The sequence below is a fragment of the Sminthopsis crassicaudata genome, chromosome 6 (assembly GCF_048593235.1).
Source record: "Sminthopsis crassicaudata isolate SCR6 chromosome 6, ASM4859323v1, whole genome shotgun sequence".
NCBI classification, from domain to species: domain Eukaryota; kingdom Metazoa; phylum Chordata; class Mammalia; order Dasyuromorphia; family Dasyuridae; genus Sminthopsis; species Sminthopsis crassicaudata.
The window spans coordinates 5,786,833-5,931,011 of record NC_133622.1 but is presented as its reverse complement, the minus strand read 5'-3'; the positions used below and the strand labels follow the sequence as shown (position 1 = coordinate 5,931,011).

Here is a 144,179-nt window from a genome sequence, read left to right as displayed (position 1 = left end):
GCAGCCGGGGTAAGCTCCCCGCCCCGAGGGAGAAGCTCACACGCACACACTGACACACGCACACACACACTCACACTCACATTCACATTCACACTCTCTCACACACGGCAGGCCGCTTTTCCGGGGCTCAGAATTAGGCAGGACGCAGAGATCCGAGACCCAGGCGCCCCCGGCAGCAGCGAGGCAAGGCCAGCCCAGGGGCCCGGGAAGAAAAGGGCCAGGCCCACCGGAGTTGGGGGAAAGAAGCCCGTCCCGCAGAGGGCTCGGGAGGGAGGCCTTGGACCCTCCCGCCTGTGGGGAGGCCGCGGGGCCGAGCGGGCCCAGGCAGGGCAAGCTCAGGATCCTGGGAAACTTCGGGGCTGCCCCGAACTAGAGCGCAAAGGGGGCGGCCATGTAAGGGGTGCAGAGATAACCCGGGGGCTGCTGCGCAGACACATTTGCACTGGGATTCACAGCCAAGCAGAGAGAACGCCTTTCCTGTCAGGACTGAAGGCGGGAACTGTGTGCCAAGGGCGCCCCTAGGCACGGGCCTAGGACGTGCCACGGTGAAAGTCGCTCCGCCTTGGGCCGTGTGTCCCCAGAGAGGGCGCCCCGAATGCCCCCGAGTGGTGCCAGCCCTGGATCCTACCATCTCCTCCCCCCCCCCCTTTTTTAAGCTTAAAGATGCTTATGAAAGATTGAGGGGGAAAAGATCTGCAGTTGCCTTTTAGCTCTAGAAAAATAAATAAACGAACCAAACCCCAAACCTCAGAGTTTTATGTCGGTAATAATGAGAACTTTAACATTCAAGACTTTCCTCTCTTTCCATCCCTTCTCTCCGCCCTCCCTTTTTTACAACTCACAAATGGCTGAATTTTACAATTCCAAACCTGGTGTCCGATGGGTCCTCAGTGCTGACGGTTTGATGAATATCCTGAAGTCCAAACTAGCTGGCGAATGACTGGGCTGCCTTGGAGATTCTCTCCTTTTTACTCTTCCAACCGCACAAAGCATGACTAAGTTACACCGAGCTCTGCGCTCTGACAGTTTGAAATCAAGAGAAATACATCCTTCTCTCATTAGAATATCAGGTGGGAACATTAGGATTTTTCTTATTCATATTTTTCCTCGCTGCTTTAGGATGGCAACTCGATATAAAAATAAAGGCTCTATTCATATAAAACACTTTGCAAATTGTTAAACTAACCGAAATACAGAGACTGAAACAATCAAGGAACTCATATAGCCATGTTAATTAGCTCACACTGCACATGCAGATATGTTCTACATGGCATGTTTCATTACTACATGAGCTGTTAAATGTATAAAGTAGGTACATTTGTGGGCACATTAACACACCATGAGAACTTTAACTTTTTCATTTCCTGGCTTTTATGGGCCTGGTTGGGCTGTATTTGTACGCCTTATGCAGCCATTGAACTCCCACTGACTTCTTTGGGAACCCTGCATCTGTTAGGGGTGGGCAGAAACTAAAGGGTCCAGCTCCCATTGTCCAAAGTGAAATTTTCCTCACAGACAAACCTCATGTTCTCTCCTACAGCATCCCTGGCACACAGAACCAACTGGACTCTTCATTCCACTGTAAATGCTCTTCTAGTCTCTTCTCAGTGACCAATGGAGGTTTTTTTTTTTTTTTTTCCTGGAGCCAGATGGTGAGCCCATCAGTCATATCTGGGGGATTGAATTCCTCTATTTGCCTAGGTTATTTTAGCTATTTTATCCCACCAATGTGGAAACTGAATTGAAGCTGTCTCGGTGGATTGCTTAGACTCAGAGAATTGCAGGACTAGGAAGGACCTACTGTTCTTGTCAATTCTAATACTAACATCCTGGTAAAAATAATTCCCCAACATACTATGAGCCCCTTATTGCTAATTCATGTCTGTCTATAGTAATTTATCTCAATCAAATTTAAAAATAATTGAAATAGACTAACGAGCCATCTAGAAACACATCACCCCATAGAAAGGAATTAAAAAAAATATAGGAGAAATTTTTGTAGATTTTATGGAACATCATTTGGATTACAATTTTATAATTATATTTTATATTTATATATAATATATATTATATTTTATAATTTTAATTTTAAAATTAAGTAAGTATAATGCAACAGGTTCACAGGCACACATCTAGCATGCAACATAGAGGTCTAGTTTGACAAAAGAGGAAACTGAGATACTGAGATGCAAAATAAAAGCACTGAGAACTCCGTCTTTTGACTTCAACTCCAATGTAGAAAAGAATTTTTTTTTAAAGTTCAGAAAAAGAACGGAAGGAATCTAGTTATACATAAACAGATGATTTTGCATTAGTTGTAAAAGAAACTGCTGAGATATACAGAGTAGCTTTAAGTTAGAATAGATGCTATTTTAATGAAGGATTGGAATTAAATGTAAACATTCAAGACTTCCCTCTTTCCAAACTTCCATATCATTGACCCTCTTCTAAAAACAAATTTCACATCATGAAATTAACAAATATATAAATGAATAACCATAAATGTTTACATATAATGTAAAATGATTATATGGAAACCAGGAATTTGCTTTTTTAAAAAGGATTTAATAAATTAAAAATATTATTTTTCAAAACTGTCCTGCCTCTCTGCCTTTTCTTCTAAACTTCCTTCTATTCTCATCTATGACATTTATTTTATTTTATTATGGTCTCTAAGGTGTTTTTCAATTTAATTTTACTTTTTTGTGTATGTTACATTTTAAGTTTTGAGCTATCTCTTTCTTTTCCTCCAGCCTAGAAAAGGCCAACAAATATACACCCACATGTAAAACCATACTATGAATACTTCTATTTATCAGGTCTTTCTCTGGAAATGGAGAACATCTTCCTTAATAGGTCCTTTGTAGTCCATCTGAATAAAATACTAAAAAAAGCTTAATTCTTCACAATTATTCTTTGAACAATACTGCTGTTCCTGTATAAAACATTTTCTGTTCTACTTATTTCAATCTTTGTTATTTCATGCAAGTCTTCCCGTGTTTTTCTCAAATTAACCTGTTCATTTCTTATAGTACTTCATCACAATTATATATCACAACTTGTTTAGCCCAATTGATGGGTATTCCTTTATTTTCCAGCTTTTTGCCACGACAACAAAATCTGTTATAAATATTTTAGAACAAATAGATTCTTTTCCTTTTTTCCTGACCAGTCTGGGAAACACACCCAATAGTGGTACTGTTGGGTCAAAGAAAATACAGTTTTAACCTCTTTGGGCATAATTTCAGATTGTTCTCCAAAATGGTTGGATCGGTCTACAATTTCACCAACAGTGTATTTCCACATCCCCTCCATCATTTGTCATTTCCCCCTTCTATCATTTTAGCCAATTTTAAAGTTGTTTTAATTTGCATTTCTCTAATCTATTCTAATATTGATTTAGAGCATTTCCCCTCACATGATTACACGTAACTTTGATTTCTTCATCCAAAAATTACCTGTTTGAGATATGAACTTTTTATCCAAGGAACTGTCTATAAAAATTCCCCCCCCCCAATTTTCTATTTTCCTTCTAATCTTGGTTTTATTTATACACAAATTGTTCTATGCATTGTAAAAAAATTCTTCAATGATGCTTTTTTTTTTTTTGGCTACATTATTACTAGTTTTTCTTTTCTCTCACTTCACATTCCTCCCTGAATTTGGAATGGGGAGAAAGGGAAAAACTTTGAAATCAATAAATACAGTGAATCAAAACAATTTCATACACAACCTGAAAAAGTATGTCTCATGCTGCACTTCAAGTCTGCCATCTCTTTATGAGGAAGTTCATAGCATGCATTGCCTTTGGTCTTCTGGAGTCATAGTCATGGCATTGATCTGAATTCCCAAGTCTTTCTGAATTGTTTATCTTTACAATATTGTTACTCTCTGTACGGTTCTCCTGATTCTGTTTATATCTCTCTGAATCAGTTCACACAAGTCTTCCCAGGTTTCTCTGAAACTGTATCCTTTTGTCATTTTGCATTTATTTATATTTATTTCCCAAGCTACCACTAATAGATGTGTACAGTAAGAAAAGAATTCCAGCCTTGCTCTTCTCAATAATGATTAGTTGATGTCTATCTTAAAGATTTTTTTAAGAAATGAATTATTTAAGTGGATTTGTGAACACTACACAATAGCATCTATCAATAAAGGCTGATACCAATGGATCTGGAAAATGAAACTTTTTTTTTTTTTTAAGTTTTGGTGTAGTACTGTCATATGTTGGGAAATATGCATCTTTCTGGAACATGATACATCATCTTTTGTTATTTTTTAAAGTACTATAGCATATGTATAAAATATATATGTATATACAAGAAAAACATATGCAAACATGTAAATTTCTTAGTAGAGAAATAGTCATTTTATTTTATAATTTGAATATATTGAATAATATATATATTTATATATATAATTACAACATATAGTATATATTGCACAGAGATACACTTTCCCCCCTGCAGTTGATTATAGAAAGCAAATTGAATGTCTCAGGAGGAATCCGGAAATCCCTATAGAAATGAATTCCATTTTATTATGCAAATGACAGAGACACTTTATTTTTTTTATTATAGCTTTTTATTGAAAAAAACATATGCATGGGTAATTTTTCAATATTGACTCTTGCGAAACCTTCTGTTCCAATTTTTCCCTTCCTTCCCTCTACTCCCTCCCCTAGATGGCAGGTAGTTCCATACATGTTAAATATGTTAAAGTATATGCTAAATACAATATAAGTATGAGTATATAGTTATCTTGATGCACAAGAAAAATCGGATTTAGAAAGCAGGTAAAAATAACCTGAGGGGAAAAAATAAAAATGTAAGCAAACAATAACAGAAAGAGTGGAAATGCTATGTTGTGGTTCACACTCATTTCCCACTTTATTGTTGACAAAGACAAAATACCTGCCATAAGAAGTGGAAAATTTAGTTTCAACTCAATTCAACAAACTTCATTTTAAGTGCCTACTATTGTGCCAGGGCCTTTGCTAGGTACTAGTGCTATAGAAACAAACTCTGCCACCAGGTAGCATACATTTTTCTGTGAGGAGAGTTCAGGGCCCCATTGTGTGATTTCCTTTAAGTACATAGCTCCAGATAGCCACCAGTTAGGTGGGAGTGAATAGGAAAGTCTCAGAATGATGAGCAATTGTGTAAAATTGATACCTAGAACAAAAATATCTTCAATGAGCAATCTTCTTCCTAATCAGAGTATACAAGTCCCTAAAGAAAGCTTCATTGTTTAGGACTTTGAAACTGGTAAAAACATTTCTAATTTTTACCACAGATTTGCACCTCCAAAATATGACTTTCAAAGTCTTAGATCACTTGAGGAAAGATGTAGATATTCAATGGAGATTTTTATCATCTGGGTGTTTTGATGTGCAATACACAGTCTATGACATATCAACTTGCTCTTGGAAACTGAATTACTGGGTCCCACAGGCTCTCTGTCTAGGCTAGTTGCTTTGCAGTTGTCCTAGTAGGCACTGAGAAAAGCAGCTGGTCTTTGTGAAATGAGTCCTACGGTGGCCTCTTTTCTGGCTTGAAATTGCTTTCCTTCACAATTTTGTTCTGAAAGTGATATTCTTTTGGGGCCAACCAGTGGTTAAGTTTAGAAATGGATTTGCAAATTGCAAACTCCTAAACATGGAAGCTTTTTAAAAATTGAGCTTTTCACTCCATCAAGAAGACAATGCCCCATTTGGAGGGCCTGTTGTTCTGCATATGTGTTTACATATTTGATGATAATTCTCCTAGAGTTAGAGTGACATCTGGAGCCTCTTAAAGACTTTTCTTTTAAAATTTATGTTTGAAAAAAAAAAAAGTGACTCCAACAAGCAAATTCCCTGGCTTGTGTACTGAAGATATTCAGAGTTTTGAGTCTAAGAGGAACTGTGAATTAATCCCTAAGAAAAATTCCTTCCATTTCCAAGCCTGCCAATGCGGGATTTTCAGAAAGGATAGCTGACCAGGGAAGTTAAATTACCTTTTGCCATGCAGATGGTGAGAAGGGAGGAAAAGCCCTTGAAAGCAAGCCTATAAAATGGAGGGATTTATTCTTTTTGTATAAAATATATTTTCTTCATAGAATATTTCATTTTTTAAAACCAGCCAATTATACAAAATGAATTTGTCTCCAGTGGAAGATTTCACTTTGTGGCTCTGTGACTCCTGGTCATGACACATCTTACAACACTAAACAAGGCATTGTACCTTGCTGAGTTTTAGTTTTCACATCTATAAAATGTACCTAATAACATTAGTCTCACAGACTTGTGCCATGCTTTGAAAACCAAAAAAGGTGAGCTAAATGTGAGCTATTATTCTTATTGACTCTATATGTGATTGACTATAAATTAGGTAGAACACTTTAAATAGACACTAGTGTTTGAACTCAATCCCTAAGGGAAAATATCTTATTGATTTTTTTTTTTTTTACATTTCTGTCATTTCTTAGTAACTATCTACCTCATTGAATCCTTCTATGGAAGGGAAAGAGTTAAGCAAAACAAACTGCTAAAACACATGCAACTTTCTGCATAGTCTAGCAGCCTATTTTATGGAGACCTTACTTTCCAAACTTAGTCTTCTAAAATTCAGGGGGAAAAATCCTGAAATTGATGCATAGCTTTGCAAGTTAGGGATTTATATTTTTTTCTTCTATTGCTTATGTTGTATGTTAATCACTTTACTATCCTTTGAATATGAGAGTAATGCTACTGACTGTCTTCAATGGAACAGAAACAAGGGTGTATCTTAAGGGCTTATAAGCATTAGTTTTAAGTACTTGCTCCTGGATATTGTTGCACATCTCTCCCTAACTTGTAACAGGCAGGAGAGAGTAGGGAGGAGTTGGGACTTACAACTGCATTTATCTCAGTATTACTTTTGATGCTTGGAGATAGTTTTATCTTGAATTGAACAAACCAAACTGATACAAATGTACAACATGATTAAAGTGAGTCCCTCCCCTGAACATGTTTTCCAAACCAAAATTATGGCACTGCTAATTAGGATGATTAGCAATGGAAAGGGGCAACCATGGGTAGAGCACTTGATCTGATTCTGCCTTTTTGTTTTTTAATCATGAGGGAAAGACAAGTTGTGGGTATCCATCAAAACCCAAAGAATTCTCAAATCTTGCCTTGACTAACAACTACCTAGTAGAGTTACACAATCACTTTCATGTTGCTCCTCCCATTAGACCGTGAGCTTCTTCAGAGCAGGGACTCTCTTTTGCCTTTCTTTGAATCCCAATGCCTGGTACATAGCAGGCCCTTAATAAATGCTTGTTGACTGACAATATGCCATTCTGTGCCTATAATACCCTCCAAGTGTTCACTACAATACAAACTTTCTCAGGTGGCTATTTCAGTGAGCAAAACATAAAATTATGTCCAAAAATGATTGAAATTGATTGGCTCAACATAAAGTAAATAAATCATAATATGTTGGGAAGAACTCCGAGTCAGAAGTCAGAAGACCCTACTTTACTATTTCCTGGCTATGTGACCTTAGGGAAGCCCCTTTGGGCTTCATGAGATGCACTAGTTGGACCAATGTTCTTTTTGGAACTAAAATTCCACCATAATTCTATGAATAGGTAGTTTTCTTTTCTTTAGAAATGTTTCACTCTACCTCTTGCTTATATATTTGTTCTCACCCTTCAAATTTTTATGGCTGACATTTATTAACAAAGACTTTAATTAACCTACCTTGGCCATAATTAGCACAGAGAATTAATGTAGTGGCCAGTATCAATCTATGTATATCATAGGTGAGGGCATACATACATAATTTTTTTTTTTCAAGAAAGAAGGACTTCACCTGCTTATGTTTTCAATTAGTTTTGCAGCAATCTATAGCTTTACCAGGCGTATTCGTGCCTCACATTTCATTTTTAAAACAAAATCTTACAGTTTTTAAAATCCTTTACATAGGCTGATACTTAAGCTCGAGGAGTAGACTCTGAACTGAAAGTTGTTGAAAAGGCAGACAGGCCCATTCATTGTCTAGTATTAGAGTGACCTTTCTCAGTCTTTAATTGGCCTAAAACTCCCGGGAGGCCCTCGATGAAATGAAATATTTCTTGTGTGGCTATTCCTTTGAGCATGAAACAAAAATACGTTGGAATAAAATAGCTAAGAGGGAACAGTACAAAATCATGTGTTTTCTTATAGTTTTCCTGTTTCTCTCTGTCTGTCTTTCTCTCTCCCACTGCAAAATCTAAGAGAAAAGAATCCCCAAACAAAATGCAATTTACAGGTGCTAATGCATCTTTGCTAGATTATAATCCTTGGCTTACTATTCACTTTTCAAAAATTATTTTCCAGTCCCTGAAAAATTAGGGCAAGTCAGTTCATCCCTCAAGGCTGCTGGGGGATTTGATTTATAATTGCAAAATAACCCAAAAAATACTTATGATGGGACTATGAAAATGTTATGAATTGGGGTAAGTTACTTTAGTTTATTAAATAGTGATTATATCTGGCTTTTACATGAATTCTAGAAATAGAGAGATGACCGAAATGTGTGAAAAACTAGCAATTTGTAATCTGAACTTTGAAAAACTCAATTAAAAAATTCAAAATGAGACTGAAGTGCGTGACTAAGCTTGTTGGTTGTGCCAAGCACCAGAAGGAAGGACGTAATTTTCAGGGAACACGTAAATCTCGATTAATTTTCCATTTTATTCTGTTTTTTTTAATCTGACTTGAATATTAGTTATTCAAATACATAATATTCTTTATTGAGAAGCAGTTACAAGATGGCGTTCATTTGAAGTTTTGAAACACTAAAGTAACATCAACATTGAGAATCAAAATGAAGGGAAGAAAATTCCTGAGGCTAATTCCAGAACACATTATGCTGATAGGGAACAACCTTAAGAACAACAAACAATTTTAGAGGGAAGTGGAGCCTTTTCGAGGATGTATGAATAAATTATATGGAACAAAGTTTCTATTGGTCCTTTCACTTCCACAGAGAATGAGGAAGTGCTTATAATTTATGACTATTAAGGAAGCTTTATGAATGGTCTTTCTCATATTTCCCCCTTGGAAGCCATTAGATAATCTGTTTTTATTATTCAGAGCCAAACATTTGGTTTAATACTATTTCTTAGAACAGACCACAAAATCAGAGGGATATTAGCCATCTCATAATTTTTAGGGGTGTCTTAAAACCATGTACATTATTCCCATCCTGAGAGTTTTCTAAAGTTACAGTCTTTAATCCTCGTTCTCCCCAATTCTGCCCTTACCAAATGTTACCCAAGATACGTGTAAAACAGGCATTAAAGGGGTTTCCTACCTCCTGTTTCTTCATTAGCCATCTACCTTACCACCCACCAGTGTTGTGGATTTAAGAGAGTCCACATAATTGAGTAAGTAAATTAACAAAAACCTAGTCAGCTGCTGCAGAACCCAAGCAATCGATGGGACATTGGCCCTAATGTTCTCAGGTTTGCACATTAAACAAGCAAAGAGGGAGCCCTTAATTGTGCCTTGTTTTATGGGAACCTGATAAATTCCTTTTGTTGACCTTCCTGCAAACTCAATGGCTTTTTTTGTGCCCACGCTGAATTCATAGATATCAAAAGCCTTCGACTGAAGGATTACTCTGAGTATTTAAGAACCATTGTAAGTAGGTAGTAATGAACCCCCCCCTCCCAACTCAACCCAACCCAACCTGCTGTTCAGCGTTCTCAAGTGCCCGTTATCCAACATTTCAGACTGACAGCTTGTAAATGTAAATTTTATTAAATGCACAGTCATAAAAATTTGTAGGTTTCTGTCACTTTGAATTTTAGAGGCTCAAAATGAGGCCTTTGGCCTTTTAAATCACAGCAGGTACAAGTGCGGCTCTAAAGCAGTCAGCATTTGAAAACAGGCGGCTTTTAGATTTCATTGCACAAATTCATTTACAGAATGATTCGGTTCTCGACGTGGCCCTGCTGCCCTCTGCTTCAGGTCAGATGTGGCAAAATGGAAAACCCAGAATGGGCAAAAAGGAAACATGAGAGGAAAGCATCATTCGGCAAGCCCCAGAGAGCAGCCTCATTCACCTAGCGTTGCTAAGTGGCTCCAGAGCTGAGAGCCGGATCTGCTGTGGACAGCTGGATGCCAAGGGCGCCGGGGAAGGCTTCCTTCTTGCTCAGCTCCAGGAGGTCCGACCCGTCCTTGGGGCCAAATTGCTGCGTCCCGATGTCTCTGCCCTTCCCAGTGCCCGGCTGTTTTCTGCCTCTCCCCAAGCCCTGACTGTTTTCTCGCTCTGTGAAGAAATCCCTCGTGTCAGGCTGGAATAGATCGTAAGTAGTGAACGGCACACAGGCTTTATAGTCAGGAGAAACCGGGATTTGAATTCTGGCTCTATACTTAATAGATATAGAATTATTATCTAAATCAGTTAGCTTTTCTGAGCCCTAGTGTGCCGTTCTGTACACTGGGGATAAGAATATGTGCTGTTTACTCCACAGGAAAACCTAAAACATTATGAAAATGTGAGTGATTATATTATTACAATCCAGCCCTTGCTTGGAGGAGGATCCGGTTATCAGATTGCTATCTAAAGATTAGCCAAGTGATCCAAGTAGAGAAAGCTGGTCATTCATCAGATCATAAAGACTTTACCTTCGACAAACCCTGAAGTAGGGGGGGAAAAAAGAAGGAAGGAGGAAAGGAGGAAAGAAAGGAAGAGGGAAGGGGAAGAAGGAAAGGAAAGGAAAGGAAAGGAAAGGAAAGGAAAGGAAAGGAAAGGAAAGGAAAGGAAAGGAAAGGAAAGGAAAGGAAAGGAAAGGAAAGGAAAGGAAAGGAAAGGAAAGGAAAGGAAAGGAAAGGAAAGGAGGAGGGAAGGAAGAAGGAAGGAAGTAAGGAGGAAAGGAAGGAGAGAAGGAGAGGAGAGAGGAGAGAAAGAAAGAAAGAGAGAAAGAGAGAGAAAAAGGAGGAAAAGAGGAAAGAAAGGAAGAGGGAAGGGGAAGAAGGAAAGGAAAGGAAAGGAAAGGAAAGGAAAGGAAAGGAGGAGGGAAGGAAGTAAGGAGGAAAGGAAGGAGAGAAGGAGAGGAGAGGGAGAGAAAGAAAGAAAGAGAGAAAGAGAGAGAAAAAGGAGGAAAAGAGAAAAGAAAGGAAGAGGGAAGGGGAAGAAGGAAAGGAAAGGAAAGGAAAGGAAAGGAAAGGAAAGGAAAGGAAAGGAAAGGAAAGGAAAGGAAAGGAAAGGAAAGGAAAGGAAAGGAAAGGAAAGGAAAGGAAAGGAAAAGGAAAAGGAAAAGGAAAAGGAAAAGGAAAAGGAAAAGGAAAAGGGAAAGGGAAAGGAGGAGGGAAGGAAGAAGGAAGGAAGGAAAGAAGAAGGAAGAATAATCCTTATTTTAGATGTAGGGAAGCTGAGTCCCAGAACAAAGAAGCAGCCTTTCTACGGTCACACAGCTGGTAAGCCCCATGTCTCTCAACTGCAAATGAAGTGCATCTATGTCAAACGGCCTCACTAAGTTGAAGTCATTAAAACAACAACAACAAGGATGTAATGGGAAATACTGCGAAAAGAAATCAGCACTTAACCCGCTAAAATTTATGAGGGTTTCTCCAAACGCACCCACAGAGTCATGGGAGCACCCACAAAGCTGGGCTCAGTTATCGATCCAAAGTCCCATTGATTTAAGCCACAATGTGGCTTAGCTTTGGCTCTTAAATAGCCCAGAAGTTTTTATCTCCATCTTTCTTATTCAATGGAGGAGTGACTTGAATCGATAGTTTTAATTGGTAGACAAGACCGTGAGCACTTAGGAATGACCATCAAACGTATGATTTGCTGTTTAATATTACTTTGGCCTGCTGAATACAGTTGCTGTAAATGAGTGTTTCTGATGAGACTTATGAGTTAGCATCTGGCCACCTACAGTTGTTAAATATCCCCCTGGCACTTTTCTAAGAGTTGGAGCACTACCCTGGTGTTTTGGCCACGGTCCAGGGAAGGTTAATTACATTCTCTGCCTTGCTAAGTTTCCTCTGCAGTTTTAATTGGATATGATCCCTTTCTTCACTTCGAGGCAAGGTTGTTGTTTTTTTCCCCCCATCTCTCGCACAGCAAGTGAAGGGATGAATATCTCCCTTTTCTGTGCCAGATTACTGGACGCTTTTGCAACAGTGCCGTGCATTGTCCAAATCTCTCAGGGTCAGCTGAAGCCCTGTGCGTGCTCCAGGCCTAAGTGTTTTAGTGTTTTTAAAGGGTGAGTTAGACAATGTGACTCAGTGTAAGCATAGCACCTTTCATCAAAAGGCCTCACAAAAATGAGAAAGTTTTACAAAATTCATTTCTTCCCTTCTCGTTCGTCTTTCCTTTCCCTTCTTTCTTCTTTCTCCCTACTTTTTCTATCCTTCTCTCCTGCCTTCCTTTCTTTTTTCTTATTCCTTCCTTCCTTCCTTCCTTCCTTCCTTCCTTCCTTCCTTCCTTCCTTCCTTCCTTCCTTCCTTCCTTCCTTCCTTCCTTCCTTCCTTCCTTCCTTCCTTCCTTCCTTCCTTCCTTCCTTCCTTCCTTCCTTCCTTCCTTCCTTCCTTCCTTCCTTCCTTCCTTCCTTCCTTCCTTCCTTCCTTCCTTCCTTCCTTCCTTCCTTCCTTCCTTCCATTTCTAAAGAGAGATGTTATGAAAAAAGCTAAATTCAAGGTGTGCTGGAGCTGACTCAAACTTTCTCAGGAGAGCCAATTGTTAAATTTTCAGTGTAAGTACTTAACACCTCAGAAATTTACAAGTCCAGGTTTGATTTATCATTTTATTGATTACACTTAAGAAAGTGATAAAAAACATTAACAATACAAATAAAGCTTTAAAAGTGTAGTGAGCATACTCTCCTCTCAAAACCTGCTGATACCTTCATGAGATTTAGGCTGGAACATGATCTAATTCAAATCCTTCATTTTACAAACAAGAAAAATAATTGTTGGAGAAATAAAGTAAGGCCATAGAAGTATTAAGTTAAATAAATAATAGAGCTAGGATTTGAACTCAGGTCCTTTGATTTCTAAATCCAACTCCTCCCCACCCTCCTTTTTTATCCATCATATTTCAGTGCTCAACCAAGTTATTGTTTAAATTTGTGGAAATGTTGGCTCCGACACCATTTTTCATGCATGTAGGGGGATGTATTTTCCTGGGGAAATATAGACCTCGCTTTGTGGAATACAGCAGGCAGTGATGGTAGCTGAGTTTGCTGGAAGCCTGGGTGTGTGTGGGGGGGTGGAGGGAGATTTATGAAAAAGATAGGATTTGAGGACGAAAGCAAAACAGCTTCATGGGGAGCCAGGATGTCACCCAATCACCTCTGGATGCTGCTAGAAAGCTTTCCTTCTTCAATGGGAACAGCCAGAAGGGATTCTCCTCCCTGGAATTTTCATTTTAAGGAATATTTTTTTGCAAAAATATTTTTCGGATCCATTGCCACATTATTGAGCCTGCAAGCTTCCTGGGCTTGATAACATCCTTTCCCCTTCCCCTGATCTAACAGTTTGGGGAGCTCTTAAAGAGTGGATTTAGAAACTTGTTTTTACTCTTCTACTAAGTTACAGAGGTGGGCTAAGAAGCCAGCAGGGAAACTGAAGCCAAAAGGACTCACAGCCAATGTTTCCTTGAAATTGTAGGTTGTGAACAGAGTGGTGAGTGTGAGCACTGTTTTAAACATTTGTAATAGTCCTTGCATTGTTTAAATATTCCTTTTAACTGCTGTGATGTTATCATAAGATTAATTCTGTCCAGGTAGAGAAGATAATGGGGGCTGGGTAAACTGTGATGGAAAAGGGGTTAAATCCTTTTCAAATTAGTTATGTTTATTTTGAAATTAATAAACACAAAATAAAATGGTCATTGCCACATTGTAGAAATAGAAGAGATTCTATGTGAAATTATGGATTTAATCTCTATTATAGATCTTGCACTTAAAAATACGTATTCATATATATATATATATATAAAATTTAATTTATACTTTAACATAGTTAACATGTATTGGTCAACCTGCCATCTGGAGGGGGGGGGGAAGGAGGGGAAAAATTAGAACAAAAGGTTTGGCAATTGTCAGTGTTGTAAAATTACCCATACATATATCTGGTAAATAAAAACTATTAAAATATGTATATAATAAATTCAACCCTTAACTTTCAGGGCTTTCCTGCTTGTCTGTGATTCTATCTGGATTTCCTTGTACTCATTGTTGATTTTTTTTTTTTTTTTTTTTTTTTAGAGTGGCTCTCCCTATCTCCTTTAGGGTTGGAAGCAGAAGCCATATGTGGGTCTAGTACCACTACCCATGGGCATAGATGCTCTTTCTGACTTAGATCAGGTCGCTCTCTATTAGGCAGCCTGGTAGCCCCTGTTTTTTTGGGGGGCAGCATGCCACCATTTTGGTAGAGGATTCAGTGTTGATATCCAATGAGCTTTACCCTACTGTACTACAGAATTCTCAAGTTCAAGTGATATGTCAGTCTTAGTCCCCCACTATGGAGGATTACTGTAGCAGTCATGTGGCACCAAGCCCAGGATTTTTGTGCATTTAAGAAATATGCTTCAATTACTCTCTTTCTATTTTTTTTTTTTTTTTTTTTTTTGCTACCTTATCATCATTCCTTCTCTTCTTATACACCCTCCCATGGAGGGGAAAACATGCCTAGTCATGAAAAACAACTTGTTACAGTCTCTACGCCTGAAAATATATGCATTATTTGCATTTTGATTCCATCAAGAGGGCGTCAGCAAGCTTCATCATCAGTCCTCTAGAGTAATAAATGGTCACAGCAATGATCAGAGCTCTCAAATCTTTTGAAGTCCTCCCGCCACCCCCTTTATAGTGCTATTGGATAAATTGTTCTCTTTCTCCTCATTTCATTATGCATCCTTTTATACAATTCTTTCCAAATTTGTCTGAAACCATCCCTTTCATAACTTCTTACAGTACAATAGAATTCTGTTACAGTCATATATCACAATTTGTTTAGTCATTGTTCAATTGTTGGGTACTCCCTGAATTTCTGGTTCTTTGCTAATATAAAAAAGATAAAAACAACAACAACAACAAAGAATTTCCCTTTTTTAAAAAAAGCCTACTTACATATTTTTATATCCTTTTCATCTTTGATGTCCTTGGGATATATATATATATATATATATATATATATATATATATATATATATATATATATATATATATATATATATTTATATGATGGTATTGCTGGGTCAGAGTCTCCGTTAAATGATTTGGGGGCATAATTCCAAATTGATTTCCAGAAACCTGAACCAATTAATAACTCCACCAACAGTGCACTAGTAGTGCACTATCACTATCTAGTAGATAGTGATTTTTAAATTGAATTTCTCTTTATATCTTTTCCTACTGACTTTTATTGGTATTATCTAGAAATATTGGTGATTTATGTAGATTTATTTATATCTTGTAAATTTGTTGAACTTATTGTTTCAGTAAATTTTTAGTTGACTTTTCAGAGTTCTTTAAGTCTGCCATTGTCATCTACAAAAAGCGGTAATTTTGAATCTTCAACTTCTTTCTTCAATTTCTTTTCTTTATTTTATTGCTATGTTAAATAGAGGTAATCATAAATAAATGTCCTTTTGTCACCTATAAATTTATTGGAAAATATTTTACTTTATCTTCATTACAAATTAATGCTACTTCTTGCTTTTTATTTATTATTTTAACAAAAGTTTCATTAATTCATATATTTTATAATTTTTAAAAAGACAGAAATAGATGTTATATTTTGCCAAAAGTGTTTTTTGTTGTCTGCTTTCCTTTAGCTCCTCAAACAATTGCCATTTTCCTAGTTTGTCATTTTTTTAGATCTGATGGGACTGGGGTAGATTCTCAAAGTTACTTTAATGTTCATTATTTGGAACATTTTAAAATATGTTTTTCTCTTTAAAAACTGCCAGCCTGTGCCAATTAATTACCTATCAGTTGGGAAATGGTTTTTATTAAACATTTGAATCAGTGTCTTACATAAGTTGAATATGAGATTTTTATCAGAGAAATTTGCTGAAAGTATTTTTTCCCCTATGTACCAGTTTCCTTTGTAATTTTAAATGGCTTTGGTTGGGCAAAAATTTTTAAAGGATTCACTTAGTTTTACTGTGATCTTTTCATTCTTTTGTTGGGTTATGAATTCTTCCTCTATCCATAGATTCAGAACATAGTTTCTTTCTTGCTTCTCTAATTTGTTTATTATATCATGTGTTATGAATAATTCATGTACCTATTTGAAACGCGTGTTGGTATATAATATGAGATGTTGGTCTAAATTTGATTTCTGTCAAGACTGCAGTCCAGTTTTCCTAGCAGTTTTTACAGAATAATGAATCTTTACCCCAGGAGCTGTGATCTTTAGGTTTATTAGACACTTGGCTACCATGTTTGTTTGTTTCTGCTTGTTGTGTAGCATCTATTCTACTGAGCAACTTCTTTATTTTTCAGCCAGTTTCAAGTGGTATTTATCATTTTATAATATAGTTTGAGTTATGAAACTGTTAGACTGCCTTTAAAACTTTTTCATTATTTATCTTGAGCTTCTATAACTCTTTTTCTACCATATGAATTTCATCATTTTTTTTTCTAGTTCTATTAAAAAAATCCTTTGGTAGTTTTAGTGGTATTGAACTTAATAAGCTAAGTTAGGTAATATTGTAATTTTATTGTATTGACATGACCTATCCAGGAGCAATTAACACATTCCAAATTATTTAAGTCTTTGTTTCTATAAAGTGTTTTGTTGTTTTGTTCATATGATTCTGGATGTGTGTTGATAGACTCCTAAATAGTGAATGTATTCTATAGTTATTTTGAGTGAAATTTCTTTTATCTCTTCTGAGTTTCTGTAAACACAAATGCCAATGATTAACATGGACTTATTCTTTATCCTACATCTTTTCTGAAGTTATTATTGCAATAAATTCTTTAAAAAAAATTTTTTTTTGCAATCAATTCTTAATGAACTCCATTAGATTTTCTAAGTAGACCATTATATAATGGAAAAGAATAATAGTTGTGTTTCTTTTTTGCTGATTTTTTTCCATTCAATTTCTTTTTTTTTGTCCTATTTCTGCAGCTCACGTTTCAGTAAGTCTATCAGTTGACAAATATTTTTAAGGTTCTTTCTATGAGTCAGTCAGACACTGTGAGAAGCCCTGGGAATACAAAGAAAGACCAAAAAAAAAAAAAGGCTGTCAAAGAGCCCACACTTTAGCACCATATCAAATAATTGCAATGATAATGATTTTATTGAAAAAAAATCTCTGACTTTCCTCCATTACAGCTAATATTTGTTCTTGGTTTTATATTTCGCCTTAAAAATAGATATTTTTTTTTGCATCCCAGTATATAGAATGTTGTCTCCTTGTCATTTTCTTTGAAAAGAAAATTTCTGTTATTGCTGTGATTTTTGACCATCCAATTCTTGTTATTTAATTACGTTGTGGAATCATGTCAAAACTGTCATTCATGCATCAAAATCTCATACTTTGGATGAGATTAAGGTAGGGATTACAAATGCAATCCTTTCAGTCACTAAACACCAGCTGATGAAAGTTTTTACAAAGTTCTAAAAATGATGAGGCATTGTAGCATAAGACAGTGATTATGTTTAAGTTTAATAAGAAACATATGATATTAAAAAATAAACTTTGAAATGTGTTTTCTTCAAAGTTTGTAGCCTTTATACTTCTGAAGTTATTGAAGGGTAAGATTGCATTAAAATTTTTGAGACACGCTGTGTACTCTAGAACTGGATGCCTTATTGGATAGGCTTTGGGGGATCAACAAAAACAAAAATAAATGTCACAAGTGTGAAAGTTCTTTTCTATTTCTTGCTGCTACAGCACTATTTTGTAATTCTGAAAAATCCTTGATTTCATTAGTGCAGGGTTTCCCTACATCTCCATATATGTAAAATTTTCAACACATTCTTATCCTGATTATTGGTCATTTTTCCTCTGGAGAAGCTGCCCCATGTGGCTTCCTTTTGTTATTTTGTTATTTTGTTATTTTGTGAGTAATTTGTGAGATGGATCAAAATGGTCCCCAGTCCTGAAACCACAAGGAGCCATAATTTAATCCTGTTTGAGGACTCCCTCCATTAACTTGTTGTTTTAATACTGATCTTTGAACATCACTGTCCAAAAGCCAGCTGCGTGTTGAGAAGCCTTTTTGAATTTGGCTAGGTTCTTGATCAGGAATGGAAGAACTGAGTATATATATATATATATATACATATGTATATATATATACATATATATATATATATATATTTAAAAAGATGAGATGGATAGAATAATTTTTAGGAATAAAAGAGTCCAGGACACATTAGTTGAAATAGGGAAACCCAAATATATTCAAGGTAGAGGGAAAGGAGTCTCTTGCATAGACTAGTAAATCCTCTGCCAAACAGATTCTTCTCTATGAGGTATATTCCGTCCTTTGTCAGAATTCATAGAATGTACTCAAGCCAGATTAAATCATGGCTCCTAGTGGTCGCAGGACTGAGGGTCATTTTGATCATTTCACAAATTACTCACAAGATAACAAAATATCAAGAGGGAAGCGTATAGGGAAGCTTCTCCAGGGGAAACGACCAATAGTCAGGAGAATGTGTTGAGGAACTTAGACAAATGGTGGCAGAGGAAATACCCACACTAATGAAATCAGGGAGCTTTCTAATTAGCAACGTGTCACAGTTGTAGCAAGAAGAAGAGTAGAGGAACCCTCAAACTTGTGTCAGAAACTAGAAAACAAAAATTCTATTCTGCCACATCATCTTTTCATTTTCTGAATCTTCCACTCCCTCCCAAAACTTGATCTTTCCTGGTAACAGAAAGAAAGTACCACAACCTTAATTATTTGATTTTCTACACAATAACTAGGGATATAGTACAAGAAGGATTTTAAAAAATGACTATTACAATTTTTCTAATTTAATCTGGGTGCTCTTTTTAAGTATGAATGGGTCAGGCAGCCAGGTTTCACAGTGGATAGCTTACCAGGACTGGAGTCAGGAAGATATGTGTTCAAATTCGATCTAAGACTCTTACTATCTGTGGGGCCCTGGGCAAATCACTTAACCCTGATTGCATTCCTCACCCCCTCACACACCCCCGCAAAAAAAAGATGAATCTCATTCACATTTTCTGTCCTGTGTGATTCTATGTCTTTCTATACATCCCTTTTGGAGTGCCCATCCAATATATTTGGGACCTTCTTTTCTCTTTTTCTTTAAAATATGTCACCTGAAATACCAATACCTCAATTTTGCTACATGAATAAGTTACATCCTTTTTCAATCCCCTATGTCTTTGTTAATTTATTTTGTACTACTATATTTAAACTATCACCGGGAACATGCTGCAACCTGGTTATTCATTTCTTTCAGTTGCTCCTTAGGTCACCTCCAATTATCATCCTTCTGACATTATCATATTCCATGCCCTCATCACATCTCACACCACTGAGACTCTTGTAATAGCCTCTTAATCGGTCTTCCTATTTCTTATCGTCTCCCCACTTCAATCCAACCTTCACATAGCTGCCAAAGTAATCTTCCCAAGGCACAGGTCTAAGCATGTTATTCCCCTGCTCAAATATCTTCAGTACCTTCCTAATGCTTGAAGAAAAAAATACATCTTCCTCAATCTAGTACATAAGCCTTCCCTCTCTCACATATTTTTACAGTATGATTCTATATTATTCTCTTTCATATTCGCCATGTTTTGGCCAAAATGATCCACTAGGTAGTCATTGAATTTAAAGTCCTAATCCCTGTTCTTGATAAAATTGCATACACTAACCCTCTCTTTTAAAAAAAGTATTTATATTCTTTTCTTCTTCTTTTCTTTTCTTTTTTTCCCCCTGAGGCTGGGGTTAAGTGACTTGCCCAGGGTCACACAGCTAGGAAGTGTTAAGTGTCTGAGACTAGTTTTGAACTCGGATCCTCCTGAATTCAAGGCTGGTGCTCTATCCACTGCACCACCTAGCTGCCCCTATATTCTTTTCTTCTTAAATTTTGAGTTCCAAATTCTTTCCCTATCTTCCACCTATTTCCTCACCCACTGAGAAGACAAGCATTATGTTATCAATTATATATGTGAAATCATGCAAAACATCTTTCCTTACTAGCCCTTTTTCAAAAAAGAAAAAGAAAAAGAAAGTGAGAAAATTATACTTTAATTTGAACTCAGAGTTTAGTTCTGGAGATGGATAGCATTTTTTATCATCATGAGTCCTTTGGAATTGTCTTGGATCATTGTATTACTCAGACTAGCCAAGTCTTTCACAGTTGATCATTATAACAATGCTGTTATTATGATGCACAATGGTCTCCCAGTCTCATTTCACTTTGCCTCAGTTCATGTTTCATGTAAGTCTTGCCATGTTTCCTCCTCCCTCTCCCCATCATTTTTTATAGCACAACAGTATTTCATGTCAATTCTGTCATAACTTTATCCATTCCCCAATTGATGAGGAATCTCTCAATTCCCATTCTTTGCCACCACAAATTTTCTTGGACATATGGGTCCTTTTTCTCTTTCTTTGACCTCTTTGGGTTACAGACCTAATAGTGCTTTACCTGGGTCAAAGGGTATTCATAATCCTTTGGGCATAGTTCCAAATTGTTTTCCAGAATGTTTGAACCAGTTCATCACTCCACAAACAGTTCCTCAGTATACCTATTTTTTCCTCATCCTTTCAGTATTGTCATTTCTGATAGATGTGAAATGATATTGCAGAGTTTTAAATTTTTTCATCACTTTAATAAGTGATTTAGAGCATTTTTCTTTTTTATTTTCTTTTTAAAATTAATTTTATGATTATAACATTTTTTGACAGTACTTATGCATAGGTAATTTTTTACAACATTATCCCTTGTACTCCCTTCTGTTCCGGATTTTCCCCTCTTTTCCTCCACCCTCTCCCCTAGATGGCAGGCATTCCCATACATATTAAATATGTTATAGTATATCCTAGATACAATATATGTGTGCAGAACTGAATTTTGTTGTTGTTGTTGTACAGGACGAATTGGATTTGCAAGATAAAAATAACCTGGGAAGAAAAAAAAATGCAAAGAGTTTACACTCATTTCCCAGTGTTCCTTTTCTGGGTGTAGCTGATTCTGTCCATCATTGATCAATTGGAACTGGATTAGATCTTCTCTTTGTTGAAGATACCCACTTCCATCAGAATACATCCTCATACAGTATTGTTGTTGAACTGTATAATGATTCCATAGTTCTTAGAGCATTTTTCCATATGACTTTATATAGCTTTGATTTCTTCTTCTGAAAACTGCCTCTCCATATCCTTTGACCATTTATCGATTGGGGAATAGTTTTTATTTTTATTTTTAAGCAGATTTGACTGTACTCATAATGGAGAAATGAGATCTTTCTCAGAGAAACTTGCTGTAATTTTAAAATATTACTTCATTGTTTATGATACCTTTTATCAAAATTTAGTTTCCCTGATTTTGGTTTTTTAATTAGGTCAATTTTTCTTTTGTTTCGCCTGATGTCATAGTTTCTACCCCTGCCTTTTTAAACTTCCGTTGAAGCCCATTCCATCCCACTCTGGCCCTTTAACTCGGTGGATTTCTGTTAAGTGAGTCTCTTGCCAACAACATTTTTTTTTTTAATTTTGGTTTCTAATTTATTCTGCTATCTGCTTCTGTTGAATGCATTCACATTTACAATTTATGATTGTCATGTATTTCCCCGCCATCTCATTATCTTTTATTTTTCCTCTCTTTCTTTTTGTCCTGTCTCTCCTCAAAAGTTTATTTTGTTTCTAAGAACTGCCTCCCTTAATCTACCCTTTCCTTTATCATTCTCCCTCTTTCTCTTATCCCCTTCCTTTTCTATTTCCCTATTGGGTGAGTTACATTTTATACACAATTGAAACATATTCTCTCGGAGATAATTTTCTAATGAAAATGAGGTTCAAGCATTGCCTGCTACCTCCCCATGTTTCCCTTCATTATAAAACCCTTCCTTGTGCCCTCTTTTATGGAAGAAAAGTTTCCTTTTTCCACCTCTCCCTTTCCCTTTCTTCCACCTCTCCCTTTCCCTTCTTTCAGTGCATCCCTTTTTCTCACCCCCCTCCACCTTTTTTAGATCATTCCATTCTAATGATGACAAAATTTTATGAATTTCATGTATCTTCCCAATCAGAAATGTAAACAGTTCAACTTTTTTGAATCCCTTCTGATTACTCTTTAATGTTTATCGTCTTATACTTCTCTCATGTTGAATGACACATTTTCTATTCACTTCTGGTTTTTTCATGAGGAATGCTCGAAAGTCCTCTATTTCATTAATTATCTACTTCCCCCTCATGGATTACACTCCATTTGGTAGCTAGGTTATTTTTGGTTATAATCCAAAATTCTTTTCCCTAAATATTATATTCCAAGCCCTCCACATTTTATTCTTTGGTGCTTCCAAGGTGGTATGATCCTGGGGGGGTGTGGTCACTGCTCCCCTGGTCTGTGCTCTGGTCTTTAGTGCTCCTGCTCCCTTGAAGCTACACATGCCAGCCCTTCTTTCTGCTTTGGTGCTGTGCCCAGGGCTCCCGTTCCCTCCCCTGGGCTGTCCCCCAGTGTAGCTCTCCTCCCTAGGACTGCTACCAGTATGGGCTGGTACTCATTGTACCAGCTATACTCAATGCCGTCAAGGGATCCCTCTAATCTCTTTCTTACCAGTTGTCCTACTAAATTATCACTGTCTCGGGCTTAGGGCTCCTGAAGCTGCTGCTGCTGTGGCTCACGGCTACATGTGTCGCTCCAGACAAATTTCCACTCGGTGTCCAGTCTGGTGTTACAAAATTTTCCTTCCTTCCTCTTGTTTTCTTAGACTGAGAAAATATCTTATCCTAAGTTTTGTTGGCTTTGCAACTCCAGAATTTGATTTGAGGCATTATTTTACATTTTTTGGAAGGAAATGCTGAGAAAGTTCAGTTGGCTGCCTGCCCCTAATTTGCCATCTTGGCTTTCCCCTTTTAGGCTAAGTGACTTGCTCCAAATTCACTCCCCTCTCACTCTTGGTTTCCTTAAAGATTCAGCTCAGGACCTGCTTTCTGTGTGGAGTTTTTCCTGATCCTCTCCATTGTTCTTGCTTCTCTCCCCAGTTACCTTCTATGGGCCTGTCCATGTAACAGGGAAAGGCTGAGATTTCTGCTTTCTGGTGGCTACGTGTGCTGGACTTAGTGCTGCGGGGGGGCTAGGTGCTCTGGGATGCCAACGTTGTCTCCTCATTTTCACTGAGCAGATGAGCCGAAGATGGGAATATTTGAAAAGAACTTCCAAAGATCAATGTGGATCTGATGGCTGATAAAGCAATCTCTCCCAGAGTCCTCTCTGGGTTACAGCTGTTGCTTTAGTTTTCCTTCTTTCTTGATTGTTGGGAACAAGTAGCCATGAGATTGATTTTTCAGGCTTAGATGTTTGGTGAAATCAAAATACCTATTGGAGCTGACGGGTGCCCTGGGGGATTCCTTGAGCAGTAGTGCTCTTTGAGATAATGACATGGGTCATCTGAGACAAAGCCTTGGACTGGCTTTAAGATTTAAACAGATTTAAGCCAAATGGTGGAGGGCCTTAAATTCCACCCCAAGAAAACTGGCATTTTCCTTGAAGGCAAAAAGACCTCTACGATTTTACCCTAGAAATCACTTGATTTTTGATTTTTGATCAGGAGAATGACATGGTCAGTGCTGGGCTTTTTTAAGAAGATAATTTTGATATTCTATATTTTTTTTTTTGATCAGTGCTTTCCCAAGAGGAAAAGGACATGATGTGTTCTTTAGATGCGTTTCCAAACATGGAGTTCTGTATCAAAAGTGTCCAGAATGCTTAGGGAGTTGTTGCTACTATGGCAGGAGTTGCCCAGATTAGCTAAGACAAGTACTGTCTACACCACTAACAAGACCAGACCTCCTAGCAAGCCAGGGCAAGACATAGACTTTCTAGCTCTTCCACTTGGGGCGTATCAATGGCGACTGTCATCTCCTCTTAGAAATTACGACAGAAATCACCTCCTGCTGGTCAGCCAGTTGTTGAATTCATGAGGTTCCTGACAGGGATGCAATTGTCCATTTCTCAGACTGCTGTTGGGTGACCTGAGCTCAGTGACCGAAAGAAACCCCAAGGAGAAGGGGCAGGCAGGGATGTGAGGTACAATTTCAGACCTACTTAGGTAAACACGGACCCTTGCTGCCATGGGTGCAATTGCCGTGACTCCCTCTCACGTCCCAGGCTGAAAGTACAAAAGGAAATGGATCTCATCTATGGCCCCACAAAGAGAGAACTAGAAAGTGTCTGGAAGCCATTTCTTTTCACTCTTTATCACCCACAGAATGGGCAGCTCTTCCTGGCTCAGCCACCAAACATCTGTGACATAGCTCCCATCCACAGAGACACACAATCTAGCATCTTCCTTTGGTTTGACTGATCCTATTGCACGGATGTCATTTTTTCTTTAAAATATTTTCACTTGGAAGAAACAAAATTCCATTAAATATATTACTTAAATATTAAAAGATGAGAAACTGGGGAAACTCAGAGGTTAAATTCACTGTCCAAAGACATACTGGGAATCAGTGATAAAGGTGGGAAATTTCCAAAGCTTCAATAATGGGCATTAAATTTATATGTTTCTCTGAAGTGATGTTTTTCTCTTACAATTTGACAAAGATTCTGCTGTTGTTTCAGTCTCCAGGAAAGGACGCTCATCGTGCATTCAGATCAGCCCTTCTCTCCTTAACTAATCAGAACTTTGACATCTTGGGTGATACCTTTAGAGGAAAAAGGCAGGGACCTCTCATCTTTGTATGTTGGGAGGCAGAACACAGAGGCAGACCTTTCTCCCTCAAGTACTTTAGCGTTGACCTGAACTACTGGAGTTCAGTCTCAGCATAATTGCAGCACAGCATGGAGTCCCTTCTGGAAACCAGCTGCTTGATCATGGATTCATTTATCAAGAGGGTTATGACTCCAAACATTTTTCTAGACTAGGGTGGCCATTTAAAGAAAAAAAAAGAAAGGAGTCTGGGGAACTAATTAGGAAGGAGTGGCTCCCCTCAGAGTCTTGACCTTAACCCCACTGAGAAAGTAGGTGATTTACTTGACTTAAGGAAGGAGTTGAATACTTGGCAAAAATGCTTTTGTGGTATAAATTACAACAAATACAGTAAAAAAAAAAAAGCCTGATATCAACAAAAATCAGAAACGAAGCCATGAAATACCTCAATGCTTTAAAACAGAAATAAAAATTCTTGCTATAATGTAGGCTATCTTACTTTTTTTGTGGCTAGAGAAATAAAATGTAATTTAGATAACCATGACTGTTATGGAAAGAGGGAATGGCTAAATGCATTGTGGTATATAATGCAAAAATATTACTGGGTTGCAAGAAATAATGACTGTGATAAATATAGAGAAGTATGGAAAGATCTACTTGAACTGATGCAGAGTGAAGAAAATAGAGCCAAGAAAACAATATATACGCACAATAACTACAACCATGTAAATAGAAAGAACTATTTGAAAAAATGAAAAGTGAATGTTGTGAAATGAACAGTCTTTTCTTAATTTTAAGATTATACGTGTACAATCATGTTAAACCTATTTCCACATTAGTTATGACATGAAAGAAGATCAGAACAAAAGAGAAAAACATGAGAGAGAAAATTAGCAAACAAAAAAGTGAAAATAGTCTGCTTCCATCTGTAGGCTCCATAGTTCTTTGGGTGTAGTCCCTTGGAATTGTCTTGGATCATCACATTGCTGAGAATAGCTAAGTCAGTCATTGTTGATCATTGCACCATGTTGCTCTTACTATGGATTAGGGTTCTGCTTATTTCACTCAGCATCAGTTCATGTCAGTCTTTTCGGGTTTTTCTGAAATCTACCAGTTCATCATTTCTTTTAGAGCAATTATATTTCATTACATTCCTATATCACAACTTGTTCAGCCATTCTCCAATCCATGGGCATCCCCACAATTTCCCATTCTTTGGCATCACAAAAAGTGCTTTGGTAAATATTTTTATTCATGTGGGCCTTTTTCCCTTTTTTAGGATCTCTTTGGGATACAGACCTAATAGTGACACTGGTGGATCAAAGGGCATGCCCAGTCTGATAGCCCTTTGTGCACAATCCCAGTTGTTCTCCAGAATGGCTGGATTAGCTTACAACTCCAGCAAATAATGCATTAGTGTTGCAGTTTTCCCACATCTTCTCCAACATTTATTATTTTCATTTTCTGTCATAGTAGTCAATTTGTTAGTATTTGGAGTTGTTTTAATTTTCATTTCTTTCATTATTAGTTATTTAGAGCATTTTCAAGAGTATCGATAGGTTTGATTACTTTTTCTAAAAATTTCCTGTTTATATTTTTTGACCATTTGTCAATTGAGAAATGGCTTTTATTTTTATACATTTGGCTCAAGTTCCACAAAAATTGAGAAATGAGGCCTTTGTTAGAGAAATCTGGAGTGAGAATTTCCCTTCAGTTCCTTCTAATTTTGATTGCATTGGGTTTTTATATAAAATCTTTTAATTTCATTTTAATCAAAATTATCTATTCTATTTACCATGATTTTTTTTTTTTTTAATCTCTGGTTATCTCAAGAGATTATGTCTTATCTACCATTATCCATAAATCTGACTGGTAAATTTTTCCATTCTTTCCTAATTTGCATATGATATCACCCTTTATGTCTAAGTCATTTATCCATTTTGAAATTAATAGTATACAATTTGTGGAATATTATACCCAGTTCTTTCATATTGCTTGCCATTTTTTCCAGCAACTTTTGTTAAATAGTGAGTTTTGGTCTGCAAAGCTTGGATCTTTGAGTTTATTAGGCACTAGATTACTATGGTCATTTCCTTCTACTTACTATTTCGCTGATCTACCACTCTTATTTCGTATCCAGTACCAGATTGTTCTGATAATTACTGCTTTGTAAGATGAATATATAATATGCTTTGCCAATATGAAGACTGTGAGACGGAATCTCAGAGTTGATTTTAATTTCTCTATTTATTAATGATTTAGAACATATGGTTCTTGATAACTTGCATTTCTTCCTCTGAAAACTGCCTAGCCGTATCCTTTGACTTTATCAATAGGAAAAAGCTTTTAATGAATTCATCTTTAGACATGTAAGTATACAATAAATTAAAATAGCATTGAGACAGCCATGGAATATGTCCAGGAGAAGGTTGAAAATGGAGGAGTGAAGCTTGCAATGGAATGATTTCAGAACCAATGGGAACCAATGTGGTCTCTTGGTTTTTGGTTAGCAAAGGCCACTGAGTTCATTTGCATTTTTATGTTGTGTATTGTTGTTTTCTTTCTGGCTTACTCAATTTTCATTTGAATGAAGGTATTCAATTCTTAAGTGAAGTTTTCTACCAGATGTTCTAAGGTGCCAGTTTTCTTCCCCTTTTTCATATAATGGATGAGATCAAACCATTCCTAATCATTGTGTAAATCCCTCTATCCTATTGTCTTACACTTTTCTCTATTTTTACTCTTGCTTTCCTTTTTACAAAGAAGGATGGTGAAAGAGGAGAGAGTGATCTTTTCTTTTTTTTCCTTTGCTTTCTCTTCCTTTCTCCAATCTATGTGATTAATCCCTCCCTGAGTTTATCTTCATCTTATTTTTACTCTCTGATATTCAGGAAGCAGGAGCATTTCTGGGATAAGGGCTTGGTGAGCCTTTTTCAGGGCTTGCTCATTCACCTTTGGTGAATTCTCACCTGTGGCATCTGTGGCTACACTCCTGTGTCACGATCTCAGCAAATGGGACAAACCAGGAAGAGGGTAATCGATAGACCTCAAATCCATGGGTGCATAGAGGATATCTCTACTCTCTTGGTAGACAGCTCCTGATAGAATGAGAACAATTTGTTCCTTAAGCAAGTGAAGTGGACAACTTAGAGCTGGGTCAGACATGGACGCCACCAAGGTTATCCGCGTCATCCTGGGCCATCAGTCACCTTTTTTCTTGGCACTTGGATGACTGGAAGAGAGAGTGAGGCTGAAGACTTTGTGCAGCTCTGCCTTACCCTCCAAACTGGAGTGGTTTGCTGTTTCCTTCTCCAGTGAATGAGGCAAATTGGGTGAAGTGACTTGCTAGTGATTATCTGAGATCATGTTTGAACTCATGTTTTCCTGACTCCAGGCTCAGTAGTTGGTGCAAGAATCACGGGGCTGCAAAGAAATACTAAAGAAGGGAAAGGGACCTGTATGTGCCAAAATGTTTGTGGCAGCCCTCTTTGTAGTGGCCAGAAACTGGAAGTTGAATGGATGTCCATCAGTTGGAGAATGGTTGGGTAAATTGTGGTATATGAAGGGTATGGAATATTATTGCTCTGTAAGAAATGACCAGCAGGAGGAATACAGAGAGGTTTGGAGAGACTGACAGGAACTGATGCTGAGTGAAATGAGCAGAACCAGAAGATCACTATACACTTCAACAACAATGATACTGTATGAGGATGTATTCTGATGGAAGTGGATGTCTTCGACAAAGAGAAGACCTAATACAGTTCCAATTGATCAATGATGGACAGAATCAGCTACACCCAGAGAAGGAACACTGGGAAATGAGAGTAAACTGTTTGTACTATTGTCTTTCTACCCAGGTTATTTATACCTTTGGAATCCAATTCTTACTGTACAAAAGAAATTTGATTTTACACACATATATTGTAACTAGGATATACTGTAACACATTTAACATGTATGGGATTGCCTGTCATCTAGGCGAGGGGGTAGAGGGAGGGAGGCGAAAATTTGGAATAGAAGTGAGTACAAGGGATAATGTTGTAAAAAAATTACCCATGCATATGTACTGTCAAAAAATTATAATTATAAAATTAAAAAAAAAAGAATCACAGGGCTGCCTGATTGATATGATCTATCTTAGAAAACTCTTTTAGAATTTGCTATTCCCCAAATCCACTCCGGTTTAGAATAGAAATGAATTTGAGTCAGAAGAAAAGATAAGTGAAAGAGGAAAAAATGATTGCTTTTTACCCATCTATCCTGAGTTCCTGTCTTATAATGACTATATTAGCAGCAAAATCTGGTTGCTTTGGTGCCATATATTGGGCAGTAAAATACTTCAGTCTGCTTACATTATCAGTTGCTTTGCAAGCACACAGTTCATGACACTCAAAGACGGGAAGCTTTTATAAGTTGAAGAGGTCACATAAAACTCCTAATAGAGTTTGTGGGAAATCAGCACTTCCCAAGGAGCCGTTCTTCCTGGACCTCTTGCCATCACAATCCAGGTGGAGCTCCCCGGGGATGTTGCCTCTCCCGGATCCTCAAGTCTCTGCCCTCCAGTTATTCTCAGGAGTTGCCAACAAATGGTGTATGGCACGAAAGCTCACTGGGGATCCCAGGTTAGTTGCATTAGCTAGTCTGTTCTCCCTTGGTTTTCAGGCAATGCCAAAGGGAGAACAATTTCTGTGGGTGTCAGTGACTCAGAGGAGAGTCTTCCAGAGTTTACCTGGCTTGTCAGGAGATACAATTCTCCTGATGTCATAATTCTACTGCATTGCCAGGCAAAGGTGTCTGCCCTCAGGAAATTCATCTGGCAGGAATACACCTTCACCCCACCTCTTCCATCTCTAAGCTCATCTTAGTGACTGACACCAAGTTTATAAGATTATAGAAGCACACATTTAGGGAAGGGACTTCGATCTTACCTGGTCCAATACCTTTATTTTCAGATGAAGAGACTGAGGCTCATTGTGGGGAGAGGGGAAAGACAGGAAATAAGTAGCAGAAGCAGTATTTGAACCGAGAAAGAAGAATGAAGAAAAGGAAAGGAAAAAAAAAGAAGAGGAAGCAAAGAAAGAAGGAAAGAACATTTTCTTAACATAAAAGCTGATCAGAATGAATTGGATATTGTTGCTACTTTACTGTGTACCATTTTTGACTTTTCAATGCACCTCCATTTATATTTTCTTATTTATTAGTACAGTAGTTTTATAGAATTGATTTGATTCCTGTTACTTTTGATACTTTAAAAATATGGATATCATTTCCTAACACCCTCTTCCCCCAATAAAACTACTACTTCTAACAAAGAAGTACTCATTTCTTTTTCAATTTAAAGCTATCATATCTTTCAAGACTTTTCTTCTTAAGGTTAAATAAGTCCATTTACCCCAATGGATCTTCCTATGAGATGATCTTCAGTTCCACAGCATTACAGAAATTGAGAGTTGGAAGGGATCTTAGTGGCCATGTTAACAACCTCTATATGAAAGGATGCTCCTTCCCCCTCCCCCCCCAAAATGCCCAATAAGTGATGGTCTTCTAACTGAAGATCTCTGAGGGAAGCCACCTCCTTTTGAGGCAGGTCATTTCACCTTTAGATAGCACTAATTATTAGGAAATCTTGGTATCAAACCTTAATTAACTTTAACCCAAGGCTTCCAAGTTTGCTTCTTGAGGTCAAGCAGACTAAGTCTAACCACTCTTCCAATGAAAATCCTTCAAGTATTTAACAACACGGAGTCCTCTCTTCTTCAGACTAAATGTGCCCAGTCCCTTCTGGGTACTGAGGAGTATGTGGTTTATCAACATCCTTCTTAAACAGTGGTCCCCAGAATGAAACAGAGCATTCTGGTGAGACTGTGGTCTCTACTCTATCTCACAACAATGTCCTTTTTACTCCAGTCCAAGATTGGTTTGCTCACCATGTGATTGGCTTCGGATGAACATGTTCCATAACTTAGCATACCTCAGTAAGGCATCTTTCTCACAGCTTTATCTGCCAGACCTAGGCTAGTTCAGCCTCGAGGAACAATGAGGTAACTGGTCAAGTAGAAAGGCATAGAGATAAGGGATTCGATTCTTCAACAAATATTTAATGCTTACTGGGTGCTGAACCCTCTATCAGGAGCTGTGGAAAATACACAATTTGGATGACAAATAACTTCATGGAGCTGATAGTCTAATTGGGAAGTGCCCTCAACAAAGAAGATGTATAAGCTATGATATTACACAAATGGTATAGCAGAGAACTATTTGTTTAGAGAGCATTTTGTTTATTGTTTAGTCATGTCTGATTCTTTGTGATCCCATCTGGGGTTTTCTTAGCAGAGATAATACCGCGGTTTGGCTTTTCCTTCTTTTTACAAATGAGGAAATTAAGGGAAAAGTGCCTTGTCCAGGGTCACCCCACTAGTGTCTGAATCCAGATTGACTTAAAGGAGATGAGCCCTCCCCTCTGGGCCTTGCCCTCTGCACCATAACCCTCCCATTGCCTTATCCACATTAGGACCTTTTTACTTTGGTTCCAGTTTCCCTCCCTTCTTGGAGTCTTTGGTCGGGACAAACTGGCTCTTTCCCAGAAACCAGCATTCCATCCTTATGTCAGTCTTGCTTGGATTACTCCTCTGTTTCTAGAGTGCACACCTTCTTCCTCCAGGATTCCTCCATAACTTGAGCTCAGTTCAAGTGTGGCCTGCCTCATGAAATTATTCTAGATGCTTACAGGAGCTAAGAAGGCCTTCAACAAGAGTACACTGTATTTACTTTCTTGTTTACTTTGTATTTGATCAAATGTGTACATATTATTTCCATGGAAAGGAGCAAGCTATGGGTTTGTCTTTGTATCCTCAGTGTCTAGCACATAGTAGGCGGTTTAAGTTTGTTGTTTAACTGGTTGAAACAATGTACCACGCAAAGCCTGTGACTCAAAATTATATAATTTGGAGCTGACTGAGACCTTGGAGATAATTGAGTCCAGTGGTCTTCAACGTGTAGGTCCAGGGACCCTTGGAGGTCTTTTTCAAGGGTTCTGGGGTCAATATGATTTATATACTAATGTTTAATTTTTAACATGACAAACATTAACAGATATAGGCCACATACACAAAAACTCTTTGGGGAAAGAGCCTCAATAATTTTTCAGAATGTAAAGGGATCCCAAGACCAAAAAGTTTAAGAACCATTTGTATACTCCAATCCCTCTCATTTTGCAGTTAATAATAAATAAAAAAAATCTGTAGCTCTTTAATGTTTACAAACTGCTTTCTTTATAACAATAAGATAGACAAAGTTATCTCCTCCCCATATAGCTGGAAAGCAGAAAGATTTGCGCAAAGATCTGCTCTCAGTCAGAGGTGATAACAGACCTTGAAGGATTGCCAGGCTTCCTGTCGATTTTTGCCTACCTTTGTGGGGAGAGCATGGGATTTGGACTCTGAAGTCCAAGTCTTAATCCTGACTCTGCCATGACCTGGAGGTTCGTCATGTCTTCTTGGGAGAACATGAGTTCCTCAGTTCTGTAAAAGGAAGCGGGTTGGACTTTGGGGCATTCCCAGCCAGCAAGGCAGGGATGGTTCCAGTGCACATTTCCACCCAAATCCATAATGCTGCTGTTTAGGTGGCTTCCATAAAGCAGGCAATCTTCTAAAGACCCATAGTTAATGGGATACCAGCTGCCTTTGGGTCTAACAGAAAAAAGCCGCTAAGATCTGGAAACCTCTCACCAGCATCTTTAGAAAAAGGATTCTGCCCTGGTGACCTGGAAATCTGAGACCAGAACCAAGCAGAAACTATGACTGGGCTGGAACATTTCTGGCTTCATGGAAACTTTGCATCTCCCAAAGTGGCACGGCAGGGTCCACTGCTTCATGAGATGCTCAATGGCTGGGACATCTCTGAGTAAGTGACTCCGCTGCACAGAGGGCCTCTTTTACAATCCAGTATAGATGAATTGTAGAAATGGGAAGTTCTACAGGAGGAGCACGGACTAATTAGCAGATTCTGACCAATGATTCATCTAACAACAATTTGTATGTTGGGGTGGGGAGGATTAAAAAAGTAAGGGGGTCTTAAAAAGGTTGTTTTTTATTTTTATTTTTAAAATCAGCCTTATGATTTCACTGATACAAGCATCCCACTGCCTGGAGCATGTAGAAACCAAGACACCCCACTCTGCCTGTAGGGGGCAGAGGCAGCATTTGAACCCAGATCTTCCTTCCCAGAACTCACCATCCCACGAAGTGGATACTTCAGGCCTTACTGTATCCATTTTCCAGATGGAGATGCGAAGTCTGGAGTTGAGGGATATCAAAGCCCCCCTTTTTGGGAAAAGGACCCACATGTGTAAAAATGTTTGTGGCAGCCCTTTTTGTAGTTGCAAGGAACTGAAAATTGAGTGGATGCCCATCTGTTCGGGAATGGCAGAATACGCGATGGTCTATGAATCATTGTTCTATAAGAAACCATCATCAGTATGATTTTAGAAAGGCCTGGACAGATTTATATGAACTGATGCTGAGCGACATGAGTAAAAGCAAGAGAAGATTGTACGCAGCAAGAAGAAGATTATATGATGATCGATTCTGAGGGACCTGGCTCTTTTCAACAGCGAGGTGATTCAGGCCAGTTCCCATGGGCTTGTGATAGAGAGCGCCATCTGCCCCCAGGGAGAGGACTGGGCAAACTAAGTGCGAATTCCCAACATGGTATTTTCACCTTTTTTATGGTTCTTTGCTTGCTTTTTTCTTTCTCACTTTCCCCCCTTTTTGATCTGCTTTTCTTGGGCAGCATGATGATCGTGGAAAGATGTGTCGAAGAACTGTGCATGTTTCATATATATTGAATTGCTTGCTGTCCAAGGGAAGGGTTGGGGAAAGGGGAGACACCAGATTTTGCAAGGGTGACTGTTGCATGTTTTGAAAAGAAAAAGCTTTAATAAAAGAAAAAAAATCTTTTTTACAGAGGAGGAAATTGAGACTCCGGGGATTACAGGATCACACTGGCTGATGAATTTGAGAGCGGGACCTCTGAGCCCGCGGCGGAACGGTCCTCCTTCCTTACCTGGGTTAATGCTGCTCCAGCTCCCGCCATCTCCTTCATCTTCTTTAAAGATCATCCTCCGCCTTCGGGTCGTTACCTAGCAACTGCTCAGCTCGGCCCCGCCCAGCATCTCGGCCCCGCCCCTCCGCGTGCCCTTTCCCCTCCGGGTTCCTTAGTTACCGGCGCGCGGCCTCGGCGTCTTCGTCGTCCCCGCCAACCGGCCAAACCATTAGGGTCTGAGGCGCTCGCGGGCCGGGGGGGAGGAGCCCGGCAGCGCCCCCGCCAGAAGGCTCGCGCCCCCGGCTCTCGCTCCTCAGGCCGCCGCTTGCCTCACGATGTCATTGGAGTCCGCGCCGCTCCTTTCTGGCCTTCCCGCCCGCCAGAACCGCAGGCGCCCAGTCCCGTGCCGCCGCTGTTCCCCCTCCCGCGCCGGCTGATGGTTCTTCCCTCCGTGTGACCTCGGCTCGAGCTGCGGAGGGAGGGGCCTGAGGGGGCTCAACATGGCGCCCGGCGAGTGACTCGTCCCGGATCCCGCCGGCAGTTGCTGAGCCCCGGGGGGCGCCCCCCGCCCCCTCCCCCGTCGGGGGCCGGCCCGCTCCCCGGGTCATCATGTCCGACTCGGAGGAGGAGTGTCAGGACCGGCAGCTGAAGATCGTCCTGCTGGGCGACGGCACCTCCGGAAAGGTCAGTCCGCACCCCGGCCCGGCCGACCCCGGCCTCCCTGTCCCGGCCCCGACGGCGGCGACCGGGGCTGGCGGCGTGACGCGGCCGGGGCCGAGCTCGGAGCCCTCTGCCGTCTCTCTTGAGTCCCGCCGAGTCCCGGCTGAGCTTCCCGGGGGCCCGGCCCTGTGGTCCTCCTCCTGCTCCTCCTCTCTCCAGCCTGTTCCTTCCCCCCTCCTCTCCCTCCTCCTCTTCCTCCTCCTCTTCCTCCTCCTCTTCCTCCCTCGTCCAGGTTTCTCATCCCTCTCCATTCTCTTCTCCCTCCTCCCCATTTCTCCCCCATTCTCTTTTCTCCTTTCTCTCCTTTCTTACTCCTTCACTCCCTGCTCTCCGTCTTCTCCTTCCTCTTCTTTCTCTTCTCCCTCCTCCCCATTTCTCCTTCTCCTCTCCAGTCTTTTCTTTCCCCCCCTCTTCTCAGCCTTCCTCCCCATCTTCCTCCCCTTTCTCTTCTCCCTCCTCCCCGTTTCTTACTCCTCTTCCTTTCCTCTTCTCTCCAGCTTTTTCTTTTTCACTCTCCTCTCTCTCCTCTCCATTTCTCACTCTTCCTCCCCATCCTCTTCTCCCTCCTCCCCATTTTCTATCCCATTTCTTATCCTTCCTCCTCTCTCATCTCCCTCTGCAGCCCTTTCTCTTTCCTTGTCTCCTATCCCTCCCCATTTTCACTCCCTCCTCCTCTTCCCCACTCCCTCCTCCTCTTCCCCACTCCCTCTTCCCCCACTCTCCCCTCCCCTCCCCCACATTTTCCTCCTTCCAAGAGCCCTTCTTGCTGCTCCCGTCAGTGGACCAGACTGGCCACTTGCTGCCTGCTGTAACACTAGGGTTCCCAGTTGGAAGAGACCTGGGACATCTCAGACTGGCTTTAAGTTGTGAAAAGCGAGGCTTGGGGAGGTCCTTTGCTGCTTGGAAGCACTTCTGGCCCTGTGTTCTCCCAGTGAGCCCTTTATAATGATCTCAGGCAATCTAAGTCCTTAATGCTCCTAAATCCTTTTTGCAAATATTTCCTGACCAGTTATCTTCCTGTGAGCTGCTCCCCTCACCCCTCCCTTCAGGATAATTATTATCCCCCTCCAAGAATTTTTTAAAAAATGTATTCTGGGGTTAATTGTGAAGTTTGCATATCAAATTGCTCCTTGGAGGACGTCTTATGTGCAGCGGACCTGAGGTCTAATTTCCCCTCCCCCCTTCATAGAAAGCCTAAAGGCTCCTAATTCCTAGATTACTCCACAGGTGGGGTGGAGATTAAGGTGGGGGAGGGAGGGGAAGTGGGTGCCCACTTGGGAAGAGACTGTAGGATCCGCTTCCATCCTTGGGATCTGTTGCCTTCCATTCCCTTTTCTGGTGCTCCCTTACTTATTTTCATTTGCTGAGTTCCGGTTCCTGCAGGAGCATCTGCTCTGCAAGTGGTGCTCCTGTAAGTCCTCCCCTCCTGGAGTTGGCCCTCCTTGAGAGCCCTGGGAATGCGAGCATGCAAGTGGTGCTCCTATAAATCCTCCCCTCCTCGAGTTGGCCCTCCCTGAAAGCCCTGGGAATGCAAGCATGGGCTTTTTGGTCTCCCTCTTGTCCTAAGCTCCTTAAGGCAAGAACTCTTCGTTTCATCTTTGTGGTAACTTAGGAGCCTGCTGCAGAATGGGGCCCGAATCACCTTCTGCTTCCCCAGGTGTTTTTCTAGTCTCCACGGCTTTGGGGTCACCCCATTAGGCCATTTTGGTTTGATCCTTTTTGGAAACAGGATGCAAATAATTGGGAAAAAAGGTTATTCCATATCAGCTTAGTCCCCTTTCTGTCTTATCGTTTCTCACTCTTCCTTTTTGAGCCACCAGCTTACTGTCTCTTAATGGCAGAAGAGTTAAAATTCAAGAGAAGCTTAGAAATATATTTAGGATGTGGAGCTCATACGGTACTGGAAATGTAGCATGAAGAGTTTCGAAATACAATACTGATGCACCGTCATGCTTTGACTTTAAACTATTTTTGATCATTTCTTAAAATTAAATTGCTTCAAAAGACACTATGGGTCTTTTGATTATTATTATTATTATTATTATTATTATTAAAGATTATTATAATAACCTTTTGATTATTATTAGATTTGCCCCACATCTGCAAAAGATAAAGCATCAAGTCAAAAATTTTCAGTTATCTGTTCAAATTGTTTGAGAAAGAAGTTTATACCACGTCTAGGATTAGGGGAGTTATGGGTTATGAATCACCATTCATAGTGGCATGGAGTTGTGAGGAATCGACTTACTCCAAGAGATTCTTTATTGGGAAATTGTCTCCCACAGACACGAACGCAGGGAAGGGTATGTCAAGTATCCTAAGGAGTATTTCTTGTGCTCCCTAAAGCTTGGCATTTTGTCAGTTCCTGCTCAGGCTTAGTCTAAAGTATTGGCTCCTGTTAATGCCACTGTATGTAGGTGGCTTTGGAGAGAAAGTCAATTGGTGTCACTTCTTAGAGGGAGAAAAGGCCTTATTATGCAGTGTTCAATAATTCGTATTTTTTGACCTGCCAGGGGTGCTGTGAGTCTTAAATAGCTATAGTGAATTTTGAGGCCTCTAGATGAAAATGATAAACTGTAAATGGAATTCTTCTGATGCAAAATCAGTGTTGTTGACTTTTTCTTTAAAAGGCACTTTGGTTCAGTTTATGTATTGAGCTTTTGTGAAGTTTTATATATTGTATATAAAATGTATATTTTTATTACGTGTTATCCATGGATGTCGATCTATATGTATCTATGAAAGAAGTAATGATTGAGTTATTTTTCACTGAGCTCTTTTACTGCCTTTTAGGTCTGTAAATTAGCCAATTTAATGATATAGTGAAAGGATAAATGAAAATGAGCTATGTGTCTAAGGGATATTTAGCTTAATTCTTTTATTTTATATTAACTTCAGCTTTGATGATGTAATTTTTTGATTCAAGTAACAAAAATATATGTTGTGTTGAATCCTTTTTGATATCTAAAGCAGTGATTAAGTTAAAATAATTATTGTTTAAATATCTACAAAACTAATAGCTTTAGGTTTGAGATTATTCTTATGTTCAAAAAAATTGCAATTTGCCAAAAGGTATTTAAGGTGTGCATTTCAGGACTGAAATTTGGCTGTTTTTTTTTTTTTTTTTTTTTCTTTTCTAATTACTAGTGATGTATTTATATTGTAATTATGTATAATAAGTTCTATCTTGAATGTTTTAGTTTCCTCTAATCTAAGAGCTGACTATTTGTATGGAAAAGGAATTTAGTGAAACATTTATTTTGTTCTCTCTTTCCCATCATAACCCCTCCCTATTTACATGATAAATTAAAAAAAAAATTCAAGTTGTTCCAACTGACATTAGAAAGTCAATGATTAAATTTCTTCCTGGATTTATTTCAGAAATATATCTACTAATAGAGAACCCTACATACTTTGAGATAGCACATTATGGGTTTCAATTTGAATAAATATAGCTGCACGTATATTCTTGTGAAATATTTCTTATATAGTGTTTTTACCACAGTGCCCAACACATAGTAGTTGCTATATATATATGTTAGCCATTCTTTTTAATTTACAACCCAGGAATATTATAATCATTGGAAAGTGAACCAGGTAAAGAGTGTTTGTTGTTAGCTACTTGATTTTAAATTAAGTGAATACATTTTCTAGGCTTAAGAGTTTTTTTTTTTCTTTTTAGCTTTTTTTCCCCAAAATTCAAAATTATTTTTGTAGAGCCAGCAATTTTAAATTGTGTTCATGTTTTCATCATATAAAAGATCAAATAAAATATTTATTTTCCATTAAAAATAAAAGAAAAAAGATTAGATTTTTAAAGGATTTCTATATTAAGATTTTCCTACTCATTATTTACTATGCTATCTTACTTTTAGCTGAGTACGTCAGTTACATTCTTGGTGCTTTTAGAAATTATATTGTGAATTTTTTTTGTGGCACTTGTTTTTATTTTTTTTTTTTTTAGCTAGTACTTAGGTTAAATGAGATTTATATCTCTAATCATATTCTTGTTTCCTCCTTTAATTAAATGTCTAGAATCCTATTTTCCTGCAAAGAGAAATTGGGTATTATCAGGGGACTTTTAGAGATTTAAGAGGCTCAATAGTGTTGTTCCCACTAATGCTGGCAAGTGAAATTTACCAGGTAAGCATTTAAGCTTGCCCTTACCCTGTCAATAATTAGAGATACTTAAAATTGCCCCTTGGCTTAACAGAGGCATAATTACCAAGATTGTTTAGTAAGATTTTGTCCTGAATCTATGCTTAGGATTTGAAAACCATATAAACTAATTTTAATTTTGTGCATTTACATTTTATTTCTTTATAGACCTCCTTAGCTACGCGGTTTGCTCAGGAAGCTTTTGGGAAACAGTACAAACAAACTGTAGGACTGGACTTCTTTTTGAAAAGGATAACATTGCCAGGTAAGGGACTATAATAGTGTCTCAATATTGAGAGAGATTGATGTAGTAGCATTTGCAGAGATGGACATAAAACAAAAATGTGTAAAATGGTTGTATTGCTTCTGAACAAAAATTTGAATATATCTAGAGTACTTAGTTTGGGGAGGCATATTTTCATCAGCATTTCTTAGTTTGAAGACAAGCACTTTGAGCATGTTTATGAACTAATTTTTTTTTCTGTTTCTATCACATAGTGATCATTTTGTACATGTTATAGGATGAAAATTTGTGGCATTTTCAGAAGGCCATAGAACGCTTATATATTTTTAAAATAAATACTTAAAGAGTTCAGGAATACAAAAATTTGTGTGCAAAAAACATTGAGAAAGATGATTTCTTTAAAAATATTTTTTTATTTTAGGCAGTCTGTACTTGTATTTTTGGTTGGGGGATGCTGAAGGGGAAGTATAATGTAGCTATGGAACCACTGTGCTCTAATATGTGAATGCTGTTTTATGCAAGGCAGCATGAAATTGCTGGCATTTAATAGACCACTAAAATTTAGGGTCCCTAGGCACTCATAAAAATACAGTTTGAGCATTCAAGATGTTTCAGTTCACGACGCAGAGAAACTATTTAGATGCCAGTTAAGCACACCGTGTGGAAAATGCAAAGAAATAATAACAGAGTGATTTCTGCTTGAAGTTTGTTTCTGAACAATTGGAGATTTAAAATGGACTATTTCTTTAGTTGTGATGGTTCAGTTGTGCATTTGAAAGTATTCCATTAAAATCTTTTATTTTAGTGAGCATGATAAGCTGCCTTCTCCTTCAATAGATTAATGTTATGGGAAGATTTAAGTAAAACTTGCAAATTTAAGCAGCATTTTTACTGTAGAGGTGATAAAGTTGATATATTAGTGATATTAAAAGTCACGATCATTTGGCTAAAGTCTGAAAATTTTTTCTCTGTTTAAAAGCTTAAATTAAATGCATTTGATAATAAAGTACTGAACAGTTGGTGGTTTTCTATACATTTTGTTATTATTATCCTTCCAATAAGATTTATTTGCATTTTCTCAGGAAAAGTAAGCTGAAAAAGAGAACTGTTTTCTTTCAGCTTTGCTCTTATTCCATTATTGGTCTGTAAGAGGTTAATAAGAATTGTTTGAATATTTTGTTCATATTTAAAAAAATTCTGACAATCTGATTATGTTTTTATTATTTCCACCATCATGGACCCTAAGTACAACATGCATGATAATTAACAGCAGTCACTAGTGGAATGCATACACAAATCACACAGTATGCCTGCTGTGAAATGGTATTTTTACAAAGGTTTCCCCCACCCCCCATGCTAGCTGTTGTCTTAAGAGCTTCTATATGTACAGTATTTTGTTATTAACCGTTCCAGTTGGATTGGAGAGTTTCTTAAAGAGGCGATCCTTCTTGATCATTTCATTATTCCTTGAACTTTTTTTATATCTAAGAGCTAAAAAGAACAGTCATCAGCTACCTCTAACAAAGTACTCGAACGGTTTTTGCTGGCTTTTCCATTTTCTATATATTTACATATGTATACTTATGTAATTGAAAGTGTCATATCTGTTCTACAGCATTTTTTGATAGAAGCATTTTTTTTGTTTGCTTTGACTACTCTATAAAATAATCTATGACTGTTTACACATTTGTTGTCTTATAGTATGCATTTTGTGTCTTAGTGTAATATCAGAAAGTACTTACCTTAAGAGCCAACTTTAGGAAAGTACTTGTAGTGAATATATATTTTAATTTTCCTGATTAAGGTTTTGTTTTGATGGGCTAAGTTCCAAAGGGAGGAAAAATCTTGTGTTTTTTTTTTTTTTCAAAGCCATTGAGTTTCATGCTACTTAATAAGTACAAATTTCAGCAGGAAAAAAAGTTTTCAATCTATTTTAATCTGTACAATTGAAATTAAGTGGATATATTAAATGACATTAATATAGTTTGATATAATTAATTAAATTATTCAAAATGACATGATATGGTTTTACAGTTCATAATTTTATTTATCTTATCAGCGTCAAAGTTTACTTTTGATATTGTGTGATAAATGTTTTTATTGTTTTGCTGAAAGTCTTGCAAGGTATAGAATAAAAATGATAACATAACTACGTATAATTATAACAAAATAGAATGTTAGAATTCTGATAAAACTTTTGACTTTCCACTGAAACTTTTTCAAGTCAGTGACTTTCCAAATACTGATCTATTTTAGTTTATTTCATGATCCAGTGTGCTGTATAGTCTAGATGCAGCCACTGTGCAGATCTGACTGCTTAAAATAGTCTATCTGTTCGTCAGAGGTTCAGCTGATAGAACTGCTTAAGAGCCATAGTCCAAATACTTTCAGGAAGGTTGTGGGTACACTCCAGTAAACAGGGTTCTACTGTGAAAAGGATTTTTAAGTCTTCAGTACAAGAAGTGGGCAGCCTTGTGTTTTCAGTTCCATCTTGACTCTGTAGCACTTTAAGTAAGGTTAACCAAGGATCCTTTGATAGAGTCACTGTTTTATCCTTTGGGGGCCTTTAATTTAAATGGAATGAAATCTACCTGTCTTTTGTCACTCATTTTCTCAGTATAATTTCATACAAAAAAGAAAGAGTAAAATAATTATTTTCACTTTAAATCTAATTGTTGGCAGTTTCACCAAAATTCTTTATTGATGGACAGTTTCAGATTAAGTATTCAAGAGCTAAACCACTGAGGTTTTACTCTGCATAATTTAATTATTTTAATATTCATTTTTAGTTTTATAGTTTATAAAATGACCAATTAATAGAAGATGCCGTATGCATGTTAACCTCCAGAATGAAAATTAATATTCACTTAAACTCATCTTTTAAATTTGATTTTGACCTCAGAGTAATCTCTCCCTTCCCATTTTAGTGAGGACATATTTTAATTCTTTTTAAAATGAGTAAATAATTTAAGATTGTGGATTGATTGTGAAATTGAGTATCTTTTACACTTACAAGATATCAGTTGATTATGTCTGCTAAATAGTAGCTTTTCATATTGAATTAATGTAAGATGCCACTTAACTATTTTTAAAAACTTTGTTGGGAAAACTTTGATTTCCTTCTTCCCACCCCCTCGATCAATTAGGTATGATATTGGTATTATTTTAAGTAATAGAAGTATATGCATGAAGTTGGTAATCCTCAAAAAAATCACTGCTTCATTTGTTCAGTTATTATTCACATGCAATTCTAGTTCTGGTAATAAAAATATATATAATGCAATATTTCTGGATATGAGAATAAAGGAATAGTTATTTTTTCCAGTGAGAAAAATATGACAGATTGAATATTTATTAAAGCTTTATGTAAAAACACTTACACAATTATTTGTTAATAAAATACCCTTTTCCCCTATAAGATGGTATAAATAATTGTCAACTATCTAGCAGATAATTGAGAGAATTCTTTATCTAGTAGGCTTCTGAGAGCATTGAATTTGAGTAATTACTAGAGATGGTTGGTGCTGTGTGATCACTATATTCATATTATCTTTATAGAAAAAATTTTCAGCTTCAAGAAATGAAAAGATTGCTGGATTTTTTAAAGGGATAATTTTATAGATGGGGCAGTTACAACCATTTTATTCCGTGGTTTGGGCAGACTTCAATCTTAATGTAGACTTCGTTACTTATAGATTCAGCTATAGAATCTTCATAGTATTTGGTTATTGCTCTGTGTGTTTGAATATGTGTTGAATGTGTCTGTATGTGAGCGTGATGAAGGGTGATAAACTTTAGTAGCTCTTATTAATGCTGATGGAAGTTTCTTAGGTAAATCCTCTGCACATTGGTTAGGGAATAGGCTTGACTATGTCTAGAGAATGGAAATATTGTAATATAAACCCACAGCACTCAGAATTGAAGCTAAAACTTTGCTTGAGACTTAAATATTTTGATTTTTAAAATTTCGTGTTAGTATGAGTTGTCTGAAATTTCCATTGGAAATTTGAATATCAGAATTTCATATTTTCAAAGCTATTTTACATGCATAATTTTTTTTTTGATCACAGATTCATATATCATGGAATTTTGTGATAATCATTTAAAATGCATAGTTTTTGTCCTTAACATACTTTTACTCTTGATTTTCTTAATTTTCATAGGGGTCTGAATGGCTTTTTTGGTTATTAAGGCTCATTTTGAATTTATGATTTGGAATATACTTGATTTTTTTTTTTGATAGATGCTTTGCCCAGTTTTATTAAATAATGTAATTTAGTGAATAGGCAATTCCTAGATATATATTACAAAAGAATTGTGATCTTGTACATTTGTTGTTTGCAGCTTATTTCCTAACAATTCCTATTGCAATAAAATATTGCTTTTCAGAACAGAGGCTGATCTCAACATAGTGGATGGGATTACTAACAGCAGCCTTTTAGAGGCTTCATTCTATATGAGATTTGATGATGGAAAGAAGAAACTTGTAATTTTGTTTGTAAATTTGTAATTGCAGTGATTTTGTTAAGCAGATTGTTTTATTGATTATACATGAACTTTTGATAGTCGTGTCAGTCATTTATTTAAAACCTTATGATATTCACATTAACAAAAAACCCATGCATTCTAGTACTACTGTAGAAACTTCTACCTTATATTTTTATAAAGTATTAATATTTAGTAATCACAGAAATGGTTATTTTGTATATGCTTTTAAAACCTAAAACTTTCTGACAGTTTTTCTTAATAGAGTTGAGGTATATTACTGTTGTATTTGATGTTATTAAAGATTAAGGAATTAACAATTATAAAGTTTCCATTTTTATTTTCTACACAAATGTCTTTCATATCATATAAAACCATGCCTTGTTGTATTGTTGTTTTTTGTTTTTTTTTTGAACTTTTGTCTTGATCTTTTTTTCTGAAATTTATAAGCATAAATAAATGAATGTAATCTGATTTTGTCCCATTTAGGATTTTACATTTTTTCAGTAGGCATGAAGTTTGATGTGATATGAAGAACTTCTTAAAGAATTAAAATTTCCTTGATCTTCCTCCCATTATTTTGAGAGGATTCAGCTTCATTGGGTTGGGGCAAAGGTGGAAGGGTACAAGTCCCTCCTATGATCTGTTAGTACAGCTTTACCGCAGAACTTCACATACCTGACTTGATGAGCCTGTGGGAAATTGGGCTTAGTGTTCACTGAAGATATTTATTATTTTGTTGGATTTTGGTCGATCCAGATGCTTCTTGACATTTTAGTTTTGCTCAATTTTATGTTTATTTTTGTTTCAGGAAACCTTAATGTTACCCTACAAGTTTGGGATATAGGAGGGCAAACAATAGGCGGCAAGATGTTGGATAAATATATCTATGGAGCACAGGTACAGTAAAATAGTGCAACTTAATAACTAAATATTTGAGTGAAAAGTTTGTTTTTTAAAAAATTGTTACTCTTTTTTAAATTTTATTTATAAATTTTTTTGACAGTATATATGCATGAGTAATTTTTTTTTTTATAACATTATCTCTTGTATTCATTTTTCCAAATTATCCCCTCCCTCCCTCTACTCCCTCCCCTAGATGACAGGCAATCCCATACATTCTACATGTGTTACAATATAACCTAGATTCAATATATGTGTGTAAATCCCATTTTCTTGTGGCACATTAAGTATTAGATTCCGAAGGTATACGTAACTTGGGTAGAAAGACAGTAGTGTTAACAATTTACATTCACTTCCCAGTGTTCCTTCTCTGGGTGTAGTTGTTTCTGTCCATCATTGATCAACTGGAAGTGAGTTGGATCTTCTTTATGTTGAAGATTTCCACTTCCATCAGAATACATCTTCATACAACATTGAAGTGTACAGCGATCTTCTGGTTCTATTCATTTCACTCAGCATCAGTTGATGTAAGTCTCTCCAAGCCTCTCTGTATTCCTCCTGCTGGTCATTTCTTACAGAGCAATAATATTCCATAACCTTCATATATCATAATTTACCCAACCATTCTCCAATGGATGGACATCCATTCATCTTCCAGTTTCTAGCTACAACAAAAAGAGCTGCCACAAACATTTTGGCACATACAGGCCCCTTTCCCCTCCTCAGTATTTCTTTGGGATAGAAGCCCAATAGCAGCAATGCTGGATCAAAGGGTATGCACAGTTTGATAACTTTTTGGGCATAGTTCCAAATTGCTCTCCAGAATGGTTGGATTCTTTCACAACTCCACCAACAATGTATCAGTGTCCCAGTTTTCCCACATCCCCTCCAACATTCATATTATTTGTTCCTGTCATCTTAGCCAATCTGACAGGTGTGTAGTGGTATCTTAGAGTTGTCTTAATTTGCATTTCTCTGCTCAGTAGTGATTTGGAACACTTTCATATGAGTGGATATAATTTCAATTTCATCATCTGAGAATTGTCTGTTCATATCCTTTGACCATTTATCAATTGGAGAATGGTTTGATTTCTTATAAATTAGGGTCAGTTCTCTATATATTTTGGAAATGAGATCTTTATCAGAACCTTTAACTGTAAAAATATTTTCCCATTTCCCTTCTAATCTTGTTTGCATTAGTATTGTTTGTACAGAAACTTTTTAGTTTGATGTAATCAAAATCTTCTATTTTGTGATCAATAATGATCTCTAGTTCTCCTCTGGTCATGAATTCCTTCCTCCTCCACAGGTCTCAGAGGTAGACTATTCCCTGTTCCTCTAATCTATTTATGATCTCATTCTTTATGCCTAAATCATGGACCCATTTTGATCTTATCTTGGTATATGGTGTTAAGTGTGGATCCATATCTAAAAATTAAGTTATTCTTAAGAGTTCTCTTTTGGTCAGAGAAGAGGAAAATTTTGTGAAAACATGTCATAAATTTATGTGCATATCTTTTCATTATTTATGTTCAATAAAATGATGTTGCAAGTAGTTTGTTATATATATTAGTACTTGTGTTTTTTGTACAACTTTCATATTTTCCATGCTTTTATTTCAAATTTTTATTATCAGTAGCTGAGAATCTTAAATGTTTTTGGATATTCATGAGTTCTAACGAATGTATTTTACCAGAGCATGTGGTCTTGTATTTCCTCTGTAAAGCTTCTGCTCGTGCAAGTGGGCACGCGTGCGTGCACACACACACACACACACACACACACACACACACACTCTTTTCCCATTACTTCTGGGAGCAGACACACCGTGCTCTGTTTGGCCTTCCAAGTTTTCTATGACCCGGCCCCTTCCTACCTGTCCTTAACACGTACTCCTGGATCCATTGATACTGGCCATCCTCTGTGCATGGAAACCATTCCATTCCACCTACTGACCTTCCTGGCTTCCCTTAAGCCCCAACTAAAATCTTTTCCCTACCTCTCTTAATTCCAGCCCCTTCTCTTTTAGTTCTTTCCTTTTTATACTCTATACAGCTCACTTTGTATATTTTTGTTCCTATTAGATTGGAAGGTCCTTGAAGGCAGGGACTGTATTTTGTCTTTTTTTGTTTTTTTTTGGTATCCTTTGTCCTTAGCACTGTGCCTAGAACATAGTACACACTTAATAAATATTGATTGATTGATTGATTAGAAAAAATAGTTTGAAAAAGATAATTAAAAGGATCCTATAAATTAAATTTAGAAAGTGAATAGAGTTGCAAGAAAAAAAAAAAACCAAAGGAAGCTTCCATTGAGTTTGCAAATATTTTTCAATACTATGGGCCTGGGATTGTGCTAAGCACTGGGGCAATAAAATAAAAGGTAAAAAAGAACTTGTGTTGTAATAGAAGAGACACTGTGTCCCTAAGTATATATAATGTTATAAGATACTTTAGTAGATATTGGCAGTTATGTAGAAAATTAAAAATCTAGGTCTTCCGTGAGATTATGAAACTAAGTTAAAATGTATATTAGGGCCATGTGTGGTAGAGCTACATATGTCAGTGTATTAAGGCAAAATGTGTGTTCAGTCATTTTATTTTGGTCAGTGTTGGGGAACAAAAAGAAAGGCAAAAACTATCCTTCAAGGAGCTAATGTTCTAGTGATAGAAAATACTTGTAAATAACTAGATACATATAAAGATATATACAGACAGAAGGTAACCTGAGAAGCATTTAACCCTACACTAGAAATAGTAAAACTCTTTATATTAATAAGAAGAATGCTTTGTATTTTTATAGTGCATTACAGTGTACCAACTACTTATATTAACCCAAAGGCAAGGGAAAAAAAATTACTTTGTAGTAACTTTATTATGTCAAAAGCTACCTTTCTGCCTTGTCTGAGTTGATACAGTTAAAATAATAAAGTATAATAAAGAAGCTCTAAATTATTTAAGTGTAAAACATTTTTGTTTTTGCAATTAATTTCAAATTTATGTGTTCACTTCATGCAATCTGAAAAATAATATATTTTGTGTTTGGGCAAATTGCTTCAAATCTTAAGTACTTAGAAATATGGCTAACTATTGGACTGTACGCTATACCTCTTACAGTAGCTTTATGTTGAATTTATTTTGAACACAAATGATTAATAAAAGAGATCTTTTATTCAGTTATTAAGTTATTTAAATATGCTTTTTCCTCTCCCTTTTTTTCGCTTATTCAGTTTTCTTGAATTCAGTTATATATTTTTCAATTCATGTAATGATATTATGAGATATTGATATTTTCCTGGAATAAAGCCTTTAATTACCAGTAATCTTAACATAATTTTTTCATTGAAGGGGGTCTCTAAAGTAGTACAGTCTTAGTTTGGACTTTTAAGAACCACTGTGTAATAAACAATTTTGTTATTTGAAGTTGCAAGAGATTTGGATTTCCACATACACAGATAGATCTAACATGTTATTCTTCATGGATTGAGGACTTGCAAAATGCTGTTGCAAAATGAAATCTGGCTTTAAAGCCATGTCTTAATTTTAAAAACTATTTCCACCCATTCGTTTTACAGAATTACCCTGGACATCTGTGCATCAGTCATGTTAGTAGTCCTGTATTTTAGACTTCTCTTAGCATCTTTTATCCTACTATTTGGAATTTTATTGAAAAATCATTTTGCTATTTTTTTTTTGAGCGGTCGAGTATTACAGAACTTGGGATAAAGGTTCCTATATAAAGGACCTACTTTTCTGAAAACTTTCAAACTAAGGTGGATCAAATATGTCATATGTTGGTATTTTAGACCACCTCCTTAATACCATCATAGAATTTCAGAACTGGAAAGGACCTCTTTGTTTACATCATTCAGTACATGCCCTTCAAAGAGAATCCCCGCTGTCATTTGTTATCATCCTGTGGTTTTTAATCGTGTCTGACTCTTTGTGACCCCACTCGAGGCTTTCTTGGTGAGGACACTGGAGTGGTTTGCCAGCCTATTTTATTGATAAGGAACTGGGGGCGGTGGAATGAAGTGATAGGTGCAGGGTCACACAGCTGGGAAGGGCCTGAGATCAGCTGTTAGTTAGCTCAGGAAGAGGAGCCTTCTTGCCTGCAGGCCTGCCACTGACCACTGCTCCTCTGAGTTGAGGTAACAGAAGTTCAGTGATTTGCAAACCTTAAAGAGCTGTAGAACCGGTAGTTAATATTGTCATGATCATTATTATTGTCTAGCAAACAGTATTTTATTTGTGTTCCCAGAAGGTAACACACAATGGATGCTAGATGCCTGTTGATTGATTGGTCATCCATTTTCTGTTTGAAGAACTACAGGGAGGAGGAATCCTCTAACTTTTAAAACAGTCCATCCATTCTTCTTTAACTTTGATCGTCAGGATGCTTTTCCTGACACCAGACAATTAGATTTGTTCATCATGAGTATTTTTGGATCACTTTGGATCACTCTGTTGCTCAGAGTAGCCAAGTCTTTCATGGTGGTTCATCATTACAACATTGTGATTATTTGGCTCTTCTGATTCTTCTCATTTCCCTTTATGTCGGCTCATAAGGATCTCGTCAGGTTTTTCTGAAACCCACCCTTTGTCATTTCTTCTAGCACAGTAACATTATGTTGTAGTCATGTGCCACAAGGTGTTGAACCATTCTTCAACAGTTGAGAATCCTCTTGACTTCTCATTCTTTGCTACCACAAAAACAGTTGCTATAAATATTATTGTGCATATGGGCTTTAGACTCACCTCTTGGGCCTAGTTCCAAATTGTTCTCTAGAACCGCTGAACCTTTTCACCATCTCACTAATTATTCATTACAGCATTCATTTTAACCTCCTCTTCTTCGGCCTTCGTTATGTCTGATAGGTGTGTGATAGTTGCTTCAATTTGCACTTTTCTAATTAATAGTAATTTTTAAAGCTTTTTCATATGGTTGTAGATAGTTTTAATATCTTCTGACAACTCCCTGTTTATATTCCCTGATCATTTATCAATTGGAGAATAGTTTTCAATTTTAGACATTTGACTCAGTTTGGTACTCTGTATATATTTGAGAAATGATACTCACCTGAAAAATAAGACATTTTGATTAGCTGATTCTTAAGATCCCTCCCAGCTCAAAATCTATAATTTAGTTTGTCTGCTTGTAAATGGCTTAAGTGGTTAGCACAGAACTGTGAGTAAAAAAAATTTTTTTTTGTTAATATTGTGTTAAAAATAAAAAAAAAAAATGAAATCAATTTTCGGCAACATTTGCTCATCGCCAAAGATTACAATCCTTTTATTATAAGCAGAGATACTAAAAAATCATAAAGGGGCTTATAGTTTTTAAAGACATGTAACTATATGAAAATTAAACTTTCAAACATTTTCTACCACTTAAGATCTAGAATCCACTTAAAATTATACTTTGGGTTGAGTTCTATATAATTACATTGCTTCAAATAATTATTTTTTGGCAGAGTATGGATGCATTATACTTGGTATAATTGTTGACACCAGTAGATACTAATTGGCATATTGGTAGAATTTTCCCATTTTTCTTTCACTCTTTGAATTTCAGCTAAAATCTCCAGCACTTTTATCATCTATGACATATTATGGAAGAAATAAAATAGTTTCTTCTTATATTCTCATGTTGGTTCCCAAAACAGTGATTGATTGACCTGTGTTAGAATTCTTGCATTGCTACTTACTGGTTGTATAATTTTGGACCGTGCTGAGTTCGGAGTCTGAAAATCTGATTTAAAAATCTTTTCATATCCATTTAATTCTTAATGGAACTTATACTCTCTGAGGCTCAGTTTCTTCATCTGTAAAATGGGGTAGATGATCTCTGAGGGTTCTTTGAACTCTATATTCCACGAAGGAAAGAATCTGATTCTTTGTCTTTAAGGGTAGAGTGCGCGTGTGTGTGTGTATTGTGTTGGTGATTCAGAATTTCCTGTAAAGTGCTGTCCATCATCATTGTATCAGAGCCTCAGAACTTGAGTTCTGAGGAAACTTTATTAATAATTTTGGAAAATAGGCATACAGAAAGTCCCAAAAATCTTAATGCAGTTTTCAGTTATTAAAATTTAAGTATTGAGATAAGTAAGAAAATGAGATATAATTATTTTTATTAATATTACAGTGGCTTATCTCTCTGCTTTCAAGAGATTTCTTTTATAAAATAAATGCAATTTTAAATATAAAGAATACTATCTACTCCACCCTATCTTTTATTTTTTAAAATTTTTTTTCTTTTTCTGAGGCTGGGATTAAGTGACTTGCCCAGGGTCACACAGCTAGGAAGTGTTAAATGTCTGAGACTAGATTTGAACTCGGGTCCTCCTGAATCTTCAGGGCTGGTGCTCTATCCACTGTGCCACCTAGCTGCCCCCCACCCTACCTTTTAATTCCTATTTTATAATATATACATATATATATTATGTATATAAATGTATACACATGTATATGTATGTGATGCTAAAAATATCTGGAAAATTATGAGAGCTGGCATTATTAATGATATTTGACTTATAGAAAAATTTTTTCAAAATACACACAAAGATAGTTTTCAACATTTACCTTTGCAAAATCTTGTGTTGCAATTTTTTTCCCTTCCCTTCTCTCCTATACAGCAGGTAATCCAATATAGGTTAAACATGTTCATTTCTTCTAAACATATTTATCTTCAGTTCTTGTAAAATTATCATGTATTTTTAGTTATTGAGGAAATTATCTATATTGAAGTGTCAGGCAGGAAAATTAATTGGAACCTTCAGTGAAGACTTATTGTTTCCCTTCTTGCAGTGGAAAGAGTCTGGGATTTTTAATCAGGGTACCTGAGTTTTAAGTTAGTTCTAGATTTGTCAGTTATTACTTGTGACCTTAATGAATTAATCTTTCTGGGCCTTGGTTTCTTCCTTTGTAAAATGAATGGGTTGAGTTAGATGACTTCTAGTTACCCTCTAACTCTAAGCATAGGAATCTTTACAGTGCTGTGGTTTCCTCTCCTCCCCACACTTTTTGCCCAAAGAGATTGAGCCTTGGCACTTTGGAGTAATCTCTTTCAACTCGAAGTGGATTAACCATTTTAAAATAGAGGAAAACAGATATATTTTAATGAGAAATGGTGCTAAGAAGTGACCTCTTTACTGGTTAGATTTCCAGATTTTAAGTTGAAATATTCTAAGAGTCTTCAGAAAAATGTTCTAGGCTGTTTTTCCTAGTGATTAGGAGCAAATACAAAGCTCATGGTATTAGTGCTCTGTAACCTGTGGCTAACAGACTAATAACAAACCACAATTGGAATGCTTCATTTTGTAGCTCTTTGCCTTTTGGCTCTTGAATGGTATACAAATATTGCCTTAAAACTGGGGAAGTAGGGTTACTTGTAAAGTGCTTTGGGGTACAGATTGTACCCCTAAGATTTCGGGGAATATCACTTATATGGAAATTGTGATCATAATGGTCATATTTGTTTTTCTTACTCTTACATCTTATTCTGACCAGGAGTTATTTTCACGTGGGCAAAAAAAATCAATATAGAAGAGTTCCATTACCTCAAAGTAGAGTGCAAAGTTTATAAATTGTCTATTTAGTGATTACTAGGTAGATTTGTCTTTGCCTGTTAGTAAGTTGTGTCTCAAATATGGTGCCCAGCCATTCAATATGAAACCTGAGAGCTGTATTGAAAAAACTGCTTTGGAATTGAGACCTGAAGATAATTTTTTTTTTCTTGAAAATTTTACCAAGGCCTTTTGTTTTTCTTCACTACAGATAATTCACAGAATCCCCTGCTCCCGACAGAGAAAAACAGTTAAGCAAAACCAGTTCCATCAACAAACACAATTCTTGAGGCAGCTAGGTGGTGCAGTGAATAGAGCACCAGCACAGAAGTCAGGAGATCCTGAGTTCAAATCCCGCCTCAGACATTTAATGCTACCTAGCTGTGTGACCCTGGGCAAGTCACTTAATCCCAGTAGCCTCAGGCCAAAAAACCAAAAACCAAATGTAGCACTATGACCATAATTTTCTACCTTTCTGTTGACGGAGGTGCATGTTTGAACGTTGCCTTTGATCTAACTATAGCTGCCTCATAGGTATATTATTGGAATATTGGAACCCTTTGATAATATATAGTTAGGATTACAAGGTGCTAACTCAGGTTGTCTAAACAGTTCTCTAGCTCAGAGTTCACACCTTTAGTTCACACCTTTAAAAGGAATATACACCTTTAAACTTCTGAAAGGAGTTTGCACCTTTAAAGGATTTTACACCTTTGGAATACTCACAAGCCCATTTTCTGGGAGGATAAAAAGAGGCAACATTGAGCCTGGAGAGCAGTCTAGTCTGGGAGATTGAGGTTAGATGGCAGTTCTGAATTGGGTCAAGGAGAAGACATCCCGTAGATTCTCAGGGCCAGCAATCCCACACTTTTGGAGGGGAAGGCTCCAGAAGCCTCCCAAGAAACCTCACAGAGAAAAAAAATTTACAGAAAAAAAACCTCCTCCCAGGGAAGGATTATAATTGAGAGATGACGGAACTTTACATTTTGGTGCCCAAACGTGGGGCAAAGGACTTCTTCTGAGCCCTTCAGAGGAGCTAGACCGGACTTCATAATATATACATATGCATATGTATACACGAAACATATGTATAGGCCTCTGTACCTTCTTTACTCTGGAGCAATTCATATAAATCTGTTTATGTTTCCATGAATTCCTCCTATGTATTTTTTCTTATGGTACGTGTGTGTGTGTGTGTGTGTGTGTGTGTGTGTGTGTGTGTTTAGCACTCTGGTCAGTTATTCCTTAAATAGCTATCTGTTTTCTCCTATCTCTTTCTCTGCCATCTCCTACTTCCTTCCCACCTTACACTGCATTTTATTACCATGAATCTCTGTGCTTGCATTCTTGTAGTTGAATCACTGGCTCAGAGGATATGAACACTTGGACCAAATACATTTGGTCCACATCGTGTTCCTGTCTTACCATAGCCCTTGAGAAATGGCTGCCTTTATCATCTTTGCAGATTTCAGTATGAGAGGAAATTTTGGGATTGTTTTTTTTAACTTCCTTTTCTTTTATTAATAATTTGGAGCATTTTTCCATTAATGACTTGTAATTCTTTTGAAAATTATTCTTTTCTGCCAATTACTTATCTATAGTAGAATATTTCTTGGTTTTGTATTTTTGGGTCAATTTCCTATATGTTTTAGATAACTTTTATCTGAAATATTGCAATATGCCCTCCTGGCAGTTACAATGACCAGTCTGCCCTAGGCCCAACAGAGTACCTTTGACCACTGACCTTTACAGTGTCAACTCCACCCGGCTCGCCTCCTCTGAGGCCTTCAAAGGTCTCTGGCCACGATCTCTTGAATCTATAGTTTAATAACCGGTAGCGCGCTCAAGAACAGCCATGTGTAATCTTAAAAGCCTTTATTATACCTACTCACACAATGCCCTGACTAATGCCCTGACTTGTCAGTTCCCTAGTGAACACTTGGTCTGAAGACCCAAAATGCAAAGATTACCCCCCCCCCCATTCAACAGTTGGTTAGATTCTAGGTTCATTGATTTAATTTGTATAAGATATTTTAAAATTTAACATAATCAGATTTGTTTTATCTATTGTGATCTCTTTTGGTTATGAATTTTAGCCTTAATTACAGCTCTACAAAGCCATTTCCCCCCTCCTTATCTAATTTTAAAGGGATATAAAGTTTTATTTTTAGGCAATTCAGTTTTTTTTTTTTTTTTTTTTAAATAGTGAACTGCTCAAGATACAGCATAAATTTATTTTCTGCCAGTCTGCTCTTTAGTTTTTCTAGCAGTTCTTCTAGAATAGGGAATCTCTATTCCAATTATTTTTCTTCTTGGATTTTTCATTGATTTGTCCCTCGGTTAGTAAGCACTTATGAAGTCTCCCCATGTTCCAGGAAATGTGCTGTGTTCAGAGGATGCCAAATAAAAAGTAAGATTATCTTTGCCCTCGACCACATGAGGCTGTCCTTGGAGTCACTGCGAGGCCGCAGTGCATGCTACCTTTGTGGCATTCAAGTCCCTTTCGCTCCCTGAGTCTCTGATCCATTGAGGGGGAGGGAGTTGGACTAGAAAACTTCTGTGGTCCCTTCCAACTGTTGATCTATAACTCTATGACTTACAAAAGGATTGGAGGCAAGCAGGGGCGTCAGGAAAGACTTCTTGCAAGGATGTTTTTGTGCTGATCTTGACAGCAGCTAGCGGTTCCAAGTCCTTCTTGAGTAGGCATGGGCGATGGCCTGTCCAAAGGAGGTGGGGGTTGGGAATGTCTCCTGAGTGGGGAATGGCCCCATGAGGCTGGAGCCTGAACTGGGAGAGGAGGGTGGGCAACCAGCCAGGGAACCAGGCTGAAGCCTGAGTGGCAATGTCAGTCTGCCAACCAGTATGGAGCAAGCTCCAGTCATGTGTCAGGCCCTGTGTCAGGCCCTGTGTAGGCTGTGGGAAAACAAAGTTAAAAATGAAATAATCTCTGCCCATAAGGACTTTACAATCCATCTGGGGAGATTTTGTGTATGTAGGTATAAATGACTATGTATATCTTCATATGTACAAAGTATGTATGTGTACATATACATATATGTATACATGCTTAAAGTAAGTGCAAGTTTTTTTTTTTTTTGGTCAAAAGCTCTGGCAGCTGGGACTATCAAGAACAGGTTTGTGGAGAAAGTAGGACCTTACCTGACTGGGTTTTGTTTGTTTGTTTGTTTTGTTTTGTTGTTTTTTTGCTGAGGCAATTGGGGTTAAGTGACTTGCCCAGGTCACACAGCTAGGAAGTCTTAAGTGTCTGGGGTCAGATTTGAATTCAGGTCCTCCTGACTTCAGGGCTGGTGCTCTATCCACTGCACCACCAGCTGCCCCACCTTACCTGAATTTTGAAAGAAATTAGGGATTTTAAGAAATGGGGGTAAGGAGAGAATTCATTCCAAGCTTGAGACATGACTCGTGCAAAAGCATGAAAATGAAAAAAAGATGCCATGGATAAATAAGAGGAGGCTAATTTGGCTGGATTATTGAGTATGAGAAATAGATTAATATAAGAATTGAACATTATATTGAAACCAGGTTATGAAGTGTTACATTCAGCATACCAAACAGAGAATATGTCCTTGATCTTAATGATCAATAGGGAACCGTGGGCATTTCTTGAGCAGAGGAATGACATGGTCAAACCTATATTTTAGGAAAATCAATTTTGAGATGTGTGTGTGTGTGTGTGTGTGTGTGTGTGTGTGTGTGTGTGTGTGTGTGTTTACATAACTTTTGCAGTTATATATGTGTATAGAGAAAAGAAAAGAGAGAAAAGGTTTTTTAAAAAAACAATATAAAGAAATAGAAGAAAACAATGAGGTGGGATGGACAGACCTCTTGTAGAATATTAGACATATCAAAGAAATGCTTCATGCAAAGATGGGCCTGAAAAAAGATGGTAGGGACAGCAGAAGATTACGAAGATGTGGCAAGAATATATAGAAGGACTATACGAGAAAGAGCTTAACATTCCTAGTAACCACGATGATGTGGTTACCAATCCAGAACCAGACATTCTGGAGAATGAATTTTTTTTTTTTAATTATGGCTTTTTTACCAGATATATGCATGGGTAATTTTTCAGCATTGACAATTGCAAAACCTTTTGTTCCAATTTTTCCCCTACTTCCCCCACCCCAGATGGCAGGTTGACCAATACATGTTACATATGTTAAAGTACCTGAAGAATGCATTCAAGAGGGCCTTGGGAAAGCATTCCTAACAGTAAGGCTAGTAGAGGCGATGGGATTCCAGGTGAGCTATTACAATGCTAAAAGATGATGATGTTGAAATGTTGCACTCAATAAACCAGCAAGTTTGTAAACCGTAAAAGTGACCGCTGGATTGGAAGAGATGAGATTGCACCCCAAACTTAAAGAAGAGAGAATTGCCAAGGAATGTTCAAATTTCTCCTTTTTTCAAAACAGCAAGTTGTGCTTTCTGCAGTGTAGGCTCCAAGAATATGTTGAACTGAGAATTGCCAGAAGAGCTGGTCGAGGCAGAGGAACTAGAGACCAAATTGCCAACGTTTGCTGAGAAGGCAAGGGAGTTTGAGAAAAATGTCTACTTCTGCTTCATTGGCTATGTTAAAGTCCTTGACTCTGTGGATCACAACAAAATATGGCAAGTCCTCAAAGAACCTTTCTGCCCACTAGGAGGCAAGAATTAAAGCTGAATATGGAACAGCTGATTAGTTGAAGTTTGGAACGTGCATATTTCAGGTTTGTGTTGTCACCTTATTTATTAAACTTATATTCGAGTACTTCATGCAAAATATCAGACTGGGTAAATGAAAAGCTGGAATCAAGGAATTGCAACAATCTCAGGTATGCAGAAGCTACTTATTACTCTGAAGGCAGAAAGTGAAAGGGAGTTAAACAACCTCTGATGAGGGTGAAAGAAGAGAGTATAAAATCTGGCTTGAAGCTTAACATAAAAAACTCCAAAAACTTGGCAACTGGCCTGTTACTTCTGGCAGGTAGTGGCAGAACAAATGGAAGCAGTGTCAGATTTTATATTCTTGGGCACAGGAACACTGTAGATGGTGACTGCAGCATGAACTTGCTCTTTGCAAGAAAAGCTCTGGCAAATCTGGACAGCAGATGAAAAAGCAGAGACATCACTTTGCCAACAAAGGTCCGTATGGTCAGAGCTATGGCTTTTCCAGGAGCCAAGTATGGCTCTGAGAGCTGGACCACAAAGAAAGCTGAGAGCTGAAGGATCAACACTTTTGAATTGTGGGGCTGGAGAAGACTTTGAGAGTCCCCTGGACAGGAATGAGATCAAATCAGCCAGAATTTAAAGAAATTAATTCAGTAAATTCAGTGGATGGCCAGATACTGAAGCTGAAATGCTTTGAAAAAATGAAAGTCTTTGGAAAAGACCCTGATATTGGGAAAAGGGCATGGCAGAAGCTGGATTGGACAGTGTGATGGAAACGATGAACATGAACTTGGACAGATTCAAGAGATAGTGGAAGATAGAAGGACCTGGCACATTTTGGTTCATGGGGTCACGAAGAGTCAGATGTGACTGAACAACAATATGATAACCTGATACTTTCATAGTAAATCCACAATCTATTCAAAAACACGCTTAATATCAATTTTTTTGAATTATGGATTGTAGATGATACAGAGAAACCAATTCTGAGACTGTTGCAATGGCTGAGGAGAGAAGTGCCAAGGATACTTGTAACTAGAAGGAAGGAATGGCTCTCTTGAGATAGGATCCGTGCGACTTGGCACTTGGTCTTATAATATGTGAGAGGCAAGAGAGGGAAAAAATGACAATTGGTTGTAACCTGGGTGATGGATGGCGGTGCCCTTGGCAGAAATAGCAAAGTGATGTTGAGGGATTCTGTTTTGAATTTTTGCTTTTGAGATATCCATAGTATATCCAGATATAGATGTCAAAAATGTAATTGGAGATGGGCTGGATACGTAGATGTAGAATTTATCTTCCCAAAGAAAGTAGTTGAACTTATTTTAGTAAAGAGTCTAGATAGCTCTATTTGCAAGCATAAGTATTCCCACACAAGGAGGGTGAGACACAGGGAGATGGAGACTCTCTGGCCAAAATGGCGACCAGAATGGAAGCTTCTTTAGCTTCTGTCAAATTCAGCAAAACAACTTTAGATTTAAACAAATCATTCTCGAGAAATTTAATGAAAAACTGTCATTCCAGAAAGACTAGAGCAGAAAAGGACCTTTAAAATGTAAGACTAAGAGTCTAGAGAAAAGTAGAAGGGAAAAGTGATTTGAGAAATCAGAAGGGTGTGGTGATGGAGTGCTTGTGTTCCGCCTTGCAGAACCTGAAGGTATTCCCAGAATGTTGATGGGTGAAATCAAAACCCAAACAGAGGAGGAGCTGGGAGTCTGGTGTTTGCCTTTCCTTTAAGAGGAAAACCAGAAGGTGTGATCAAAGTTGGAGGACACTTGTAGAGAAGGGTGAAAAAGGGGTGGGCTTGGGGTCCCAGAGAACAGGCGTTTGAGGGACCTCACTCTTACCTACAAGGGAGGTTCCGTGCATACCCCTGCACGAGGGTACATCCACTGCCCTCTCCAGTCTATGAGGGGGAAAGTTAAGGGCAGCGAGGCCTTTATGACTTTGTCCCCTGGAGTTTTGCCGAAGTCAAACAAGAATGAAGAAGGCAGATTATGGGAACAATTCTAAGGGCAATGTAAAGTCAAACTAGTTAAATAAAGAAAGAGGATTTGACGGTCTGAACTTGAGGCAAGAGGTTGAATGAAAAGAGAAGTAAAAGAACTGCCTAGTCTGGCAAGGAGGGGTAGAGTGATTGGAAGTTGCTATGAGAAATGAGAGGTTTAGTAGGGGTGAATGGAAGGGGAGGGAGAAAGGAAGGACAATGGAAAGAACTCCAGGTGTAGAGGCGGAAGATCTGGAGGCAAAAACCACCACTGGACAATTATTATCTATATTAGCTTGGGCAAAACTCTTAAACTCCTTGGGCCTCAGTTTGCTCATCTCTGAAATAAGGTTCAACCAGATGATCCCTGGAAAGTTCTATGTGTGTGATCCTCTGATTAGAGAAATGAAATTCAGGCAGATGTATTATGTATTGTGGAATTAAAATACTTGTGGATGATGAGATCAAAGGAATGAATGTTCTTTTGTGGGATTGAGAGAGGGCAGGGGCACATCATAGCGGTTGAAGAGGTTGATGGACTGGGAAGAAGTCTCCAACTTTACAAATTGTAACCTAGGAGTTGGTGTGGAGAAGGAGAGATTTTTTGGAAGACTAATATGTTTTTGATGTCTGTATCACTGAGAGTGTTTGCTCATTATGTTAGAATATTCTATGTTATGGATTGGTTTTTTTAAACTTAGTGAAATAAATAGTCCATCAAAAACAGGATAGACACATAAGGTAGAAATTCAAGACACACCCGACACACTTGAGTACCTAAAGTTAACAAAGGACAAACATAGTTGTGGAATTGGGAAGTGCAAATTGGATGTACATATTGCTGAAAAAAAAGCAAAATAAAACAGACCATGAGCTACGGAGGACCAGTTAGGGAAACTTGCATCATGAGTCGAGGTACCACTGCTAAGTATTTGGCTACAAGTTAGGTGGGAATCCGAAATAGAAGTATACACATGCATATGGATGGGATGTGTTAAGGGAGAGGGATGTGTATGTTTGTATGTGTATGTGTGTGTGTGTGTGGGGTGTGTGTGAGTGTGTGTGAGTGTGTGTGTGTGAGAGTGTGTGTGTGTGTGTGTGTGTGTGTAGGCTTGCTGAAGAGGAAGCTATCGAGTTATTTGCCATAAATAGAGGATCAAAAAAAATTGTCTTAAGTGGCAACAATAGAAAATATAGTCATGGAAATAGATTAATGAGCGAGGCTATGGATTCTCCAGCCCTGGGAGATCTTAAAACAGCATCAGCTGGTAGCTGCTTGTCCAGTGGATAGTTTTGGTATTTAACTGTATGAAGGGTATGTTCATTTACTGTTTTGCAGACTGATTTACTCACTTGATTGTATTTTTCAAGCATCATTCTAAGACCTTATGAAATAGATGATCTTGATGTACTTTTAGTAAAACCCATAGTGGAGTCCTTGGATTATAGAGTATTTTGTGACTTTGAGAAGTTCCTCACTGTGTTTACCTTTGAGCCCCTCATCAAGCCCTCAGAGAACCCCCTAAAATCCCTAAGATGCTCTCTCACTATACGCTCAAAGTCACCGAGGATTGTACAGAGGCCAAGGCTGTCTTGGACCCCATTCGGTTTAAAGTAAGAGTACCGACTTCTCCCCCCCGGCCTTTGTCTGTGACATCCTGTTAGGAATAACACGGCTGTATCATGCCTCGCTGCCGAGCCCTGAGAGTTTGTAAACATGCTGTCAACTCTTTTGCCACAGGGAATTCTCCTGGTGTATGACATTACCAACTACCAGAGCTTTGAGAATTTGGAAGACTGGCACAGTATGGTGAAAAAGGTGAACGAGGAGTCCGAGACGCAGCCTTTGGTGGCCTTGGTGGGCAACAAAAGTAAGTGGTTTCGATAGGATGCCTGGCCTGCCCCGTTCCCTGGCTTGCAGCACATGCAGTAGAGCTCCTGTTCTCCTTTGTGAAGGAATAGTTGCTGAGATATACTTAGAGCAATGCGGCTCTCACAGAGTTTCCAGCTTGTGCCCTGCTTCTCTTAAGGTAAGTGCAGGCCCGAGCCTGAGTCCTGAACATGCAGTCTGGGCTATTGAGAACAGCAACAGAACTGCACGTTTGGACAGAACCGGACTGTACACTCTACCCTAAAGACTTTCTGAAGGATGGGGATGCCTGAGGCAAAGAGGTTTCATACACACGCTTTCACCACATTTTTATGTATTTTCTTTGGTAAACTTTGGGGAATTGGTATTAAAAGACTAGATCATTCTGCAGTTGGATGAGCCTGAATACAGTGGTAAGTGGTGATGTACTGCATGGGAAGATGAAAATTCTGGCTACATCATTTTTGGAAATTATCTTCAAGACTGAAAATGTGGTATGTAAGAATTTGAAGCTAATTTCTCTTTTATATTCTGCAATAGAGTATTATCATGTTCCTTATCCTAGAGAAGAAGCTTAAAGGTGAAGACTAGAATATTGTTGTTCATTGTTTAATATTCAGAGGCCAGTGACCTGCTGCTCTCAATCTCACTTGAGTTTAGACCAAGAAGAAAGTATCGCAGGAGGGAATTCGATTTGGGTATAAGGAAGTGTTTCCTACCTGTGAAAGTTGTTAAGTAATTGGGTGGATTACCAAAAGAATTATCTTCTCCAAAGGCCATTTAAAAAATCGTTAAGTTATTTGTCAAGGAATGGTTCAAGTAGCTTTCTGAAGACAGGACCTACGTTTCTCCTGTTTTATTATTCTATGACTCTAAATAGATATAAATACACTAAAATGGGATGGGGGAAGGTGGAGAGAGAATTTGTTTCTGGAATTATAACATAGCGTGATTTCGATGAAAATTCATTTATGCATTGTAGAAAATAATTTCACCTATCCTGACATGTTGTGGGCAGAAAATCTCATTGTTTTTGTAAAGCTTTAGCCAGCTTTCTTTGCCGGATAGGAACTGTTTGCATTCTTCCTCCATCTGCTCTCTGTGGAACCTTTTTGTAACTGAATAAAATGATTTCTAATAAGCAAGTTACAATCCCTTTTGTTTTTATTTTTGGAGGCAGTCGGGGCTAAGTGATTTTACACAGCTAGTTGAGTGTCTGAGGCTGCATTTGAATTTAGGTCATCTGATCTATCCATTGCACCACCCAGCTGCCTCCTGCCTTTGAAAAATCCTGGTACTTTTAGATGACTTTTTCCTTATCCTGAAGTCTCCACTTCAGATCATCCCTCTTAGTCCTAGACTCAGTCAATGTGTATGATTGAACTTGGACTGCATCTTTTGGGAGAATCTTCAGAGGATGAAGACTGGGGAGAGTCTTGTCTTAATTTTTCTCATGTTCCCATCACCATCTAAGCATGGAATACATTTCCCTCTTTTTGTGGTGCATTGGCATAGTTATTTATACATATTATGTTCCATGTTTACATTATGCTCTGAGACATCCAAGTATTGGTCACTGTCAAAGACAGGCTGCCAGACTAGATGGCTCAATAGTCTGTTTTGGTGTCACCATTCCCAGGTCTTAAAAAATATTTGTACAATGACTGTGAATTTTAGCAAAAACACACTCGTTCATTGTTAGAAATGCACAAAAGTCCAGCATTTTCCCATAGCTGCCTTAGCTGTGATCACTTTCTTGTGTGTATTAAATCAGTTCTTTGAGTTTGAGATCAAATAACAAAGCATGCAGTCAAATAGAATGGTGCAAATGTTAAATGAAGAGATTCTAGGGGAAAAGTTAGTCCCCTTTCTACTAATTTACTTCATAGTCTGTCATTTGGCCTACTATCACATGTTCATGTAATGAAAGATCCTCCAATTAAAGTTACTAGGAATGTAGTTCTGAGTTTCCTGAATAATGTGTGATTTGAATTTTAAACTTGAGGTTAGGCTAAAATTTTTTTTCTCAAAGGAAAATTTATAATTATATAAAAAATGTAGACAGTTGGACTTAAAGCAGTAGAAACAGAGAAAACTACATGCAGCTTTATTCTGTTTTCATCGCTATTGAAATAGAATCAACTTTTCCAGGCTTGGTTTGTATTTAATTTTTACTGTTCTTGGCAGCCTAAGTTCTAGAAAATAAGAGTTAAAAATGAATATATTTTGTGGGTACTAGGAAACATTGGCAATAGGAGGCAAGAATTTTTAGCCTAGCTAAACATGTTTACATGATTACATGGATAAATCAGAGAAAAAATGACATAACCCATTTGTTCTAGACAACTGATTCCTCATAACTTTATTTATTATACACATGATATATTCCAAATACTGTGACATATTATTATACATGATATCATCTGTTTCACATAATTAATTTATTAATGTCTCTCCACTTTGCTTACATGATTTTGTCTCCCTGGAGCTCTGTCCCTCCTCTGTGCTTGTGTCCATCTTTGCTTTTGTCCAAGACTAGCTCAAGTTCTGTTTTCTTCATGAAGTTACTTTCCCCTGCCCTGTTCCTCCTTCCCTGGATCCCAGTTCTTTGGATTGGCTGTCCTGCTCTGGTCCTTAGCTCCTGAGTCTGTGCCATCACACAAGACTACCGTTGTTGCCTTCAGGCCACGGACCCTGACCCTGAGAAAGATCAGAAGGGACAAGTGCTACATAAATACTCTTAAAAGCAGGACATTTCTAAATAAAGCATGCTAAATAAATTAAAATTGCTTTAAAAATAATAATAATGGGGCAGCTAGAAGGTGCAGTGGACACAGCACCAGCCCTGAATTCCCAAGGATCTGAGTACAAATCTGGCCTCAGACACTTAACACTTCCTAGCTGTGTGACCCTGGGCAAGTCACTTAACCCCAACTGCCTCAAAACAGAGGGGAAAAAAAGTAGTGATAATGATCTTTTATGTCCTGAGGAATGAGCAGTGATTTTACAAATAGTAGGTGTTCCATCAAAAGGCTGATGAAATTCATTTCCAAGTGGCTACAACTTAGATATTGAAGTTCACATATGACTAGCACTGTTAGGATTCTTGCAGATGTTATGGGCCAGAACTTGAGACAAGGTAATGTGCTTAGTTCACACCTTTAAAAGGAGTTTATACTTTTAAAGGAGTTCACTCATTGGTTCTGTAAGGAGTTCCCACAAGCCCATGGAGTACTCACATGCTCATTCTCTGGGAGGATATGGGGAGCCAACATTGAGTGGGGAAGTCAGTCTGGAGTGGATCAAGGAGACTTCCCAGGAGAACTTCAGGGAAGCTCGAGGAGATTCAGAGCGAGGATTCAGTGGATTCACAAATTCAGCTGATTCACAAGTCTAAAGGAAAAGCCTGCTTATGGCCTTCTGGGAGATTTACAACTAGGATTGAATTCTGGGAAACCTATAATCCCACACTCTCAGAGGCAGAGTCACATTCCCACACTTTAGGAGATTTCATTCCCACATCTACCTTCTTGCTGGTTGGAGGCTTTGGAGGGAGCTAGAGACTGAAGATTCAGGATTTTGAAGGATACAATAGAGGATCTGGACTTTAACTCCTGGCTGCATTTTGAAGGCTACCTCCAGAAGCTCCCCAAGAAACTTGCTCCCAGAGAACGATCACAATTTAAAACATTTCACACTGTGCTAAAGGAAGTGATATTATGAGGCACCAGAAATGTTTGAAATATGAAATAGATTTGGAAGAGCATAATTGTAAGAGAGTATTAGAGAAATAGTGTAATGGAGATTCAGTTGGTGCCATGAAGCAGTCATGACAGAGGCACCTGGGGAGGTCCTGGATAAGTAGGTGGGGTTGGCAGAGAGCATGAAGTTCTGGTAAGATGATAATACTCCTCCCTGAGGTAAGGTGGGAAAGGCCTGATGGGATCTCCTCAGCCTTCCAGTCCCACCTCAATGGAGGTCTTGGGAAAACCCCTTTCTTGTCCACACCAGAAAGCCAGATTATGAGGTCAAACTCCTGAGGGGAAGTTTCTCCATAAGTCTGTCCATGGCCTCTGCCATCTTGGCTCAGCCCTTTTAGGGGTCAGTGTGCCATGTTCCACCTCATGGCCTCCATCTTCTCTATACCCTTCTCCCTATCTCATGGGGTCTTTGTCCTTGTTCTAGTTAACTCTTTCAGGGTGCTAAGTCCCTTTGAGAGATAGCCTGCCAAAAAGTGGTGTAATCCCTTTTGGGGCTAGTCTATTAAACTCCTCTGCCAGTTAATCCATTCCACCTTATGGTCCCTTTCTCCTGGGAGCTCCGGACTTATCTTTCTCCTTGTTAATTGTTAAGAGTCCCTTTCCTTACTGTGTGCACTCCCCAGTCCGTTTCACATTCATACTCCTGACATCTGTTTACCTCTTCGTTTTGTCTACGATCTGCTCTTATAAATAAAGGTATCTTTTCCCAAAGAGAAGGTCCTTGTGAACTCTTCACAGGAGCCTTGCGCCTTGTGTTTTGTACTAGAAATTGCCATCCCCACCTCATCACTACCACTTGGGCCCCTCCAGAGAGGGCCCATTTCTCTCAGTTATCCCATTCCACCAGCCCTGAGGAATCCCCCCAACTTGTTGATTTTGATAATCCCCCTGGCCCTGGGACTTGATAATGGGGTGATGTTTTTCTTCCAATTCCCTTGGAACAAAAGCCGTTGAAGACATTATATTCATGGTGGTTGTCTGGGTGAGTGAAGGGAAGCTTTAGCTCTGGAGTCAGAGGCCTCCATTCTTAGTGAGATTGTGAGCACCCTCCTCACGTGGGCACTGTGCACCTTAAATGTTGAAGGTGGGGATCATTTCATCCTAACTCATCCTTTATCTTTACACAACTAGAATATCTGCCTTGCCTAGTTTCATGCTAAAAGGACACTACAATTTAATTGCTTCTCGCTGGGGAGGAGAAGCACAAAGGGAATTGTAGTTCCTCTGTGTCCTCAGACAGGGTCAGTACGTATGGGCCAACTGTCACACGTGGCTTCTGGTGTGTGAATGGCTGGAATATCTGGGTAATAAATATTGAAAACTCTCCCGGAGATTTGATGGGAAACTAGAGGACTGTCAGGTGGAGAAAATGGAATGCCTTTATATTCAATTATTAAAAGTGTGATTGCCAGGGGAATTGTGCCTGTCTCTTTAAAACACTAGAGGCACGACCTAATGGTGAATTTGTGGCACCTTCACTTCTCTTAGAATAGTTTACCTGGTAACAAGATGCTTGGTCTTTTAGCAGTTGGATTTGTAGTTTTTCTCTATCATTTCTCTTGTTTGACCCCAGAGTAGATGTAATGAGAAAAGAATGGATGATAGAGCCGACGGCTGGTTTAAGAAGTGTTCTTGACCTAGAGAGAGCTGGCTTTTCTTTGCGTGAGTGCTAATGTAGGTATGTGGAAGGAGAACCCAAAAGAGAGAGAATGTAAAGGTGGTGTTTCCTGTGCTGCCGAAAACCGGGCCTGGAGGACAGACAGATCGGGGAGCTGCCCTCGCCTGTGGATACTGGATCATCTGCTGAGACGGCCTTCCTCATTTAGGGGGGAGTGGGAAGGGAGCTGCTTCAAAGGATTGAAGGTCGGGGGAGAAGTGCATTTCAGCTCAGGCTTCCTTCATCTGAGCCTGGAGCCTCTTGCAGATGGGAAAATTTATGACCCGAGAGCTGGAGTTGGCTATGCTGAGCCACTGCAGAAGTGAGGGACAAAGCCTGGAATTGAACCCACGGGGGCTCCTGGTGGGGGAGAGTAGTCTTCCCCACTCTGCCACAGCTTCCTATGACTTTTTTTTTTTAAAGTAAATGCAAAGCCCATTCTGCTCTGTTTTTTTTTTTTTTTTTTTTTTTTTTTTTTAAAGAAAGAAAAAACTCCAAAGTTTGAAGAAAGGGCTTTTTACGTCTCTAGAATTGATTGATAGGTTTTCTTAAAGCCTCCAAGGTGCTGTTTGCTCTTTTAAAGAAGAAAAAGTGTTGGGTTGGTAGAGAAATCTAGAAAACATCTCCTCCTGTTTTACGTCACAGAATGCTAGGAAAGGGAAGATTCAAGGAGGCCCAAGTGCTGATATGTAGAATAAATCCTCTTATGAGTGCTCCAAAATGGACAGGGGAGCTCTTGAAGATGGGACCCGGTTCCTGTTTGTCTTTGTAGCTGCAGAGCCTAGCAAAGCACACCGAATAGGTATGGTAGTGCTCATTGATTTGAATGGAATTGAATCGGAACCCTCTTCTATTAAGTTTCCCGTTCATGGAATCACAAAATCTATAATACAGAAACCCTGAGAAATTTAACTATGTTTGATGAAGTAGCTCCCCCTAAAATCCCATTATCCTAGTGTTGCAGTGATGAGCTTGAGAAAAATCATGTTTCCCATAATTGTAATATGTTAGACTAGACCCCAAATGTAGTGGAATGATACATATCTGTCAGGGCAACCATTTTAATATTATATCAATTTAAAAAGTAGACATGCTCTAAGAAATTTCCTTGAAATTCCCATTTTCTTTTAAAAGCTGTAAAATAATCTTCCTTCACTTTGGTTCTCTTGGAATGTCTTATCATGGTTTGGAAGTAACCTTAGGTTCTTGAAGCTGGGCCAGAAGTGGAAAGGCTTCATGTCTAAGTCTTGGGAATTACTGCCTGTCTCTTACCAAGGACCGGCCTGTGGACATTTGGCAAGACTTCTTACCAAGAGGCAATCCTTCAGGTGCTTTTCTTTTTCAGTTTAGCAGTTCCTAAAAACTGTTTTAATTAGACACAAGATGTTGTGCAAGATACTGGTGGAGAACACTCATACTAACGAAACTTCAGAGCCTTGGAGTATTAAAGTCACCATACTCATGTTAACTTTTTGCACTTTGTTTTTAATCTCATATTGCAAATGTCCTGTTGTCTAGGCCACAATATTCAGTTGGACCGACAGCTCATTAAGTCAGCCCATCATTACATATATATATTTTTAACAGATGCTTCAAATGAACACTAGACTCTCCCAGAATTAAACAGCGAAAGAGAACAGTCTGGATTGCATTTGGAAAATTGCACAATATTTTTAATGATGACCCCAAACGTTTCCTTGAAACAAAACCCCTTCATTTTCCCATGAGTGTTTTTTATTCTTGCTATGTGCCTCAGAATCATGGAGCACTGTGGGCTCCAAAGAATCAGTACTGCACGTGACCTCCAGGTCAGTGGAGAGATGCATGGAAGCCATAAATAAATGGAAGCCTTTTACTAATGGTGACTAGTGTATATGAAGTGGTGTAAATGATGTTATTCAGGAGACGTGGGACTCAAAATAGGAGACAGGCCAATCGCGGTTCGAGAGTGATTTTTACTGCTATCTGTGTAAAGTTGTTGTTTTTTAATTCAAGCCTTTAAAAAATTTTTTTTTAGTGGTATTTTATGTTTTATATCTCCTATATTTACCACATTCCCAGAGAACCGTCTCTTAAAAAGTGAAAAGGAAAGAAAAATAGTTCATTAAAAGTAATCAACAGGCTGAAAAAGTGTTCTCCCCCTAGAGTCCCCACTTTGGAGTTCTTTTATATTTCTTCTTTGGAGCAGATTTGGTATTTATGATTTGGAATCATTCCGTTGTGATCGTTGTTGTTCTTTCCATTCACATTGTTACAGTTTTTGTGTTTTAGGGTTTTCCTTCCTGGTTCAAGGTAGCAAAATAGATGGAGCCCCCCTCACCCCCCCGGCTTGGAGCAGGAAGTACCCCAGACACTTACTAGTTGTGTGACTCTAGGCAGTCCCGAGGCTTTGACCTGCCTCATTTTGCTCAGCTGTAGAATGGGGATAAAAAGGGCACCTACCTTCCCTCTTCCCTCCATGGTTGTTCTAAGGAGCAAATAAGACTTCCAGCGCGGCGCCCGCCTCATGGGAAGTGAGTGCTGTGCTTGCTCCAAAAGCTTTAAACGAAGGTTTCACAAACATCTGTTGATGTTTCATCTTTAAATGTTTTTCTTGGTTTGTGTTCGCTTTATTTTTGTCCATGTGGGGGAAACCTCTTTTTGAAGATGGTGTGAGATCCGAGCAAGGAGGAGTTACCTCTCATGAGAAGACATTGGCAGATTTTAATCTCCCTGGATGCTGTGCCAAAATTGAGGAAATCATAGATGGATTTCAACACTGGCTTGTTGGTGAAAGATATTGTGTGTGTGTGTATGTGCATTAAATTAATGAAATAATAAATTGTTACTAGGTTGCAAATTCACAATTATACTGAAGGAGGCATATGTTAATCACATTAGATAAATACATGGACACATTATAATTTTACTGTATTAATGTTAAAATTAGTGCAAGGAACCCATTTCTGTAAGTTTGAGCCTTTTAAATTTATCATTTTGTTGTTTTTCACTTCTTAACCTATTTTGCTTCTCCACTATCAGATCCATCAGCCAGCTTTTCCCCTGTCAAGCCAACATTCTCAGTGGATATATTGTAAACAGAACTTAACTGGGGCTGCATGGGAGCTGCACTTTGCTTGATTTATGGTCCTCACTGCTGTAGGGGATGTGGTTATCAGGACCTTCTATTGGGTGTAGGTACTATCAGGCCTCCAGTATATAGTGGATGGATGAATGATATCTACTCTTAAAGATATTAACCAGATCCTCTCCCAAATAAAGACTAATAACTCAGATTTTTAAACAGTCGCCATGACAGATGAGGGCAGAGAAGAGAGTGCATCAACACTAATTAATGATGTTGACTGTATATTCGTCTTCGGAGTGATGGATTATTCTTGGAGGGCTATCTCTACACAGGAAATGATGTTTTATATTGGGAGTTTATAGGCTATATTTTAATGTATTCTCTAATTTGTGCTCTATGAACTTAGTGGTCATCATATATTAGAGCAACAAGTAAACTGCAGAATAGAATTTTTTTTTTTTACTGCTCTTTTAAGTAGAATATCTTTTCAGATTTTTAAGGATTATACTTTATTCCTAAAACAATAGTAGATAAAAGACATTTATATTTTTACCTTGAAAAATTAATATGAATTCACAAGATGTTTTTTGAGTTTTTAGATATTTTATAGTGATATAGTATAGGGAAAATGTGTACTAGATAACATTTAGTTTAATTAAAATACAGATTACATAGCAAAAATACAACTATGTAGCTGGATAATAAAGGAGTTTTTCTAGTTGTACTTTCTCTTTTCATGCCTCTGTTGTTTTCCTCCAGAATTTTTTAATTGAGATGAATGAGAAAGTGTTTATTAGGCAGTTACTGTGGGTAGTTAACTGCTAGAGGAAGGTAATTGCCTTTCTGTACCCTGTGTTTTATTTTAGGACTCTTAATAGTTTGGATCCCAGTTTCCCAGATTTGATGCTTTTCATATTTATCCCTACTTAATTCTCATATGGTATTTTTATCCTTTTATATGCCATCATGATAATTTAGCATCCTTGAGTACATGTATGTGTTTGTGTTTTGACTCAACTCTCAGAGTTGAAAAAAGGCACCTTAGAGCTTGTTCACTCTAGCCTAGCTCCTCCTTTTAAGTGACTGAGTACTGTTAGGAAAGTGGTTTTTATGCCATTACCTTTTCAAAACATTAATCAGAAACCTTTTGTAATTTTTTGTGGCAGCAATCTTATTTGAATACTTGTTAATTATTCTTTCAGTATAGTTGTAAAAGGCCTTTTTATAGTAATATGTATATTATCTAGAGACAAGGAAATGAATTTTTCATTAAGAGATATGAATTTTGGCAATAATGATGTGCCTTTATGACTTCTATCTCCTTGTTTTTTGATTTTATTGAGATTGTTACACATATTCATCTCATAACTCCGAACAGGATTTATGTAGAATGTATTGCCTGCTTTGCTTTTTATTTGTATTTGGCAACAAATCAGACTGTGAATTATGAAGGCTTTTATGTGCGCAACTTAATGGAAAGATAGTGATCCAAAAGTAGATTTCCCCGTGAAATCTGAAAATGTTGTATAGTTAACATGTTGTGCTACTTAGTATTTTAGAAATTATTTTAATATATATTGGTTTAATGTGGTTAGAAAGAACAGAGGATGAGAAATAAGGAAACCAGATATTTAGTTCTGACTGCCACTCGCTAACCTGCTCAAATCATTCACCTTTTTCTGCTATTCACTTTTCTTATCTGAAAACTGAGAGTTGGCGGGATGGTGACTGTTCAGTGGCAGTCTGATCCCAGCTGGAGAGGTGTATGCATTAATGAATGCATGCACATGCATTTTCCTGAGTTTATTGACTTTAATTTTTAAAAATAGTACAAAATTCTGCTCTAAAGTCATAGCCCTTGACCTCTTTTGGCTGCCTGTAACAGCTGATAGATTTCTTAGACTTTTGTGTGTGTGTGTGTGTGTGTGTGTGTGTGTGTGTGTGTGTGTGTGTGTAATATAATCTGAGGAGTATAGTTCCTGCAGATGCATCTAATATAAAGTGGGTGATTCTTGGAACAATCAGATTGCAAATAGCAGCCATGATTGTTTGGAATCTTTTGGAGAATTGAAATCTACCTCTCTATCTTTTCCTCCTTGGTCCTCCTGTTACTTGCCAGAATTAAGCAGAACAAATCTAATCTCTTTGCCTTTTTTATGCTTCAGGATTCTTATTCAGTTTAGAATGTTTTATTTTTATTTCATGATGTTTTTCTATGATTTCCAATAAAATTTCCCCATTTTCTAGTGGAAAATAAATAACTCTTTCCTTCTTTTTTGTCTTATAATAGCTGGCATTTTAACAGAATTTTCTTGTAAACCACTCTAAATATATGCTATGATCCTCATAAAAACTCTCTGAAGCAGTGTAGAAACTCTTTTTTCAGATTCTTTTTCATTGCCTTTTAAACTTTGCATTTCAGACTTGCTTAATTGACAGAAAACTGGTGTACTCCTTAAGACTTAGCTGCTGGAGTGTTGCTTATGCCATCAGTGTGGTGACTGCGAACTCTTTTTGTGCTACAAGGGAAGAGTCAGTGAATACGAGTGGATGGGGATATTTCCAGAAATGACTAATGTAAAATAAGAGACATCACTAAAACTTGAATAAATAAAGTATCTATGAACAAAGGTAAACAGAGTTCAGGGAAGGAGGCCAGTCATGTCCGCTGCATCCCTTCATTGGAAATCTCTTTGGAATTTCTAACTGAAAGAGTGAAAAAGATGGAGCAGATGTTGCAGAGTGGGTTGTTTTCTCCAGGGTCTGATGATGCAGACTCCTCCGTTTGCCATTTTCAGCTCTTTAGACCTTGGCTCCATCTTTTTCTAGTCTTATTAGATATTATTCCCATTTATGTGTTCAAAGTCCAACCAAGCTGGCTTTCTTGTTCCACAACCCGACACCCTCATCCCCCACTTTATGTCTTTGCACTTCTTGTCCCCGATGACTGGAATGCTCTCTTGGAATCACTTCTCTTAGAATTCCCAGTTTACCTCAAAGCTGAGTTCACTTGTTTAAAGTCCGTTAGACAAGGATTTTCTTGATCCCCTAGCTGCCAGTGCCATCCTGCACCCTTCCAATAAGCATATTCATGTTGTCTTCCTCCTTGAGTACAGAAACAATTTCTTGTTTGTCTTTGTGTCCCCACTGCCACACATGGCTTGGCACTTGTTAGAACATAATAAATCCTGTTGAGTGATTTGTATACATTGAAAGAGGGTCTGGGACAACGAAGTAGAAATTATCTTTACTCCTCTATGTTTTCAAGTGTGCCACTTCTTAGCGGTGTTATGATATTTTTTGGAAACAGTAGCTTTTTCTGCTGTGGAGAGAAACTTGAATGGATTTTCAAGCTCACAGAAAAACAGAAAATGGTTAGCTCTCTGGTGCACTAAAAAGGAAAATTGCATCATTTTGGGGATAAGAGGAGTGAGATTTCTTTTTCCTTATATTTAATATTTTAATTTTTTCCCAATTACATTTAAAACAAAGTTTTTAAGCATTTGTTTCTAAAACTTTGAGTTCCAGATTCTCTTCCTTCCTCTTTCATTAAAGAAGGCCCATGGGAAGTTAATGCAAAACATTTTTATTAAAGTCATGTTGTAAAAGAAAACATAGATTCCCCCTCAAAAAAACAAGAACCCTTAAGAAAAAAGTAAAAAGAAACCAAAAAATTATGTTTCAATCTGTATTCTGACACTGTCAGTTCTTTCTCTGGGCATGGATGGTGTTTTTCATCACAAGTCTTTGGAGTAGTCACGGATGATTGTATTGCCGAGAATTAGCAAAGGCATTCGTAGCTGATTATCCTCTAACATTGCTATTACTTTGTACCTAGTATATTTCACTTTGCTTGAGTTCATGGAGGACTTTCCTGGTCTTTCTGAGAGCATCCTGCCCATTAGTTCCCATAGAACAAAACTTTTCCATCGTCATCATATACCATGACCTACCCAGCTATTCTCCAATTGATGGGCATCCTGTCAATTTCCAGTATTTTGTTGAAAAGAGGGCTGCTATAAATATTTTTGTATATGTAGGCCCTTTACCTTTTAAAAAAAATCTCTCTTAGGATTCATGCCTCATAATGATATTGTTAGATCAAAGGATATGGGTGATTTTATAGCCTTTTGGGCATATTTCATATCTTTTAGTCATTTTTCAATTGGGAAATGAGTCTTTTTTTTTTTTTTTTTTTTTTTTTTTAATTTGACTCAATTCCTTACACATTTGAAAAATGAGGTGGAGGCCACCTAATTTGACAAGACAAGGAGAAAAAGGGAAGGGAAAAAAACGGGACAGTCGGCCATTGTTTCCCAGTTGAATGTCCTTCTCTTGAGATTGTTATCTCATGTGTCAAATGGAGATAATCATGTGGGCTGCCTGTCTTGTATCACCGTAAGAAAAATGCTATCTATATTTTTAAAGTTCTAGATAAATAAAAATTGTGATTATTTATTAGATTTCTGTTTACTTTAATTAAATCTTCATATTATGTGATTGTGTAATAAAATAAAATCAGAATTGGGAACCCGGAGACCTGGGTTTCAATGGTGACCACTGCTGCTTCCTTGTGTGACCACCTCACCTAAGCAAAGCCTCTATTGCCCCATCTGGGTTGCCCTGATCTCCCCTGAAGCCCCTTTCCTGCAAGTTCCTTCCCATCCGGCCCAGTCTAGAGAACAGGCCTCTGCCGTCAGCTTTCACAGAGCATTTGCCTCCTGTTGGAGGCTCAGCTGGAGACAGGACTCGGTTTCGAGTATGTGGCCATGGCTTATTTTTTTAGCCCTAAACCTCCCAGTTAGCTCCTAACTCTGTATATTCCCTTGTGAACTTTAATAACTTTAATGAGGGCTCACCCTTCCATAGGTTAGAATCTTCAGTTCTCTTTTTCAGGCTGACTTTTTAGTCACATTGAATCACTTTTCTTCTGCAAAGGAAGGGGGCCGGTGGTGTTTGTAGCCCTTTCATTCTTGTTTAATAGTGAATCTTGTTCTTTTCTATTATTTAATGACGAAATATACAATGTTACTTAATAAGTGGCAAAATTAGAGGTAGCTACTATTATAGTATTCTAGCTGTGAAAGATTATGCATGGTAATAGGGAAGAGGGGATAAGTGTGGTTAAATGAGATCCACATGTTGGTAGAATCCCAAACCTCAGAATAGTCAATAGTTTCAATCTCCTTTCCATCCTCACCAAACCTTGACAAGAGTAAATAGCAAATGGCAAAATAGCAAATAGAAAAGTTGCCAGATTTTCAGTTTTCCTTCCTTTTCTTTCCCTTTTTCACTTTTGGTGGAGATGTGAGCAAGCAATAAAATGGCCAGAGAGTAAGCACTGGGAGGTGGGAGGATGGAGGATAATGATCTCTTTCATAGCAGAAAGTTGAATATATTTTTGGATTTCTGAACATCTTAAAAAAAAATCGCAAGTAGCACTGAGACTTTCAGGGGCAGTTAATGTCTTTGGGAAGTGAATAAGAAAGGACAGTCTTCATATTTCATCATTGAGGACTTACAGGGTGCTATTTAGAGGAATGGCTTCCCCCTAAAATCGCACCATACAGAGGACATCGAAGATTAACAAATGGTTGATTGAGGTGGCTATTGAGGATTGGGCATCTAAGGGGAGCTCAGACTTCTTAGTCATTCCCAGGATCAAGATAGAGGGGACCTGAAAGTTACCCTGGTCTCCCTCACAGCCTCCAGTCCGCGCTCGGGAAGGGGCTGCAGCCTGACCCGTGTACATGTGTTCTCCAGATTGCAGGCGCTAGCCCCTCTCTCAGTTGTCAGGGTTTAGATAGACTGTTTAGGAAATCTCTCCACACACATGGCAGACGGGGAGGTTGGTCCATGGTCTTGAGTATGTGGTTGGGCGGCCAGCCCAGACTGGTTGCTGGGACAAATTTCTCAAGTTGGTGTCTGCAGATTTGAACCATGACCTGGGATGCCGGGCACATTGACTTCCATTATGAGTTCCTCTAGAGCAGGGCATAAAGAGTCAGTATCTGGAGAGAGGAACCATTTTGTCAATACTGAGGAAGCCAAACTTTGGAAAATGTCTAGAAGTAGAATGGCCTGTTAGACAAACCCGTCGCTGGCTTCTGCCTGCTTTTATCCCTCTCACTGGTCATCTAGCAATACCCTCTGCTCATAGGTTTTCTTTAAGTATAAAATTTCTCGGGCAGTGCACTGTCTGCCTATTTATTTCATAGAATTTTTGTGCGGTTTGGGGTTTGTGTTTTTTGGGGGCATAAGGATCTCTGTATGAAGAAACCCTCTCCACAGATGTAAACCATAAATTTGTTAGCCATTTATGTTGTTAAAGAGTTCCCTAGACTACTGAAAGGTTAAGTTTCTTGTCTGTGGTTGTATAGCCCGTATTTGTCAGAGACACGAGCCCAAGTCGGCCTGCTGATCCCATGGTCATGTCTTTATCCAGTGATGTATGGGAAAGACCTTTGAAAAGTGTCGGAATGTTATACCTTTGCAAGATCCCAGTTATTTATATTTGTTTGGAATTATTTGTCATGGTACAAAGGATTTTTTTTTTTTTTTTTGATTATTTGAGCTAGGTAATGGAAATTGTAGGAAATATATGCTTTAGATTAAAGGTTCAAATAAATCAAATTAATTGAGCACTCATTTTTTGAGTACCTACTGTGTGCAAGAAAAGTATTATACTTATTACATTGGAAGTTATAGAGAAGAATGATACAGTTTTTATCTTGAGGAGTTTCTAATCCAGAGTTTCAGTTTCTCAGGCTATACCCCTGTTAGGAGTGGGGCCTGGCATATAATAGGTAATACTAAGTAATTGTTGAATTAAATGATTTATGGAAAATGTAATTAAAAATTTAGAGGCACTATCTTTTTAGCTGTACTTTATGCAAGGTATTCCCAAGATTGGCCTAGCTACAAAGAAGCTATTATTTGTCATTGAAAACATTGAAAACAACTCTGTTTTTAAATATGCTTGCATAATTCTAAATTCAAATGAATTCCAAACAATATTTAATTATTTTCACTTCAATTATCAATTTAATAGAAATTAAAATTATTTTCCTCTTCAGCTTTTCACTGTTTCATATTTTTGTTTGAAATGAATGACTTTAATTTTTCTCAAATCAATTTCACGTTCTGGATGACAGCAATTTAGTTTTATGTACTTTGAAAATATTCAAGAATTTATCAGAAAGACAATTTGCTTATAATTACTATGTGGGTGCTAAACTTTTGTTAAACTATACTTTAGAAATTCAAATTGTAAAATGTTCTATTTGCATGTCATTTAAATACAAAATTTGGTAGGAACCTCCCATTTTATAATGGCTAAACAGAAAGGGTGAAGGTTATTATTGTGCTGTTGCTATGAATTTATATCTGGTTTATTTTGTAATAAGGACATGTGTCTAATAAAAAAAAAAAGATGTTGTGTGAACCATCATTTGAGTTTGAATATGCTTCTGTTTTTAGGTACAAATGTTGTTTCTGGCTGCATCCATCATACTTAGCTCTTCTTATAACAAATGGAAAGCCCTTAATTGTACCTGAGGGAATAATTACTCTATTGTGGACATGTGATGGACAAGAGCTGTGTTTAGCAAATGAAATCAAATTATAAATAAAAATTATGTGAATGTCTCAAAGTCTGGCAGCAGTGAGAAGGGTTATAAGCTGATGGAAGCTTCTGATGTAGTATTCTTGCATAGTTCTTTTCCTCTTTCCCTTTTTATGTCAGAGGTAATAGTGGATAATGAAAAATTTAAATAATTTTCTTATTTGCTTAAAAGATATGCCATAGAAGCTAAATATGCTATCTTTGAAAAATTATTGATGACTAGTCATCTCATTTGGAGCTTGGTGACCATATGCAAGTCATTTTATTCTTCCTTGACTCATTGATAAAATGAATTGGCTGCATTGGAAATCTTCAAGATTTTTTGCCTTTGTTATAATCTGTGATTCGATCTAATATGATTTTGACTTCACCAATTCCAAGAAGTTGGTGAGATTAGATAAAAAAAAATTATTATACTTTGATTGAGGGCAGCTAATTAGCATTAACCCAGAACAGCTCTTGGGCTTTATAGATTCAAACATTATATGTGGTTGCACTCCTCCAGCAAAAGGTTAAGTATTAATGGAAAATGGTCACAGCCCTTTTACTCAAAGAAAACATGTTACTTGTAAGTTTTCTTTTGATTTAACTTTTACAGTTACATTGAATGTCTTCATTCATTTAGCCATCCATAAAGCAAATATTGTTGCACATGCAGTGGATAATCAGTCTTTTTAGGACTACTTGTGTGGTATGTCACAGGTCATTAACTGCAAGTAACCACCTGACTGGAGGGGAGTCTGGAAGCATCATTACAGTGAAACACACTTTTATTTCGGTATCACTGCAGCACATTGATTTGTAGGAATGTCTGCAGTAGCTACTGTGAAAATAGAGTCTCATATATTATCATTAAAGGGAGTCGATGATAGAGATTAGCCAATGTGAAGTGTGAAAAAGTCATTGATATCCCTTGACTCTGGAAAAAATTTCATAAGGACAAACGTTATTGTGTCAGTTATTTTATGGGGTGATTATTTTTAAGATGATTTTTTTTCAGAATATGTCTGTGACTTCATAAATGAAACCGATTTAAAATATGAAGCAACATAACTTTTTTTTTTTTTTTTTTTTTTTTTTTTTTAAAGCAACTTGACAATGCAAGAGCAACGTGACTGATAAATGAATTAAGTATTCCTCCGAGTTTACCAGTGGCTAGATAGAATGAGTGATACAGAAGATATATGAGATACAGTCCATGGCTTCAATTCTTTTTAAATTAGGAAACACATTTTTTTGGCAAGTTTATGGAAACATACAAAAGAAATAGCAAAGAAATTAGTACCTTTTGTTATTGTCCAAGATCCCACTATGCTGATTGGGGAAGAGTACATTTTAAAATTTAAATGTTATATCGAGGTCTTTTGCCAAAACAAATTCATTTAGCCATCTACCAAGATATATCAGTGAGTTTATGGAAATCCATTAAATTAGCCGTAATGTGCTCTCCTTATATCCTAAGTCATGGAGCTTGGAGATTTTTGCCTACTTATCCCTTGTTCTTGTCACAATCTTGACCATATATTTATTTGATGGCCTTTTTTCCTTTTCAAAGTTCTTTTTTTTTTTTTTTTTTTTTTTTGTTTCATTGAAGCTTCTCAAACAGTAGCCATTTGATTTTGTATTGCATAGGAGTGATATTCTACTTATTCTTTAGAAATTATGCCTCTCAGCCATAAAGACTACCAGTAAAGAACTTGTATTAAAAACTGTGGACCTTTGTTTCTGGGAGAAGTCCATTTAAGGATCTTATAATTTCTTGAAGATAATCCTGTCTCAGTTGAAATTGTGCCCAACTCTACAGTTTTCAAGGTCAGTAATAGAAATCTATACTGTTAGCTGAGTTATACAAGTTGACCCTCTGAATGCATGTCACGATCTGGACAAGAGGATCCACTTGTTTTTTCTTATGGGGATAATTAGGCTAAAGCTCTTCCAGGGCTCCTTGAGGATGCTCTTCGATATTTAGATGGGAATGGCAAATAGCATTTGCAAACAAAACATTCTCAGGGTCTCATAATTTATAGAGAATCCCTCTTTTTCTTCTCCATCTCCATTTCAGTGACATGTTTACCTGTTTTATACTTTGCTATTATCAGAAGGGTCATCGAGCAAGGTTATCCCTTATATTGTTTAAAGAATTTAGAATAATCTTATATGAAGTTGATATATGGATAGGAGATACGTTTTTGGAAGAGATCCTTTAAAGTAGCATTTTGTTCTACTGAATAAAATGTTCTTTAAAAATATAATAGAAAATGAACATTAAAAATAATTTTACTAAATTTACTGCTCATCTAAGATTTCATTATTGCTCTGCAGGACTAGAAGTTTGTTACAAGAATAGAAAGAGATCAGGTCTGAGAAACAAATAAAAACCAATAAAACAGATAAATTTACTCATGTGTGTTGTGTGTGTGAACTAGACCTGTGACTTCTTGGCTATTGGGAGCTGTGAGGTAGGGGTGCCTCCTACCAGTGCAGGATGACATCTTCTCTGCTCTTAGAAAACTGCCTGGAAGATTGAGAAGTTTAGTGATTAGCCCCGTATGTACAAAGAGTGAAGAGAACAAGTAAAAGTAAAAATAGTTTTAAACTAGGAGGAGTCTCTCAGTTGGAGAAATCAGCAAAGACTCCACCCAGAAGAGGGAGTTTGGCAGAGTTAGGGAAGAGAGCCTTTCTGTGAGATGGACAGGTGAGGAGGGAGGGGGCTGGGGGAGTGGAGTCAAGTCTGAGGCGCCCTGTTTGGCTGCTATGCCCAATGTGAGGTGGGCAGTCACATACCACAGGATAGCAGGAGAGAGGGAGACAACAGGCATTCTTCGTCTCCCAGGTTTTTTCTATTGTGGATTGTTCTGTCATCACGAGCAAATTGCTTTTTTTGAGCTTTAGTTTTCTCAGTGAAATAAGGCTGTCTGTCTTACCAACCTCCTAGGTTTGATTGTAAGGGAAGTACCATAAAAATATGAGTAATCAATAATGACGTTAGTAATCATATAAAAGTGGGAGCAACCCTCAAAAAAACACTCGAAGGAAAATCCATGAAAAAGATAATGATTCTTTTAGTAGTAGAGTTGAAAAGGAGAGAGATAAAAAATATTCATCCATTGCTGGGTTCTACAGACTTATCCAGTGCAAAATTGATCAGCAGTGGGTTCATTTCCTAAAATTAGCCAAGACTATACTTTAAAATTATAGATTAAACAGAAATGAATCAGATGAATCGGTTTCCTTTTCTTTATTCAAATTCTTTGTGTGCTTCCCACACTGTTCCACATACAGGTGCTTAAAAGAATTTCTTGTAAATTCCTTATTTGTGATGTCTCTGGTAGTATCTGGGTAGGAAGGAGATATGTAAGTGATGTAAAAATAAAAGATATCATTAAAATTTTTATGATTTTTGTATGTTGTAGAGCTCTCCTAGGACAAATAGTCCTATGTTTGTTTTTTTCTTTCTAGTACTTAATATTATGCTTTGCACATCATAGATGCTTAATGATATTGAATTCATTGTGTAAGAAAGTGTGTTCTGTCTGGAAGCTCCAAGAAGAAAGGGTGAACTTTAAAGTGGAGATTTATATTGGACGTAAGTGAAAACTTTTCAATTTCATCATCCCCATTTACAGTGTACAGTTAACACTTCCCGATCATTCTCTTTCTTCACTCATTTGGGAACTCTTCTTGACCTTGATTCATTCATTTCTTCTGATTTTTGTCCTTGATCAAAAGAACAATTTAAAGCATTTGAAAAACCCTTTGTTAGAAGTTGCTTATCACAGCTGGTTCTTCAGCTCCAGTTAGATTCCCTTCTCTCTTGCCCATGAATGACTACATCGGGTCCCTGTTCTAAGTGCCACCGGACCCTTATTCTTTAGCTTCCATTTGTGTGCCGAGGCTGCCCACCTGGATGGACCTCCCATCAAGTTAGTCTTTCCAGTTAGTTTCTGGGTGGAACTAAGATAAGATATCTTGGGACCCATGAACATTCCTCTCCCTGGGAACTGGCTGGAATTCCCCGGCTGCTCAGGTTGATGACGCGTTGCTTGATCTGCTCCCCTCCTCCTGAGGGGAATTTTTTCCTGCAGTTTAAGTTTTCAACGGAGAAAAAATGTTTTGTATAGAGTAATTAATAACAGAAATTCCAACCACTAGTAAATGAAAAGTCAGATCCCTTTAGATTCTTTGGGTCAATGGGAAGTATTTGAGTGTTGAATTAATAGGAAGGAAAAAAGTTAAATGAGGAGGCAGCCAGATGACTGTTGTCTGAAAGAGAAAGGACATTTTATATGTGAATTTTGGTGTATTTTAACAAGGCTTAGATTCTGAGGAAGCAGGCTAAGGAATTCTTATTAGATGTTATAGCTGTTTTTGAATTTGTATGCCATATACATATAGTAACATTGTGCTGCCAAGCTGTTTAAAATAACGTTTTTATTATTTCTAATTATTTCTAACATACTTTACCGAATTACAAACATATTTACTTATCAAAAGAAGGAATAAATTTGTTTTGTTTTTCAAAATTCTCTGTATTTCATCCCATTTTTGACTCTGACCCATAGAAGTAGAGGTTCTCTTAAATGTAAACATAGTTCTATAACTGCTACATAGCTGCCTAGCTTATAATAGGTAGTTTTCGACTTTTACAACTTATTACTGTGTTTTGAATAGTTTGATGGGAAATGAAACTGCTGAGAGAAACAGCGGTTTGATCGAAGTTTATTAAGCAGTGCATATTAATTCCCTATAAAGTAGGATCAGACCTCTTCAGCTTAGTCCTGGACCTCAAATTTTCTCATTAAAAACAATCATGTAAGAACAATTAAAAGGAAATGATACGGTATTAGGTAACTGATTTGTAATTGGATGAAAGTGTAGGGGCTTTCAGAGTTAGAAGGGGCAGAGTAAATAGGTACAGTTCTGTGAATCAGAAAAGGAGATAATCCTATTCTCCAGTGTCTGTAAATAATGGAGGAAACATGGAAACAGCAACTGATTATTAATGTGGGTCAGTTTTCAGATGATGTTTGACGTGTACGGTGGTGAGAAAACTCTTTGCATCAGTCTGACTGAATTTCTGGCCAACATAATTAAGTCCTTACTTAAGGGTCTCTTAGCAGCAGGTAAGGGTCCAGCTTTCCAGCTATGCAGGGCAGAGTTCAAACAGTACAATAATGATTTTTCCCAATTTGCACAATGGAATAAAGTTTTCTCATAAAACCAAAGTTGGATTAGACCCAAAATTGGTTAGAAAGGGAACTGAGCTAGCTCCACAAATAGCCATTTGCTTTCTTAATCCCTGCAACTCCCCCCCAGTAGGCTAGTGTGATTCTCATTGATTATGAAGTTTGTCTTGATTTTGTTTTTCAGTTATGACCCACTTTTTGTGATCTCACCTGAGTTTTTTTTGGCCAGGATATTAGAGTGATTTGTCATTTCCTTCTTCACTTTATTTTTATGGATGAGGAACCTGAGGAAAACAGGGTTAAATGGTGTGCCTAGGATCACACAGCTAATAAGTGTGTGAGGCTGGATTTAAACGTTGAAGTGTGAGCAAATCTTGGGGAAAGAGCTGCTTTACTTGCTGTTAATAGGCAATAGAGTATGGACATCGTCACTTTATTTGCATAATTCCTAATAAAATGGTTGTATTGTATCACAGCTTGACCAACAATATATATCATATTGTTAGGTATAATTCTATAACCTTATCTCTTGCCATTTATCTCAATTTTTTTTTTTTTTTTTGTAAGAGTGCTTTTTTGGGCCAAATTTTTAGATTAATGATAATTTATGTTTTTTTTTTTTTTTTTTTTTTTTTTTTTAATGGATAGAATTCTCCTGTGAATACATCAATACCAGGAATGTTTATTTTTTAGAAGTTCGTTTATAGCTAGATGTTCAGTGTTTTTTGGGATTGGGTTATTTAAAATGTATCTGGTCTTCTGATAATTTGGACATTTTATATTTTTAAAGATATTCTTCTATTTCTTTTACATTCTTATTGTTAATATATAGCTATGTATATCATGTCCTTATTACTTTATTTCTTGTGGCTTTCCTGTTATTTCACTTTAATCCATGCCTCTTTTATTAGTTTGATTTTTCTGCTTTCTCCCTTTTTTTAATCAGCTCAGATAAGGGGCTGTCAATTTTATCAGTCTTTCCAAAGAAACAGCTTTTAAATTTATTGATAACTTTTATTATTATTGTTGGTTTCCAAGTTATTGATTTCCTCATTAATTTTAATATTTTTCTTTGCTTATTTTAGATTTTTTTTTCATTCTAATTCTTTTAAATGCACATTTTGTTCAGTAATAGTCAATTGACTATTTTTATCGTATTATGCTTTGTAAATTATATATTAAATATTTCTGCTTCTTAATGTTTATTTTTTAATAACTTTGCCCCTTCTACATAAGTCAGTTTTTGTAAAAGTACCAAGTGATACTGATTAATATGTATATTCTTTGATTGTTCCATTTAGAAGATGCTGTAATTTAACTCTAGTTTCTCCAGGAATTTGTTCAGTTCTATATATATATATATATATTTTTTTTTTTTTTTTCTTTCTTTTAGACCTTTCAGAAACTGAAAGAGGGATATTGAAATGTATCAGTTTTGTTTTACTATCTAATGTCTTATAGCTTGGTAAGGTTTCCTTTGTGAATTCAGATGTCAAGGAAGTTGGGATGTTAAGGTTTATTATTGATATTGCTTATTATCTATAGTTCTTTTTAGTATAGTATAGCTTTCTTGTTCATCCCTTTTTCTTTTTTTTTTTTTTAATTTATTTTATTTTGAAAAAACAAAACAGTAAGAAAGAAAAACAGAAAAGGAATGCAAAACAAAATGAAACAAAGCCAAATAGAACATTCTCGTGTGCTCACCAGAACATGAGGAAGGATTCAAAATATATAACAATTACCAAATCAAGAAAAATATATATGTATATATATATTAGTAGAAGAAATTATTTTCATAAATGTCCATCTTTTCTTTCCCCCTTTTATCCCTACCCACTCCCATTCCCAAGCAGGCTATAGTTAAGAAAATATATATTTATGTATATATATGTAGAAATATACATACATACATACACACATGTCCTTTCTATCCCTGCTGCCTCTTTAATTAATTCTGCTTCATAACTTGCCTGGCTATTACTTAACCTCCCTGCATCCATGAATCCCTCCCTTGTGTTCTTTCCTTACCCTTTGCTTCTCCTTCCACCCATTTCTTCCCCATTATTTCTTTATAGATTTTGAAAGGTTCTAGGCCCTTCATGGTGTGTGTATAGTTTGTCTATTGAACCCATTCCCATTGTGAGTAGATTTTCAGAACTATGGGCCCTCCTTGCCCCTCAATGCCTCTGTGTCTATTCTGCCTCTGCAAGAGAAAGAATATTTGTATAACATGATTGTTATTTTTATTTTAACTCTGCCAATCTTTTTTTTTGAGCTACTCTATTATGGATGTGAAACTTAAACATATAGTATACTTATCCCATGTGAAAAAAAAACAAACAAAAAAACAACCCTGTTTATCCATGTTTAAACAGTTTGTCCGTATTGAGTTCCTTAAAATTGATCTTTGATATTGGCTCTTATATGTTAAATTTTCTATTAAGTTTGGGTTTGGTTGACAGAAAATCCTGAAAATCTATAAGTTCACTGAGAGTTGATTTTTTTCTTGTTGAACATATAGATAATTTTATAGGATATGATATTTTTGGCCACAGGCCCAATTCTTTTGATTATTAGTGGATAGGATTCCAGGACTTGCAGTCTTATTGTAGCTGCTGATAAGTCTTGTACAATTCTAATTGTAGCTCCAGCATTTTTGAATAATTTTGTTTTTATTTCTTGAAAATTTTCCTCTTTGATCTGGGGGTTTCAAAATTTGGGCAATAATATTCCTTAGTGTTTTCTACAAAGGATCTCATTGAGGTGGTGATAGGTGGGCTCCTTCTATTTTCACTTTCCTGTCGTGTTATATCACTCCAGAACAGTTTTCTTGGATTATTTCTTACATTATTGTGTCAAGGTCCTTTTTTTAAGTCACAACTTTTTGGCAATTCATTGATTCTTATATTTTCTCTTCTTGATCTGTTCTCCAGATTTATTGTTTTTCTTATGTTTCACTGTAATTTCTTGGTCTTCTGTAGTTTCACTGGTTTCCCCTTGTCTGATTCTAATTTTTAAAGAGACTCTGTTATCTCTTTTCCATTATCTTATTTTTCTTGGATTTAAAAAAAAATTTTTTTTTGTTTTACCATAATGTGTCTCATTTGATTTTCAAATTCTTTGGCAATTCGGGTTAAGTGACTTGCCCAGGGTCACACAGCTAGGAAGTGTTAAGTGTCTGAGACCAGATTTGAACTTGGGTCCTCCTGACCTCAGGTCTGGTGCTCTATCCACTATGTTACCTAGCTGTCCTGGGAAATTCTCTCCTTTTCTCTTTGTAACCTAAGATTAGATTGGAAAGACCTGCTTTTGAAGTGTGACATTTCACAGCCTTATTAACACATTAGCAAAATGTATTAACATCCTTATACAAATAATTAAATATTTGAGGATGTTTTTGATTTTATTAGTGTCTGATCATAATCCATTCATACTTTCTTAAAACATGTTATTCTTAACCATAATCTTTTGGAAATGCTCTTGTTTTCTGAAGATTTATTTTGTACCCTGCAACTCTGCTGTAATTATTAATTTTCTCAATCAGTATCTTTGCTGATTCCCCAGAATTTTCTAATATAATCAGTCATGTCATTAACTTAATAGAGATAGCTTTATCTCCCCTTTGCCTATCTTTATTCCTTTAACTTCTTTCTCATCTTATTGGTATTGTTAGCATTTGCAAAACCATATTATAGTAGGGAAAAATAGGCATCCTTACTTCATTCCCATATTTCTTGGAAAAGATTCTGTTGAATCCATCCTGTAAAAGCTTGTTTTTCCTTTTAGATTGTTTTTATTATTAACTTTATCTCCGCAAATGTGAACTTCTCTCTCTATAAAAGAATTTAAAGGGAATTTGCTTATGAAATTAAATTTTTATTTCATATAGTTTATTTTAAAATGAAGTATATATTAAATTAAACATTTGGGAATTAAGTCCCCCCCCCCCCATTGTTCCTCCTTCATCCTCTTTCCCTTTTTTCTCCTAATATTTAAAAACCTCAATCAACAGTAATATGAAAAGTGTGTAAAATTCTGTCATAGTTTTATGTAAGAAAGGAAACTTCATAGAGTAATTATACTAAAGCCTTAACACATTTTTTGGAAGACTAGTTGATGGATTTGTCATTATAGTAGGATTTATAGACATCTGTTTTAACCTTTGGCAAAGATTTTAGCATTTATAGGTCTTAACAGTTGTTTTTTGAACTCACCACATGTAAGTAGAGAATTGTGGGCTAACAAAAGTTGACAGTTGCAGCTAAACTATACTTAAATAATTATCCTCATAGGAGTTATTACTTTTAGGTGCTCCTTCCATCCTTTATTCTCTCAAACCACCTTTCTATTCTTCTTTGGCCATAGGTATCATGTAGAATATGAAAAGACAGATTAACAACAAAAAAAAATTTGGATTAATGGGTTTCAAATTGTTAAACTATAGCTCCCAGATTATGTTAATCAGGTTATTACCAAATTTGATTCCTTTGAGGACTTAGTAATTTAATATAGAAAAGAAGCAAACCTTTGTTTGAATAGATAAAATTCTAATTTTATGTAAATCACTTTAAGATAAATAAATTTTCAATAGAAAAATGATCAAGGAATATATGAATAAGATGTTTTCAAAAGAAGAATTTGAAATTACAAATGAACACATGAAAACATGCTTCAGATCACTAGAAGTAAGAGAAATGCAAATTAAAACAGATTGTTTTTATCTCACACTATATAAAATGGTAGAGATGACCAAACATGGTGACAGTTGGTATTGGAGAGGTTGTGAGAGGAAAAATATACACTGATACATTCACTGATAATGAAACTTGGAACCGATGTAACATTAAAAAAATTTTGTTTGGAATTATTCAAGAAAAGTGACTAAAATGCATATCCATTTTGGTCCAGCAATCTTGCTGTGAGGTTTGGGCACCTCAAGGAACTCAAAGACAGAAACAAAGGGCCAGTATGTGCCTTTTGCAGCACATTTTGTGATGACCAAGAACTGGAAGCAAAGTGATGGCCATTCATCGGGGAATAGTGGAAAAAGTATGGTCCATGAATGTAATTATATATTATTGTGTTATAAGAAATTATGAATGTGAACAATTTGACCAATAACCGATTTTGAAAGTACTCTCTCAAAAGTACCTTTTTAAGAATAATGAAAGTCAGATTTAACACACTAGGGCAGTTAAAGAATAATTAGCCTTTGACTTAAGCAAAAAAGAGAAAATAGACCAAGTTGCCCTAAAATCATGCAATAAATAGATTGAAAAAATCCCTGCAGAAATATCTTTGGAACATGGGGACCTCAATGCCTCATTTTATATAAAGGCTAATGCCAGGTACCGAGCTTTGAATTATCACTAATGTGCCAATTGTAAGGAATTTGCTCCAAACATAGAATATTTTGTCCCAAAATAGTAGCCAAAATATATGAGAAGGCTCTTTTTTAAAAGAAAAGATACAAACTATTAGCAAATTATCAAATAAGAAAAATTACAGAAATACAAATTAAGCAACTGAAATATTTTATTTTCTGTACAGTTTGATTGGTAAAAATGACTCATAAAGGAAAAAGATACATTTTAAAATTGAGACATACGTAAATGGAGCTATAAATTGATCTTATTATTCTGGACCACAATTTGGAACTAGAGAACTAACTAAGCTACTATCTGACCCTATGAAACTACTATTAGGTATATATCCCAAAGAAGTTAAGATAGAGGAAAATGACTTGTAGGTACAAAATATTAATAATAGCACTTCTGTGGTAGCAAAAAAGAAAAAAACAAAGAAAGAAAGAAAAGAAAAGAAAAGAAAAAGAAACAACCCAAACTGGAAACAAAGTAAACCCCCCTCAGATGGGGAGAGGCCGAACAAATGAGATAGATAGCCAAAACAATCACTGGGTCTCGTAGCAGGGCCCTGGCCAGTCTTGAGTCTGTCTGCTGGGCTCGCAGGAACAATTATGTCCTCCAAACCAAGAGAACTTGTAGAATCCTTCCTATGCATTAGCCATAGAAGTGTTCTTTGTATTTCGGGAGGGTTGGTGTGTTGCCCAGCATTCTCAATGTCTTCACCTAGTTATTGTTTCCAGGATGGAATCTTTAACCCATTTGCAACTTAAAACTTCATTATTAAGTCTCATTTTGGTCTGTCTTTTGTTTGTCCCCCCTGAAACTATTGCTATTTTTTCTTTTTTTTTGGTGTTCTCTTCTGTAAAAGTAGGTGCTTAGTGGTACTTTTACTTTGCATTTATTTACCATTCTTCTGAACTTTAAGACCTATTCCATTATTGTGAAAGTGCCACTTGGCATTTAGGAATGTATTTACTCTTCTGTGATGCCATTTCCAGGATATTTCAGTGTCTCTACGGGGTAGAAGTCACCTTTCCCAGGGTGGGCGTGGAGTGTGTGCTCCCCATGGCTCAGATTCATTGAGGCCCTCATTCTCTTTGACAGAGAAGCTGATTCAGAATGAGAAGTGAGCAGCTCTTTTTCCTTTTCCTAACTCTAGGCAGACCAGATACCCCTGCGCTTTGGCCAGCCCTTCCCTCCCCATCAGTTCTTAGAAGTATGGGTCTGCCTCTTAACTGGTGGCATTGCCAGTTGGACCTATAGATATCAACTCGTGGTCATAGTGGAACTCATCATCTTTATTCATACCATATATCCAGTCAGTTTTCAAATCTTTTCACAATATCTAAATGCTTTGTATGTATTTATACCTCTTTATTTTATATTTGTTTTACATATTCACTTGTCTTCCGCTTTACTGTATAAGTTTCTTGGGAATAGAGTTTATTTTACTTTTTTTTTTTTAATCAATCGTCAGTTCATAGCACTATGCTTAGAAGAGATTTTATTTCAAAAATATTTATTTATTGATTGGGTCTTCATTGAAGTTTTTTCCTTTGGGATCTTAGGAATTTCTTTCTTAATTATTTTCCACTCCTTCTGGCCCAATTTGTTGATTTACTTTGGTTAAGTATATTTATTACAAAAGTAACAATTATATTTAAAAAGCATTCCAAAACATTTATATCTGTGTGTATATACATACACACATATTTGTTTTTAATAGAGAGAACTTTTAAATACTCAGGCAATTCTCTGGGCCCAGTGAATAATATTCAAAAAATGTAAATATTTTTAAAAATCCCACAAATTGTTAAATTATTTGAATCTGAGTTCCATTTATAATAAAAATTTAAATTAGAACCACATTGAATAGCACCTCATACTTAACTAATTGGCACAAATAATTAAAAGTAGTGAAATAGTGCAAAGAAAAAGTTAGATTTGTTCATTGCTGTTGAATTTGCAAGCTAGTAGAATATTTTTATAGTAGTCTGGCAATATGCAGTTAAAATTAGAAAAACAGCCATACCTTTTGACTCAATAATTACATCGGTGTCAGTAAATCTGAAAATATTAACTCTGGGGGTGGCGATGCTTGCCTGAAATCCCTACTGTTAGAGGAGGCTGGGGTTGGTAGATTACAGTCGTGCTAACTGCATTGAGACATTAAAATGGTGATCAAAAAAATTGGTGGTCAACAGGCTGTTCAAGGAGAAACAGACTGGCCTAGGTAGAAACAATGGAGCAGAGTTAAGTTTCTGTGCTGATCAGCATGGAATCAGATCCAGAGAAACTGCTGTACTTAGAGATAGGAGATTGGGAGGGCCATTTTCCTCAGCCAGTTCATGCAACTTCCCCCAAAAAAACCAACCAAAAAACTAACTATTCAAGAATTTTTGTATGGCTTTAAAATTTTATATTGATTTTTATACTACTTAGGATTAAAAAAAGAAAAGAAAAAAAACTGCAAGCAGCCTGGTTGCCTAATTGTGTGGCTGACAAGGATACACTATAGTAAAACATCATCAGGATTGACAAGTCTGAAAAAGATGAAGTAATATGGGAAGATCATCATGAAATAGTGCACAATATAAGATGAATACCCAGGAACAAGGACTAAAATTTTAGGTTTTCTGTGTTGAAATTCACTTATCACAAAAAAAAAAAAAAAAAAAAAAAAAAAGGTTTAATTAATTGTATGGAAATTTAGTAACAAATTTATAATTATTTTCTAAAAGTGAATTAGCAAAATAGAATCAGTATTTCCAGCTCTAGCTCTGTTTTTGAGTCATATCCAATTCTTTTTACCATCCTTGATGTTTTCTTGTCAAAGGTACAGGAGTGGTTGGCCATTTACTTCTGTAGCCTGATCTTGCAGATGGGAAACTGAGGCATGCAGAATTAAGTGACTTGCCCAGGGTCATGCAACTAGACTGTTTCTGCAGTTTTATTTCAGCCCAGGAAGATGAGGTGATTTAGGCCACCTGGCTATCTCATCTAGATCCCTGTGCTTCTGGTGTTTAAATTTTTAGTTAAAAGCATTCACTGTGTGCTATTTGTTTGAATGGCAATAAGGTTAAAGCATCTTACTTAATGGTAGCAGTAAGCTTCTGTCAATTCAAGGGACTTATCCTTTGTCAGGTTCATTTTTCCCTTCATATGAAAGCATTTTCTTACTTATGTGGATAAAAAAAGACTTTTTCCTCAAACTTAAGCTTCATTTCTTTGGGAGTTATTAGAGAGCAGTATGGAGTCCTTTGAAAATTAAGTAAAAAAACTAAAATTCTTACGTAGAATTTAAGGCAAATCCTATATATGTATTTTTCTTTGTTTTGCTTTTATTTAATTGTGTTTGAATAAGCATAAATAATAAAAAGAAATTTCTATCTTCAGTAGATTTCAACATGTATCTAAAAAAGTAATACTAAAAATGGTGACATATGCTGCATTTGTTTCATTTTCTTTGAAGATTTTTTGTTTTTCAGTTTGAAATTTGACAGAATTGTTCATCTTTTTATTATTAATATAATATACACACAATTTAATATATATTTAGCTGTATATGTGTACACATTTCTTATGTGTATGATGTGTGTATATGTAGGTTTTCATATATATAATTTAAAGTTAATATTCTAATGCATTATATTAAATCTTTGTGCTAAAATGAATTCCATATCAATGGAAATTTATTTTCTCTAGGATTGAAATTAAGCTAACAGGATTATTTTGTAGCTTTCAGGCTAGTACCCATCCATTTTTTGTTAATAATTGCCAAAGGCTTGCTAACATGTACTCTGATGATACATTTGGATTTTTGTTTGACACTGAACATAGTCTTTCCTCAAATTACTTGGTTTCTTAGTGGCACAGATGAAGCAGAGTATTTTTTATGTATTGCTTAAATAGATTGTTTCTTGGCTTATCACATTAGCTTAGCACCATCTTCTGATAGTTTTTTTAAACTACAATTTAATACTGTGGTTTAAAGGAAATTTGACTATAGAGAAAATGATTTTGTACTTGTGGAAGTACCTTTTCCTTAATTAAATTATTTTCCCATAAAAATGTTAGTGGATAGAAATAAGGTACATGTTAGTTTTTTAAATTATTTTTATTTGATTTAAACTATCCAATATTCTTTGACTATATATTAATTTTTACATGCATCAGGGCATCTTCTCTTTATTTTGGTGAATAGATTATTTTAAATTTTGTTTTCTATTTTTTTTACACATAATTTAAAGCTAACCTCATCTTTCCAGAATCCATCTATCTAGTCATCTTTCTTATATGGAACATGGGAATAAACACTAAAGGCCTCTAAATGACCAAAAAAAAAAAATACCTAAACGTCTACATGCTAAATATTGTTTACTTTGTCTACAGGAAAGCCTTTCTGACTTTTACTTAGAGTCTATCTATCTATCTATCTATCTATCTATCTATCTATCTATCTATCTATCTTTTAACCTTGTGTGTGTGTGTGTGTGTGTGTGTGTATATATTTATATTTATATTTATAAATACATATATAGATATATTTTTTTAACCTTATGCTCATATAAGGTTCATATAAGCTTTGCATATCTGTTTTCCAAGCACATATCCGATTAGAAATGGCAAAGTAAAAAGGGAAGGGATAATAGTCTAATTGAGTAGAGGTGCATCATACCTTAGATCCATCTAGTCCAAGCCTGGTTTTTTGTTTGTTTGTTTGTTTGTTTTGTTTTGTTTTTAATACAAAAACAAGGCTCAGAGATATTAAAGTACTTGTTTAGCATCACTTAGAAAATGTTCTAGGTAAGAGTTGAGCCCAAGTTTCACTAAGTCCAGCTCCCTCTTCACAATACCTTATTCTCCCTTAAAGAAAGATATTACCTATCACCTTGTCAATAGTAAGCTGCAACAGCTTCTATTTGTATAAGGGAAGAGATTTTAAAAAATAGAAGAAGATCAAACCATTTTCTAGGAACATTTTGCATAGGGACAAAAGAACTCCATAAAGTTTTACCTGAGAGCATCTCTCCATTGCAGCTCAACATGGTCATTGTTATTTTTCCTTTTTAATTTTCAAGAAAAGGTTAAAGTGTGTGTAAGAGGCATAGAACATGCCCAGGTCACCCAGTTGGGAGACAGCGTGTATTCCCTGTTTAGTGAGTGGGCACACAATGTTTGCGATCCTCTAAGAAAGAAGGGATGAGTGCATTTTAGAAAGATTTCCCTAAATACTGAACAGATTAAAGGTGGGGTTTGAAATTTCCCGGGCTGGAATCTTAGCGTTGCTCCCCCTTTTCTTACTCACAAAGTGTGGCTTTTCCCCAGCCGTGTTCTTTTTTCCTTTTCCTCCTCCACACTTGCCCACTTCTTTGGATGGCTCCAGGATCCCACTAGCTGTTCTGGCTCGCCCCTTGGGCTCATCCCCTTCCTAACTGTTCCCTCTTTCCACATAAAATCGGTTGCCAAGCGCTATGTGTTGCTTCCCCAGTATCTCTCATCATCTGCTCTATTTACATAATTTCTCCCCGACTTCAGACTTCCACCATCTTTCACCAAGACTAATGCAGTCACTGCTGAAGGAACATCACTTAAACCATTGGGAGCAGGATGAACTGGGGGAGAGAAGTGGGCCGGGAAACCAGTTAGGGACGTGCCTCTACGTGATCTGCATCAAGGTGATGGTCGGGTGGACAGGAAAGACTGAGATGTAGGAGAGGTTGTGCAAGTGGAGGTGGTGAGGGTTGACTGGGTGAACATGGGGCTAGGCCAGATGAGACTGGGGGCGAGGGCCTGAGCTCAGCCATTGGAAGGCCAGGAGCCAAGGAGCGGCCTTTAGCAGCAGAAGGGGGAGGGTCTGGAGGTAAATAAAGGCAGAGGCCTACATGGGGCTTGTTGGTATTGGGCTATCTCGCCAGGGCCTCTGGTGATCACCGGCATGGCATTGACCCTTGGGGCTGAGACTGGGGGAGCGGACTTCCACGCATGTATGTGGGGATCTGTGTGTGTGTGTGTGAGAAATGAAAGAATAGGAGCATGGAGGGGTGGAAATAATATGGGATTAGGGGGAGAAGCCCTAAATAAAAATCATTCGCTGCATGCGCACATAAGCACACATGAACTTGTGTCTGTGACTCTGTAGCTCTCTTGGAGTCACCTGTGTAGATAAGAACTGAACCCACAGGGGCTGCGGAGACCCCCAAAGGAGAGAATAGAGCTATAGGGAGTACTTACCAACCAAAGGAAAACTCAGGAGGAGAAATGGTCAGAAGGATGGGAAGAAGAACCAGGAAAGAGCCTGGAGGGCACAGAAAGTCTCAGGGAGAGGGACTATCTCCAGTGCCCCCCACCTGAAGGCTGGGAATGGAGACGGGAGCATCAGATCAGGTAGGTGACAGCCAAAAGCTGTTTTATTAGAGTGAGGAGGTCAGAAGTCACACTTTAAAGGTTTGAAGAGAAAGTGAGAGGAAGAAGTGGAAGTTAAAAAGGAGGAGTTTAAGTAGATTGGAGAGAGCCAAACTTAATTCTATTGCCTTGTGTTAATTATTTCCTATTTCTCTTTTGTGTCGCTTATTTTGTATAGGCTTGTTTTTTTGTTATTTCCGCCATTAGACTGTAAGCCCCTTGAGGACAAGGACTACCTTTTTTTCTTATTTTGTCTTCCCATTGTTTTAGGTACTTAATAAATTTATTGATCCAGTAATACAGAGGTTTAGTGAGAGATGGGGGAGAGTTAAGCAAATTGAAAGCTATAGGAACTGATAAGCTAGGAAGGGGTTAAAGGGAAGGAGTATTTGATAGGTGGGATAATTGAAAGAGCAGTTTAAAGATGGAAGAGTTTGGGATCAAGAACACACAATAAGTTTGGGAAGGAGAAAGGCTTATCTCTTTATGGAATGGAAAAAAAGGGATTGGGGATGATGGCAAGAGATTTTGAGATAAAGAGAAGGGGGGGAGAGTAGGAACTCACAGCAAATCACCTTGGGTTTCTACATAAAGAGGCAAGGCTTCTGTCGAGAAGAGCTGGGAAGTGGGAGTTTGGGGGGGTTTGCAGAGAAGAGAAGATTTGGGGAAGCTTCAGGGGGAAGTCATTGAGGGGATCAGTGGTATGTCTTTGCTGTGTTGGGCCCGGAGTCAGATCCAACAGGAGGATTTTGTGGCTTCCTCCAAGTTCACTAGCTGCATGTGAGAGCAAGAAAGTGGGAGTGAAGCAGTTGTGAGGTTTGGAAAGCCAAAAGTAAGGACAAATCAGGGGGACTAAGGGACAGCAGAAGGAGGGAGCAAGGCTGGGGGATCAGAATCAGGGTCTTAATATGTCTTCAGCTGGGGAGGGACTGGAAATCTTTGGGTTAGGACCACGAGATGGGTTTATTCTAGGATGCTTGGAGCTTTTAAAGAAGAAAATGGGGAAAAGGAATACTTATGACTCTTCCTGACTATGGGAATGGAGAAATTAGGAGGGCAGCAGAATGAATGTTGAGGTCCCTGAGACACAACACAGGCTTTGAACCTTTGAGAATGGAGGAAGAATTCCCTATGACCTATAGATAATAGCTACTGTTGTCCTGTAGAGCGAACACTAAAGGGAGGTTACTGAGCGTGAGGGCAGCAAAGGGAGAGGAGAGGTGTCAGTGGGGGACAAGGAGTGTGAGTGGGGGACAAGGAGTGTGGTGATTCTCCTTCCAAGACCAGTGTGTACAGAGTGAAGCTGTAGCTATGGCTGAAAATGACAGTCTACTCTGCAGCATCTTCTGGGGGAAGCCATATTTCAGGGAGTGTGAGCAGATAGAAACAAATAGGAGAGGGAGAAGTCCAGAGTGATGGGAAATTTGTTATTTTGGGATGGGAATCCCAGAGGGCTAGGGAATGAGATAGACTGGATTGGAATTGGGCATATAGTTTGCTCTTGGGACAGTGGAAATTTAAGGAACGCAACGGGAGGGTGGGAGTTTGATCTCCCCTAGAGGCAATCTGTGCATGATGAATTTGGATGTTAGTCTTCCCCCAGTAAAGGTTAGGAGGATGAAGCCTTTGGATTTTGGCTGGTTTTCTGGGCTAGATTATATTTAATCATGAAACATATACAAATGAAATGCAAACTAATATCAGGATGAGGAAAGGCACTAGCAGCTGGGAGGACCAAAAAAGGCCTTAAATAGAAGGTGGTTCTTTGTGTGTGTGTGTGTGTGTGTGTGCTTATAGGTTTATTTTATTTTTTAATTTTATAATTATACAATTTTTTGACAGTATCTATGCATGAGTAATTTTTAAAATAACATTATCCCTTATATTCATTTTTCCAAATTTCCCCTCCCTCCCTCTATGCCCTCCCCTAGATGACAGGCAATCCCATACATTTTACATGTGTTACAGTATAACCTAGATACAATATATGTGTGTAAATCCCATTTTCTTGTTGCACGTTAAGTTTAGATTCTGAAGGTATAAGTAACCTGGGTAGATAGACAGTGCTAACAGTTTACATTCACTTCCCAGTGTTCCTTCTCTGGGCATAGTTGTTTCTGTCCATCATTGATCAACTGGAAGTGTTTTTACTCTTATTTTTTAAAAATTAATTTTATAATTATAACTTTTTTTTTTGACAGTACATATGCATGGGTAATTTTTTTTTTTTTACTACATTATCCCTTGCACTCCCTTCTGTTCTGAATTTTCCCCTCCTTCCCTCTACCCCCTCCCCTAGATGGCAGGCAGACCCATACATGCTAAATGTGTTATAGTATATCCTAGATACAATATATGTATGCAGAACCGAATTTTTGTTGTTGTTGTTGCACAAGAAGAATTGGATTCAGAAAGTAAAAATAAGCTGGGAAGAAAAACAAAACAGCAACCCCATAGCAACCAATAAATGCTATTATCATTCCCTTTTTGACATGTGAGATCACTGAGACAGGCAGAAGTTAAGAGACATGCTCCAGATTCAACTGCTCCTAAGTGTATGAGGCTGCTTTTGAATTCGGTTCTACCTGACTCCAGGCCCAGAGCCCTCTCCACTGCCCATTAACCTTCAGCTTATTTGACAGCCATGTACTAAGTATTTATCATCTCTCCATAGAGTTAACAGTTTAAAATGGGAATAAGTCATAAATGCAAATACAAAAGCTATATCTCTGATAATGCCCAAGGAAAAATCTGAAGCGCTTTAATTCCACATATTTCATTATTATCGCAAATGAAGCATTAATAAGTAAATAAATAATGTTTAAATGAATAAATAATCACAAGTGAAATAAATTAATAAAATTAAATAAGTAATAAATAAGATAAATACATTCATAAATAATAAATTAATAAAGTAATAAAAATTAATAAATGGTTGTATATAATTTGATGTATATGTTTTTCTATACTTGGTTTTTTGAGTAAGCTGTATTCCTTTTACTTTGTAAGGGTAGGAAATTTCCAGCCCACATGGGTATTTTAGCAGTCAATGTAATATCTGGACTAGCTCTCTGGAGGATCTCTGAACATTAAGCTGGCTCCATTATAGCTGCTGCACCAGAAACTCACATTTTATCCCAAACCAAAAAATGATTAAGAAAGTCAATAAGAAAGTACAGTGAGTGACTTACTCCAAATTTCACCCAAACAAAATGAGCCAGAAGCCTATAGCCAAAAGAAGACTAGTTCCAGGAAATTAACCAGTAGCTCTTCAGTAGGCCTATGATGAAACAAAACCTGTAGGGTTTTGTTGTCATGAAGGAATAGAAATGGAAGGTTCTTTTCAGAAAGCCCCAGGGAAACCCACAATCCCCAACATCATCAGAAAACTGCAGGTGGGCTGCACCCTTTCCTCCTGCCAAAAGAGCTCCATTGAACATTGAGTTCTTTGTGGCATAGAAGTACTCCAGTCCAGAGGCCCCAACGTCCAAAACACTGTACTGAGTTGCTATCGAGGTTTATGAAGTCCCACTATTCTGAACCTCAGTTTTGGGGCCGTAAAGATATAAGAACTTAGGTGACTCAGGGCAAAACCAGAGTAGGGCCGGCCCCACCCCACCCAAAATCATAGTAGAGAGACTAAGCTTGCCATACTCATTTCTGGAATTAAATATAGAGTGATGAGTAAATTGAAGAAGAGAGTAACTGATAGAAAAAATGATTGCAGCTCTAGGAACAAATAATTTTGTAACCACTGCAGTCGTAGATAAGAAATTAAAACTCTTTAGGAAAGAAATGAAAAGAGAATAAATGATTTAGAAAATGGTTCACTTTATCCAAGTGATGATTCCCAGAAAATAAAATTTGAAAAAGAAATATTAGAATGTAATAAAAGATTTTTAAAAAGAAAAACATAAGCTATCAAACTGATGTGGATAATAGGTCACATAGAGATTTTTTTATTAATCTTTGGACTCCCTGAAAAATCATGATCAAATTAAGAAAAACCCTAAACATTTTATTTCAAGATATCATAAATAAAAATTACCCAGACATAGAGAACAAATTGAAGATAGAAACAATTCACGAATCATCTCCTGAAAGAAACTTCAAAAGGTAAAACCTCTGTAATATTATAGCCAAAATCAAGAGCTCCCATATCAAAGAAAATAAATTCTACACAGCATCCAGAAAGAAGCTTAACAAGGAACAGCAATAAGAATTATACAAGACTTGGCAGCTTTCAAGTAAAATGAAAAGAGATCTTGGAATACAACATTTCAAAAGGCAAAAGGTTCAGGCCTTGAACCAAGAATAATTTACTTCATCAAGCTGACTTCAACTTTGGAGGGAGATGAAATGGATTTTTAATGTAATAAAGGCCTGTTAAGCATTTCTTATGGGAAAAAAAAGAGCTGTAAAGGAATTTGAAATGCAGTTATAATATTTTAGAAGCCTAGAAAGGTAATTTTTTTCTTATCATTAAAAAGAGCATATATGTAGAGCTAATCCTAATAGAAAAAGATGAAACAGTTATCTCTTCTGACTCTTGATGTTGTCTCAAAGTACTGATGGGATGAAACAAACAAACGAAAGGCTTCGAGGTGTGTTTGCTTTGTTCTGAGAGTTTTGAGAGAAAAGGGAAGGCACATAGAGAACTACACTGGCGTGGAACACAGTGAGAAAGGGATGAACCTTGCCTTTTTTCCTCATTAGGATGTGTAAGGAATCCTGGAGAAAGAGGCAGTCAACGGATCTCACTTTGACCTAGAACAAAGATGATTTCAACATAGTAACTGGTAGAGGCTGGTACAGAGTACATCAGATTCAACCTGGAAACAATGGAATAGAGTGGGAGAGAGGTTAAGAACAAGGATAATATAAGGAAAGAATAGCTAAAAAAGCTCCAAACTTTAATTCTGAAGAGGTTTTAGGAAGAAAATTACTTAAAGAACTAAAAAATAAAAAGAATGTCCTAAAATACCTAGGTTTCTTAGACAGTTAAAGAATGCCTGAACAAATTGTGGCATGTGAATAAGATGTAATGTTTGCTATAGGATAAAGTGAACAGAAACTGAACTTTATACAAAGGCATAGCAAACATCAGAAAACTAACTTTGAAAAGCCTAAGTTGTCTGATCAATGCAGTGACTAACCGTGTCTCCAGAGAACATCTGATGAATCATATTGCTCATCTCCTGACAGAAAGGGCATGGACTTAAGGTATAAAACGGAAGGTATATTTATGAAGATGGTTACATGTTTTTCTGCTTGATTATGACTATTTTATTAAAAGTTTTTTTTTCCTCCATTTTTTCCTCTTTTGTTTGGTGATACTGTGGTAGAGGGGGATTAAGAGTAGTAATTCCAAACAAAAAGGAGGCCATTGAATTTTTTTAAATGCATAGAAGATAATAGAAGGAAGTTTAGAAGGAAGTACAGTCAAGCAGGATAGTTTAAAGCAAGCTGTGGAATTTATTTTATGCTTAAAAAAACCTATTGATATGAAGTGGAAATTTGTGATTTTATATAGAATCTTCTTTTTGTGTTTCATTGTATATATGGGAAATGCCCCTCTTTTGCTCTTTAAGTTTAGAATTAAAACCATTAATTTGTAAGGTTTAAGAGACTGTGTCCTCTCTCCTTTTACATTCCCCATGCTGAGTACACATTAGGAAAGGCCATGGTATAACTAGGAAAGCATTGGAGTTGGAGTTTAATATATCTGTAAATAGGAATAATAATACTTTTACTGTGATGATTGCTATATTTAGCTTTACTGGGTAAAAACTTGTCATGTTGACTAGACATCCTGTAACACGTTTCATAAGTTATATTTTCATTTTAGTATTGTTTTCTTGAAATTTTGAGCACCTTTAAAGGTGAATTTAAAATGAAAGTTGATTTGAATGATTATAAGCTAGAAAAAGATATTTAGAAAAGTTTCATTTTAATTTTATTATTTTTTGGATCATTTTATTGTTATGGAAATAAGTTTTTTTTAAAAAATCTTACTCATTTTCACCTAAATGCTAGTATTTATTTTTATTTGAAATAGCTTAAGATTTGTATAAAGTTAAAAGTAATTCAGAAAATGCGGGAAGCACACTTTAGGCAGTTTTTATAATTCTTTTGAATTAACTAACAATTCTTCTAATACAGTATGATTTACTAAGCCATCCTAGAAAGATAGCATTAGAGAGTGCATGACAGTGTAAAATTAAACACATGCTCACAATCAAATTAATGTAGTTCATCTGTCTTCAACTAATAACAATCTGTCATGCTATCTATCTGAGTAGGGGCATAAACAGTTTATTTTGTGTTTGGAATAACTTCCTGGAGGTAGTTAATGTGACATGTAGTTTGTTTGAAATGAGTATAACCAGATCAACACTCTAGATGTTTTCCTGATAACCTAAAAATTACTGAGAAAATTTGTACTAGGCTTATATTTCTATTTCTTTTTTAGCTTCCTTAGGTTATAGCAATAACATTTTTTCTTGTAAAATATTCCTTTTTTTTGGACATCATATACTTTTAAGTTTGAGGTTATTGAATTTAATTGTCAGTAGCAAAAAAATAGCAGTTTATGTTAATGATTTTTGTGCAATTAACAATTGTACACTTATTATGATTAATTGCGAAATATTGCAGAACACTCCCTTTTTTGCTGTAGGGTCATATAAAAATTTCAACCTACTTATACTAAATAATGGTGGCTAATTTCTATAGGATGAATTTGTTATCAGGCTGAATATTTGGAGAAATATGTAAATATCTAAATCAAAATATTTCATATGGTCAAAGTTATTATTTATTGACTATTCAAGAATTTAATAAACTAAAATTTTATTTTTAAATTTTAAATGCTCATAACATATAGTTCAAGTGATAACTAATCTGATTTCAGTTGATGAGTTTGAAAGCTTTTAGATTTAACACTCTTAGTGGAGAAATGATTTGTGTGGAGACTTAACTAATGATTTCAAGGAACTATATAGGAATGAGAAAATGTACAAAAATAAAAGCTATCTACTAATATAAGAAGAAATTATTATTTATATTATTACCCAGATGTACTTTGAAAGTCTTACCTAATTTTAGGTACTATATATCAAATTTTAGGCATTTACAAATCAAATTTAATAAATTATTAAAACTATTTGATGTATCTATGTGGGCTATTTACAGTAAATGATTATTTAAAAATGTAACTTTAAAATTTGTATGAACAGCCACAAATACTTTATAAACAACTTTCTTTTAATTTTTTGCAACTTTCTTTTTATCATTTCATAGAATAGTAAATTTTGATACTGTTATATAATAATGATTGATGTACTTATTTTTAAAAAAAGTTATTAGTGTATTCTTTTTGAGTCCTAACGAGTAAGCAGTTACTTAGTAGAAAGTTGTTTAAATATTAGTTAGTTTTATATCTGTTTCTCTTAGTTTCTTCAAATAAAATTATGAATTAAAATTTCACTTTAAATTTATCTGCTTCTTAGTACATTATGTTGTTCTTTGAGTAAGACTTTTATCTTTAAAAAAATTCTAGTTTTGTTTAAGCTTATTACTATTTTATAGTTAACTTTAATATTTATATATCCAGATTAAATCTGTCTTTTGAGCATTGATGTCTTCCATTTTCAACTACATTTTGGACATAACCATCCCTAATTGAATGTCCAAAATTATCTTTCTCTTATTTATTTCTTCTCCAATTGCTCATAGATGGTACCACCATTCTCTTGGTCATCCTAATTTGATACCTTTCATGGTCTTTAACTTTTCTTTTTTCTTTGTTCCACAGGTTGAATTATTTCTGTCTCTTTAGTATTTTTTCACAACTGTCACTTCTCCTTTCACATTTCTTCTGCTCTAGTTCAGGCCATTATTACTTTGTGCTTGGGCTGTTTTAAAAAATCATTAAGAAGAAAGAGAAAAGGAAGGATACATTTCATCAGGATAAATCCCATCAACTATTCTGATTTTAGATAATAGAGGTTGAAGGGTGAGGGATTGATTTTTCCATCTCTTCTTCAGGGTGAAGTTTGACCGTTATAATCATACAGTGTCTGGTTTCCCTGCTGTGGCCGGTGTTATTCTTTCCATTGTCATTGTCATCACGTGTATTTCCTCCCAGCTGTGGAGTGGGAAACACTTTGCCTGTTATAGTAATCTTTCTTATAGTCTCTGGCAAGTAGTTAAATCTCTGGGCCTGGCTTTGGACATCTTAGTCACTTAGTATAATGATACATTTCCAGATTGTTTTCCAATTCACAGCTCCACCAATAGGATGTCGGTGTGCCTGACTTTATATGTTCTTGCCAACTTTGACCATTCTCTCCTTTTCTTATCTTTGCTAATTTGTTAGTTGTGAAATGTGACCTCAGTGTTGTTTTGACTTTTATCTATATTTAGTGATTTGGGGTGATCTTTCATATGTATTTTAATAGTTAACAATTCTTTTGAGAACTGTACGCTCATATTCTTTGCCCATTTGTTCATAGGGAAATGACTTTTGGTCCTATATCTGTGTTAGGTCCTTGTGTATCTTTAACTATCAGACATAAGAGATATTTGATGTAAAGTTTATTTTTCTCCTATTGATAACTTTTTTCTTATCCTAGTGGGCTTCATTATTGTAAAAAAAATTTCAGTTTCTTTTGTTTGATTATGTTTTAATCTTTTGTGATTGCCTTGATCCCTTGTTTGGACAAAGACATGTTTTTATGTCTTTTTTTAAAATTATAGTTTTTATTTACCAGATATATGCATGGGTAATTTTACAACATTGACAATTGCCAAACCTTTTGTTCTAATATTTCCCCTTCTTCCCCCTCCCCCCGATGACAGATTGACCAATACATGTTCAATATGTTAAAGTATAAATTAAATACAATATATGCATACATGCCCAAACAGTTGTTTTGCTGTACAAAAAGAATCAGACTTTTAGCCCATGAAGGAAATAAAAAATGCAGGCGGACAAAAATAGAAGGATTGGGAATTCTATGTAGTGGTTCATAGTCATCTCCCAGACTTCTTTCCCTGGGTGTAGCTGGTGCAGCTCATTACTGCTTTATTGGATTTGGTTCATCTCATTGTTGAAGAGGGCCACGTACATCAGAATTGATCATCATACAGTATTGTTGTTGAAGTACATAATGATCTCCTGGTCCTGCTCATTTCACTCCGCGTCAGTTCATGTAAGTCTCTCCAGGCCTTTCTGAAATCATCCTGCTGGTCATTTCTTACAGAACAATAATATTCCATAATATTCATATGCCACAGCTCACACAGCTAGGAAGTGTTAAGTGTTTGAAATCCTATTTGAACTCAGGTCCTCCTGACTTCAGGGATGGTGCTTTATTCATTATACAACCTAGCTGCTCCCTAACTTCTAAATTCTTAGTTTAATTGTAATCCTGGAAATTATAAGTAACAATGAGGACAGATTGTATTTAAAGAGGCAGTAACTGTTGTTGAGTGCCACTTTGTAACTCATGGTTTAAACATTTCACTTAACAAGAACACTATTCATTTTTTAGATATAATTTATTACGCCTGAGTATTCAACTATACCAGAGATACTACTTTTATTTTCAGGTAATTGATCTAGACTTCCTCTGCCTCAAATTTCTTTATCCTTAAAATGTTATATTTTTTAATAGTTCAATTTGCTATTGAAGCCTTTTTTAATGAATGATAGAGGTGAGATGTGGGCCAGATTATACTGCAATTAACTGGTTTGATACACTAGTTGAATTTTCAGGCACAAAAGTTTTTGTCCATGATTTTACTGAAGTTTGGTGGGGTGTGCCATGAATCCTCCGTACTTGATCTGTGTAACATGTTTTTAGCAGGCATTTCAGCAGACACGTAGATATTTCTACTTGACATGTATGTATCATTTTTATGGTGCCTCAAAATGCATTTAGAAAAGACATTGATAAACTTGCATACATCTAGAGCAGGATGATCCAAATGGTCACGGGGCTCCAGATCAGCATATACTAGGATCGCCAGGAGGAACGAGGTGTTTAGCTTGGGAAAGAGAACACGCAGGTTGCACGTAACAGATAACACAAAGTGTTGGAAATGCCGTCCTATGAAGAGAGAGCGCTTTGTGCTCAAGGCCGCAGTGTAGATCCAGAAGGAGGTGAACCTTGCACAGAAACCTCCTCACAGAGTGATCCCTAGCCACAAGCAGAGTGCTCCTCACTGAAGTGCCTTTAAGGAAAGGCAGGAAGGAAATTTCACAGATGCACTAGCTATCTCAGGGAGAAGCTCATGTTGGAAGTGGCTGAATTTGGCCTCCTGCAGATTGTAAAATGTAAGTAATAGTGATGGGCATGAAAGGGCAGCCCAAAGGAGGAACAACTAGTCGGCTGTAGAGTAGGTAGGAGCTAGGAAAGGCTAGGAAGCAGGAGACGCAGGGCATTCTGATGATTTGCCAAAGTGGAGTTGAAACTCAGTGATTACAGACATGTTCTTGAAATCTATCTAACAACAAATACCAATTCAAGAAAATAGATGTAATTAGTAGAAGAAATTATATTCACGGATGTCCATCTTTTTTTGACTTCCTTGTAACTTCTTTTGTTCTCTGCTATGCATCTTTTATACTTTATTCGTTTTTTCCCCCCTTTCATCTCCCTCACCCCCCAAGCAAGCTATTGTTAAGAAAGGGTGTATTTATGTATACATATGTAGATACATACATGCATACACATACCCACACATATCTTTCCTATCCCTGCTGACTCTCTAATTAAATTCTGCTCCTAACTTTCCTTGCTGTTGCTTAACCTCCCCTCATCTAAGGATCCCTCCCTTGTCTTCTTCCCTTATCCTTTACTTCCCCATCCGCTCATCCCTACCCCTTATTTCTTTATAATTTTTGGCGGTACTTCTGATACATTGAACCCATTCCCGATGTGAGTAGGTTTTCAGAACTTTGAGGTCCCCCCCCATGTTTCTGAGTCTACTTTTCCTTTGTACCTCATCTGTATGACATAATTACTATTTTTACCTTAATTCTGTCTCAATCTTATTTTGAGCTGCCCCATCGTTGATGTCAATCTTAAACATATGCTATAAATTTCCCATATAAAAAAACAAACCAACATTTTGTCCATGTTGAGTACCTTGAAATTAATCTTTGGGTATTTGCTCTTATATAATACATTTTCTATTAAGTTCAGGTTTGATTGATAGAAAGTCCTGAAAATCTAAGTTCAATGAATGGCCATTTTTTTCTCATTCAGTATTACAGATAATTTTGTTGGATGTGCGATTTTTGGCCGCAGGCCTAGTTCTTTTGATTGTTGGTAGACATGATTTCAGGATCTGCAGACTTTTATTGTGGCTGCTGACAAGTCCTGTACAATTCTAATTGTATCTCCTCCAGCATATTTGAATTGTTTTTTTCTTGTTTCTTGCAAAACTTTGTCTTTACTCTGGAAGTTTTGAAAATTGGCAATAATGTTCCTGTGCTTTCCACAAAGGGTCTCATTGAGACGGTGAGCAGTGGATTTTTTTTTTTCTATTTCTCCTTTCCTCTCATGTTCTATCACTCCAGGACAGTTTCCTTGGATTATTTCTTGCATTATTGTGTCAATGTCACAAATTTTTTTTTTTTGGTCACAATTTTCTGGTAGTCCAATTATATCCTATATTTTCTCTTCTTAATCTGTTCTCCAGATCTGTTGTTTTTTAAGTAAGAAGTTTCACATTCTGTATAAACTGTTTTTGTTATTTCTTGATCTCATAGTTTTCCTGGCTTTCCTTTGCTTGATTCTCATTTTTAGAGTGATTTTCATCTTTGAGATTCTGTTATCTCCTTTTCTAATTAGTTAAATTTTTTCCCCCCATAATCTTCTTGGTTTTGTTTCTTTTTTGGATGGTTTTGTTTCACTATATTTCTTTATTTCTTTAAGTATTTCCTCAATGTCTCCCATTTGATTTTTAAATTCTTCTGTAAATTCTCTCTGAGCAGAGCGCCATTTCCAGTTACTCTTTGGAATGGAAGTTTTTTTTTTTTTTTTTTTTTTTTTTTTTACACTAAAGGTATCTTCTTCTGAAGATGAATCCAGGGCTTCCCTGTTCTCCTGCTAAGCACCCTTAATCCTGGAGGGGGGTTGCTGCCTTTGCCTTCTCAACTCTCCCCTCTGACCTGGAACCCCAAAGCAAGAGCTAACCCCGCTGCCCACAGCCATCAGCATCCCTGCCCCTTCTCCTCCTCCTCCTCAGGCTGGTTCTGTCTCCCCCAGGGCCATCTCTGCAGCTCAGCTGGGCCCGGAGTTCCCAGTCAGCGGAAGTTCCCTCAGTCTTCCCAGAGTTCTGGGAGGTGAAAGTCTCTGTGGTTCCTGCCCAGGCTCTAGCCACACCAGCTCACCCCCAGACTCCCCACTTGGTGTTTCTGCTGAGCCAGCCTGGAGATGTTTGCATTTCAGGGCTTAATCCCTTTGGGGTGAACTTTGGGTAGTATCTGGAGCACCCCAGTTCTGCCCCAGGTCTTCTGGATTTTTTACTGTCTGTGTTCCCCTCAGATTTGATGTATTTGTGGGGAAAGTTGAGAGAGTTTGAAATTGACTAAGTTACTCTGCCATCTTCCCAGAATCCTCCCAATGTTTTTTCTTTAAAAAAACAAAATTATCTCTAAAAGTTCTAGCCATGGGAACACACAGTGTCATTTTATTGGTATGGCTCAGTGCTGCCCTCGCAGGAATGAATTGTCAGGAACTATAAAGGTGCACATCTCCTAGTTATCTGAGGATGGTGCTGGGACTTGGAGCTACTGCTACAGAGAGCGAGTGCAAGATGTGTTTGAAATGTCATTTGTGGGCAAAAGAAATTCACTTTCCACAAATGGCAGTAATCCTAGCAGCCTCAGCAGGGCTGATGTGGCATAATGGGAATTTTACAGATTTTACATTATTTTTTTAAAATGTGACTTATTCAGCTTGAATGACTCCTTTTCCATTTCTAACAGATTGTAGTGAAAGATAATGATATTTTTAAAAGTACAAGAAAGGGAGCATCTTTATTTTCAAGAGATATGTTCCAAAATTATAGATAATGGTTTATGATTATTGTCTTCTTCTGAGAATAAAAATTTTAGAATTCAAAGTAAAGATTATCTAATCCAATCCCCTACTTTTATAGATAAATTCTTAGGTAATTGACTCTCATTTAGTTCATTCCACTTCATGCTTCAAACTACCCGTCTAGAAACACATCCTTCTTAAAAACCTTTTTTTCTCCTTCAAGTCAGTCAGTAGAAATAGATAGTATTTATTAAGTGCTTGGCATGTGCCAGGCGTTGTGCCAAGTGCCATTATGGTACTCGATCACGTTTAGCCTTCTTATACAGCCTGCATCCCACATACGTCCTTCACCGTCAGCAGTTTCAGTCTTATCTCTGTGAATTCTTCTGAATTTTTTGCTCTAGACAAATTTGCTCATGCATTATCTCTTGAAATTAACTCAGTTTCCCCCACCGCAGTCTTGCTCATTTTAATTGGCCCACCTGGAGCACTCCTTCCATTCCTTCAGGGTTACCTGGATTTTATCAGTTCTTCAAAAGTCAGCTCAAATCCTGCCTGCCCAAAGCCTTCTCTAACTGCCTTCGCGAGAAGTTGTATTTCCTCCAGTAATTTTTGTCTGTGCTTATTTGGCACTTAGCCCTGTGACATCCTTCTTTCCTTATTGTGGCTGTGACGCAGCTCGTTAGTGTAGGGCCCCAGGACGAGAACTCATGGTGCACTTTCCAGGCACGATGGCGTTTTCGTTCTCTGGGTCATGTTATTGGGAGGGAAGAAAAATTCCCAAAGTTCTTTAAGTGAAGGCTTGCTTAAAGAAGAGCCAGAATAAAGAATTGGAATTTTGGGGTCACCTCAGGATCAATCATGAGTCATGTTTTGGAATGCTTCGACATCTAAGTAACAGTCGTTTTTCTCATGACTTATTGGGCATCATTCCTTGAAAATGGCCAGATAAACTGTCTACAAAATATCAACATATTTTTCTGCTTAGGGAATCATTAACACTCATAAATCCTTGAAGGAGTCGTTTTTAAAATCCATAGTCTTTGGAGGAGCTTAGAAATTTTTCTTTTTTACGGTGAGTTTGCAGGTAGAGCACAAGCAAATATTGTAGCCCTCAGAGAAAGAATAAATAGTAAATGGAAAATATTTCCTTGAAGCTTCTTCTTCCTCTTGTTGATACTCCCCCCAAAAGGTGCTGCAATTCCCACATTCCAAGAGTGAATGTTAATTAGCCATTGGGTCAGAAATTTATTGAATAGGCTTGATCTATTCTTTCTTATTTATCATCCCCAGCAGACGAGAAAGCATAGCTAAGAAAAGAGGAGGCATCCTAAATGAAAACAGGCCTATCTGTTTCTTATCTTGCCTAAAACATTTGCATTGGGAAAGGTTGTGAATGAATCTCCAGGGCGATAAGAGCAGCTTGTCTGGTGGGTTGCAGATTTGGACCTGACTTGGTAGAGTCTTTTTGTTTGTATTATCTAACCTTCGGCTTGGAGTTGAGCGTAATGGCCTAGTGAGGTAGATTAGTTTTGTGTCACTGGAAAAGTGGATGAGCGTGCCGTTCATGCCTTTACCCAAGTCACTGATAAAAACGTTCAATAGCACGGAATCCTGTGGATCTTTGGATGCTCCACCGAAAACCCCCCTGCCTCATTGACATTGAACATTAACAAACACTCTTGGAATCTGTTGACTCAGCTGGTTCAGAATCCATGGCCTTGTCCAATCATCCGGTCCCCATCCCTTCATCTTCTCTCTGAGAATCGTGATGCTTTGTCAAGTTCTTTGCTACGGTCTTGGTAAGCTGCATCTGCAGCAGGCCCAGATCTCCTGGTTCACTGATCTCTTAAACAGTGTAGTAGGCTTAGTCTGGCCTGTTCTTCATGAAACTCTATTGATTTTTAAAATCCCTGCTTTCCTTCAGCCAGTATCTCTTTAATGCTTGTTTAGGGGAGAATGAAGTAAAATTTACTCAATGTTTGGCAATTCCAATAGACCTGGGATCAATCGCGCTATCCGCCTCCAGAGAGAGAACGATGGGACTGAATGTAGATTGAAGCTTAGTATTTTCACCTTTTTGTTTATTTGTTTTCTTCTTTCTAGTGTTTTTCCTTTTGATCTGACTTTTCTTGCACAACTAACAATTATGGAAATATGTTTAAAAGCATTGGACATATTTAACTATATCAGAATGTTTGCTGTCTTGGGGAGGCAGAGAGAAAAATTTAAAACACAAAGTCTTACAAAAATGAATATTGAAAACTGTCTTTAGATGTTTTGGGAAAAATAAAATACTATTAAGAAAAAGATAAATGAATTGCTTTCTTTATTAAGATAATTATACAATGAAATTAATTTGTAATTATTATATAATAATGCTTAGTGTGCTAGGCTAACTTCTTTTGGTATGGGATGCTTTTTGATGGTGGAGAATATTCTAATTAAAAAAAAAGTCACATTGCTTTATGTTTAACTGGTTAGTGATTCCATCAGGGATTTTTCCTAGTGACGTTATTTGTTCTTGCTTTTGTTGTTGTTGAATTAGAAGTATTTTAGTTTCAATATTATGATAAACTGTAGTATAAACATTAGTGCTAATAGCTTAGTATTTTAGTTGTCCACAAATTAATGCCTGTGGTATCTGGGCGTTTTTAGGCCTGTTCTTGTAAACAAGGCCTCGGTGATGTTTAAGGAACAGCAACATGTGGCCAAAAAAAAAAAAAAAAAAAAAAAAAGCTCCACATTAACCAAGGTAAGCAGTATAAATGGGGTTAGGCATCCCCTGTTAGACCAAAAAACTCCTACAGAAAATCTCCAGAGCCTACAAATTAAAGACCTCCAATATCATTTTAAATAAAGCCTTTTATGTAGCATGAGAGCATTTTTTCAGTTGATAATCAATTGCCACTATTATGCAGGCTTACTAGATTTGCAAATTTACAAGTTTTTACAAGTCAGTTGGGTCCCTTCCTCAGGAAATCAGTTTAAGTTTTTTTTTCCTGTATTGACTCAAAGAACCTAGTTGTCCTTAAATCCTTGTGAATATATTTGCCTTATAATTTGACGGCATTGAGTCAACACCCATATTGGTACTGCCATGCAATAAAAAGGGAAACTTTTCTATATAGATTCCTGTTACTTCAGGATCAGATATTTGGAAAAATTGGAATGTACACGATAAAACCTGTCAAGATTTGAGTTCCATGTTCTGCTTTTAGCACCTAACACTTCTCTGTGAAATGCTGTCTTGTTTAAGTGCTTTATTTCCAGTGGGCCCATCATGGGGAAAATCAATGAACACCACTCTCAAAATATATAAAAGAAAGAAACTTTCCAAAGGAACTTTCTGAAGTCTCATTCATGAAATTAGCAATATTTTAATAACAAAATCAACGAATATTTTGATGTGTTTAGACAGTAACTAGATGTTTGCTATAAAGCCTCGAGATGACAAAACTTGAAAAAAGTTCTAATTTTGTTAGATTGTAAACTATTTCAAAGAAAAATTGTAGCAGGCATTTGTTTCATTAACATAATTTATACTGAATAAATCTTTGTTCTTCAAATGAATTTATACATTTATTTTCTCATTCATCACTTATTTGGTATCTACTATGTATAAAATACAGATATGATAAGCAGACATTGCTATAGAACAGAAATAAAATAGAATATATTTTCTTTCATGTTAGCTAAAAATAATTTAACAGTTTTATTTAGAAACACTAACATGTTGGATTTGTTTTTCTTTGAATGTCTTTCTAGTTGATTTGGAGCATATGAGAACAGTGAAATCTGATAAACACCTACGGTTTTGCCAGGAAAATGGCCTCAGTAGCCATTTTGTGTCAGCAAAGACGGGAGATTCTGTAAGTGTTTAATATAATTAAAACCCACTTGACTTTTGTGTCCTAAGTTTAACTATTTGACTCCTTTTGTAAGGTTATTGGAGCTGTATGTGTGTGTTTGTGTGTGTGTGTTTGTGTACATTTGTGAGGAAATGCCCTTTTCAATTCCAAAATTCTAAAATGTTTTAATTTTATAACTATTTCATACTGGTAGTTGAAAATTCCCCTGTGTTGTTTAGAGTAGAGGTGGTTTACCAAACCACTTTTGTATTTCCTATATTCACCAGTACTCATGAAAGTTCTTGACATTAAGCAATTTTCTGGGCTATGTTTAGTTTAGGCTCTAATGACTTTCTCCCTCTATTTGAAAACCAAGTCAAATTCTCTATAAAAGTTGGTTGAAATTGGTTTGTTCTGGAAGAGATGACTCTTCCCCCAAATATTTTGTAGTCCAAATGTGGATTTTTGCAATTCCAGACTCTGTATCAAGGACAGTTTTGTATTTGATCCTGTTTTAGATGGGTGTGGGGTTGGGAGCCTTCAGTTCATAACATACACTTAGTCCTGGGGAAGGTGAAGAGAGGATTCTTCACGTGGCTTTTTCAAAAGATACATTGACAAGTAAATTGTATTTTATAAAGGGCAGTCAGGAAGGCCCACAATGCTGATATAACTATTCTTTAATTCAGTAAACTCTGGGTGTCTGTTGGTTGCAGGGAAATAAGCAAGAAGGGAAGGCTGGGAGGCCGAGGGGTTGGCAAAGCTCTCCCTTTAATTAAGTTTAAAAGACAAGGAAGGTAAATAGACTGCTTGTGGTTGAGGTTATGGAAAAGCCAGACACAGTTAAAGACAGCTAAACGACAGGATTGTTATTTGAAGCAGGGATATTTTGAAGATTACTTGGAACAAGTCTTTCCAACCTTGAAAATATTAAACCAGAGATAGCGATGGAGCAGCTAGGTGGTTCAGGGGCTAGAATGCTGGGCCTGGACTTGGAAAGACCCGAGTTTAAATCCAGCCTCAGACACCCACTAGCTGTGAGACCTTGAACAAGTCACTCCACTTTCTTTGCCTCAGTTTCCTCCTCTGTAATTGGACTAGAGAAGGAAATGGAAAACTATACTAGTCTCTTTGCCTAGAAAACCCCCAAAATAGTGTCAGGAGGCATTGGATGTGACTAAAATGACCAGATGACAAGAGATTAAACATTGCTTTAGATAACAATTACGGTTGCACTGTGAATAATTGTATGGAGGTGCTTTCCACCTTTTAAAGAAAAATGTCTTTCAGTTCATTGCTCTTTTGATAAAGAATTCCATTTTTTTTGATATATATAAAAGATTACTTGAGTAGAAACACATGGTAACTTCTCAATTAAACCTCCAGCCTGGTTTTTCACCAAGCTGGAGTCGGCACCATTTTTCATCTGCTGGCAGGTTATATCAGGTGGGAAACAAAGTGTACTTCAAGGAACTGTGGGTTCTCTAGGTCCTCTGGCATGGTTCCTATCTCCTTCTGTGCCTCAGTAGACTTTGACCTGGCTGTGGTCCAAAAAGTCACCATCATACAATGTGGCAAGGACTCTGAAGAAGCCGGCCTGTTCTTTGTGTGCTGGGCACAGGCCATCATTGTGCCCATCTCGAGCCCGTTCGAGCTTGGTAGAACTTGCTAAAATGTCAGGATGGTCTTTGAGAGCCTTGGCCCAGCGTACACAGCCACAGACACCCCCAGATAATGGAGCAAGGCCTGAGAAAAATCAGGAACTTCTGAAGTGCCAAACCTGGGCCCAGTCACCAGAGCGAAGAGCGAGGACTTCTCACAGCTCCTTGAATTTGAAGCTCAGTAAGCTGGAAGCCTGGCATCTCAGCAGAGGACTGGGTCATGGGTTCGGGGATGGCCACATTTTGCTAGAGGGACCTTCTTCCCCAACTGGGCGCCGCTTGGTCAGGCAGTGACCCCAGTCTGAGTCCTGGCCAAGTCAGAATTATGGTGAGGCTTTGATTCAGCAGAATAGTCCCCAAGACCTTTTCCCTACTTCAGGTCTGCTCTTGGCTCCTAATTGGTCTTCCAGCCTCCAGTCTTTGCCTTTTTTATCCATTTTCCATATAACCGTTAAATTGACATTCCTAAAGTACAGACCTGACTGTATAACTCCCCTGCTCAAGAAACTTAAGTGGTTCTCTCTTGACTGTAGAATAAAATATAAACACCTCTGTTTGGCATTTAAAGCTCTTAATATTCTGGCTCCAAACCTATTTTTCCAGACTGATTTCACATTAATCCCACTCATTCACTCTCTTTTCCTGCCAAGCTGGCCTCCTCTCTGTTCCCCTTAGAAAACCTGCTATCTCCCACCTCTGAGCTTCTGCCCACAATGCTCTGCTCTGCCTTCTCACCACGGCCTCTTGGAATCTCCAAGCTCCCTTTTCTTTTGTCTTTTTTCCCCCCAAATTTATTTGAAGAAACAGAATAAGAGAAAAGGAAAACAGAAAAGGAATACAGAACAAAATGAAATAAAAGAGAACATTATCTTGTGTCCAGCAGAACATCAGGGAAGATTTAAAATATATAACAGCAAATATCAATTTAAGAAAGTACATATATTAGAAGAATTTATATTCATGAGTGTCTGCCTTTTCTTTACTTCCTTGTAAATTGTTGTTTTTTTTTTGTTCTCTGCTGCCCGCTTTTTTTTACTTTATTCTTTCCCCTGTTCCTTTCACCCTCCCCATCCCAGCAGGCTATAGTTAAGAAAGAATATATTTATATATGTACATATGTAGATATGTATACACACGCACATCCATATGTCCCTTTCACCCCCCACCCCCAAGCTGGCTACGGTTAAGAAAAGATATATTTATGCATACATATGTAGATATATACATATAGGTACCCCCACATATAAACACACCATTCCATACATGTAGATATATACATATACCCCACATATACACATCTTTCCACACATGTAAATACATACACCCCCACATATACACACGTCATTCCACACATGTAGATATGTGCATATACCCCCACATATACATAGTCTTTCCACACATGTATATATATATATATATATATATATATATATATATATACACACACACACACACACACACACACACACACACACATATACCCCCCCATATACACATGGTTTCCACATGTAGATATATACATATATACACTCCCCACATACACATACATATTTCCTATCCCTGCTGACTCTAATTAAATTCTGCTCCATCACTTGCCTGGCTATTACTTAACCTTCCCCTACCCAAGGATCCCCGCCACTCCCCGCCTTGTGTTCTTCCTTCACCCTTTGCTTCCCCCTCCAACCATTCTTCTCCTCTTATTACGTTATAGATTTTGGAGGGTGTGATATTCTTTATAGTATGAAGTTCCCTTTTCTGATAACCTCCATTCCTTGTGTTTTACCTACTGTCTCCAGAAATGATTTTGTTTATTGTTTATTTTTACTTATCTGCGAACATGTTGCTTCATTCTAGGAACACATATATTTTTGGAATACAGGGGCTTTTTTGTTATCTTTCCAGCCCCATCTCCAGCATAGTACTTGGCGCCTAGTGTATGTATATATATACACATACACACACACACATATATATATATATATATTTTTTAATTAAATGAATCAAATCTCTTTTGCAGGATGCCCATGGCATGGGGAATATAAACATCTGGAGCTGGAAATCATGTTAGAGAACATTTAATTAAACTTTTAGTTTACAAATGAAAATGATATTCAGAGACTAACTTTCCCAAGGTCGTATGGTACAGCCAGAATTAGAAGTTCATTATATAATAGCATGTATGTAAGTGTGTATGGTTGCATGTAATTATGTATGTGTTTCCTAGGTTAAATTAATAACTCAGCTTAGTTTCCTGGACTAAATCAATAATTTACTTCTATATTATGATTAAGGACATTTTGCACAGTTGTTCCTCTGCTTTGCCCACTGGATTAGCCATAGTCCCTGCAAGTATTAACTCCTCTCTGGATTCAGCTTCTTGCTAAAGAGTTATTTTTAGCAGGTGATTAATTGTCTGTAGCCAGAAGGGTCCAAAGAGGTTGTTTGCCCACAGAGTTGGACTGTGGTTTATAGATATTTGAAAAATCTAAGATCTAAGAAATGTCTTATCATGCCTTTTCTTGGTTTGCAGGTGACAGTAAGCTGCGAAAGAATGATCAATGCCTGGGGTGATGGTATTAGAATAGAAAATTCATTTAGAAAAGTTATAAAAACTATTTAGGACAAATAAGGATTAGGTAAAATATTTAAGGAGAAAGTAAAAAAATGTGGGCCTACAGTTGATCATCAGTTATCATGGTTGTAAAGCTGTTTCTAAAAAGGAAATTATTTCCATTATAAGGAAATTAGGAAGACTTTTAAAGGTGTTTAATTTGTAAGAATAATTAATGTTTCTACTATACTCTGAAAATAAGATTATCAGGTTTAGCACACTTCTCAAACAACAAGAAATGTGAAAAATCTGTTGATAGAAGCATGGAAGCTCTTGAAAGGTTAGATAACAGTAATCACTTAAACTTGGAAGCCACTTTATAATAGGGCAAGAGCTTTCTTTCTCTCTGTTATCCTGTTTGATCCTCACAGTAGCTGTATCTTTATTTGTAAAGATGAGGAAATAATGATAATAACAACTACTAATATTTAAAAAACACTTTATGCCAGTAGTGTGCTAAGCAAATATTGCTTATATTATTATATTTATATATTAAATATAGCTTATATTATAATATTTTATTATAATATAATATAATTATTATATATATTATATATATAATATAATATAATATAATTATTTATTATAATATTTTATTTAATCCTCAACAACAACCCTGATAAGTAGGTAATTTTATTATGCACCTTTTACAAATGAGGAAACTGAGGTAAGTTAGAAGTTAGATGACTTGCTTAGGACCATGCAGCTGGTCAGCAGAGGCCACCAAATTTGAACTCGGGAAATCCTGACTTCCTTTCTAGGGCTCTGCCCACTGTGCCACAACTGTCCTTCTCCTTAAGATAAACAAATGACTAACTCAGATGACATGAGCCTTAGTCCTAGGTCGTGCTCTGGTTTCTACTGGCTACAGACAGGCACCTTTAGTTTAAACCATTAAGGTTTAAAGGAAGGAATACTTTAAAGAAGCAAATTCATTGGCTGTAGGAGTTCCCACAAGTGCCTGGGAGTACTCACATTCTCTGGGAGGATAAGAAGAGGCAGCATTGAACCTGGAAGGAGACAGTCTAGACTGGGACATTGAGTTTGGACGGCAGTCTGGTTTTGAGTCAAAGAGAAGACATCCCGTAGATTCTCAAGTCCAGCAATCCCACACTTTTGGAGGGGAAGGCTCCAGAAGCCTCCCAAGAAACCTGCTCACCGAGGAAAAGGAGATACAGAAAAAGAAACCTCCTCCCAGAGAAGGATTATAACTTAGAGACGACAGAACTTGACAACAATCAATTTAAAGAATATTTTTCATGAGATGAGAAATGAGAAATTGAAGTCAATAGATATATATAGCTCACTTAAGGAACTTAGAGGATGAACGTCAAAAATTAGTTTGGACCTATCCATTTGTAAGCTCTTACGAGATTATGAACCACTTCTCAATTTTACAGTATTATTTAAAAAGGCTGTAATTTATTCAAATATAAGAGCTGTGATTTTTTTTGTGGGAAGAAATAATTTCCAGCCCAATTATTCCTGATTAGTATGAATAAAGAGCCCTGGAAATAGTTGGAATATTCAAATTTGCACTGCCTGTATTCGTTGGGCTTGAATCAGTGAACATATTTTACATAATTATTATTTTGAATAGTGCAAATTCAAAAACATGCAACCATTCTATGAGATTCATTATTCTTACTAATCGGGTGTGATCTTTGAAGACTGTTAAGGGAGATATCTTCAAGTTCATTTTAACAGTCTGGTATACCCTATGGTAGCTTTAAAGTTATGATTTAACCATTTTAATATAGTGACACTGCCTTTTCCAGATACCTCATTTTCAGAATTGCACAGGACGTCACATTTTTGCAACCGTCACTGTTTAGAGGTGAAAAAAACTTGATGTATTTAAAGGTAATTTGAGGATGTCTGCTTTTAATTATTTTTACGCTATTTTTTGTTACAGGTCTTCCTGTGTTTTCAGAGAGTTGCTGCTGAAATCCTTGGAATCAAATTAAACAGGGCAGAAATTGAACAGTCACAGGTGATTGTCTTGAATATTATGTTTTAAACATAATTTCAAGAAGTTTTTTAGGTTCTTCTTACATTTCTGTGGTATATCTTCAGAAACTCTGTATCAGGGTTTTGTCGCTGAAAGAAGTGAAAAACATTCTTTCTATGAAAATTGAAAAGATTTGTTTTTTAGTTGAATTTTTTTCTTTAAGACATAGTAAACTTGATAAAATAGTGAAACCCAAGAGTTATAATTTGTGAAATTTCATTTTGAATTAAGTTAAAGTTATTTTATATTACTTTTAGGTATAAATAGACTGAACTCAGTAATAACAACATCAAAAGGTGAATATTTAATTTGCTACAGAGAACAAACTTCAAAAGTATTAACTTGCATACCAAGTTCCTGTGTTATTACACTTTATTTCCTAACATATATTTATTGAAGTCCTACACTTCTACTTGGCCTTCATTAGCCTTCATTAGCCTACTGAATGTCGTTCAAAGTTGCAAAATGACCGTTCTTTAAAAAACAAACAGTTCTATATATCTGATTCTTGATAATTTGAGATGGGTTTTCCATGTATCTGGATGAGTGGTTTTCCTTTCCCCTCTTTTTTGTGGGGGGTGTGTGTGTGTGTGTGTGTGTGTGTGTGTCTGTGGGGGGGGGTGAGAGAGAAAGAAAAATATTTTCTCTTTTTTTTCAGTCCTTTTCCATCTTTCTGGCGCTATTCATATCTTCATTTCAAGACATAAAGGATCTCTAATTTTGTTGGTCCGTGTGCTCTTTCCCCCACCACAGACCATAACTCTTCTAGAACTTAGCAGATCGCTTTTGTGTAACTTTGTCCATGTAATTTGTAAACCTTTAATTCAGCAGGCATTCGCTAAGGGCTGATGACATGCAGGGCACTGTGCTGGGGGCTACCAGAACAGGGAGAGAGACAACAGCATTTGCTCTTGTGGATCTTAACCAGGCTGGTGAGAAGCTTCCAGGCTCCTTAGATTCACCAGTCCCCCATAGTCTGCTAGAACTTGCCAGGCCTTACACTGTGCTGGGAGAACTTCCCTCCCTGCCTTGGGCTATGGTGAGGCTCGAAGGGGTAACATGAAGAAGCCCTTGATTAATTTGAACATGGCAGCTAGGTGGTGCAGTGGTGAGAACCCAGGACTTGAAATCAGGAAGACTCATCTCCCTGAGTTCAAATCCAGCCTTAGACACTTACTAGCTGTGACCCTGGAGAAGGAAATGGCAGAATCTCTGCCAGGAAATCCCCAAATGGGTTCATTGTCAAGTGGGACATGAGTGAAATGACCTAAGTTGAAATGATTCTTGCTGCACAGTGACCCTTCCCAAGCTTCCATGGTTCTGCTGTCGGCACACAGATTTAATAACATAGGATCGCATCCTAACCTTCCTGAGGCTTCACAGGGATGACTTTAGTGTGGGGTAATTAATATTGCCAAGGAGAGTTCTGCTAGACTCCCACTGGTTAGCCCTTGTAGTGAATTCTCTGGTAGTTTATTCTAATGAACAAACATAATAAAGGAATTAACTTTGTTCCAGACAGAGCAAGCATTCTCTTCTACATGAAGCTTCTTCTGATCCCTCCCCCCCCGCCCCAGCTACTTAGCCCTTCCTCCTCAGTGGGGGTATATTTACAAATCATATTTTTATTTGCTTTTAATTCTCTTCATATTGATTATTTATCTATCTTTGTATTTTCCTGATGGAATATAAATTCCATATATGTAGGGATTGCTATATTTTTTTTTTGTATTTGTGTTTTTGCAGCCTAGCACAATGCCTAGCACATAGTAGGTACTTAATATATATTGAATGATTAAAAATCAGAAAGTTTTAACTTGAATTCATCACGGAACTCTGGGCTCTTTTGTGCTACTGCGTGAAAAGTGTTTCATAATTATATTATGCTTTTTCAATGACTTTTGATATTAAATGTTCAGGAAATAATTCAAGGTTCTATATGTTTATCAGATTGGGGGATGAATTTTTTTTAACCACCTTTATTTTAATAAGATAATCTGTTAACAAGAACTTAATTTCACATCACCAAATTCCACATATTTTTTTTCCTCTGGTTTGTAATATTTATTCATCAAAATGTGGCCTAAGCCATGTGGAAACTGAGGGGAAACTTTTTAAAAGAGAAGAAATTTAAACTTTAAAAAATATATATTGTTATTTTATTTATTTATTTATTTTTAATATATATTGTTAACAAACACCAAATGAATAGAGTATTTGCAGGTACATAGAATAGAAAAAAGAGGATTGTGTATGAAAGCACAGGACTGTTAGCTATGGTTCATTTTTCTTTTCAAAGTATATAAAAAAATCAACTTAGAGTTTCAAAGCCTGTCTGGCAGTATTTCTGTTCTGTTCTTTTAAGAAAGAAGAATGTAAAATAAAGTAGGATTCTTATTTGTTTTTTATTTTTTAAGTAGCATTCTTAAAGAAAATTGTTCAAAACTGACAGATGCGACTTAAATGAATTTTGTTTTTGCACTAATTTTTGCACTTTATATATATATATAATGTTCCTATAAGTCTCTCTGACCTTTTCTTCTCTCCAAATATAACACAGTAGTGCTTACTAACTTGTATATATTGATATAAAAATTTTAATAATGGAGTATATTCTAAAATTTAGACTTTTAAATGTGGTGAACAGCATGTGTGATTGACAACAATAAATTTATTTTCCTTCACTTGCACGTACAATGAAGACATGCTTTCTACTCCCACTTCCTGTGAACTTTTTCTAGTCATTCATTCATGCAGTCCGCAAAAGTTTTCAGTAAACATAAGTACTCCTATGTGCAAGGTCTCACGCCAGCTTCTGGGTAATGTAAACATGAGAATTACATTTCCTGTCCTGAAGAGTTGGGATGGATGTAGGATGCATCCAGGTAAGTGTGAGACAGGAATGGTGGAGGCTCAGAATGCTTTCAGAGCGTGGATTCGATGGAGTCAGGAAAGGTTTTCCCTGAGGAGATTTTGCACTGAAGAACCATCTGATGAAAGAAGCACATGGAAGGCCCTTTGGCGCTTTTTGATCGCTTCTTGGACATTATTCTGGCATTAGTGTCCTTGAGTATGAGTCCGGAGGAGGAGCCTGCGGTCCGAGACACCAGATGTGGTTCTTGGCTTGAAGGGAGAAGACTTTGAGTTCTCTTGGTGGGCTTAGAATGGAGAGATCTAGAAGAGACCCCGGGGAAGAAGAGCGAGCATGCTTGGTTTTTGATTGGTTAAATGGGCAGGTGGACAAGGAGACAGAGACCTTGAAGCTTGGCATGGTGGGATGTCTGCCAGCAGGCCTTGGACTTCGGCATTTTCAAGGACTTTCACAAAGCAGCTTTGCGGCTGAGTCCCAGAAAGGAAAGTTGGACGAATTTGAATTTACTTCAGATATTGAGGGAAGTTTGGAGTTTCAGTTGAAGATGCATTTTTCCTTTGATCTATTAAGGATTTTTCTTATAGGTGTCATGGAACCCTCAGAGCTTCCCTGCCAAAACAGAGCCTGTTAATGAATGGAAAAGCCACTTATGTAGACAAGGTAGCTGGAGTCTTCCGAGTGTCCCTGCTCTTCCCCCCTCCGGACTTTTGGACAAACGTTTGCTCACGCTCAGAAGGTGCCCTCTCCTTGCGGCTCCTTCTTCAAGCCTGGAGTCTCCTTCCTTTGATGGGCCATGTCTCCCAGGAAGCCTTTCGGTGTCCCCCTGGGTGGTAGCGCTCTTCACACACAGACACACAAGATACGAAAGTAGTTCCGACAAGTTCCCACCCCCCCAGTTGAACCTCCTGGGTCTGGGTCTGGAGGGCGAGGGCCCGAAGGGTGGCAGTTCCATGTGCCTGCTACCCTCCCGGCCCCGGGGCCTCAGCCAGGCTGCCTTGTGTGCCTGGGGGCGCAGATAACTTCATCCGGTTTGATCATGAGAAGGAGAACATCTCATAGACGGAAGCATTTCTAAGAGGAGTCTGGGGGCTCCAGACTCTATCCTGGATGACGTCTCTTAACCTCACTTTCAAAATGAAAATTTGCTTTCACAAAAATAGATGCCCCCAAACATGTCCTAGAACTAGCTCACACAGCGGGAGATTCCAAGTTTCCTATTGGCTTCCTCATTGCTGTGTGCTTGCTAATTAGGCAAAGATTTTTGTGTATATGGGAGGTGGAGGTAAGGAGGTCGCATTTGGACTTTGGATTATGTTGGTCATGTATCGAAAGCCCGAGGATTAGAGAATAATTGGTGATTTTGCATTTGGCACCAAAAACAAAGTTTCTGACATCAAATAGTTAGTGGGAAAGGACAAAAGACATGTGAACAAAGGCCCTTTCTTGAATGGGGAATTGAGCAGGGTCTTGGTGATGGTCTTTCTGACACAGACACGCCACACATCACTGTGGCAAAAGTGCAGTGCTTGCAGGAGAAGTGCTGCCCCCTTCTGTTTGCACCTTGTGTCAATGTGCTGAAAAGGGAAGTCCTTCAGTTACAGTGCTGATAGAAAGGGACTGTGACCCAGCTCAGTGAGCCTGCTCTGTTTACAGGATGGGCTGTAAGGCAGCATGTGGGGGGAGATTAATGAATTCCTAACTTGACTACAAAAACTTTTTATTCTCCATGGAGAATTTAGTTTAAGAAAAAAACAACTAGATTTTGAGAGATTAGTAATTATATATCCCTTAATCATACTTTTTTCCCCCCTAGCAGTTGGTAACATGGTCACTGATAACATTAGATCAAGAATTTTTAAAAGGAAATGAGTCTTTTTCTCTGGGATAAGATGGTAGGAAGTTCATCAACTACTATTTAATATGTTCTCCTCCCTGTCTTTTATCAAAGTTTTCTCATTAATTCAGTATATATTCAAATGTTGGTGAAATATGAGAAAACAGCATGTAAACATTTGCGGGGGTGGAGCTGGGGGATCCAGTTAGGGGTTGGAGCTTTGCCCTGGGGTCAGCTGCCTCCTTTGGGACACGGGACCCTGTCTGACTTCCCCAGCTCTTGAGGTTAGAGCGGCCTCTAGGCCCATTTCTGCTGACCCTCCTTCCCTTGTAACCCCCCGATGAGAGTGGGGGGCATTTGGTGCTGCTCTGCTTGGAGAAAGGGAGTTTTCTTCTTGGGCGCTCCTTATACCCATGATGTTGGGTCTTGGGACTAAGCCTCAAATGTGGAAGTTCTTCAGATGAATAGCATTGCAAAGCTCAAACATAGAGCTTTTATTTTTTTTTTTTTCTCCTGAGGCAATTGAGGCTAAGTGACTTGCCTAAGGTCACACAGCTAGGATGTGTTAAGTGTCTGTGTCACATTTGAACTCAAGTCCTCCTGACTTTAGGGTTGGTGCTCTATCCACTGCACCACCTACCTGCCCCTTATTTTGTATTTTTCACAGTCATTTGTTAAATAATTGCTTTTTTGTAGTTACATAATGGCTCCTTCAAGCTGCAGCTCATGCTTTCTTGTAAGGAAGTTTGAGGATCCCTGCCCATACTGGTGCCCTCCTTTTTGGGTACCAGTCTTCACTGCCAGCCCATCCCTCCTAAGTGACCCCCATCTCCTAGTACTCTAGACCACACTTCATGACTAAATATGGCAGACAGAAGGTCAGCCTGCCTTCCCCAGAGCACCTCTCACTCATGACCTCATACAGCTGGGCTCTGGCCTCTTTCAGTATTTATTCTGTCCAGACTTCTATATGTCTGTACATCCCTCTTTAAGAATAAAGATTAAAAAAAAATACCGTGCCTCTTCAGCACCTTGTACCCAGAACGCCTTTCTTAATATTTTATGTGTTAGCCCTGTCCTTAAGAGCTGTAGGAATGGAAATTCTAATAGCCACTGGGATGTAGATAGAGCTTCACAGCTACAAGGCCTTTCACGTGTATTATCTCATTTGAACTTCGAAACAAGGCAATTCAAGGATTGGATTTTAGGATTTTAAGATTTAGTTCTGGAAGAAATGTTAGAATTCATCAGGAGTGATTCCCTCCTTTAACAGGTAAGGAAACGAAGGGATTCAAAAAGATCTTTTGAACCCTCACCAGAGCTCTTTCTCTCAGAACCCTTTTTTCTCTACCCTTGCTTTCATTGGGAAAACATTTTCATTTGTGTTGCTTTAAGTAACTGCTATTAACATTTTAGAGAAATGGAACGTCTTATTAGCTGTACAGAGCCCAATGGAGATTTGCCTTTATAAATTTGGAACCCATCTTAAAATTTTTAAATGAACCTGCTTTTTGCTGAGTTTCTGGGCGATGTGATGAGAGTGGTCGTGAGGGCATGAGAAGGAATGTAATGAAAAATAGACATTTTCTCATGACTGAAAAGGCGACTGAGTAAAAAAGTTCACATGATAAATATCTAATGCATATAATATTCTTATTAATCCCTAATAGAAAAAAGTCTGACCATTCACATTGGTTTGTATTCTGGATGTGTGTACTAAGGCAGTCCCCAAGACTGTATGTTCTGTAGACTCAGTATGCAGTTCTCCATTTTGATATTTAACTAAATAGGATGATAAAGAAAATTAGCTCCTGGATCTTTATTCCTTTTCTTTCCTTATTTATGTTCATATTTTCCTATATCCTTGGCTACTAGTCAAATGTGTGTTGATTTTCTTTATTTGTTCTTTCTGGAATATTCATTCTTTTTTTTTCAGTTATTGAATTTTCTTTCTTTGTCTTTTTTCTCCCTTCTGTTTTCTCTCTCTGTCTCTTTCATCCCCTTCCCCCCCCCCTTTTTTTTTAAATTCTTCATTCTTCTCGTTTGTCTATTGTGTACGGGATTTGACAGCATATTGTCAGGGCAGAAATAGTGGCGTATCCGGAAGAAGAGAATCAGCAGCTCACCTCTACGCAGAGTAAAACCTGTTCTTTACAGTAGTACAGGTATTGGAGAAATTATTGCAATTGTGGGTGGGGAAAAAGGGTAGTAGAGGTAATTGAAGCCAAATAGCTTTTTGCTTTCTAGGACTTATGTTTCTATAATAGTTTTACCAACAGGAAGTCACTATAACAGGGACTTTTGCAGATCGATAGCATATCAGCTTTGTTTAAAAACTTTTTAAAAAATTGGCCCTTAGTGAAAGGGTTACAGTTTAAACAAGATTTTACAGACAAATGAACGATGTTTCAAAACTGAGTTTATAAATGTTTTTTCGATCAGTGAAGCAAAAAATTGAAGCAGCTACTTGGTAATTCAGCTCTCAGCAATTTAACTGAAACCAGTGATAAATTTTTTTGGTTTGTTTTATTTTCAGATGCTTATTTCTGTGTGTAGATATAAAAGAAAATATTAAATCATTGAGAATGCTTTGCTTGAAGTTACCACTTAAAAGGGAACACTGTTCTTAATCGAATTCTTTTTTTGAAAGTTGCTTCCTTAAAGTTGCGTGTGTTTTTGTGGTACTGACTTTGCCATAGCCTACAGTAATGTGTTACTGGGAAGTTAATTAGGACTATTTCAAAATTGCTTATGGCTTCCAAGGGAGAACTCCCCTCTTATTCCGAAAGTCTTTTACAGTTTACAGTGTGTCTCCACAAACTCTCGAAGCTCTCCCTAGTGTGTACCCCCTGCCTTATACAGGGACAATGGGTGCTTTAAGTGTTGTATTTAAGATAGGTAATAGAATTTCCACTAGTTGGCTCCTAAAGTCATACAGCTAGGAAGTAGCAGAACTAGAAAATGGACTCCACAACCCTGACCCCTTAGTTCACTGCTTTTCTCACCATACCATGCTGTTTCTCAATTCAAAGCACAATTATTGGCACCCAAGAGTGTATTAATGCCCCAGACTCAGGATGGGAACTTTTTGTAGAGTAGAACAATAGTTTTATAAATATTCCAGCACTTCAAAGGATCCAATTTTTGATATGGGTGAGCTCCTCTTTTAGCACAGGTTTCAGCCCTCCTACCTCTTTAATAGATGATTTTTTTAGTTGCTAGGATAAGAAAAACAGAAACAAACTTTGGGGTCAACCATATGCCCAATTTTTTAGTAAATACTTCTAAAATATATCAAGCCAAGTCTATGTTAGCTAGAGATGGATCTCTGACAATTTTTATTATATTTTTCTTTCTGAAAGGTCCATTTCTACTCTAACATTTTATAATGGTGACTTTGCTTTTGGGTCACATAGAAGCCTAACATTGTTCATTAAATAAAGCTGATAAGAAGATTCATTGTAAACTAGGCTGGACTGAGTTTTTTAATCTAGTTAAGTTTGTCTGATATTCAAGAAATATGATAGAGCTCTTACCTAGTGTCCTTCTTGCAGTCTCTATTAAGTAGTTAATAGAATATGGATCCCGTTAAGTAATGAAAGGGTGAAAATAAGATGTTAGGTATATTTGCATTCAGTGTGTGTATATTCATATAATCAGTGGATTATAATAAACCATTATTATTTGGATTTAAAGCACAGTCCTTTAAAAAACATTTATCCTGTAAACCCCAAGATATCTTTTGAGGTTTCAGCAACCAAAATGTATATCCCTTAGGGCAGAGTATCTCCTGCCTCCTTTCCTTTTCCCTTCTTCCCTCCCTTTGTTCCTTCTTCCATTCCTCACTTCTTCCTTTCCATTTTCCCTCCCTCTATTCCTCCTTCCCTTTTCCCCTGCTTTCTCTCACTTCCTTCCCCCTTCCCTTCCTGCTTCTTTGCTTCCTTTTCTTTTATCTTTTCTTCCTCCCTCCTTCTTCTTCCATCTCTTCCATCTATCCTTCTGTTCCACCTGCAGGTACTCTGCCTAAAGGAATATAAATTTTGATTGATGAAACCTCTCTTGGAGTTTACTGGCTCAATTTCTTTTTTAAGGACCCTACCTTAATTTTGAATTACTCTGACTCTCTTTGATTGACCACCCGTTGGTCCCAAGTCAACCCTCATTTGGTCATTGTTTGGGCTCTGATTGGCTTAGAGTGAATGTAAATAGCAATTGTTTCTTTATTGGCTAGAAATCCTGAGGGTCTTTGCTTCCCAGAATTTTTTTTTGACCTTAAGAAGTCATTCTGCCTCATTTCTTATTTAGACTTATGGGTGTTACCTCAGAAAAACAGACACATTAAACCGAGGTCTCTCCCACTGTATCCATGACTGTGTCCGATCTTCTTGATCTGTATATTGTGTCATGACATCACCTCCCTGATGTCATGGTCCCCTTTGAAAACTCAGCCACAGCAGTTCTTAGTATTCTAAATTTTCCAAAATGAGATTTAAGCCCTGAGTGTTTGTATTTCACACTCTGATAGGAACATGTTGCTATACAATAACAACTTCCTCATTTGCAAAAGATTCTGCAACGATAACAAAAGGATTGTAATGATTAATGGCATATGGCATTGTCATGGAAACACAATGGTTTTTCTGCCATTGAAACTTGATGAGCCAAAATAACGCTACCCAAACAAATACTTACAATGGTTAATTTAGATTTTCGTGATAATTTAATCATGTTTAGTTCACGAGTAAGATCGTTTCAATAGAATTACAGAAAAATTACACACACACTTCAATTTCCTGCACATGTTTGCTTCTGAGCTAATGCAAGGTACTGCTGAAGCATGATTTTATAGGCAGTTGATCACTATAATAGTTTATTTTAATCAGTTCTTTTGGTATTGGTAAGAATACTTCAGTTAAAGCAAACTCAGCAAAGTTCACAAAATAAAAATAGTAGAGCTGTTTCTAAATTGTGCTTGTTTCTGATATTCCAATAATAACTTTTTTGTTTGTTTGTTTTTTTCTATGACAGAGGGTGGTGAAGGCAGATATTGTAAACTACAATCAGGAGCCTGTGTCAAAAACTATTAACCCTCCTAGAAGCTCGATGTGTACAGTTCAGTGAACACATTTTCCTTTCTAATGATCAGTTTGGCAGGCTGCACACCTCTTACACGGATGGGCTCAAGGACTGCTAAGAACTTTTAACAGTGGCCATCTTTATAGCACAAAAAGAAAAACACAACAAAACAGCTCACCACATCGTTTGTGTTGCCAAGTGGCAAGCAGTTTCTTGAATTGTCAAGAAGTCAGCCTCTGGACCACACATGTTGATCCCCCAAATCGAGAGGTTGTTCTTTGGAGTTAGACTGCTTCTTTGGAGATAGTGATGTTTATATTCTTTAAGGATGTCTACATGTCTTTAACCAATGTTTCCATAAATTGGACTGTCTATATTTGAAAACCACCCAAGTCCAAACAAGGTATTTTGCCACAAGACTGTCTGATTCTGTGGTTTAAACTCAAATGTAACAGTGAAATTCAGATGCTGTTGTCAGAGAAAAACAGTGAAATGAATAATATATTTTATCTAGAAATAATTTAGAAAGAATTCCTTTGGTATATATAGAGTGATCAAAATTGTACAAAGCTGTATCTAATTGAAAATGCTTAAAATAAAGCTCTAATAATATTTTTTCATTTAAAAAAAGGTCTTAAATTGTTCATATTGTAGTTGGACACTCACTGAGAGTGAGTATTTGATATTGTATTTTTCTTACTGTATCATGGTCATTATGTATTGTCTAAAAGTCAGGTTAGATTGCTTTATGAATTTTGATCAACATTAACCAGCTATAATATGAAGTGTTTTTTTTTTTCATAAAATGTTTGCTTAGTTATGTGCTTAAGATGAGTTATGATGTATTGCTGGATCAATGTGGATCAGACTGTACCTGATGTTCAAATATTCTTTTTCTCCCTCAAATAAATTTATTTAAATCACTCCTATTTGAGTAATACGTCAGCTACCTTGCTTTATCCAAGCAGGGCACAAAATCTATTTGGATATTGTATTTTAAAAAGCCCATCAACGGGCAATTGTTTGAAGACTATCCTGTCTACTTTGGGAGAGGCTTTTCTCTAGCATGGCTGAAGGGTCATGGGTTTTTCAGTCATGACATCTCTCAAAGATCATCTGTTAAAATATGTGAAAGGTTCTTATCTATATCATTCACTTTTCAAACTTGGAAGAACTAACAGGAGGAATTGCTGCTCTGGATTCGATTCTTGTCAGTATGGAAGAACTAAAGTGGAAATGAGGGAAACCTTGGGGATGAGGGATCACAGCATAGAATTTGGGATGGAAAAGTAGACGTCATCTGACATGCAATCTAAATTTTGTGAAAGTAGATTTCAAGAAGGCTAGGTAGAATGTCATATTTCCAAAGGATATATCAGTCTGGTAGGGATGGACAAGAAATCCTGGACACACAAAGAGGAATAATTATGCTGAGGGGAGAATGGAGAACTGATCAATATGAATTTATTTTATTTTATTTTAATAGTTTTTATTTACCAGATCTATGCATGGGTAATTTTACAACATTGACAATTGCCAAACCTTTTGTTCCAATTTTTCCCCTTCCCCCTCCCCCCATGGCAGGTTGACCAATACATGTTACATATGTTAAAGTATCAGTTAAATACAATATATGTATACATGTCCAAACAGTCGTTTTGCTGTCCAAAAAGAATCGGACTTTGAAATAGTGTACATTTAGCCTGTGAAGGAAATCCAAAATGCAGGTGGACAAAATTAGAGGGACTGGGAAATCTTATGTCATCTCCCAGAGTTCTTTCGCTGGGTGTGGCTGGTTCCGTTCATTACTGCTCTTTTGGAACTGATTTGGTTCATCTCATTGTTGAAAATGGCCACGTCCATCAGAATTTGATCAATATGAATTCAAAAGAAATTGACCAACTTCGTTTTGAAAGGTATGTATAGAAGATGTTAGTAAAAGAAGGTAGTGGAGGGAACACGAGCGAAGGATGGTCTTAGAAAAGTGCTGAGAGTTAAATCACAGAATGAGCTGGGACCAACAAGTATTTAAGGGGCCATGGTGGAGGCGGGGTTAAAAGTCAAAGGGAAGTTCCTGCCCTCCAGGAACTTATATTCCCGGGCCAGAGGAGAGGGTACAATATGCTCGCATACAGATTTATACAAAAAACCATTCAAGGCCAGACACTAACTTCCCTGTACGGGGAAGGCAGAAGCACGTGGAACAGCCAGGAGAGACCTGTGGCAGAAGGTAAATCAAAAAAGCGACCGGCATAGGATGTCATGGTGGAGGGGAGAAGGTCAGTGTGACTGGACCACAGAATACATACAGGGGAGAAATTATTTTAAGACTGAGAAGGGAGGATGGAGACAGGCTGAAAAGAGCTTTAAATGTAAAACAAGTTTATATTTGACCCCAGAAATAATAGGGAGCATTCATAGTTAGGGGGAGGGAGTGATACAGGCAAATCTGTACCTTAGTCATTTTGGTGGATAAGCGAATTAGCATGAAGAGAGAATTGCAGGGAACAAAACTATTAAAATAGTTGAGGCAAGAAGCAATGGGATGATGACAATGAGAATGGATATAAACATGAAGTATTTGGATATGTAGGGAGAGAGGAAGTAACGAAGTATCTTCACCAGAAATAGGAAGACAATTCAGAAGTGGGGTAGCTTCAGAGGGAAGGTAATGCAGCCATATTTCAGAGAGATTGTGGGTTTGCTTTAAGACAATCACAGGAAAGCAAATCTCACAAAGTCACAGGAATTGTGGGGTTTCTAGGTGCATGTAAGTTATGTTTATACCATACACGGTCTTTTAAGTGTGCAATAGTATGCTTAAACATGTACATAATTAAATTGCTAAAAACCGTAAACCATTTGCTGAAACTTCCGCAAATCATAGCCTTTTTGCTGGTGGATGTTGCTGATGATCGCGGTGGCTGCTGACGGTTGGGTGGCTTGGCGATTTCTTAAAATGATACAATAGTGAAAGATTTCTCTCTAGCATGTTTGATAGCATTTTACCCACAGTGAAACTTTCTTCAAAAGTGGAGTCAGTCTCCTCCAACCCTACTCTCAACTTAAGTTTTGGTAATATTCAATTTTGTTGTGTTGTAGGGAATAAGAAGACTTGAGCAGAGGGAGATGGGAATTGGCTCGTTAGTGGAGCAGCCAGAACACAACATTTTATTAAGTTTGCCATTTTAATATGGGTGCAATTTGTGGTGCTCTTAATTATGACAATAACATCAAAGATCAATCTTCACAGATCACAGGAACACAAATAATAATGAAAAAGTTTGAAATATAATGAGAATTTCCAAAATGTAACAGACGATGTGAGCATGTGCTTTTGGGAAAATGGCGCCTATAGACTTACTTGATGAAGGATGATAGATCAGAAGAATCAATCAACAAACGATTATTGATTACTATATTCCAGGACCTGTTAGACCTTGGGAATAAAATTACAAAGACTAATCCCAGGTCTTAAAGGTCTAACAGGGCATAGAGGAAGCACCCATAGAAGTATTTACAGGATAAATATGAAGAGAATCAATTTTGTATAGTTTTAGAGAGAGGGCACCAGCAATTGGGCACATCTCGAGAAAAGTGTTGTGTAGAAGGTGGCTCTTGAGCTGCACCTTGCGGGGAGTGAGTGATTCTGTGAGAGGAAGGTGAGGAGAAAGTGCCTTCTGTGTCTGATGGTTGCTCGGTGCAAAGTTACAAAAATGGAAGATGTTTTTGTGTGAATAGAACAGGCATTTTGTCTGGATCACAGATTTCAGGGCTATGATTAATGTCGAATGAGATGGAAAAGATAGGTTTACAGGAAGTTGTGAAGAGCTTTAAAAGCTTGAAAAGGGGGATTCACATTTGATATAGAATCAATTGGGAACCACTAGAGTTTGTTGTGTTTAGACATCCTCGTCGTCAGATCTGCAGTAAAATCCCTTTGGCAGCAGTGAGGCGAATGGAGAGGAGGAGAGACACTTGAGCCAGGAAGAGCCATTACAAGACTCACTAATCAGGAAAGAATCCATAAGGCCCGGACTGGTGGTGGGAGTGGAAAAAAGAGGGGTGGGAGAGACAGAGAGAGATGAAGGGAGCTCGACCACCAAAGTACCACATTTAGCAATCTTAAAAAATCGATTTCAGGTGTATGTTTTAATGAATATAAAATAAACTTCCATAGTTACCTGAGTTTTGGGCCCCAGAAAATGTCCAGAAAATATTGGTAATGTCAATGAATATAAAATAATTCTCTTTCTACTGCCTTAAATATGTCACCACAGCATAGCATTAGATTAATGTTTCCCTGCGAAGATCACTTACTGAGGACTCCATTAGCTGGCCAAAACAAAACTTCTACGAGTATTAGAAACATTTGCGTTAGAATTAAATGGAAATCTTCCCTTTGAAGTCCTTTTTGAGGATGAGCTTGCCTTCTCTTTCTCTTCTTTCTGCTCTTCTTTTCCTTCCTCCATTGACTCCTCTTTATGGAGATCGTCCAACACTAACTGTTTGCTTCAGGAGACACCCTATCACTAAGTCCTGTCCGTTTGGTCGCAGTCCTGCATCCTTGCATTGCTTTCTAATCCCATGTCCATCACTCTAGTTCATGGTCTAATTACTACACATTTAGATTCTTGTAATCGATTATTTTAAAGGCGTATATTAGCCATATATATATATATATACACACATATATATACATATATATAATTAGAAATTATATTATTTCTGTACTTAGTACACCTCAATTTATTGTGATGTAGGAAGGTAGTATGGTCACTTTGCTTTCACAGAATAAGACTAATTCTGCTGTTTGACTATTTGACATGTAGGAATCATTTGTAGGAGCATGTTAGTTTCTCACCTACCTGACATGGATGGATATCATTTCCAAAAATATATTATTTTTAACATTCTTCTTTTTAAAATTTCAGTTCCAAATTCTCTTCTTCACTTCTACTTCTTCCTTTCCCACTGGCAAGTAATATATCAATTATATATGTGAAATCATGCAAATTTATTTCCATATTGGGTTTATCACAAAAAAAAAACCAAGAAAAATAAAATGGAAAAACTACTTGAAATTGCATTCAGTTCATCGGTTCTTCATCGGTTCTTTCTCTGGAGATGGACAGCATTTTTCATCATGAGTCCTTTTGGTCTTAGATCATTATCTTGATTAGAATAATCAAGTCTTTTACAGTTTATTATTATTATTACAAGATTACTGTTACAGTGTAAGATCATTTCCTAGTTCTGCTCATTTCATTTTGAGTCAGTTCATTTGGTCTTGTCATCCCATGAATTTCTGGATCTACTCCCTTCATCATTTCCTGTAGCACAATGAAATCCCACCATGATTGTGTGCCCCAATTTATTCAAGCATCCCTCAATTTCCAATTCTTTGCCACCCCAAAAAGTTGCTAGATCTTTGTATGTTATAGATCTTTTCCTTTTTGTCTTTGAGATGCAGACCTAGTAGTGGTATTGCTGAGTCAATACTCTGCCCTTTGAGTATTGTTCACATTGTTCTCCAGAATGGCCAGATTACTTCAGAGATCTACCAACAATTCGTTAGTGTACTTATTTTTCCTTCTCCCTTCCAACATTTATCATTTCTGGGAGGTGTAAGGTGATAACTCGAGAGTTGTTTAATTTGCCTTTGTCCAATCAGTGGTGATTGGGAGCATTTTTATGTGATGATAGATAACTTTGATTTCTTTTTCTATCATCTGCTTTGACAATTTATCGATTGGGGAATGGCTCTTATTTTTTATAAATTTGACTCAATTCCCTATATAGATATGTGACAAAAGATGCCTTTTTCAGAAAAACTTGCTGTAAATTTTTTTGTATTACTTCATTGTTTCTCAAAATGTAGTTTCCCCGACTATCTCTTTTAATGAGGTCTCTTTTTGGTTTTGCTTTGTCTGAGATCATGATTGCTCCACTGCTTTTTTTTTTTTTTTTTTAACTTCAGCTAAAGCATGTTAGATCCCGCTCCAACCCTTGATCTTTACTCTGCTGTTTTTCTGTTTCAAGTGTGTCTTTTGTAAGCAGTGCCTTATTGGATCCTGGCTTCCAATCCTTTCTGCTTCACTCTGCTTCTGTTTTACAGGCAAACATTTTTAAAATATCCAAAGTCCTTCCTGAGGTCTCCTCTGATCTTTTCCAGCCAAGAATGATCTCAGCCTCCTCAGATTCTCAGATATACTTTGTCTAAAACTTTATCCTTATCCTTTTGTTTCTTATTCTTACTTATAGACATATGCACATTTACTTTTGGACAAATGTTAACTATTTATTAGGCCATAAACTTTTTAAAAGCAAAAAGTGTGTCATTTTTAGGTCTCTAGCACCTAGCACAGTATTCAGCCTGTAGCCTCCACTTAAAAATGTTTGTTGAATTGTTGAGACACTAGTGATGTTAGGTTCCAGGAGAGCAGTATTTTCTGCCATTTATTGTGTTTTTTCATTCTCTCTGTTCCCATTGGCTTATTGGAGTTTGACTTCCACTTCCTGACTCACCTAACAAACACACCATGCTGTACTGAAAGGTGGGTAATAACTTGATCCTTGAGATTTAAAAATGACTAGATTACAGTTTGTGCATGTAAGAAGGAGAGGATAGGAGGAGTATTATGACAAACCGAGACAGTAGCTGACAGTAGGACAGCTAAAGGGAATTTTATATATCCATATGCATATGTATACGTATACATGGAGCAGATTTCTAAATTCCATATTACATTTCCCTCTATATCTTATTTTGTTTTTGAAACAAAAACTGTAGAGTTGGGCTTATTTTATATAGACTTTACCTCTTTTTAATTTAAAAAATTATAAGTCTTTCCCATCCAGTTTTAGGCATTTTGCCCTTCAAAGAAACATGCACTGAAATTTCAGATACTTATTGTGGTTACTTCTGTTGCTGAATGAACTTTGAAAAATACAAAGGTTTTCAACAAGAGCTAGTTATTGTAAACCATCTTCGAAGTGCACCCTTTATTATGGATGGCGAACCACTTTCCAGTGGTTTTTGGCGTTGTTCAAAGAGCTACTCCTGGGATTGCCTGATTATTCCAGAAGATAGTTTGCCAAGGCCCTTCGAAGTCAGTCACTGAAGTAAGTAATAGTGTGGAACTTAATAATTGAAATGAAATTTAAAAATGGAAAAGAGGATTTTTCCTTTAGTCTTCTGTGATCTTCATAGTGGAATGTCTCTCCTTGGGATTTTCTTTTAGATGTTTTTGTTTTAGAAAGGGGAAAAATAATGGATTTCTGTTAGGTTTACTTTTCCCCCTACTTGCACAGTACACTAAATCCTGCATAATTTTTTGTTTTTCTGGGAACAAGTGACTAACACATAGTAAAAGCATAAGAAATGATTGAAGGATGTTGAAAGTTTTGATGGCAGCAGAATATCTGAAACGAAAGAGCTGGCATTTGTCCACTCTGAGGAAGAGTTGAAAATGTTATTCGCTAAAAGAGATACTGAGTTTTCATATTAGTGTATGATACTTACTTTGTGGATAGAATTTTCTGGCACCATATTAAAAATTAAAAACTGTCCCTTGTGGGCTCTTATTCCTGTTGTTGCCTTCTCTGCCTCCAGTCCAGGAAGAGGAATACTCTGGTGCTCTCTCCCAACTTGGTTTTAGTCACGTACATGTGCACACACATATACAATATGTGTGTATTTGGATTTGTGTGTGTAGACTTATATAGGAGGATTGAAAGAAATGTATTATTAAATATTAATTATGCATTATTCAGTTGAACAAATACAAAGGGCCTATTTTGGGAAAGGCTTTGTGTTAGGCTCTGACCTACCAAGATGGAACATCCTCTGGTTCTTAACTAGAGAACTGGGAGGAGGTTTGGAACGGGATTCATCACAAACCTTTAAGGGCCATTGCCATGTGGGGCTTCTGTTTGCATGGGGACTTCAGCAGAAGTGATTAATTTGCTAATTGTGGGGAGCCAAGTTGGCTAGTGTCACGTGCGAAAAAAGGGAGGAACTCTAAATAAGCTTCACCTAGAAGATTTCGGTCCCTGACCTCCTCCCCTCAGTGCCATGACCCACGTGAGCTGAAGAGTAGTTTTTGAGGAGGGTCAGTCCTGAGGATGACCAGCAGGGTCAGAGGATGCTGGACGTGTAGATCCGCCAGGAGGATGCTTTGTGATAATGAGTGACAAGGAACAGCTCCCATCTCTAGGTAGGTTAAAAGAGTTGAAAGTAGATTGATAACCTGGTCTACGTTATCAGGGACCATGGGTTAGCTTTGAAAAGAATCTGAGGAGGAGGAAGCATGATCTGTCAAGAGGCTGGGAGAGCAGGGGAACAGCAAATTAACATTCAAGCTCCTTAAACTGGTCAGTGATCTAGGAAAGACCACCGGCCTTATCTCTCCAGGCTTCTCTCCTCAGGAACCCTAGGTTCCTGGGCTTCCAGTCTCCTAGCGTCTTTCAATCAGTCCTGACAATTAAAAAAAACTTACTTCTAAGCAGCCCTCTTGCTGAGGAGGGACTACCTAAGAAACTAGGATTTTTAATGAAGATAAAAATAACGGCAGCTGGAATTTATATAGCACTGATATAGAGCCCTATAAATTGTACCTCATTTTATTCTCCGACATTGTTGGGAGATAGATGCTATTATATTTTTATTTTACTAATGAGAAAACCAAGGCAAGCAAAGCTTAAGTGACTTACCCAGGTTCACGCTCCTGGTAAAGTCTGAAACTGAATAGGAACGCAGATCCTCCTGATCCCAAGCCTATTTTTAGCACATATGAACAATATATTTTGAAAAAGGCTTTATTTTGCACTTATGATTTTTTTGTTACTTTTTATTTTCATATGATTAAATATGCCTTTTTTATAACATTGACTGACTTTTGCATCAACTTGATAATAATGAATAATTTTTGTAAATACTGTTGTAGGGTTTTTTTTTAAACTAGGATTATATTTTTAAATTTCCCTAATTATCAGAAGAGGAAAGAGTAAAGTCTATAAATTATATCATATTTACAAAAAAAAAAAAACAAAAAAAAACAAAACCCAGACATATGAGGTAATATAGTAAATAGAAGGAACCAGGATACGTGGTAAGTGCAGAAGTAGTGGGGATGATGCTGACTGTGGGCACTTAACAGGAGGGGGGAGGTTTTGATTTTGGTTCCAGGACAGCGGAGAACTGAAGGATACAGCCACCAGACTGTCTTCCAAGAACAAGAACATTTCCAGCATACTGTGCCTATGGCTTGGAGGGAGGAAGGAGTACAGAGGAAGGGCTCAGGACAAAGCTCAAAAAAATAACAGAAGAATTATAGTAACAAGCTCTTAAAAATCAAATCAAAACAAAAACCCAAATGAACAAGCAAAAGAGAAAGAAACCAACCATGGATAGTTACTGTGAATAGAGAAGACGGGTGCATCTTCAGAGAAGGATACTGTATCATAAAAAAAAAAGGCAAAACAAAATCCTCTTCAGTCTTAAAGAGAAATGACAAATGATCATCCCAAAAGAATTTTTAGAAGAACTCTAAAAAGACTTTAAAAATCAGAGAGGTTAAGGGGAAAAAATGTCATCAAAGAAAACCAAGAAAATTATAAAAAGATAGTTAACTGACTGGAAAAAGGAGATCCAGAATCTCAAGAAAGAAAACAATGCCCTGAAAATAGAATTGGATGTGGGGAAGCCAACATTATAAGAGACTGAGAAATAATAAAACAACACAGAGAATAAAAGCAGAAAAGAATGTGAAAGAAAGGCAACTGATGTGAAGAAGAGATCAAGAAAACATGAGACTAATCAGATTACCCAAAAGCTAGGATCAAAAAAAAAAAAAAAAAAAGAATCGATACAATAATACAAGAAACAAAATTGTCCTGAAGTTTTAGGACAAAAGAGGAAAATAGAAGTAGAAAAAAAATGCACTGCTCATTACCTAAAAGAGATCCCAGCATGATAACCTAGAGGAACATCATCATAAAATTCCAAAACTTACAGGTTAAGAAGAAAATAAGAACCACAAGAAAAAAGCACTTCAAATGTTGCAGAACCACAATAAGAATCACATAAGAGCGTGTTCCTCTAACACAAGAGCCAAAAGTCTTCTAGACCACACTGTCTTCAAATCTCAGCTTTCCAAAGGCTCCTTGAATTCCTCCCCTCGCCCTCCTTTATTATTCTGATCTTTTTTTATACCTTTTGGAGATTCCATAGAATCTTCTTTTTTCTTTTTTTTTTCAAGTAGCAGATTGCCAACCAATTAATTGTTTGCCCAGAGATTTGGAGGGCGGAGAATGAGCTAAAGGGCTGACAAGATTGAAAAACAGCCAGCTGAGCGCAACCTTATTTTCCCCCTAGACTAGGATAAAATGGAAAAAGGATCTCTTCTGGTTTATTTTCTGTGTATCCTTTTTGGAGAAACCATTTGGAAAGAGAAGATGGAGATTCACTGCTTGCTCATACGCTATATTAAGACCATATTTAGTTCTAGAGAAAATACTTGGGAACACGGAATTTTTTTGCAAGCTTTGCTGACAAAAAATTATTTGAATTTTATGGATAAGAATAATGTAAACTCCTGTTTTAAATGTGTTAGTAATGATAAAGTATGTGTATGTCAAATAAAATTCCTTGCTGTGATAAAGTGGATCATTTCTTAGGTCCCTAACAAATTACACCTCACTTGAACTGTTTTCACATTTCTCTTTCCTAATATTTCTGTTATCTCCATCAGGGATTAGAATGATTAATGTCGTTTAATCGGTCTGTTAAGCACTTCGGTTAATGTGTGAGCATACAAAGCACCATAAGTCATGAGAAAGTGACAAGAGCAGCACTCTTAGAAATGTATGCAGGATGTAAAATTGATGCTCACACTGTTATGTTTTGACTTAAGGTTGGACTCCGGCTAATGGACACAGCAACAGAAGGCCAATCAACAGAATCATGAATTGGGCTTAATTTTATACGCCAGTTCTCAAAGCTACTTGCTGGTGTAGTGTATTATAATAAGCAGAATTGGACCCCGAACTGCCACATTCTGTCTGATGTATACTGGCTGTGTGACCCTGAGCAAATTGCTTAACCCCTCTGTATTTCAGCCAGCTCATTCAGATTATAAATTGGCGGACTCTTGCTGACTTGCATTGGCAAAGGGAGTTCCCTCCCTGGAAGTTCCCTACGCTGGCAAAATCAGGCTTGAATAAAAACAGGTTTTTTGGCTTCAGTAAGAATTTCTGCTTTGATTATAGTGATTAATAAATGAAAGTATGTTTGCCTTTCCAAAGGATGTAGGAGGTTCATTTCTTAGGTACCGAGAAGCCAAGTTTAGCATTAACCAATGCAGTGAGACGTGGGGGATTTGCTCGTGGAGTCACGAGAGACAAACATCTCACCCATTTGGTGGCTTTGGACAGCCCCAGTTCCATCTTTAAGAGCATGAAATTTCAGAATATAATTTCATTGGTTTTCTCTGGTGAAAAAATGGCAGTCTCTCTCCCAGGAGACAGGGGCCATAAACTGCTGTGGCTGAAATTATTGGTGGCCAGCCATCTGATAATGAGATTCTTGTACGTAAGCTGCTCCTCAGCCAGCAGACTCAGGAGGTCTGCACCTCTCTAGATGTATAGAACCCGCTATACTTTGGGTTCTGGGGCAACACCTTGGAGAGCCCAAGTCTACTTCCAAGCCAGAGTGAGATAGTAAAGGAGAATTTCACAGAGAGTTAATGTATGCAATTTACAAACAAGAAAAAAACAATAAGAAGAAATAGTGGATAATATTGTAGGGGAAAAAATAATACAGCTTGAGGAAAATAATAACTTGTATTTCTATGATGCTTTAAAATTCACAAAGTACTTTCTTCACAACATCCCTGTAAGGTAGGTGGTATAAATATCCCCATTTCACAGATGGCAAAACTGAGGTTCAAGGATTATGTCTGCCTTGGGAGCTGAAGCATCCAGAACTCAGATGAGGAATCCGGGAGACCATGGAAGCAGAGACTTCTGCTTGACTTTCTTTGTTCATCTTTCATCATTTCTCACTTTTGATATCTGACAGGAAAGCAACCGGATTTGTTTTTCTTCTCATCAGCTTCCAGACTTAAGGATCACAAGAAGGGGAGAGTGGCTGGGAGGGAGGCGTGGGAGGAGCGCTCTCTGTGAGGTCAGGGAGCCTCAGAATTTCAGGAAAGGACGGAGAAGGTTGAGGGCCCAGTGGCAGGAACAGACGAGGAGGGTTAAGAAGGAGAATAGCTCGGCGACCTCATGTTGCCAGTGGTTCTCCCTAGACGAGCAGGGGGCCTCCCCCTGAGCGGAACAGAAGGAAAGCGCCTTGGATGCTCCTGGCTCGGTGCTGAGGAGACTTGCGTATTGACTAACAGGATGGATAAGAGAGTTTGGAGAGGGACTGTGAGAGCTTTGACAGGCCCAGCTGATCCTCACGGGCTGCCAGGAGGACCCAGACCAAGCCCCTCGATCCTTGTTTGGGTCCCCTCCCTGCCCCATTCTTTCACTCATTCACTTAGACTCTCAGATTTGGTGAAAGAGGAGATTCTTGGCCTCACTTGTTACCCAGCCTTCATCGCTGAATGGATGCGACCTCAGTCAAACTGGGACCTGTCGAAGACCTTAACAGAAAAAGGCCGAGGTCTCCCCCTCCATCCTTGGTCTGATTTATCTCTGGCCACTGGACCCAGAGGCCTGGAGGGGAAGGGGAGGCAGGGGACCCTGCCCAGCCCTCCGTCACTTAAACCCAACTCACTTGTGTGTCACGGCATCCCCTCCCCCTGTCGTGGTCCTCTGAGAACCGAGGACAAACTGCAGCCCCGTTTTAGCTAGAAGTGACCGAGGCTCCCTGGGATATGGGAAGAAGCTGTTCCCGGCCACTTACGGCTGTTTGCTGGACTTTTAGTGTGAGGCGGCTTGGCTTCTGTGACAAGGTTGGCTGTTGTCCGATGTCTGAGAGGACAAAATGGCATCAGTTGTTAGTGTCCAGCTGAGCCCACATGCTCTGCCCTGGTCGGACCCGAACAGTCCCATCTGGGGTGGACTCCAGCTCTGAGCAGCTCCCCTTTCTCCTGGGCCGATCCAGTCCTGCTTTGATCACGGAGCCCTTCCCCGAGGAGGGCTCGCCATGCTGGGCGGTCTGGCCAGGCCCTCCCGGGCCATACAGTCAATTCTAACAAGGAGGTGCATCCCCACTATCCCCTTGGCTCTTTAAAAAGAGCATCTGAGGCAAATGGGTCTGATCTTTCCTGAGGTCGTGTCTTAGTATGGAGAACAAAGGCCGAGGGAGGCAGTACGGAAGGCAGATGAGGAGCCCAGGAGTTCCCGAGTCCCCCACGTTATCAGCGTTCAGCGCTGCCCCCCAGACAGCCAGGATGGACCCGATGGATGAGGGATCAGTGCTGCTATGGCAGAACACCCCAAATCCCCCTCGGTATTATTTGGATTTGGAGAATAAGCAAGAGCTGGCTCATCTTACAGGACTTGGGTGAGGTATTTGATGACCATCTAGGAAAAAATGAAGTGTGATTTCTGGCTCGAGTCCAGCACATGTTAAAGCGCAGCAAGCCAGTGTTTAACTGCTTAATGGAAACTCTGGGAGCCATCTGCCATTCTCCTCATCAATCTGATGGCTTGCTTTATCTGCCTACTGTCGAAGAAAAAGAGTCAAGTCTAAACTAACATTCGGGGCAAATGGCTTGCCTGTTGGATGGGGCTAATAGTTTGCAGTCGATCTGCTTCCCAATTTGTAAACATGTGTTTGATAAGCTGCTTACAGGGTATACAGCAGAAGAAAACAAATGGTCCCTCCCTCACCCCCCCTCCTAATCATCCCATCAGATTTGCTTAAACAAAGTTCACCTCTTGCTTTCCCCAAACGATCCCCAGGTTGGTAAATGTTGCATAATTTTAGTTTTCTGTCAATGCATCTGCACTTGGTCATTAATATTTCATCAAGGTAATAACAAAGCAGGTGTTTATATATCGATTTGCATTTATAAACACTGTCTCATTTTATCCTCATGATAATCCTGTGAGGTAGGAATAGAGATCAGAGTGCAAAGAGAAAGATTAAAGACAGATTTTCCAATGCCGGAGAGCATCTTAATACTGATTGGCCAGGGGTGGCTACGGGTCTGCCTCCAAATAAGGCCTGAACTGAACGGGCCGGGGACAAGATTCCTTTCTGCAGAGGTAGAGCCGTGCAACAGCTGCAATGGCCTTGAAGATTAGCTGCCAGTGGCAGATAATCCCGAGGAAGCTTTCCAGGAGAGATACTGGTGGTTGTACCACAAGGGATGAGAAAAGCCGAGCAGAGCAAATAATCCCGTTACAGATATGGCTGTGAGACAGATACAGTAATATCAACAAACCAGCAGATAATATCAGGAGATTATATATTCTATTGTATAGTAAGGAATAAGAATTCTATAATATTGTTAGGATAGAATAAGGAATAAGAATGTCTTATTCCTTATACAAGCGTTCCCTAGCCACCTCTTTCCCATGCATGTTCTATCATTTCTTTCTTCCTTTCTTCCTTTCTTCCTTCCTTCCTTCCTTCCTTCCTTCCTTCCTTCCTTCCTTCCTTCCTTCCTTCCTTCCTTCCTTCCTTCCTTCCTTCCTTCCTTCCTTCCTTCCTTCCTTCCTCCCTCCCTCCCTCCCTCCCTCCCTCCCTCCCTCCCTCCCTCCTTCTCTCTCTCTCTCTCTCTCTCTCTCTCTCTCTCTCTCTCTCTCTCTCTCTCTCTCTCTCTCTCTCTCTCTCTATCTCTCTCTCTCTCTCTCTCTCTCTCTCTCTCTCTCTCTCTCTCTCTCTCTCTCTCTCTCTTTCTCTCTTCTGATTTAGGTGAAATCGGGCTGGACCGCCCCATCCCCTTCTCGGGCCGCGATGCTCCTGCACCTGACTCTGACTCCCTCTTTCTTTCTTTCTTTCTTTCTTTCTTTCTTTCTTTCTTTCTTTCTTTCTTTCTTTCTTTCTTTCTTTCTTTCTTTCTTTCTTTCTTTCTTTCTTTCTTTCTTTCTTTCTTTCTTTCTTTCTTTCTTTCTTTCTTTCTTTCTTTCTTTCTTTCTTTCTTTCTTTCTTTCTTTCTTTCTTTCTTTCTTTCTTTCTTCCATTTCTAAAGGACTTTGCCTATTGTTCAGCTGTTCCCATCCCACAGGAACCTTGCACTCTGTCCTTGGAATCATTCTGGGCACTGATAGGTAAACTTTCACCTTGTCTTGATCAGGACTTCCGCCTATCTTCCTTTCCTCCTTAGCACTTCCCATGGTCACGTGATCTTAGGGAAATTATTTTGGTCGCAGTGGATAGGATGAACTGGAATAGGGAGAGACTTGGGGCAGGAGGCTGATAAGAGGCTATTGCAATCTAGACAAGCATGGTCAAGTTCTGAACCAAGGTGGTAGCTGTGCATCTGCAAGGTGCCTGAAAGGACACTTGATACAGGCTGAGGGACAGGGAGCGCCCCAGGATAATGTCGGTTTATAAAACTGACACACTGAAAGGACAATGGTGCTTTTGGCAGAAAAAGGAAAATTGGAAGGGGTGAGATTCTGGGAGAAAGATAATGGCATCCGGCTGGAGCCGTCCAGTAGGCAGTTGCTGATGTGGGACTGGATCTGTATAGTTTTGTAAATCACAGGCACAGGGATGAAAATTAAGCCTTAGTGAGTTGATGAGTTTCCCAATTTATATAAAAGGGGCTAGGACAGAACCTTGGGAAACACCCTCCATTAGGGGTCATCATGTGAATAATGAACCAGTAAAGGAGACTGAGGAGGCAAAAAATATATACAATTGGAAATGAGAGAAGAGAAATCACTTTCTTCTTGGGAGATCAAGGAAGACTTTGTGGAGCAGGTGCACCTGAGGAACAGAACCTTGAAAGAAGGGAGCTTATACATATAGAAATGAGGGTTTATGGGTAGGATGGAACCAATTTGCTCATACTTTGTATGGAAACCCATAATAATGGGTGCTTTGCAATACTTACACTGACCTTGCAACAGCTAAGGCCGCTGGCTACGTTGTCACCCACATTTTGAATGTCACAGGTTTTTGAATAAATATTTGTGCCCTCAGTGTGGGAAGGCTATATAAGAAGTGAACTCCCACGCCTTCCATCCCCTCCTTCATTTGGCTGGCTGGTTTATACTTTAGCCGAGCCGAGTGGGTTTACTTGGTACACAAATTCATAAGAGCTTTGTCCACCCTCAGCCCACACAGCCAGTCAGTTCCCCCGGCTCGCCCATTGCCGCCCACCACACCTCTCGTTCCTCCAGTCACATGGCCAACACTTGGACCCTCGTCACGTCTTCCCCGCACCATCCCAGTGGCCTCCTGCTTGGTCTTCCTCCAGTCTGAGCCTCACACTACTCACATGGTCTCCAAAGCACAGATCTGTTTGTCTTGGCCCCGTGTTCAAGAAGATTTTGGTGATAGGAAAAAAGACAATTTTCTCTGTCATTTAAAGCCCCTCATCATCTGCAGAGAGCTATTCTAGTCACTGGTTTAGATTGGACACAGAAGCGCTTTCCTGTAGCAGCTCTCCAGGAGAGGGAATCCAGAAGAACGGTTAAATATCACATACAAAATCACAGGATACTTTTATCAGGGAGAAATGAAACAAAGCCGTATGTGAGGTCAGAAGAACATCAGAACAGGGACAGGTGCCCGCAAGAGGTGATAGCTGAATCTGGTTTTGGAAAAACGGGAAAGAATTCAGTGGTTTGAGAGGGGAAGGACCATTTGGGCGGAGACAACTGTGGAGCTGGCCAAGTGCAAGGCTTGTTTCTGGGAGGAGGTAATCTGATTTGACTGGAGTGTAGAAGGAATGGGGGAGAGGAATTAGGCTGGAGAGGGAGGCTATGTTCAATTGTGGTTTGAACTTATTCAACCTCTTCTGGCCTCTCATCTGTATCACAGCCTCCTCACGGGGCTCCCTGCCTCTTCTTTCTTAAATCACCCAACACTTGGCTGCCAAAGTAGTTTTCATTAAGAACATGTGACTCCCCTGCTTAGTTAACTCCAATGACTTCCTGGTACCTCCAGCACAAAACATAAACAACGTGGTTCCATCTGCCCAGGTGCAATCATCAGACCTCACGCACCCTGCTGCACTCGGTGACGTCCCCTCTCCCCTCACTCTCGACGCTCCATCCCTTTGGCTCTGCTTTGGCCGGCCCTCGGTCCGGCGTGTGCCCTTCCTCGGCCATGCAGGGAGACCTCCAGGATAACCTCAGGCATCATCTTCCGCAGGAACCGTTCTGATTTCTGATATTTGTTGGATTTTGTGTTTTGTAGACATTCACACTTATTCACTTTTCCGTGTTCCACATACATTTTGGTTTATGTTTCTATCCTCCCATCACAAAGAAGCTCTTGGGGAGTAGGGATCGGTTCATTCTTTGCACTCAATGGCCAGCAGAGGGTTTTGCATACAGGAGGCGCATAATAAACACTGACAGATTGTAAGCAGTAGGCTGCCCTGCCTGGTTCTCGGCACAGCAAAATTGAGTGTTAGCCTGAATTGAATTGTCTGATGTTGTCTAGTTAGACAGTGACAGCGTCTTGGAGCTCAGAATGGAAAGGGAGCTAGAGGTCCCTTCAAGAGCAAGT

The 144,179-nt window shown here is 37.6% G+C and overlaps 1 protein-coding gene across 2 annotated transcripts; it reads left to right on the top strand.

Annotated features, from left to right (window-relative positions):
* The first annotated feature begins 34,356 nt into the window (after positions 1-34,356).
* Positions 34,357-127,456, top strand: RAB28 (RAB28, member RAS oncogene family). 2 transcript variants are annotated; one of them, XM_074274519.1, is made up of 8 exons: positions 34,362-34,574; positions 38,937-39,033; positions 44,309-44,397; positions 60,364-60,493; positions 110,385-110,488; positions 116,655-116,732; positions 123,527-123,621; positions 126,485-127,456. In XM_074274519.1, the coding sequence occupies exons 1-7, from the start codon at positions 34,500-34,502 to the stop codon at positions 123,614-123,616; spliced, it is 663 nt and encodes a 220-aa protein (XP_074130620.1). In that variant the 5' UTR covers positions 34,362-34,499; the 3' UTR covers positions 123,617-123,621; positions 126,485-127,456. The 2 variants fall into 2 exon arrangements, with proteins under 2 accessions (XP_074130619.1, XP_074130620.1); XM_074274518.1 differs by lacking the exon at positions 123,527-123,621 and having other exon boundaries at positions 34,357-34,574.
* The last annotated feature ends 16,723 nt before the right edge of the window (positions 127,457-144,179 follow it).

Coding starts and splice junctions, on each gene's coding strand:
- RAB28 (XM_074274518.1), top strand. CDS start 34,500: ATGTCCGACTCGGAGGAGGAGTGTCAGGACCGGCAGCTGAAGATCGTC. Junction 60,494..110,384: donor GGCCTTGGTGGGCAACAAAA/GTAAGTGGTTTC, acceptor ATGTCTTTCTAG/TTGATTTGGAGCATATGAGA. Junction 110,489..116,654: donor CAGCAAAGACGGGAGATTCT/GTAAGTGTTTAA, acceptor TTTTTGTTACAG/GTCTTCCTGTGTTTTCAGAG.